The sequence below is a fragment of the Colletotrichum chrysophilum genome (genome assembly GCF_026319265.1).
Source record: "Colletotrichum chrysophilum strain AFK26 chromosome Unknown scaffold_4, whole genome shotgun sequence".
NCBI classification, from domain to species: domain Eukaryota; kingdom Fungi; phylum Ascomycota; class Sordariomycetes; order Glomerellales; family Glomerellaceae; genus Colletotrichum; species Colletotrichum chrysophilum.
Window position 1 is genome coordinate 149,763 of NW_026517291.1, and position 104,198 is coordinate 253,960.

Consider the following 104,198-nt stretch of genomic DNA (forward strand, 5'->3'; position numbering starts at 1 on the left):
AGGCTCGTGGAAGATTAGACGAGCCGGGGTGACCCTGCTTTCTGGGCTGGCGGATCGGGGCCCGGGGCTGCAGGCCCCGTTCCCCTCCCTGCATGCCTCGCGCTCACTCGCAGCTCCCCTTCGGACAGACACACGGTGGCCGCTGTAGCATTGGAAGCGGGTTGTCAGGTCAATTGGTCCAATGTCTCCTCTCCGTTTCAAAGAAGCCCCGCACAAGCCTTTCATGCCCGATGTTTCTCGTGCATATCATACCATCTTCCAATTCAACCAACATTGCTCAGGCTGGTTGGTTGTGACGCAACATAGCGATGAAGTGAAGTAGAAATATGCGGGCTGCTGATAGTGTCGGATGAAGCCGTGGCACGCTAATAATGCATATTACTCTGCATGTTAAGCCGCCCGGCGTATGCAGGGGATAAGCACGTTCCCGACGACGAGTGACGTCTTTGGAATAGTGCAAGTCTCTTGATGTCGCCCTACACTTACCTATCAGAAAATCACATTCGATTCTCGTTAACCTCGCCTGAGGATATTTGTAATTACTGGCGCAAGAGCGAGTAAGTTTGAAGAGGAGACAGATACTGACCTGGAACGGCTTATGTTGACCAAGAGACTGATAGCTGCTGCACAACCAACTGGTTGTTACTGTCGGACGGCGGCACTAAAAGGTGGATAAAGGTACAAATGGGTTTTGAGTTATCGCAAAAAAACGGGCTGGTATGAAGGCTTGCATATCACCTGCATATGTAAAAGTGAGGGTCGGAGCAGCCAGAAAGCTGGAAATCGATGACACACTGGAGAAGACGCATGTTGCGTGGAAAACAGAGTCAGATGATATCGGCTTGCATGTTTTTACAAAGAAAAGAGGTAGATCAGGCGACGAGCTATTAGGGTTATATGTTTCTTTCATTTTCTGATGAAGGACGGCCTAGGCTGGCAGAGACATCCCTCCGCTACGTAAAGCCTTGCTGATCGTGCTCAATTTAGAACCTGTCTCATGCCCCTTTTACACCTGCCAAACTCTTTTGGAAGTCGTCCTCAATCCAGCCTGGTTCACTTTCATTGCTGAACGAGACATCTTGAATACAGAGAGAGGTACCCGTAACATCGATATTAGATGCCCGAACTCTGGTAGAGTAATCAGTAAGAGCGTGTCGGCTTCGATGTGTCAGCTACGAGTGCCACCGGGTCGCTGTCATTGGTCACTTGTCGACCATCAATATGGAGCTCCCCCAATCTCTTCCCGACAAGGTCAGGCACGGAACCGCGATCTGGAGAGACAACGGGAAAAGCCGCGGGTAGGGCAAGGAAAGGAAAGGTAACGAGGCATTTCGAACCCCTTGGTGCCATGTGGCCAAAAAGCCTGCAATCAACACCAGCGTTCCAATCCGATTTGCTTCCTTGGCCTATTCCCGGCTATCGCTTCCTGTCCGTGATTTGCGCATCGCGAAATAGCAGTCAGTCAAAGTCCTCGTCGTAGCCGACCAACCAACCCACTGGGGCATTAAAGAGGCAACCCGTGAAGCCGTGTTTGGGATTGACAAGAGGAGCCAATCTCCCAATCTTGATGTCGGGAAACGCGGAGCAGAGGCGCCTCGCGGAATGAGCACTATCCACATGTGCTTTGTTGCCCGGTTGAGGTGCTGGAGATTTCGATCAATCTGACGCCCCTGAATATGTCATCGCCATGGGAATCTGTCATAACAACGGCGGGCATGCGAAGGAAAATGGCTCAGCATGGGGTTTGGACTCTGATGAGGTGGCACAGCATCCAAGCTCACAGCAAACAGCCACTTGAGCTTGACTTTCATTCACAATGGACGTCCTGATGCTTGGCTGCATATAGTTGCTGTGGCGCGCTAACTAAGTTCTCTATATGCCTGTCTGTCTGGAGAAGCTCGATGCTATTGGCCTGGACATATGCATGCTCCCGACTCGAGGCTGGATGAGGTACCTTAAGAACAGGGCCATCCCCTTTCGTGTGGCTTGTGACAGAAAGGAAATCTGAGGTTCATCGAAATAGTCTCATATTAGCTGCGACTTACAAGAGGATCTTGCCTTTGACGCTAGCAGCTCACTATTACACGTCACGGCCAAGTGCGGGATCAAAGTTCCGTTATTTTTACATTACCCCATCGACAGTGCAGAAGCTACTTTGCACCATTAGCTACTCCGCGATCCTCAGCCAGTAAGAAACGCCGCATTGTCTGGTCGATATTAAACCACCGCTAACCAGGCATGCAGGCCATTGGAGAGGACGGTAATTGCAGTACGCAGAGTCCTTGGCCATCTCTTGTTGGGACATCATCTTCAGCAAACCAAACGTATTTCTCAAGCTGCGCTGCGTGCAAAACCAAGCGAGCACAACGTCTGCCGTTTCACGCGTTCCATAACGCAGTGCATATCCCTCCGTCCTCTTCCCTGCCTTGCCTAGGTTGTTCGTCCTTTGCTCCCCCACTTTCGGAGACGACGCGACGTTCAATTTAAACCATCCCTCCCTGGTACCTCGCGCGCCACTCCATTGGACCCCCAATTTGCCTGCTGGAGACTGATCACAAGAGATCAATTCCATTTCGCCTTCGGCCCCCCTTTCCCCCTCCCAGATTGCAAAGTCCAGAGTTCCCAAGACCTCCAGAAAGCCCATCAGTCTCCACTGACGCAGCTGGCTACGGGAAGGATCCAGGCAAAAAGAAGCCAGGCAGCGGACCAAAACGACTCACCGTACCCGCCCTTACGCTGTGGCCGAGCCCAACACAAACCCCTGACGCCGGAAGGTCGCGTCGTGTCACAGCTCGCAGCACAACCTTACCCTGCCTTTCCCTTGTCTGGTTTACCTTACCGTTGGTTCCTGGGCCTTGTCTTGCCTTACCTTGCCCTCCGCCTTCGTCTTCGCCCTACCGTTAACATCATCTGCTGGCCTGTCTAATTACCGGCCGGGGTATTGAAGAAAGTCCAGCAGTAAACTTTCTGGGCGCTGAGTCCAGCTGGAAAACTATCCGTTGACCAACTCACTTCGCTCCCTCTCTGACGCATCATACCTTGGTTACCTCGCCTCACCTGAATCAACAATACGCCGTACGTCTGTCGAACCACCAGCATACGTTCTTCCTTTGGAATCTCCTCTCGTCGCCTTCTGGACGCTGCTGTGCACCCAGTTGTCTCGACGGCTATAGCTCATATCCTGTCAGCATTGCTTCCTACATACCCAGCTGCGACATTGTTTGGCTCCCCCTCACGTTATCCCGCGCATGGCTTGAGTACGCCATCGACACCAAGCTGAGACGAGACACCAACATACCCTTCGGACGATCGCCGCAATAACTTTTGACCTATTTAACACCACCAAGAGCACTGCCAGTATTTGCCCCCCGCCTCTTCAGGATTAGCCGAATCTTCGAATTCTCTCGTTTCGTGTTCCAATCGAAGCCATGGCTACAGCAAACGAGCAGCCTCCAGCTCTTCGATGCGATTCCCCCTCGCCCGAGATCTCCCCGACTCCGGCCATCGGCGCCTGTCCTGAACTTACACGATGTGTGTCAACGGCGTCGTCTGTTTCCCACGGGTCCGCCACCGATGGCCACTCCCGTGACTCCCTGGGCAGCAGCACATACTCCAGACAATCCTCCGATAACTACAGCCGTCGCTCAGACATGAGCTTTACGTCTTCAAATCGCCAGTCGACTTGCAGCATGGCCGGCCGGTCCAACAGCCGTCGCCGGGGGTTCGTGCGACCCCAAGGTACCGATTTTGCTGCGAGTGCGCGGCATAGGGAGAGTGTTTTGAGCTTGGGAAGCATCGCCCATTTGCAGTACTACTTCTCACGAACCGGCCTCCTCGATGGCAAGGGTGGCCAGCTGGCGAGAAAGAACAAGGCGAAGGGAGGTCTGGATCTCTCGTCTGTGAGCAGCTCGGGGATGTCTTCGCCAAAGATTGGCTCTGATGGGGAGGCTTCCTTCCCTTCGCTCAGTCCACTCCTCTCTGGGGACCAGTTTGCCGGAGCAATGGTGGAGTCTCCCACCGAGGACGACGACTATTACTCCGACTTTGAGGACGATGCGGACGTCCTGCCGCCGACGACCAGCACCTACATTCATAGGAATAAGCCAGTGCCCAAGCCGCCGACGATCGAGGAGCTCAAGAGTGACTTGACTGAATCTCTTGACAAAGCGGGTGCCTCCCTGAAGAAAGCGTGGGAGAGCAAGGCGGAGAATGCCAGAGCGGCGGCGGAAGCTACGTCAGCTCAGAACACGCCAAAGAAAGGCATGGGCTGGTTTGAAGTACAGGGAATGCACATTCTCGATGTCATGACGCTAGCCATTCGTGCAGCCAAGAACTACTACACCGCCCACGAAGTCCCGGAAAGACTGGACGTGATCAAGTCTGAGAAGGAGATCCGCACCGAGCTTTTCAACGTCATGGAGACGCTGAAGCAGATGGCCACGCGAAAGTGGGCCGGCGGAATGAAGGAGGACGAGTACAACACTCTCAACTCCTGGATCCAGGGACTCTTCAGCATGCTCAAGACCGAAGAGAAGATGATCGAGGCAGAGAAGGCCGAGCGCAAGCGCTGGACCTGGATGAAGGGCGACTGGACTGGCCAGGAAGTCGAGAGGGAGTTGGCGTTCATGGCGTCTCTTGCACCTCAAGCTGAGCCCATGCCGGAGTATACGCCTGCAGCTTCAGCAACCGAGTTCCCCACGCCTTTCTTGCAAGCTTTGCAGAACGGCATCCGACTTGTCGAGCTGCACAACGCGGCAGTCAAGCTGTCGAAGCGACGCTTCGGTCTGATTACCACCTTTCACACCGATACGGAGAAGCCTTACCGCTGTGCTGACAACATCCGCTACTGGGCGAAAGCAGCAGAGCTGCGGTGGGAAATCCTTCTGAAAGTGGATGCACTTGGTGTTGTCTACAACAGCAGCCCTGAAGTCTGGATCAACTTCGAGGCTGCCGTCATGGAGTGGAGCCGCAATGTGCGTGAAGAGATCACGTCCGAGCTGGAGGGCTAAAGACATGAAGCATCTCAGGATACCGTCTTTACGATTGATGCCCCCCAAATACCCGTCTTTTATGGAGTTTCTGGTTGAACTGGCTCTCATTTGTTACATATTTACCCTGAGGAGGATTATCCACTACCTGCATCACATATTTGCATCTACAGCTTCGCGCAATTTATTCGTATCAATAGCTATTACCCCCGGGAGGAGGAAGACTGAAGCATGAGACGTCAATCTATCATCGCACAACGCGATAGAGTAGAAATAGGCGTTGGGACTGTCATTTCTTATCATTCTACGTACATACTTGGAGGTAAATTCTCCTAATTGACCCCAACATTTTGATCATCATTTGCCTACCTTGGTCCTCGTGACGCCTCACATTCCTTCAGGCGCCAAGGACAATGAGACATCCGAAAAACATCGTAAATCATCCCAGTACAGCTGGAAGGAAAGCCTCCTGCCCAATATTTTCATTACGAGTAGACGCCTTCTCCATGATAACCAGCAGGTAGTCCGGTGAACATCAATTCTAGGACATTGAGATCCTGTGTCGGATTTGCGCTTGATCCGCCCCGATAGCTCTCAGCCAATCACATCGCACGCGGGAGAGCTACAGTAGACGCAGGGATGAGGCGCTAGCAGCTGAGCCGTGCTTTGTGAGGCAGAAGGCTACAGCGGGAGGTACGTCTGCACATCAAACCTCCGAAAACAACGATTACATACGCCAGAGCTATCCACCATCCTCCATCCACCTCAACCACAACATCACCTTGCCCGAAGCGACATTGACACGAGACCGCCTCCTTCGTCCCACCACGAGAATTCGAAATTTCGGCCCTTCCTTCCTCTCGACCACACACATAACCCAGAGATGTCTTCCGACGAAGAACGCCAGAAGGCTCTCGACTCTTACCGGGGCAAGCTGCTCGAATCGCGGGAGTGGGAGGCTAAGCTCAAGGCTCTCCGCCTCGAGATCAAGGACTTGCAGAGGGAGTACGACCGCACCGAGGATAACATCAAGGCGCTGCAGAGCGTGGGTCAGATTATCGGCGAGGTTCTGAAGCAGCTCGATGACGAAAGATGTGAGTTGAGAGCATCCCGCCTCCGCTTCCTTCCCTCCCCACCGCCGCCACCATCACCGCACCCGCACCTTGCGGGATCGTCAAACACTGAACGCTAACCGTGTCGCTCGCAAACAGTTATCGTAAAGGCATCCTCGGGTCCCAGATATGTTGTCGGATGCAGGTCAAAGGTCGACAAGGCCAGGCTCAAGCAGGGAACTCGCGTTGCCCTCGATATGACGACACTCACCATCATGCGAATGCTTCCCCGCGAAGTCGATCCCCTCGTCTACAACATGTCGCTGGAGGACCCCGGTCAGGTCAGCTTTGCTGGTATTGGAGGACTCAACGACCAGATTCGCGAGCTGCGAGAGGTCATTGAGCTCCCGCTCAAGAACCCCGAGCTGTTCCTGCGCGTGGGCATCAAGCCGCCCAAGGGTGTCCTGCTCTACGGACCTCCTGGTACAGGAAAGACGCTGCTGGCTCGTGCTGTGGCCAGCAGTTTGGAGACCAACTTTCTGAAGGGTATGTGAAGACCAATCCTACATTCAGGGTATAAGGTGCGGTGGACGAGGCATGCTAACTACTGGTTCCATAGTCGTCTCGTCAGCTATTGTCGACAAGTACATCGGAGAGTCGGCCCGTCTGATCCGTGAGATGTTCGGATATGCCAAGGAGCACGAGCCCTGCATCATCTTCATGGACGAAATTGACGCCATCGGTGGACGCAGATTCTCCGAGGGAACCAGTGCCGATCGTGAGATCCAAAGAACGCTCATGGAGCTGCTCAACCAGCTTGACGGTTTCGACTACCTCGGCAAGACCAAGATCATCATGGCGACAAACAGACCCGATACCCTCGATCCCGCCCTTCTCCGTGCCGGACGTCTAGACCGCAAGATCGAGATCGCCCTGCCCAATGAGGTGGGCCGTTTGGAGATTCTCAAGATCCACGCCTCTGGCGTCGTGACGGAGGGCGAGATCGACTTTGAGAGCGTGGTGAAGATGAGCGACGGTCTCAACGGTGCGGATTTGAGAAACGTGGTCACCGAGGCGTAGGTCTACCCCCTTCCACCCCAAAATGAGGTGGCATTTACTAATCTTTCACTCCTATAGCGGTCTCTTTGCCATCAAGGATTACAGGGACGCAATCAACCAGGACGACTTCAACAAGGCGGTGCGCAAGGTTGCCGAGTCCAAGAAGCTGGAGGGCAAGCTGGAGTACCAGAAGCTGTAAAGCGGCGATGACGGCGTCGCCATCGTGATGATGAATACGGGGGTGAAGATGCAAAGGAGAAACAAAAGACGCCAAAAGAGGGCGGCTGGGACAGGCATCATCGGGTCCTTGGCTGCTCCGGGCGTCTTTAATGTGTTAAACAGTGTACAATACCCGAGTCCAGGTTTGGGGTTGTTGCCGGCGGGAAAGAAACTCAGAGATGGCGGGCGTGCAATAGAGGCAGCAACAAACGAGTCCCAAAGCGCATCATGCGGCCTCGCCAATTCGAATCGTGAACGAGCTTCGTGGTGTTTTGACGAGGTTTCTCCCCAGGAGCGTGCGCCCTTGCGTTGATCGTCGGCATGGACCTGGTGCATCACGAGACGCATTGGCTCTCGTATCGTCGCAGAGGCAGGTTTTAGACTGGGGCGTTTTCTCTTATCTCTGCGCCCTTTGTATGTTCCCCAGTACGGATGCTATGGCATGTCATTTTTCCTTCCCTTTCCCTTCCCTCTGGACGGAGGCTCCCTCTTCCTCCCCGGCGAGGCTGGGGTAGGGATTGCGGCCGGGCGCGAGCTTCAGCTCCGTTTTTGAAGCTATTGATAGTGCACAGCCTCGGCTAGGCTGGGGTCCTGGTATGCGCGGCATGCTTTACGTATGGCCCGGAGGAAGGCGAAGCTCACCCGGTGCCACGTGCAGAGCTTCACCAACAGCAAAAAGCTTTCTTGCTCCTCCTGTAAACCCACCGCGCCGGGCGGCATGCGAACCGTAGTGGAGGGGATGTCGGCTCCCGGTGCCAGAAACAAACCCAATAGTGTAGAACTCAAGTAAGTGTAGGGCTGGGGGGAGAGCAAAAAAAAGGGGACCGAATGGTACGGAACGGAGAGCTATTCTGTTGAGAAGAGGGGTCCTGGGCGTCGGTGGTTCGGGCAAGCCACAGCTGTCTGACGGATGCATCCGCATCTATTGTGTCTACCTACCACAGCTTAGGGGGTGAGTTTAGGTGAGCGAGCTCCGTCTCGCTGGATGCACTATAGCTTCCGGGTGCCTCCCCTCGAGTCGGGTCTTACATGATCTCTTTCTCTCTGACATGCTTGTGATCCTGTCTGACGGGGGAGGAAACAGCCAACGGGTGGAGACTGGGAGGTCGCACACTGTAAGCCTCGAAGCTCCAGAGGATCGAGAGCTCCTTGGTTCTGCAACTGTCATTCGCCGATTTCGACCTGTTGTGCAAAGGAGGAGGAGGCTGCTGAAGCTGGCTGCATGCGGACGGCGACGGCGAGAGGGCTCTAGCTGAGACCGTATCATGTCATGGGTGATCTCGCACGGCAACGAATAGAGACAAAGGCCCGCCACATGTTTTCGATGCTGGCAGGATTGTGGTGAGATTCAAGATGAGTAGCTGCATGCGGGAAGTCCATTGTGGTTTGCGTGTCAAGTCTTCGCTGTTCGAGGCGCGGGCGTCCATCATGACAGCATCTCGGACTTCTGGTCTTGTGTTGGTCGGTCGCTGCAGTCGAGTAGTAGCTGTTGTTGTCCACCCTTACACCCATCCATCAATCCCCATGTGGTGGCCCGTACCATCCTATCCACGTCGTCCCTCTTACCGTTTCCAGGGACCGTGGAACATGGCACCCACTTGGAATCTGACATCAGAACGGTTTTGGGGCCTGGGCAGCGCAGCGCGCAACAAGCGGCTGCGGCTGGCAGAAGTTCGGCCGTGTTGATGGTCTGCCGCGGCGGTTGCGTTGCGCAGTGTTCATGTCCCAACTCCATGTCCCCCATCTGGTTCGGGGCGATGGGTGGTGGCATTGAGAAATGCAAGATGGTGATTTGCAGCCTAGCAGGGGTTCTCTCATCGGTGCGGCGTGTTATTTTTGGTGATTTTTCCTTTACGATGCCTCGGAGTGGACGACAGGTCGCCCCTTTTTTGGCCCGTTCTCACGATTGCCATTGAGGCTGTACCTTTTTTAGTGCGCTGTCCCCTTCCTTTTTTCTTCGTACCTGGACGCCCCCCACCTTACCACCCCTCCTTGGCTTCGTCAACCCCGGGGCCCCCCTCCATCCAGTGGGTGCAACCAGCAACCGAGCCAAGCAAGCAGCAGAAACCAGAAACCAGGGGACTCAACTGTGGGAAGTCCTGTCGGCTGGTGTCGCAGTGCCGACGATCCCCACTGGATTTTTTTCTAGCGTTGAACAAACAAGGTGCCTGCACCCAGAGGACTGGGGGCCGAGACCAGGGAATACGAATGATGTCGGCGATGGAACCCCTCTGAAGAAAGGCGTTGGGCAGCTGGTCAAGAAGTTGTAGGGTCGGGACTCGGGAATGACGAAGGCAAGTAGCCGTCTACATCACACCCAAGAGTAAGGGGATGCTTTTGAGGCGACACGGCAAGGGCGTCGAGTGCCGGATTAGGAGGGGTCAATGACGACGAGTACGGAGTGCGGACGTTGGTCGTGGTAACGGCAGATCTGGGTTCCAACTTCCGGCGGCTGCTTGATCCTTTCTTTTGGACTGGCCCCTTTTTTGCACTCGGCTTCGATTTGAACGAGTTTTGCACCGTTTTGGCTTGTAAGTCCAGAGAAAGACAAGTGGTGGTTGGGATGAGGTGGTTTCTTGGTTCGGGTCTTGGGATGCGGTGAGAAAGGATTGGATGAGGGAGTTGGGGGCCACATGGGATGATGGATGAAGGGGGGTGTGTTCGGAAAGTGAGGTAAGGCAAAGGAATGGCAGCCGTCCGTAGCCTTGGGGAGGGCTCCTCGGTCTCGTCGTCAGGTACCTACCTAACTACCTACCTTACCTTACCTACCGGTGTTGAGGTAAGTTAAACGGAGGTGGGAGGGCACACGGGTGAAGCGTTGCCTCGGGCAGGTGAAGGAGACAGGGCACAAGATGGAGAGCATGGGACTCAACACCCAGTAAGGCACCTGGTGGTAAGCATCTGGAGAGCATGCAGCCAGGGCTGGTGAAGATTGCCCTGATTGATTTGATGCGATGCTATGCTTAGACCGAGCTTGTCCAAGTTGGTGCCCACCTAGATACCTGGTGTTTATTCTGCCAGGTGCCTGGGGACCTACCTAGGTACGCATCCGATTTGGGAAAGACAGCGAGGGCAGTGTAGCAAATGCAGACAGCTTGCAGATGGTGTAGAATTCCTAGCGGCTGCACTGGAATGTGAAGAACAGGTGCGGGTGACGGCCGCTTTGAAGAAGTTGAACTGTCGTCGATATACAGTGTCAGTCCCCAGTATGATATTTTTTGAGATGAACTCAAGGCGATGGAGGAACTTGGAGGAGAAGATCGACCACGGCCACCAGCATCACTGTATCCGTAACAATACGTTAGATGAAAAGCAAAGGGCGTCCCGCGTCCGTCATACTTGGCGGTACGTACCGAGGACGATCTTCTGGGCTAGTGTAGCAGCCGAATGGCTGAGCAAGGGAATGGCGCCACAGTCCAAGGAAGAGGAAGAGCCGGCCGTGCCAGCCTGGGTGCCTGGGAGGAGGGCCGCACTGGACCATCTGAATGGAAGGTCTGAAGGAGGTTAGGGGCGCCGGCACCCTGATGACGGCGCCTGCAACCAAGTGCGACTGTGTATCCGAATGATGGCCGTCAGCTTCCATCTGGAAATGCAACTTTTCCGGGCACTGATAGATATGCTAGAGATGTGAGTAACAGCAACGCCAGAGAAGAAAATTTGCACCGTGGCCGGCTTTCCAGAGCAACACGGGGTCTCCTGGCATGGTGCACATAATGAGATGCTCTGCTAGGTGTTAGTGTTGGTGACGAGCGATGCAATGTGTGCGGTTGCCGGTGAGGTGGGGCACTCCAGAGCTGCCCCTCACCTACTGCTTCCAGTCTGTCCTCAGCTCCGTGTGGCTGGCCAGGTCCGTGGTCTTCTTGCTGCTGCCACTGCTGCTGCTGGCCCATTGAACCCAGCCCAGATCCATTCGTTGCCCCAGCGCCTGCTGAGTCCTGACATATGCCACCCCGGTCGAGATATGTCAGACACCCAATTCTTGTCGCGTATCGTATCCGCGAGGTAAGGTAGGTACGAATACTGACCGACCGCAGTTGCCATCTGCCTGCCGTCCCAAACATGCAACGCAAGCGAGCAAAGGCAAGCCAGACATTCATGGTCTAGACGTTCAAATGGGAACGTGAAGACATCTGTTTCGCCCGCTTGCAAAAGTCCATCGAGACAAACTTGGGGGAAAGGGGAACCTTCAAGCCTCCCGTCATTGTCACGGGCCAAACATTGCTTGCTCTGCTCTGCTCTGCTCAAGCTCTCTAAACTTTTGCCTGACGTCGGGTAAGTGCCAGTGCTAATCCCGACTTCAACCTCATCACTGGAACTCCAGCTTTGGCCGTCATCACCAGAGTCACAAAATAATAAGCACAAACCAGTGTCTTGTTTCCTTCTTGCCTCAATCCATCAACCCATGCCTGACTTGGCCTGCCTTCTTAGCGCAGGCAATAATACCTAGGCCGACGACGTCTGCCTCTCAACTCAACCCGTGCCTCTGTACGAATACCTCTCCCTCCCCCCCCTTCTGTCATCCATCAATACGAGCACGCCCCTGCCACCACCCCGCCCACCGCCCACCTCCACGCCTCGCACACCTCTGGGCGCTACTGCGTGCTCTCTCCACGTACACAATACACACCTCCCCTCCTCCATCAGTGTTGTCCAGCACACACATAAAGCTGCTCAGCTCCCGCCTCCTTACCACTGGCTTTGCCTTGCTCATTCCCGCTCGATCCAACTATCCGTCTCTCTCGCTCTTCTTGATACCCCTCACCGCCGCCTCTAAAGACCTATATCCCCGCCTAGGTCTCTCTCTGCGAATTGGTCTTTACGTCTTTTTTTTAGGTCTTTTGCGCTGAAATCAACATGTGGTATGTCTACCTCTCTCCCCCAACTCTCCCCCGCTCTCCTGAAAGCTTGCCCGCAGCCTCCCCCTTCCATCCAGCTTTTGCCAGCTGAAAAGGGGCCCAGGCATACGCCTTGAAAGCCATTGGCAACACAGTAAGCAGTAAGCTGACAGGAAATTCTTCCCAACAGTGGCATTTTCGGCTACGTCAACTACCTGGTGGAGAAGGACCGCAAGTTCATCCTCGAGACTCTAATCAACGGTGAGTACACCGCCTCCTGAAAGCTCCAATTGGAGCCATGCAGCTCCACCAGCTCATTCCGAGGGGCTGTTGTTGACTAACGAGCCATGTGTTCTCTTCTCTAGGTCTGTCGCGTCTCGAGTACCGTGGCTACGACTCCGCCGGTCTGGCTGTTGATGGCGACAAGAAGAACGAGGTTTTCGCCTTCAAGGAGGTTGGCAAGGTCGCCAAGCTCAAGCAGCTCATCGCCGAGTCCAAGGTCGACGAGACCAAGTACTTCGATTCACATGCCGGTATCGCCCACACTCGCTGGGCTACCCACGGTCCCCCTTCTCGTCTGAACTGCCACCCCCACAGGTACGTGTGCACTTTTCGCGAGGATACTAGCAAACTTTCCACTTCAGCCTCCTTGCTATCAATGACTCAGTGGCTAATGATCCTTCTCCTGCAGGTCCGATCCTACCTGGGAGTTCACCGTTGTCCACAATGGTATCATCACCAACTACAAGGAACTCAAGACCCTCCTGAGCGCCAAGGGCTTCAAGTTCGAGACCGACACCGACACCGAGTGCATTGCTAAGCTCGCCAAGTACCTCTACGACCAGCACCCCAAGGTCGGCTTCACCGACCTGGCCAAGGCTGTCATTAACGAGCTCGAGGGCGCCTACGGTCTTCTGATCAAGTCCGTCCACTACCCTCATGAGGTCATCGCTGCCCGTAAGGGCTCTCCCCTCGTCATTGGCGTCAAGACCCAGAAGCGCATGAAGGTCGACTTTGTCGACGTCGAGTACGCCGATGAGCAGGCTGCCCTCCCAGCTGAGACCGCATCCCAGAACATTGCCCTCAAGAAGCAGCAGGACAACTTCTTGAACCCCAACGCTCTGCTGGGCGCTCCTGACAAGTCTCTCCTCCACCGCTCTCAGTCGCGTGCTTTCATGACCGACGATGGCATGCCCATGCCCACCGAGTTCTTCCTGTCCTCGGACCCCTCCGCTATCGTCGAGCACACCAAGAAGGTCATGTACCTCGAGGACGACGACATTGCCCACATCCACGAGGGATCCCTGAACATCCACCGCCTTAAGAAGGCCGATGGCAGCTCCAACGTGCGCACCATTCAGACCCTTGAGCTTGAGCTCCAGGAGATCATGAAGGGCAAGTTCGACCACTTCATGCAGAAGGAGATTTTCGAGCAGCCTGAGTCCGTTGTCAACACCATGAGAGGTCGTCTCGACAGCGAGAACAAGACGGTTACGCTTGGTGGTCTCCGCTCTTACATCTCTACCATCCGCAGATGTCGCAGAATCATCTTCATTGCTTGCGGTACGAGTTATCACTCATGCATGGCTGTTCGCGGTGTATTTGAGGAGCTCGCCGAGATCCCCATCGCTGTCGAGTTGGCATCCGACTTCCTCGACAGACAAGCCCCTGTCTTCCGTGACGACACCTGTGTCTTCGTCTCCCAGTCTGGTGAGACTGCCGACTCTCTCATGGCCCTCCGCTACTGCTTGGAGCGTGGTGCTCTGACCGTCGGTATCGTCAACGTTGTCGGCTCCTCCATCTCTCTCCTCACTCACTGCGGTGTCCACGTCAACGCCGGCCCTGAGATCGGTGTTGCGTCTACCAAGGCCTACACCTCCCAGTTCATTGCCATGGTCATGTTCGCGCTCTCCCTTAGTGAGGACCGCGCGTCCAAGCAGAGACGTCGTGAGGAGATCATGGAGGGTCTGGCCAAGATTCCCGAGCAGATCAAGGACATCCTCACCCAGGACCAGTCTATCAAGGAGCTCTGCTCCAAGACCTTCCAGAACCAGAAGTCCCTGCTTTTGCTCGGCCGTGGCAGCCAGTTCTCTACCGCCCTTGAGGGTGCGCTGAAGATCAAGGAAATTTCCTACCTTCACTGCGAGGCTGTCATGTCTGGTGAGCTGAAGCACGGTGTCCTGGCTCTCGTCGATGAGAACTTGCCCATCATCATGATTCTCACCCGTGACGACCTCTTCAAGAAGTCGCTCAACGCCTACCAGCAAGGTATGTTTGGAAACATTCGTATGCATTATGTTCTGTCACTAACTCTCAATAGTCATTGCTCGTAGCGGTAAGCCCATCGTCATCTGCAACCCTGCCGATGAGGAGTTCAAGTCCAGCGAGGCCGAGAAGATTGAGATCCCCAAGACCGTCGACGTCCTTCAGGGTATTCTCAACGTCGTTCCTCTGCAGCTGATCGCCTACTGGCTCGCTGTTATGGAAGGCCTCAACGTCGACTTCCCTCGCAACTTGGCCAAGTCTGTTACCGTCGAGTAAACAGGCTGTCAGCAGCGAACGAGGTTGAATATTTTCTTGTGAGGTGCTTCTCGCCATTGGAGTTGGGTTGCCAAAAGGGAGGCTGGCCCTTGGCTTAATGACACAGTGGGCCATGAACAGATGAATGCCCTCGGATGTATTACTGGATTTTGTGTGAAAAGGAGGGAATGGTCCAGCATGGTAGATTTAGGGCCTGTCAAGATAAAGGAGCGTATGTTTAAAAAGGTTAAATGCCAGAGAAGAGGCAACCTAAAGCAATCAATGAAAGCAATATTGTCTATTTCATTTCGTGTTGTTACACTCTCGTGTCCCGCGACCTATCGTATTGCGGATGACACGTAGAAGGAAGTCGATCTCGGACTTGCTTCTTCTGCTGCTCCCCAGAGTCGCCGTTAGTCATCCCGGATGGCGAGTCGAAAGCAACTGTCCCATTTAACCAGTAACTGTCATTTAATTCCTCTATCCCATCGTATCCTCCAGGAACTCCTTTCTCTCCTCCTTAAACAACCTGCGTGCCGTAGCCACGGATCCGTTCCGCGAACTTCCAGCTCTGCTTCTCCAGCTTCTCGTTCTCCTTGAGGTCAACACCATCCTTGGTGACAACGGCAATGGAGTACGAATCCAAACTGCGGGCGTCACGATAGAAGAGCACCTTCATGCATTCCTTGATAACCTCGATGGCCTTCTCCTTGGTCAGATTGGCAGCTGCCTCATCGTCGGGGACATAGCGGCGCATGATGGGCTGTGCCAGAGCAGAACCGAAACCGGTGGCCAATGAGGGGGAGGTGAATGTGGTGCCGAGGAGGTCGGCCGCGGCAAGGAACGGCTTGCCTGCGTCGTCCAAGCCGGCGACGAGGAGATGGTTCCAGAGGGGGTCGAAGTCGGAACGGCGCTTGTACATCAGCTTGGAGAGGTACTTGTGCAGGTTTGCAGCGTTGAGGCGGGGCGCTTGATCGGTGGACAGGTCGTAGGACTCCTCAATATCGAGGGACTGGAGGTGGCGGTCGAGGAACTGCATGTCGGAGACGTCGCCGCCAAAACCGACAACGGTAGAGTCGGCAAACTTGCGCAGACGCTTGACATCGGTGAATCGAGCAAGGGAGCCGTAGGATGCTGTCATTGGGGTTTGATTGTCAGTATTCGATCGTCTTTGAGGTGCTAGGCTTTTGGAATGGTGAGAACGGGCGTACCCAAGTTATCGGCGGCGATGACGACACCCTCTTTGAACTTGATAGCAATGACTGATGTGCCCGTGACGATGGGGGCTTGTGTCGCTTGGTTGGGGCCGTTGGGGTTCATGTAGGAGGCATTGTAGGCTCCGTAGACGTCGTCTCTAGGCTGTGGGAGGGGTTCAGTCTGTTAGTCCATGACGAGAGGCTGAGGGCAGAGGGAGGTTGCATACCCGGCCCCAAGCTTGCGGTCTGTGATCCATGGTTATCGATGGTATCTGGTTGAAGAAGGAAGGGAGGTCGAGTTCGCGGTAGTGGGTGTCGGTATCGTCGGTGGATGGAACGGTGGCAGAGTGTTTGGTGATGGTCGTCGGTATGTAGATGTAGCTGGGGGCTGCTGTGCTTAGCTTCGCGTCCCGTGGATGCCTCTGCCGCCGGCTGCCAGGTGCTGGTGGTGCTTGCTGGACCGCTGCGTCAGGGTGGTGCCTGACAAACGGGGCTGCAACTTGAGGTAGGCTTACCGAAAATGGTCAGCTTGGAGCTGTAGTGGTGGGAAGACCGGAGAAGTAGACGCTACTTCATCTTCAGTATCGCAGTCCACGATTGGAAGGTACTCACTACAGACAGCTCCAGGGGTCAAGGTAAAACAAACAAGGAGGCCGGCCAAGGTCAGGTCGCATGCTCTCAGTCCCTCCTCGCCCGTTATTCCGTCAACACCACAGACGGCACTTGCAGCAGCGAAATCTCCCCTACTGCTCCGTCGCCCTACAATTGGCTTGTTCCTGTCTCCGGGACATCGCTTGGGACACAGCCATCCATACTATACCTCTGTGCCTCCCACCCCCCCATCCTTTCATCAGCCCTATCGCAGGCTTCCCAACTACATCTGCACAAAACATCCCCGATAACAGCTTAGCTGTGCCCACACAACAGACAAATACCCCACCTTCAGCAAACTTGATTGCGCGCACATCATGTTGACAGCAATCGGTCGCGCAGCGGCCCAGCGTCTTCTCATTCGCGCCGCGCCATTGACCGCCTCCCGAGCCGTCCCACGCGTCGCATGCCGGGCCTTCTCGACGACCAAGTCGGCACATCTCCCAGCCAAAGCCGCCGCCGCCTCGTCCACCAAGACGAAGGCTAAGAAGACGACGACGACAGCCGCGAAGAAGAAGCCCGTTGCGAAGAAACCGGCAGCGAAGAAGCCCGCGGCCAAGACGAAGAAGGTTGCTGCGAAGAAGCCCGCGAAGACTAAGACGGGCCAGGGTCGCGGTCGCCCCCGCAGAGCCCCGACACCCGAGGAGAAGCTTAAGGTCCTGAAGAAGGAGTTGAAGCAGGTCGCTCTGCTTGCCAGCGAACCCTCAAACAAGGTCACGTCCGCGTGGATGGTGTATCAGACAGAGAGGTTGAGGGCGGAGACAATTGCCAGGGAAGCATTTGGGGATCGGATTACAGCTTTCGCGGAAGATTTCAAGAACCTTTCTACTCACGAGCTCCAGGTAAGCTTGTCTGTCGGCCAGAGTTGTCCTAGGCCAGGGAACGACCGTCACATGAGGATGTCATGGCTAACAAGTTAATATAGCGCCTCCAAGAGACGGCCGAGGCGAACAAGCTCAAGAACAATGCCGCGTACAAAGCTTGGGTTGAATCCCACACGCCGCTGGAAATCAACAATGCCAACAACGCGCGTAAGCGCCTTCGCGCATTGAGCCTCAAGGAGGATGGAAAGCGCCAGGTCAAACCGAGATCAATTGTTGACGAGCGCTTGCCCAACCGCCCAACGTCAGCCTTCTTGTTCTTTGTCAAGGCGCGTTGGGCCCAAGGTGACCTTCCCTCGGCGATCGGACCGGCGACCAAGGCTATTGGTGAAGAGTGGAACAACCTCACAGAGGCCGAAAAGGCCCCGTACCTGGCGTTGGCAAAGTCCGACATGGAACGATATGAGCGGGACGTCAGCAACGTCCTGGGACGTGAGGTCGAACATCGCACTCGCACTTGAGCTTCGTCGGCGCTAGTCTTGGCTTGCCGGCGGCAGGCGAGGTATCCTTGCTCCACCAGATGCGTTTGTGTGTAGAGATATATCTCCGCGTATTGGGACATCCGATGAAAACTTCTACGGGGCATGTTGCGAGCAAAATCGTGTGCGATGAACAAACAGGAGAGCTGTGTCAGCAAAACCTGCTACTTTTATGAGCATGCGGGTTCCATGATGGCACTTTTACCGGTTCGATCATCAGAGGGCAGGATGAAGGTGCGGTGTTGAGTTTCAGATACCAATATTGAGAGGTTTCGCAACCAGTCTTGTAATGAGATTTCTCCGTGTATACATTTATCCAGCGACGCCTCTGCCAATGCCATTTGCACCACAACAGTGACGCCATTCGTTTCCAGTCCGACTCTGTGCCGCCCAACCGAAAGTCAAGAAACGCCTCGCTAGCCCAGTGAAAGAAAGTGCTGCCAAAAACGCCCTTGAGACTGTCCCCCCTACTCGTCCGCCCCGTCCTCCATGCTGTCCCCTGACTCGGAGTTGCCATGCCCGTTGGTAACCAGAATCACCTCCCCGGCGCCGTCCACCCACCGAGCCGTGTCCGTCTTCAAAGCCCTCTCGCTGGCAAGGTAAAGCGCGAGGTACACATGCCCGGCGACATATCCCCAGCAGTAGACCCTCAGCCACGACCAGTCCTCGGCGCGCGTGCACCAGACGCCCCACCCCGCGAACCCTTCGAGGATGTAGTCGGTCAGGAAGTGCCACGCCCGCTCGCGCAAGGTCGGTCGCCAGCCGGCCCAGTCGAGTGTCCAGTGGCCCCTCTCGAACGGCCGCAGCTCCCTCATCTGCTCGACGGGCCGGAAGCGTTTGTCGATATTGAGCTGCCGCGCAAGTTCCCTAAGCTTGGGCGTCAGGAGGTCGTCTGGAGTGAGTTCTGCGTTGCCAACAGGGGGCCCCTCGGGATGAATCTCGAGGCGTTCGAGGTAGTTCAGGTGACGCGTGTTTGGTGGGCGTATGACGCTGTAGAGATCGTCCGGGATGACGGGCCCGGCTATGGAGGGGCTCCGCGTTGCTGATCTGGATTCTGATATTGGTGCTGAGCGCTTGTGGCGCTTTCGTGGAAGTGGTGAATCGGAGTTGCCGCGAGAGGGAGAGGATACTGATGGACGCTTGCCAGAGGCCTGGCATGGTGTTTCTTGAATCACCTGATCGAGGGGGGAGCTCTCGGGTAGAGGCCGTTTCCGCGCTGGGAAAGGAGTGTCTAGAATGACGTTTTCCGCCGGAGGGGATGGGTGCGGTGGAGGGAAATCGCTGGCTGATGGTGGTTCGCTGGATGTAACTAGAACAACCTGCTCGTCGTCTTCTCCGTCATCTTCCACATCTTCCAGCTCCTTCTCTAGGCCTTGCGAGGATTGGGGAACTCGCCGCTGGCTTTGCGACGGGGTCTGTTGTGAGGCTACGGCTCCTTGACTCTCGAACTGACATGCCAAATGCTCAAAAAGCCGACTTGGAGACGAGAACTCGGCAAGGCTGATGTCGTTCGCTGGCTGAGAGTCCCCAATTACGCTTGGAGGAGCCACCCAACTAGACTGTGTAAACTGAGTCTCGGCGCCCGGTTGCGAAGATGGGGGTATATCCTGTACTGCTCCGGCTCTACCAAGGATTGGGGAGTTTCTGTTGTCCAAAACACTCCTGAAAGAAAGTTGGACACTTCCAAGTGAGGCCTCTGGTAGAATGTATCGCACTGGTGGTGATGACGGCAGTTGGGTTGCCTCGCTGCTTGGGATCGGTGCGTGAAAGGGTGTTGATGGTGAAGGTGATGGCTCACCCTGTGAGCCGGCTATGTCTGAATGCGCATCGCCTTGTAGAAACCCGCCTAATATCTTTGTCTGGCCTACTGGTTGAAATTCAAGATACGCCTGCGCCAAGGCGCGATACCTGGCATCGTCAACAGCTTTGCACGGCGCTGCGACGTGCACTAAGATCTCGATGTTGCCATTCGTCTCCATGACGACCGCAGGCTTATGTGAGGTGCGCGCATCTCATGTAGAGTCGAGAGGAAAGAGATTCAATTTAGAGTAAGGATGTTTTATGACCCAAGGAGAAACAAATTTGCCACGGTTCAAATTGAGACTTTTCGCATTGTGTTGTCGACCGCCAAGGTCCCAACACAGGACAGGTCTTGTCAAGAAATTGAGTTCCGTCACTTGAAGATGGGAAGTCGCGACTCGCGAGGTTCCCAAAGAGCATGGCAATCGTAAAGTCAGTGCGCTTTTCGAGGTGGGGCACCTAAATCAATGTCCCCTGCCCCTCAAGTCGCATTCAGAAACCGGGGGCCCAGCCTAAAATGCATTCTTAGCGCCGCTGAAGAGCTTGGGGACAGAAAGGTCGACTATACCACAGGCCCCAACGGCCCCCTGCATGACGGACACGTACCCGGTACGCAGCTGTCAATCGAGTGCAACCAAACCACCAAACTTCAGATTGGCCCATTGGCGCTCGCGCCGCAAACCGTGCATTGCGTTTCCTCGACCTTATTCCCAGCTCACCTCAGGGACCAGAGAAACCAATCCACCAACGGACGACTCTCGACACCATCTCCGCCTTCCGACCTTTGCTCGCACTTTGACGCAAGTCAGCTCGAAAGTGTCTCCCGAGACAAACCGCCCTCCCCCCCAAAAAGATGTCTTCCGAAAAGGCTCCCGTGCCAATCGACCTGGGCAAGGTCCTCGTCGTCGGCGGCAATGGCTTCCTGGGCCACCACGTAGTCAACCAGCTCCTGGCTGGCGACCGCTGGCAAACCAGCTCCGTCTCCGTAATCGACCTCCGCTGCGTGAACAACCGCAACCCAGCCGCCTCCTACCACGAAGCCGACATCACCGACACGGAAAAGATCAAGTCCATCTTCGAGGACGTCAAGCCCAACATCGTCATCCACACCGCCTCGCCCGCGCCCCAGGCCGACGGCCCTGTCGCCAAGGACCTCTTCCGCCGCGTCAACATTGATGGCACCGCCAGCATCATCGCCGCCTGCCAGGCCGCCGGCGTCAAGGCCCTGGTCTACACCTCATCCGCCAGCATCATCAGCGACAACACCAGCGACCTGATCAACGCCGACGAGAGGTGGCCCGTCATCCGCGGCGAGCAACAGTCGGAGTACTACTCCGAGACCAAGGTATACATCCGCGCACAATACTCTGTGACGAACTGCCCTCTTGCTGACACAAACACCTCTCTCTCTCCAGGCCGCCGCGGAAGAGCTCGTCCTCCAAGCAAACCGCCAAGACCCCTACCCCCTCCTTACAGCCGCCATCCGCCCCGCCGGCATCTTCGGCGAGGGCGACACCATGGCCACGCACCAGCTCGTCAAGATCTACCGCGAGGGCAAGACGGGCGTCCAGCTCGGCGACAACGACAACCTCTTCGACTTCACCTACGTCGGCAACGTGGCCCACGCCCACATGCTTGCCGCCCGCATGCTCCTGGCCACCATCAAGTCCAGCATCATCCCCCTCGACAACGAAAAGATTGACGGCGAGGCCTTCCTCGTGACAAACGACAGCCCCATCTACTTCTGGGACTTTGCGAGGGCCATCTGGCGCGCCGCCGGGTCGGACAAGGGCACCGACCACGTCTGGAAGATTCCCCGCGAGATCGGTGTCGTTCTGGGCTTCTGCTCCGAGGTCTTCTTCAGCATCATCGGCAAGCCGCCCATCTTCAACCGCCAGCGCAACATCTACAGCTGCATGACGCGCTACTACAACATCAGCAAGGCCAAGCGTCTTTTGGGTTACCGCCCCATCGTCAGCCTGGACTCAGGTATCAAGAGAGGTGTGCAGTGGTTCCTGGACCAGGAGAAGGCGGGTAAGGTCAGCGTCAAGGCGTGAGAGGCGACGATATGATGATGACGAGCGGTGATTTGCAATCTGACTATATCTCCCAAAAGAAAATGGTGATTTTTTGGTGTAAATATATATATACATAAACCCTATCATAAAAGGGACTAATAAACGGCCTGCGGCCACGTCAAGAGCTAAAGACGACATGTTGGGAAAAAAACAGAACAAGCAATCGTTAGCGACAGAGAGTATCATGAGGGAAACCTGCAGGGAAATGTTTTCCCGCTTTGATCGCATTAGCGAAACTATCTGGTTCTTTCACCTCGTTCGAGCTACCAAAACAAGGCTCTTGTCGCCTCGTACAGCCTTGAGCCCAAGGCAAAAACAGGCAACTTTTCCCCCTCACCCCCTCTCGCCTGTCGCCTTCTCGTTCCTCTCGAAGTCCTCAAAAATGGTAATCCGACATCCCCATTCCAACAAACAGAAGCGAAGCTATAGTAGGTCTCGCACGCAAGCCAAGAAGAAATCAAGGCTCGGTCAACCCATGTGAATCAAACATCCAGCCAGTCCTGCCCATCGACAAGTCGATGGACCCTGAGGCCATACTCCAAACCAAACCACCAAACCAAAGCCAAACCTCCCTCATCCCCAGCAGACGACCAATCATGTCGTGAAAGAAGACCAACAGACTGCAAGAGTCCCTCGTTTCATGGTCTGATGCTTTACTCTCAGAGAAGCTAAGAAGTAAAGGGTTCGGAAAAAAGCTTTGAAAAGAACTCGAAAAATTCATTCATGCCGCCTTGTCGTGAGTAGAAGTAACCGAACAAAAGGGAAATCTTTTTGTTCCTTATGATCAAAAAGGGTTAGGAACGCCGCCAACGATGCATGGATATGTATGTGACTCTCAAAACCCAAATTGCAATCCCGATAGAATGCATATGAAGCAGTGCATGCGAATGGATAGCAGCACACTTCGTTGTGTGTATGTGTGCACAGCCTGCCACCTTTGTGACCTAACAGGGCTATGTATGTCCACCAACTCCCACACCACCGTTCTGCCGTCCCCAAGCAGCAGAGTTGCGCCATTCACGCTTCTGTGCATCAGTTGGGCCCTCGGTATCAGAGTGTTCAGGCTGGTTGGCATAGGGTGAGGGGTGACCGTTCTCTTCATGTGGCCGCCACCTTTGAGGAGGTATGTTGGCGTTGGGGTGAGGATGGTAAGGCAGGACCATGGTAGGCAGAGGGTCCTGTACAGGGCGGACACTGCTCTCTTGCTGTTGCCACAGAGCGGGGTCCGTCTCAACTCGTCGGGGAGGTGGGCGAGTGGAGTTGTCCGGTCTGTTGAAGACCTCATTGACTTCGCCCAATCCTGGTCTCTGGCCAATGCGGTCCTGGTAGCGCTTCAGGATATCCTTGGTGCTCAGATCAGCACCGTTTCCGGAGCCAAACACGAAGGGATCATTCACTAGATCCATGAGCTCGTCGGGAACCTATAACGCAATATTAGTTAGTGATGCTGAAACAAGCGTGTGAGTGTGGAACATACCAGGCACATCTCCTCAATGTAAGTGATCATGTCTTGTACAGCAACAATAGCGAACATTGGATCGCTGTCCAGAGCAGGAGCTTTGTTACTGCTGTAGAGGATGTTGGGCGCGATAACAGTCGCCAGGTTCTTGATGTCCATTCTCGAACCAGCCTCTTCATCGACCTGATGGAAAGATCCAGCCCACTTGAGGAAGCAGAACAGAATCTCCAAGGAGTCCCTGTGGACCTTGGGGAGCAGACAGCAGATGAGATGAAGATACTGCTTTCTCTTGGCGTCATCCTGAATCTTGGCAACAACGATCCAAAGACGTTGAAGCTTAAATGTCATGAGGGGGTCGGGCAGCTCACGCAGGTAGCGCTTCAGCAACGCAGCGACTTGGACAACAGGCTGGTCCATGAAGCTGATGTTATCGCAACCCTCGCGGTCAATCCTCTCCACAAGTTCAGTGAGCTTCTTGATGTTGCCGTTCTTCCTGAAAACACCCTCGACCGAAAGGTCCATCTTTCTCATGGAGCTGATGATATCATCAATGATGGCAGGGATTTTGAGAGCTCCAGGTCCCACACCATCCGTCGACTCGGCACCGTCCTTCTCAATGATAATCTCCAGAGGCACTCCGAAGATGCCCTTCTTCTTGGCATTCTTTGGCCTGTCGTTCTTGAACGCCTTACCCAAGTTCTTCCAGAACGTGGGCTGCTTCCTCGACTCGATGAAACTTAAGAGCTCGTCCAGAGTAAACTCGTTCTCGACCGCGGGATGGAGGGTCAGGACCGCCAAGTGACGGACAATGAAGTACTCTAGGCCCGAAAGTTCCGAAAAGTACTTCCTTCCCAATCGCTGGGGCAAAGGGTCACCTGCGCGGATCTCGGCCTCTCTGCCCGCAGACTGCGATCTCTGGTGACCCATGGGGTCAGTTGCGGGCGATCGAAAAAGCTCCTGGCGGCCAGGCTTGTTCTGCTGCTCCTTGACTTGCTCAGCCGCGACAATTCTGGGGATGTCGTCCAGGGTCAGGGCGTCCTGGTGGTTGAACATCTTATCCGTGGTTCCTTCGTCGTTTGGGCCGCGGTCTTCGACGATCGAAAAGCCTCCATCGCCTCGTCCAAGGTCCTCGCCGGCAGATCCAGGGCGGACGCTGCGTCCCTCGGGGCCATCCATAATGCGCGAGGTTCGGGCCTTTCTGAAGCTAGATGATAAGTGCTTGTCGAGACGAGTACTCCTCAAGCGGCGAACGTCGTTCAGCGTGTTCTCGTAAGAAGACTCGCGGTTGTGCTCTCTTTGATCTCCAGCGTATGATTTGGAGCGGTTGTCAGAGTTGAGGTAGGGTGCCTCGCCTGGGGCAAGAGTTCGAGGGCCCTCGCCTGGTCCGTACCCATCCATGTTCTGGTCATCGTTCTGCCGAGGCAGGGCACCGCTGCTTCGGAGAATGTCCAACAACCTTGCGAGCGCCACCTTGAGAAGGAAAACGTACTGCTGCAACTTTGTGACATGCTCAAAAGGTGGCATGTCGTCGCTGTTGATGCCGACACAGTTGGTGCACCAGATCGAGTTGTCGAATGCGTTGTAGCGCGCCTCCTCCAGTTTGCGGCCGAGCTCCTTGTTGCAGCTTTTGCAGCCCACACAGGCAATATGCCACCGTCTCTCTGAGTTCTTCGCACACTCATCCTCGACTGACTTGTTGCAGAGCGCACAGTGGTCCGAGTCCTTGGCTGAGAGCCGAGAGTTACCGGTGATAGCCTGCAAGGTGTTGTCGTCACTCTTCACAGTGTCCAGCTCATTAAGGTCATCTAGGAATTGGTAAATGCCGTCGGAGCTCTTAGACTCCTTCTCAAGGCGGAGCGCTCCCTGGAGACAAATGCGGATGAGGAGCTTGAGGTAGTGGGCGAGACCTGTGACGAGGGACAGAAGCTCCTGGGTGACGCCAAGCTTCCGTGCTCCCGTGTCCTGGGTCTTGGACAGCAGAGAAAAGAAAGACACTATCTTCTTGCAAAGAAGCTTGGCTTCACGGCCGTACGACAACCCTATTTCTGGCCAGTTAGCAAAACCCGCAAGACGTACGCCAGAGTAACAAACCTTTCAGCTTCAATTCGTCCATGGACAGGTCCAGACGATCGGCGGACTGGAACAGAATTTCGACGTGCCAGATGAACTTCTTCGCGACGAGCACGCCGTCGACGTAGGCGCCATTGCTAACGTGCAGAAGCATGTCGGAGATGCAAGCGGCGGACGACTCCTCGAAGGTGGACAGGACACTCCAGATGCGGTAGACTTTCTCCTCCATGCGCTCTTCCTCCTGCCTAATGATTTCGCGCGTGGCGGGGTCATCGCTCTCCTGGGGTATCTCGGGGGTTTCGCTCGGCTGTGTAAGTCGTACATTCCAAAACTTGTGAATCATGTAGCACTCGGGATGCCAGTGCTGGTTCTGACCGTTTCTGAAGATCTCCACAAACTGCTTGAGAATGGCAGTCTGGCAGCCGTTGCATCGTTGCGCGAACTGCGTGGAGTAGTGGTAGTGACAGTAGACATGGCCATCGTGCTCATAGTAACTATCTTGAGCGCCGAAGACTGTGGGACACATTGAGCATGTGAAATGGTCGACATGGTACTTGCGGTCGAGTGCTGTGATGTAAGAGCCACGCAGAGCCCCTCCGCACTTGTAGCAGAGGAGACCAAGCCTGCGGAAGTAGTCTGTCTCGCACAACGGGTATTGACCCTCGCCATTCTCGTCGTCGACGGGGAAGAACTTGGAGGCAACAATCTGGCCGCAGTCCTGGAAGGGCAAGGGTGTTAGAAGGGGCCAGAACGGTTAAAGGGGGAGGGTCTCAGGGCGTACTCGACACTTGAAGCAGTCCAGATGAAAGGTTCCATCCAGTGCGCGCACGAATTGACCGGTGAGAGGCTCTCCACACTTTTTGCAGATTCTCTGTTGACCGCTAGCTGATCGTGCACCACCTCTTCCCTTGGATCTGCTGCGTTCGCGGCTCTGTCTCGGGTCGCCCTCTCTTCCAGGGGTTCTGGGACCAGGGGAGCGTGAAGGCTGCTGGTTGCGATAATTGCTGTTGTCGGGAGTTCTGCGTCCTCCGTTCTGCCATCCTCTCTCGCCAGGGTACGCGGGTTCCATTGGGGCGGCGGGGTGGGCATGCAGGCGGTCGTCGGGCGCCGCATGATCGTAATCCGACGCCATGGTGAAGTGGTGTGTCGGTGTGTGCAGGCTGATGGTGTGTTCGAATTCGGGACTCTCAGCTGGCAGGGCGTCGTGGATTGAAAGCGGCCCGTCAGCCTCGAGTGTCGGACTTGGGAATTGGCAGGAAATTATCGGTCGGCATCAGCTGGACCGTAGATTGGCCGGGGTCGTTGTTGAGGAGATGGGTATGTATTGGGGCGTCGAATTGAAGGAGTCGGGTTGTCGTCGCACGGCGGCGGTACGGTGCTGAGCAATACTAAATAAGTCGGGTAATGAATGGTCGGCAGCTACTCGCGTGACTGGGTGACGACGGCAGGCCACGTCGCTGGGCACCGGGCTGAAGAAAAAGATGACGGATGTGGGAGAGTGAGAGTGGTGGTCGGGATTGAATTTTGGGAGGTGAGTCGATCGAGGCAAGGACTCGAAGTCGGGGACGGGGTCGGGGTTGGGTCAGGGTGAGGGTGACCTGAGCCTAAGAAGGTAAGGTAATAGGTAAGAAGAGCACCGCGCCTACTTTGCTGAGGGCGTGGGTGCAGGTGGTGAGGGTCGGGGGATGGAGACCAGGTTAGGGTCGCTGAGGTCAGGTTGTGGTTGTGGTTAGGTCGTTACGGGCTGTATCCGAAGACCAGCGGCAGGGCAGGTAGATGCTGCGCGGTGTGCAAGGCAAGGAAGGCACTTGGTGAGGGGACCGCGTACCGTGGGCTGGCTGCTGCACCTGGCTTGTGGCAGTGGGCGGCAGGCAGTGGGCAGTGGAGCACGGCGTCGTTGTTTTGGAGCTGAAATCAGCGCCCAAGACGGGAAGGAACCACAACGACAACGCAGACGAATGGGGGAAGGAGCAGCCACCCAGAAGAAGAAGAAGGAATGGGAGAAAAGGCGGGCGATGAGGAACTTGAGGAAGAAAAATTAAGATAAAAGGTAGGATGAGGAAACAACAAGGTCCTGTCTGAAGCGACGGCGACTGGGCAGTATGCGTTGGGTAAGGTATGCGTGTGTTGTCAATCGCGGGGGAGACAGAGAGAGGGGGACAAGTGCAAGCAAGCAAGTTGCAGCGGCGGCGGCGGCTGGTGCAGATGCGGGTTTAGGCGCAGGCGCAGGTGCAGGCGCAGGTGCAAGAGTGTGTAAGTGCAGTAGGCACCTCGGGCAGCCCAGGTAGAACCCAGGAGGCAGACGGGAGGCGGGAGGTCAGAAACAGCACCAGCTGAAGCTGAGCGAAGGAGAAAAGGGGCCGGTTCAAGGCGATCAAAGCAGTGTGGGCGAAGGCGCGAGAATGGTTTTGTTGTGAGGCGTTCGTTGCTGGCCGTAGGGAGATTTAGTGTGGGCTCGATCGGCTGCACCCAAAACTTGGGCAAATCCCAAACCCGGCTGTGCACAGTGGTGCCGTCTAGGAAGGGACCAATGGGCCTTACCAAGGACTAGTGACCAGCGACGGAACCTTCTCTGCTATCCTATCCGAACCCAAGGCACCTTAATTACCTACCTGCCTTGGGATACGTAGCAGCCGGGAGGGGACCTGCTCTGAGTGGGCAGGCGATGGGGGGAGAGAGATAGGACGGGGTAGGAGCATAAAAAATGAAGGTGCCTTTCTTACCTAAGATAGGTACTTCGGTCTGCTCTTGCCTCCGACCACTGCTTCAAGAGACGAAATAAAAAAGGATGATGGCGGTGCACCAACTTTCTGCTGTGCCTTGCCGTGCCCTGGCCGTGTGGTTGTGTACAGGTAACGGCCGAGACAAAAGTATAGACGGTACGGCGTAAGGCAGATGCAGAGGCAAGTACTTAGGTAGACAGACGGGCGGGAAGGTAAGGCGAGGAAAGCAACGCAAAGGCAGGGGCACACGGGACGGAAATGGGAGGTGAGTTTGTCTCTCTACCGGTTTTTTAATTTTATTTTTTCCTCGTCTTTTTTTCTCTTCGGGTGCAGATTGGAGGTAGAAGGTGCAAGGAAGGCATGCTAATTACTCCTCACTGCCGTAGGGCGCTAATACAGGGATCGACGTCTCGATGCACCTTTTGGGTTCTTCAGAGATGCTGTCTTGTGCCGTCGACGACGAGAGGGACGTCTTACTTATTACGGGCCGCGAGTTACGACACGGAATAATCCAATATGAATCAACAGGGCAGGCTTTCGCTCGGAACTCTACAGATACGGGATGCAGAAGACAACCACAAATTTTTGAATGGCGCATGGTCAAGCCCACATCCCATCTCGTGATCTGAGATACCTTACCCCTAGTCGGGAACCTTATGAGGGCGTCGTGCTTCCTTCCTTTTCCCGTATCCCCTCTATTGAGCATGCCCCCAAAGAGGGGAAACTGGGCGGAGGACAGAGCCCAAAAGGAAAGGGCCGCCCATCATCGATCAAAGTGATGCCTGCCTGCTGGGGCCTTTTACATTGGGTCCCGTCTACGGTCATTCCAGTGGCTCGTTTGGCCCCCGTGTCGGCGGGGATGGGGCTCTTTCACACTCCCACACACACTCTGTCTCTCACTTTTTCTCCAGAGTCTCTGGTGTATCTCGGGCTAGCTCTCTCTCAGTGGACATCCGCCTGCTAGGTAGACGAGACCTCTGATGATCGGGATGCTATTTACGATTGCTACGGCCAGGACGAAGGAGTGGAACTACCCCCCGGTCTTGTCAACCTCACCGCGTCCCGAGCCCCTTATTGGTGATTCGCCAGGGGGACGGTGCACGGCCCACCCAAACCTGGGCGGCGGAGAAGACATGCCCAGCCCAGTCGTCTTCACTGCATTTTTGGCCTCTTGGCCGCCCAGCCAGCTTGGCTTCTCGACACCTCCCGTTCCTGAGGTTCCTGAGGGAAGGACATCGGATCACATGCGTCATCACGTGGCTACATCGGGCTGATCTTCGGGCGTATCCAATGTCTTTCCTCCTTGAGATGATCTCGAAACGGCCCCACCAAATTTTGATATACGAGTTTACTTTAGATAAACGCCGATGCAAGCTTCGGGAGAAATTGGTTCCCGAGTGACATTGTTACCGCAATCTGTTGATCTCCAACGGTCTCGCTCCACCCAAGGCATCCCCCCTCCCCCTCAGAACTGAGCCCCTCGCCAGAGTTTATGCAAACTTCATCGCGACCTTCTTTTTCAGCGCTTTTGCCTTTTGCACCCTCTTCTCCTGCTCAAGTCGCCCTGACTTCCTCGCACGCTTCAATCTCTTCTTCCGCGTTTGGATCTGAGCAAACTCGGCCCGGCTGGCGGGCCCACCCGTTATCATGTCATCTGATGGTCTGCGAGAGGCTTTGGCCCAGAAAGCTGCCTTGCTGAGCTTCGTTGTCTGATGTTCGGGAGTTGAGCTCGCGCATTGCTCAACATGTGCCTTGGCCTGGGCTGGGGTCATTGTCAGCTTCCTGGCCCGACCTTCGGCGGTCGAGTCTCGATAAGGCTCAAACGAGGTCATGAATCGGGGCGACGTGAGGCTGCGGGCTGCCTTGACCCTTGCTTTGGCTCGCGGTCGTGCATCGCTCTTTCCCTTCCGTGGAACATGAGCTCTGGTCTTTACCGATGGTCCGTCATTGCCGTTGTCATTCTTGGCGCGCTGCCCCTGCTTGGCTGCATTGCCTGCATATGTGTAGTCGTAGTCAGCGTTGCGACTAGCATCACGTTGCTCTCTTTTCTCACTCTGGCTGCTTTTCAGACTCTCTCTCGAGCTTTTCGCTTCCGCGCAAGAGTCGGATGAGACGCACTTAGCCATGTTGTCAGCGTCGCTACCCCTTCGGTGGCTATCTCTGTTTCGTGAAGCCTTGTCTGCGGTGCTCTGCACATGGTTTCCATCGCCAACGCCGTCTTTTGGGGTTGGTCTTTCGGCCTCGAAAAGCTCCGGCAAGATCTGCCTTGCTGTTTCCCGCCACTGACAAACAGCAGGCTTGATGAAGCGGTGCCACTTGGGGCATACTTCGAATACGCATTTGCCTGTTGCCACGATCGTGATTCGGTATCGCCTTCGCACCATGCGGTCTGTGGCTGCCGGGCCTGGCTTCCACTTGGTGAGAGCCAACTCGTGGGGGTCAACTCTGTCGCATGCTCTGATGAGACGGTGATCCTCTGGTGTCAGTAGATGAGGCACAGCATGGTCGTGGACCTGCGCCCAGTCCCGAATTTTGCTGGTTAGCGCAAGAAATGCTAGCCGATCATGATGTCTCGAGGGGTGGCAGTCGTCTTCCATCTTGTGGTTGTGCTAGATCCGATCTGCGAAGTCGTTTTAGGTCTGTAAATCTGGTACTGGCTTGCCTTCTGAGTTGAAGACTTGATGAGTTAGGTGATAGAGGGTATGATGTGAAGAGAGAACTCTCTACGAAGCACTGTCTTATAAGAAAAAGAGAGGGATAGCTGACTGATAGCCTGTTGGATGGGAAAGACCACTATAGAGCCGCGCTTGCGTATTCATCATTTAATTTCAGCAAAAAAGAGCGTACATTTGGACGGCAGGAGGCTTTCGATAACTCGTTCAACATGCGATAGTAGTCGCTCGGCCAAATTTCAAGTTGGAGTTGGTGACAAAGCAAAACTTACGTCGCCCAATACATGAAAATCAAGACATAGCAGCACATCAAAGAACAGGATGTCTCTATATATTCAATATTTAAATATACAAAACGGCCTCAGCCATCATTGATACCTTGATTGATAACTCTCCCATAGTCTCTTTCTTGCGGCAGAACCTCCTCAATCGACCCAAGTGGACCCGCTGATAAGGATATCCCCAGATACCCTCACTATCTCCGCCGGCAAACCCGTCTCCATCATCCAACTCCTTAGCAGGAAAACCCCCCTTTTAGCGTCCAGTCCCATAGAAATATCATTAACCTCTCAAAAAGAAAAGGAGACCTCGGGCATAGCTCTGCAAGTGTTCACCGTGGTTTACTGAAAATCAAAACGTGATACGCGCAACTTTTTCAAAACTACATACCCCGCCCCCACCTCCCTCATATTTCCAACCTAACTCGAACGCCACCTTCCAACGCGACCGCAGCCGCCAGCCACAATGAACGACGCAGAGGGTCTCGCCATCGCGATCGAGGAGGCCAAGATTGGCGCCTCCGAAGGCGGTGTTCCCGTACGTACCGAGAAATGACAGTGTCAGAGCGACGCAGCATTTCATGGACTGGTAGACTGACGGGATCGACCATCAAGATCGGAGCAGCCCTGGTTTCCGCGGATGGTAAGCTTCTCGGCCGGGGCCACAACCGCCGTGTCCAGATGGGCTCTGCAATCCACCATGTAAGTCGAAACCTCCTATTTGGTCCAATGTTCCAGTACTAGACAAAAAATCACTTCCAAGGGCGAGACGGACGCTCTCTTCAACTCTGGCCGTTTGCCAGGCAAGACATACAAGGGTGAGCATTTTTCAAGACCATCTCCGACTCCGTCTCCTGCATAGACACTGACTTGCGCTAGGAAGCACAATGTATACGACACTCTCGCCCTGCGACATGTGTAAGTCTATAACTCTCACAACACTGCCGTGAACATCCGAGTTCCTCACATCAATTTTAGGCACCGGCGCCTGCCTCCTCTATGGCATTTCTCGCGTTGTCATCGGCGAGAACAAGACTTTCCTCGGCGGCGAGGAGTATCTCAAGCAACGTGGAGTGGAGGTCGTAGTCGTCGATAACGCAGAATGCAAGGCTCTTATGGACAAGTTTATCGCCGAGAAGCCTGAAGTATGGTAAGAGTTCATCCAAGCCCTAGCATGATAGGACCGGGTAGGCTGACGCAGACAGGAACGAGGATATTGGCGAGGAGTAAGTCTGGTGTGGCTTGCAAATACATTCGATCAACGTCACTTTGTGTAGGACAGCTTGGGGCTTCTTGAATGCGGATTCAATATTGATATCATTTGCCGCTTCTATTCAACCATATCTAACAAAAAGTGCTTCACGGGATTAATTGTGCCACCCATATATTCCCGTGGTCTCAGTCACTTGCTATCATCACACTTCCGGCCCGCAAGAGCAAGAGCATCTTTGCATCTTCTACACAGACAACCCAGGCTAGACGCGTTACCGTTGATTTCCTAAAAGACCAATACAGGCCATCTTCCAACGCCTGGCCCGTCTCAAAATGCTTGATTGGCCGACAAGACTCCTGAAATTGATTTGATCGTGATCGTCGCCTAAGAAAGCAAATTGCGCAATGAAGGACTCGTGCTTGCGCCCGCCGGCCGGGGAGGCTCGTTCGTTGGCCGCATGCCCGGAGTTCTCAGAGGGCCTCCCGCGTCATGTCCCGGAGGGCTACTGGCGTACGGCGCTCGTTGGGGCAACAGTCCTCGCGAAAATGAGTCGGGGCCTCTTTGGGGCGGTCCGCCGTTGGGAATTCCATGGGGTGGCGCATGAGCGTCCTGCCGGTAAGGGTGCATATACGGCGGTCCGTGAGTAATAGGGCCTGCCATGAGAGGAGAAGGCGGCATTCCGTGTGGCGCTGGCTGGCCCATGTGCCCATTTGGAACACCCGTTGGCAATGGAGGGTGCGTCTGTGGTACGGCCATCGGGGGCGGGCGCAGAGTAGACAGAGGTTGAAAAGGCGGATGTCGCTGAGGCGGCGAGTTGTGTTGAGGAGCGCGACCATGCCAGTCGTATCTTGGCCCCGGAGGTGGATGGCCATACGGGCCAGAAGGCTGGTGAGTCGCTGGTGGCGGTATGGGAGGAGGTGCCGGGGCCTGGACCGGTGGTGGCGCTGTAGGAGCCGCCGGGGGATGTCCTGCGGGCTGGGAGACAGGTGCAGACGGAGGCGGGGGCGGGGGCGGGGGCGGAGGCTGTACCGGGACATTGGCGGCAGCGGCGGCAGCAACAACCGGAGCTGGTGCCGGGGCCACCCAGGCGTATGCCGAGAGACTGCGCGCTCTAGCCTCTGGGCCGGTCGTGGGAGGGCTTCTCAAAGCCGGTGGGGGTGCAGCAAGAGCATGATGTGGCGGAACCACTGGGAGGGGCGGAGGCACCACTCGTGCAGCTTCAACGACGGGAGAAGGATCCTTCGGTGGATGGGGATTGGGCTTCCGCTTGGCCTTACGACACTTGTGGCATTGGAACTTTCTTTGCTCCACGAACTTTTGAGCCTCCGATCCGAGACTTCCATAGTGGCCATTGGTAAGCTCTCGCTCGTCAGAATTCTCAATGGGCCACCACTTGAGGCTGACATCAATACCGCAAGTAATGCAGATCTTCTCTCCAGCCTGGTGATCGTGGGCTGTCTCGCTGTTTGCTTGGTGGGAAACACCATTAACTGGGAGAGTTGTGGTTGAGGCTCGTCGAGCACCCGGAGTGACAGGCACACTGCCCATCTTCGCAGCATTTGTCATCAGGTTGGCCTTCCGAACAGTACCAGTCAGAGTGAGATCCGCCTGCTTGTAGCTTTGGACGTAGAGCTGCAGGGCATTGAGCCCATCCTCGTTGACAATGTCGTGCATTCGGTGGACGATGGACTTTGTTGGAACATGGTCCTTGCACCAAACTGTCGCGGACAGGACACCGCTTTCGCCGTTAATAGTCACCAGGTTGAACTGGTCTCTGCGGGACCCCTTAACGGGCGTAATGTCAAATCCAAGGAGGTAGCCCTGCTGGCGAGCGCATTCAACATGAACTATGAGGCGGTTGTTAGACAAGCTCATCAGACAAGGGGCTTCAGAACCATACCAGGATTGTGACAGTTGTGGCAGGCAACACAGGCACCTCCTTTGTGGCTACAGGCCTTGCAGACTTCATCATACCTCACGCGAGGAATAGAAGGAATGCCCTCAGAGGGACTAAGAGCCTTGGCGTTGCCAAACTTGACTTCAGGGGTCCAGACAGCGCAGGTGACATGCACCCAGTTGTTGTCGGCGGTGCGCTTGAGGGGCTCCCGAGGGTTCACTGGTCGGTTCGTTTCCTCCTGCTTCTTTCGGTAGTAGTCGGCAGTTTTCTGTGCTTGTTCACGTTCAAGCCTCTCCCGCTCCTTTTCTTTCTCTGACTTCTTCTTTGAGGTAGAGATCTTGGGCGGCTCAACAAAGTCATGTTCTGTATGCTCAATAGGGCACAGAACACACTTGTATTGCTGTTGGGAGTCAATATCATGCAGACTTCTGGCAAGTAGGCAGTATGACTTACAATAGAGATTTGAGGATTCTTGTCATTGACGCACATATCACAAGCCCATTTACCAGGATTCCTATTGTCAACAACACCATAGCAGTTGCGATGGACCGTCAAGCGACATTCCTTGCAAGACAGATGCTGATCTCCCAATGGCTCTAGTTGGTTGCAAATCGCGCAAGGCATGGTCCGCGCCTTAGGGATCTCGGGAGCTGGCGGGGGCGCAGGCTTCTCGGCAGCCTTCTCCTTCTTCTTCGGGTGGCTGGGTGCAGAGTCGGACGCCAATGGCTCTGAGTCTCGGTCGGGGGCGGCTCCCTTGAGCTTCTTGCGTGGCGGCTCGCTGGAGGGTGCGGCAACGGCGGCTGCAGGTGGCTCTGGGGTGTTGACGGGCGGCGGCGTGTTCCAGTAGGTGTGCATTTCCTTGGCGGCCTCGAGCTCCTTGAGTAACTCCTCGTCTTGGCGCTTCTTCCAGGCTTTACCACCGGCTTGCGCGATCTTCTTCGCAACCTCATCGACGTCCTCCCACTGGATGGCATAGCGCCGCCACAGCTCCGCGCACCTGCGGCAAAGTGCCTGGATGTACTGGCCGCCCTTGTCCTTGTTTGAGGATTTGCCTCCAGTCTCAGTGACTGGCGTTCCGGAAGCGTTCGGAGCTCTCCTCCATTGTCGGGAATACTTTGTGTGACAAAATTTGCAACAGAAGCCCTTCTTCTTGGTCTGGGCCTTTTCGGCGTCGAAGGCTGAATCGTCAGCGTCGTCGGCAATGTCGTCCTGCAGTTTGCTCGCAGCCTGTTCCGCCCTTTTGGCCTCCTTCTTGCTCTTCCTGTTCTGGAAATTGCCCCAAATTTGTTTGCCCTGAGGCGTCTTTTTCCACGTGTAGTAGTAACGGACGATCGTGCCTGGCGAAACAGACTTGACGTGTCGCTTAACCAGATAGAGCTCAGATCCATACTTACTCACACCCTCTTCGAACCTCTTCTGCTCAGTAGCGGTCAGGTCGGGCTCCTTGAAGGCTGATTTGTCGGTCTCTGCAAATAGTTTGAGGGCTCGGTCCGAATTGTAGCCGCTGTTGAAATACGTCTCCAGGGCCACATCGTGCAGGTTAGTGGAGTTCTTGGGAAGATTGAACTTGGGTGCCTGCTCTTCAGCCTTTTCCATGTACTTGTCCAGCTTATCTTCCCAGCCCTGGTTGGCTTCCGTATCCGCAGGAGGCATCCAAATCCGCGTGGACGTCGCATTCGGGTCATCACTGTCGAGATCCTCTCCTCTCGCCACATAGCCGGGGGGTTCGTCTTGCACCCACTTCGGCCGATTTTCGCGTTTGAGCTTCTCTTCCTCCAATTTTGCCTGGGCTTCCTTGGAGAGATTAGGTCCCTTCTTGCCCTGCCTCCTAGTCTCCAGAGGCTTCTGATACTGCACGGGCTGACCAGGCCAGGGGAGAACGTTGGCTTGATGCTTCGGGCCAATGCGGGTGCTGGCGCGTGGGTAAATGCGATCATCGTAATCCAGTGCATCCTCAGGCTTGCAGTGCATTCCAAGATATCGCCAAGGCCAAAGACTCGCTTGGTAAATCTGCTCAGCCGTGCCGGTGCGGTGCTCGTCGTCGTCGGCGAGACTGGTTCGCTCGGTGTCGATTTGCATTTCATCGTCATCATCATCATACAAATCATCGTCGTCGTCGCCGGCGGGATCCAGCAGATTTGGCGTGTGGCGAGCCTCCAACTTGCGCTCCTGCGCGCGGCTGCATGCAGCACAAGACCAGGCGAAACCTCTTGAGGGCTTCTTCAACAGCGGTGGCCTGACACAATTCATGTGATATGTCTTCTTACACACAGCACAGTCGACCGAGTCATTGCTGTTGCACTGTTAGTGACCCCAGGTCCCTCTCTCGGACTCAAACGGCGAAGTGGGTGGACCAACCTTGCACAGTAGCCGCTGCATCGCTTGCAGGACTTCACCGCGCTAGTGAACTCTTTTCCGCGGCCCTGCTCCACAATAACGAATTTCCAGCGCTCGTCCAACACTTTCTTCACCCTTTCGGGGACGTTCACGATGGTGGACGTGGGGATGAGGTCGTAATTCTTCTGGATGTAGCGGTCGTACAGCTTCTCATACCAGAAACAATCTGACTTTTTCCGGTACTCGTCCATGTTGGGAATTTCAGCCTTATGCTTGATATGGCATTTGCCTCGCAATGCCGTCAGAGGACTGATGTCGGAATGCATCGTCGCAAACACCAAGCGAGTGTCGTTGACCTTTTTTCCAATGTCCTTTGGTCTGTAGAACCAATTGATGCGAAGTGCATCCACCGGCTTGGTGTTGTCATTCTGCGCGTGGAGAAACTCCATGATGCGGCCTAGGTAGTAAGGCTCGCCTGGGGGCTCACACACGAGGTAGACGTTGTCTGTGATGCGGATCAGCATGCCACCCTCCCGAAAAAAAAACCAAATGCGCACAAGGATGGGTGTGTGGTTTGTTGGTGTCTTACCATTTGGTGCTAGTACAGTCCCGTCATCCGCCACCAACTTTCCATCCTTGGGGTTCGCGCCACAACTCTCGAAACTGAGCATGTTCGTCTCTGCATATGAGCTGGCATAGGGACCTGACGCGGCTTTTCGCGATGCAGCGGCGGACGGCGCTGCCTGTGCCTGTGATGCAGCTTGAGAAGTGGCCTTGCGCTTTTTGGTGGGCTGCGTCGTCGCCGATGAGCTGGATGTTTGTGCCGTCGGAGCTGGATTGGCGGCGGGCTGCGGATCCTTGGCACCATTTTGTGAGGAGACGGCCTTGGTGTCGTCGGATGTGAGAGCTTTGCGGGATGGGCCGTTGGAACGCGGAGGCTCCTGTGCGGAAGTCGCTGACACGTTACTGTGACGCGCCGATTTTTTGGACTCCTGATCCTTCTTTTCGGGGAAGTCGTCGTACATGTCAACGTCGATGTCTCTGTCTTCGGCGTAGTTGGGGCGCGAAGATCCAGTGCGATTCCGCGAGCGCGTTCCGTAGGGGTTGGCCGCCTCCATGGCGGCGTCCTTGGCAGCAAGGTCTGAGCCAGATGATGATGACTTGGCCATGGGTTGAGATGAGTTGCGCAGAGCAGCGTCAAGCTCAGTCAGATTCGCCTTCTGGGCGGCGGAGGATGCCTTGGAGGTTGATGCGCCCGACGTCGAAGGTTGCGCGGAATCCGAGGCGTCTTGAGCGGATGGGGTGGCGCTGGCAGATTGGTCCTCAGAACTGCTGGCATTTTGTGTTTTCTGCGCCATTGTTCTTGTGGCTAGCTGCGCGATGGCAGAAGGCAGGTTGAAGATAGTCGGGGCCCTTCCCGCAAAAAAGGTACAAGCAAGAGGGCCGACAGGTCGAAGCTCGTCTCTGGAGAAACGAAGGGGAGGCTCCGAGCCATATGACGACCGATCGAAAGAGTAGTCGACAGCTAGTGATGCAACGCGACGGGCGACGGAAACCAGATGGGGCCCATGAGACGGCTACGAGTCGGAGACAGACTCGAGCAGGAGGGTATTGTGATATTCAAATGATGACAATGTTTGGATATGACCAAGTCCTGCAGGTAGACAGCGAAGCCAAAGAGGGCGGGTGCGGGTGAGTGTGGGATATGGATGCGTATGCTTGTGTGGATGGGATGTATGCGTGTGGACGAGAGTGAGTGTGAGTGTAATCTGTAGAACAGGAAAAGGGAAGGGTGAGTATGTGTTGTGAGAGGACGATGGGCTGTGAGCGGAAGAAAATGACAGCCGAGCGTCAAGATGGAAGGCGGCGCGACCAGGGAGAGGTGAAGCTGGGTGAATTGGGTTGAGTTTGAAGGTGGTGAAGATGGGCAGGGAGGAAGTGATGTGTGGAAAGATGGAAGGAGAAGAGGAAGACGGGGCCGGGTCCAGACAAGCGGAAGACAAATGCTAAGGCAAGGAAAGTACGGTGCCGGCGTGGAGGTGTGGGAAGGCAGGCAAGGTACCTCACGGCAAGGCAAGGCAAGGCCAGGAAGAGGCAAGGTACTGCGTCAGAGGTAGAGGTAGAAAGAGGTAAAAGGTAGGTATGGAGAAGTAAAGGTAAGGCAAGGTAGGCAAGGTAGGTAAGGATGGATGGAAAGGAACCAAGACGTGCGGCCGTGACCGCGGCCGTGGACGGGAAACGTCGACGAAGGTCGCGCTCGCTCGCTCCAGCCAATACCAGCTACCTACATTACCTTACCTTGCCTTCCATTGCCATATGTACACCACTCACCACATTACTACTACGGATACTACTACCAGCTCCGATTCCCACTCCCAGCTCCCAGCTCCCAGCTCCCAGGACCACGACCACGACCAGAATTGGATGGACCAAGACCAGGGACCAGGACAATGACAAGGGCCAGCACCCGCACCGCACTGCTGCACCGCTGCATATCTCTCTCTCTGCTGTCTGCTCTCTGCTCTCTACCTTACTCTCTACTCAGCGACTCTGTCCATGCCTCCCTGTCTCTGGCTGCACCTGGCCCGGCCCCGATCGGCCTGTCTCTTCACCTTCGCTTTAGCTCATCAGCTGTCTTCCTGGCTCTGCCCTGTGCTGTCTTGCCTTGCCGCGCCCATGACTCCGGGCTCTGCTGGGGTGCTCTTCTGCTTTGCTGCCGCATATTGTGGCTCCTGCTAAGGCGACTATTTCAACCGCTGCCGCACCGCACCGCGCTGCATGGCAGCGTCAGGTCTGGCAGTGGCAGGTAAGGTAAAGTATGGGTCAAGTACCTGAGGTGTCCGGTACGTACCGGCCTATCAACAACAGACCAATGTTAAGCCAAGGCAATGCTTCTCCAGTCCCGTCTGGGCCTCAGAGGCGGCGGCGGCAGCAGTTGAAGGAATAGCAGAAAAACAGCAGCCAGGCCCGCGCTCTCTCTCTCTTTCTCTCTCTTTTTTCCTTCTCCTGCTGTGGGGCTGCGCGTGAGGTATCGATCTGCTGCAGGTCAGGATGCGGTACTTCCAGCCACACCCAAATCTCACCGTAGCCTGTGGTAACGATACATCGATGCAACCTGCATGATACCAGACCCACTCTGTACCTCTGTACCCGCTCCCACAGTCATCACTCTCGCACCAGACCAAGGGCCCGTCGACCTCACACCTCACCCCAAGGTTGCCAACGCCGCAGAATCCAACCACACACCCCCATGTCCATCTCACCTCTGTTCTCCTTCTATCAGATCGCCGCCATGCGCTCTTTGTGGGAGTTGGGGGGGATTGCCCTGACACATCCGACGCAGGCAATGGATGTCCCTTTCCCCTCTGGCCGACCGCATGTTTGGATTGTCTGCGTGAAGGCGGCAGCAGCACCATGTGTCTAGCCTTTCGCTTTCGTCTCCTGTCATTGACCACATGGCCACGACTACTGAGAGGACTGCAAAGAGGGAAGGACAGAAATGATGGAGGGAAAGTGTAAAGCGAGGATGCGCGTGTATACGGTGCCTCCAGCGTCCAGACCCGTTGCCCCTCCTGATGGCGCGCTCACCTGTTCTGCTCAATCGCTCTGTTTCTGATTCTGTCGCCGTCTCGCTGTCTCGCCGTCTCCCGCTCGCTCGCTTGCTGGGCGAGGTATTGACGTACCTTGACTGGGTCCTCCGTGCATACAAACCCTGCCTTGCCTTGCCTTCATCGGACATCAGACACCTTGCCCCGACCTCATGTCTTGCCATCGGCACCCCGATCTATGGGCAAATAAATCCAATGTTGGTCCCCAGCGTGTCGGAAGTCGTCAGTGTGTGGCCAGGTCGGAGGGCGATGTGGCAGCAGGCTCAATTAACTTCACTCACGACGAAAAAACTGGGTTGACGACGTTGACGTTCAAACAGCCGGCCGGCCGGGGCTGGCTGGCTTCCATTGTTGGGTCTGGCCTGGGACGGGGGTCGGGGGTCTGGCTAGGTAGGTAGGCACGATGGCATGTACCTCGCCCAGTGTCTGTACATGCCCTCCACCTCAATTGGCTATCTTTTCCTTTTCCTTTTCCCTACCTACCTCAAGAACATTCGTACCTCACTCGCCCTTTGGCCAACAGCGGATATGCAGGCAAGCAGCTCGGTATTATTAAGGCAAGAAGAACCTTAGGTTGGTTGGCAAAGTGCGAAGAGGAAAACATCCCCGGAACTTGGGTGCAGAGACGATGGCCATGGCAAATGAGACGTTAAGGCGAGGAAGGCATTGCGGCGCCTGCGGTTGTCGCTCTTTCCACTCTGCCCACGCAGTTCCTGCTACTGTCACGTCCGTCATATCCCCTACTTGCTACCTGTTACCTGCCTCGTTGGCCTCTCACGCGCTCGCGTGCACGATTGCCTCCCTCCACGTTACCAGACGAGCTGTCCACATCCACGTCCCGTCTGCCTTCTCCCTCCCCCACCCATCTTGCTGCGCCCTATGTAGTGTTCTTTTCCCTTGCAGTTTTGACATCGCTACTTTCCCAGCCAATGCTCTCCGCCTCCTACATCTTCAGGTCTAACTACCTTGGTGCTGTCCGTCTTTTTGCAAGAGGACAAGGGCATCATACAATCACTGCAGCGATAGCCATAGACTTGACTCCAAGCCAAATGGTGTCGCCCCAGTTCTGGAGGCACGGAATACCTTAAAGGTACATGCTCTGTTTGCCGCCGACACCACCATTTAGGTATCTCAGTCTTCGATCCTCCTCGATATCCGCACACGTACACACACATACACACACACACACACACACACACACCCGCACGTCGAGGCTCGCTAATGTGTTCCGCAGTGCCTCAGATGCATCCTTGCCGGGTCAAGATTTACCTGGCAGCATATCTGGAGTCTTACTGACCTCACTTTCAGTGTCGACATGGGCTACATAGACTTCTCGATCCATGCTTCTATGTACCTTTTCGTCCTGTGTCCAAGCTGAAATGCGGAAACATCAGAGGCCATCGGCCAACCGTGCTTTGATTCAACTCGAGTCGACCGACGGTCGCCGCTCCCAAATATGTACATAGTAATGTGTGCTGCTGCTGCTGGCTGGCTGTGTCCGGCGACTCGCCCACTTCTTCCTTCGATCCCCTTCCTTGGTTCGTCGCACCCCGGCTTGTCCGACCCTGTGGAAACGAAGTGCTCCCTACGGAGTAGGGATATGTCCACAAGATGTTGTCCACACCCCCGTCATTACCCATGTGTGTCGGTTCCATTTCCATCCCACCTTCTGCTAGTCCAGTGGCTCTTGGCCGCCCACCCAAATATTAACACAACACCACCCACGACTGTCGCTGCGTCTTTGCGTCTGTCCCCGTCTGGCTAGTTTGCTGTTGCTTGCTTAGTTCCTGCCTAGCCAGTGCCAAACTTTGGGCCGTTCCTGCGCGTCGACCCAAGTTGGTCATGCAATCCATATCGATCGGTCAAATAATTCTGCCGGCTGTTCTGAACAATACACTCTGGTCGTTGACCGTTCACTCGGCCTCGCGCTCGACCTTCTCCGTCTAACACAAGCGAGGAATGGGTAACGGGAGGTGCCTCGGGGCGGGTGCACCCCATGCAGACCGACACGGTACCTACCTTGCCTGGTAATTATTTGATAGCACTTCATCTGGGTACCTTCTCTTTCACCTATGCTTCAGCCATGAGCGTGGCTTCGGATAAGGAGCACCATTGGCCTGATCTGCTCTACCTTACCATCTTTCTTGCAAATAAATTTGGTGGTATGTGAGCCCTGCAACGTTTATATGCACGACATGGGGAACTCCAATTCCGGAGCATATCACTGCGCGACCACTCCCTCCCACAGCCCGCCCAGGTATCGGTTTTTGATGCTTTTTTCTCTCTCTGGTCTTCTGTTGCAGGCTGTTTTGCCCCCGTCCACAGGCTTCCCCTCCTCTCAATTTGAACAACATCTCTTGGCGGAGTTTCCGTCCTCGCAACGGTTCTTCACCTGGCAGACCATATCGGTTGGTATTTGAAAATCAATAGCTTCTGTCTGCAGAGAGTCATGCTAGGCTGATTTGCCTTTTGGGAATGCACCCGCAATTTGCGGCACGCGTCCGTCGGTATTAACGATGTCGCTTGGTAGCCCTCATTTCTCCGGCGGCACTGGCATCAAGAAAAGCGCAAGGTAGTCTGGGGCAGCACAAAGAACCGATGAGCGGCCATTGTGCCAGAGGTCAGATCAGGCTGTGGGGGCTTCCGATCCTTTTTGTTGTCTACATCCAGCCTCAGCCCGTGCAATCAGGCGAGCCGCTCCTGAGCTCCAGCAGGTCGGCACTTTCCATACCATACCGGGCGGGAACCGTCCCAGGCACACTGACCTGATCTCATATACGACGTATTTTTCTCACGGATTGCAGAGTTGGGCTCTCGCGGTCGACGTTGAGGGTGGGCAGCGGCGGACGTCCTTCGCGGTAGCAGTCAGATGCCGACCGTTGCCCGTCCAGCTGTTCCGAGGCAAGGCGCACACCATCCCGTCCACTGCGGCGTACCATAGTACTTCGTACCTCGTCAGGTACAGACGAGATCGAGGCGTTGTCGCTCCCGCTCCCCGCTAGTCCAGCATTTGTTTCCAAGCGAATGCAATATTCTCCTGACGTTTCTGATGACCGTCCGGTTTGAAGACACATCAGCGCAAACAATACTACTGTGTGTTTCAAAGTTCAAACCACATACCAATTTTCTCGAGTACATCCCGGTACTGGGGAGTGAGCACGATGGAGGTTTGTGTGGGATACCTGACCGAAGTACTTGGTACTGCGTGCCTCGACGTCGGGGTGGAGCCGCAAGGGACGCTGCCAGACGACCGAACCGGTACGTATCCCACCCATGCTACCCTGTCCTTCCTTGCCATGACTGAGGCGCCACGAACCCAAGTTGGACGTACCCTGGCGACGACCGACACTGTCAGAACGAACGACCTCGCCCGCAGCATCATCTGGTTTGGCGACATCCAGGCCAATGAGCTTGGTGATATTGAGCGAGAACGATCGTGCGATGGCATCACTCCTCGTCAATCTCGCCCATCAGCGCTGCCATGGTCAAAGAAGCGGCGGAGGCGACGACGCAAAATAAATGGGGCGACGCCTTGGTGAGCACGACTAATGAGGTGAAGGGCAACCTGTAATTGTCAACGACGACGACGGCGCCTCTCTGAAGGCACCATTCATCCAGCCATCAACTCTGTATTTGTATGGTCGACTGCGCGACCGTCGCTGTACAGCCACCAAAGACATCCCAGCTCTACCATTCGCCTTTCTCAAACACGGGTGCTGATAACGATTCGTCCATCATTGGCAATTGTAGCCTAGCCGTCAGTTCACGGCGACTCAAGATGATGAGAGGCTCCTGCTGAACAACGCACAATCTTTGGCTCAGCTGCAGTCGGACTGGGTCACCAATAAGCACACTCGCTCGCTCACTGGCCGACCTAGCGCCCAGCCAACACTCATCGCACACAATTTCCCAATGTCTCGCGGTGAAGGGACAACGGGAAAAAAGTTAGAAAGAAAACAGGGCTGCGGCTCAAGTCTGCAATTCAACTATGCGACATCGCGACTATGAAGTGCATGCAAAAAAGAAAAAAAAAAAAGAAAAAAAAAAAAAAACGACGCAGGCAGTCCCGTGGCGCCTGAGGCTTGCTCCAGCGAAGACGGACGTCAGAAAAAGACAGATGAGGTTGACCGCATTTGTCGGTTGATCCGGCACAAGCGAAGAAAAAAAAAAGGGCACCTCATGCCGCATGGTGCAAGGGGCCGACCGCCAGCCAGCGACAGGCGCATTCCCGGCGCAGGCCCATTTCCAATCGCCCTCCATCCACCGGCCACGAAATCATGCATTGTCAAATGAACCCCGTCCCGTTTCATCGGGAAAACACCAGGCGGTAGACAGCGAAAGCGGTATTTCAAGAATGTGCGAGTGTCCAAAACTTGGATCGCGGAGTCCTTGAACAGCTGTCCCAATTGCCTTGGCACCCCCGGGCTAGTCATCGGACGTGCCTGCATGGGGCCGTCAACAACGTCGTGGCTGAACTCAATAACGGGGCAAAATTTCAACGTCACCAAAATGCATGTCAGGACCATACAATTCGGGAGCCGTTCAATACGTCGCCATCATCGCACACAGAACCTCTTCTTCTGACGGTACTTGACATCGTTGGGCGAGGGGACGAAGAATCGGCAATGGGCGTCTGGCGATCGCGACGTAACGGGACTTGATGAGGGGAACACGCCTCAATCGCTGCCGACTACCGCGCAGCAAACGCCGTCAAGCTGACATTCTGGTCCCAAAGCCCAGCTTGAGAAGGCAAACTGGCAGACGTCCATCAATCAGCAACCGGAAGATACCATCGATCTTCATTCGTCCATCTCATCAACACCATCACGCAGGAAGGCAAAGATGGATGGTGGTCGATGATCGTCGCTGGTGGCAGGCCATGACAGGCTAGTGAGGTGAGGTGCTGTGCGTTAACGAATGGATGGGGCCAGATGATGATCCCTGTCCGGGGACAGGGTCTTGCACCTCATCTGGACGGCTGGGCCTGGGGGCGACCGTGCCGGTGCGTAGCGTACCTCCGGGAAGGGTTGTCGCTGGCTCTTGGACCTACCTGGATCATCCTTCGTCCGCGACTTGGTTACCTGCGTACTTAATTAAGTACGGTGCTGTTCGGGTTCCTGATGGTTGGGGCTGACCACTGGTTTGGCGCTGCATACACAAAGAACAGGACCCTGGCAACCCCCTGTCCCAAGTCTACCATGATGCTGTTTCTTGCCCTTCTTCTCGGGCTGTTCCTGTCGTCAATCTTGCTACTGCTCTTCCGGCTCTTCTGGTCTGGTCTTGGCCATGTCTTGTGTTCTCTTCTCGACATGAGACCGGGCCTGGTGTTCTACAAGACGTTCTCCGTTCCCATTTCCGACCGGTCCCTCTTTCCCATCTCCTACAACTCAGACAACCCCTCCCAAGCAAGAGCCGAGCGGACCCATCCCTTTCCCCCCTTCCCCCTTCCCCCTTCCCGCCCCAAAATCCGACGTATGCGTGTGGCATTAGTCCACCGGGCCAGGCTAAAGTAGTCCGACCCCAACCCAATCGGCCCCGATCCCAAAAACATCTTGCAACAGAATTGTCAGTGCCACGTCTGGCCCGTTCGAGTAGAGTCGTCAGCCACACGGGGGCAACGGATGAGAAGCCACGCGCGTGAACCCCACCAGGCCGTGTGTGAAGTTGTGGCTCGGTGGAGTGGATCCCCGATCTCTGGGAAGGACGGGCAGCCAGTGAAGACTGTACGTACCGAGGCCCGGTCAACCCGGCCGAGTCCAGCGACCACTGGGCTGCCTGCCCACTGCTGGCCCCATGTTCGACTCGAAGAGCCAGACAAGCAACAGCACCGGTACGTACCTTCCCCCCCTCATTATGAGCAAGATGAGGTAATACCGCTCTTGACACATGATTTCGCGATACCCCTGCAAGGCGGGTCATCCCTGCTTGTGCCTTTCACACGTCTGCAGAACGCGCTTGCCCGTTTTCTATCAACAAGTGCCATCTGCATCATGAACGGGACGCCTGCTGCCTATCGGTGAAGCTCGATTGATGGCCATCAAAACTTGCCCAAATAGCCAAACACCTGCCTGCGTTTAGACTCAAAGCTGTGTCAAGCTTGAATTTGCATTAATCCATGGATTCTTCTTTTTTCACCATCAAATATTTGCTTCGTCATGGCCTCCAATAACGGCACATGGCATAAAACCTCGGTGCAAGCCGCCCAGGAACAAGGCCATGCCTATTCGACCACCACAACCATCGCTGGGAGTAAGCGCGCTCGCTCTGAAGCTTCGCATCCCGCAGCGCCGCGGCCAACTACCCTTCCAAGTCGCGCCTTGGGTGTGCAACGGACATCGAGTCTGCCTCCAGGCCCGCCGAGATTGACGCCGAGCCCGATCACCTCTTTAGAGCTTACCTCCCACCAGGGGCCGTCCGAATACACGCAACGGAATGCCATACAGTCCACCCCGTCCTCTTCTTCGGACCCTTTACTTGCGCTCGCTCATCCGTACTATGGTCTTCCTCGGCCACTGATCCGGAATTTGTACGGTCTTGGCATCAAGATAATGTATCCATGGCAGAAGGCTTGCCTCCGCGGACCGGGGCTTTTGTCTGGGGAGAGAAATCTTGTCTATAGTGCCCCAACCGGCGGTGGAAAGTCTCTGGTCGCTGATGGCAAGTTTACCCTCCTATCATGCCCTTCCCGAGACGTCCTGCTAACCTCGTCACAGTGCTGATGCTGAAGAGGGTTCTCGAAGAAAAAAATGCAAAGGTGCTTCTGGTGCTACCTTACGTTGCTCTCGTACAAGAGAAAGTACGATGGCTTCGGAACATCGTTCAAGGGGTGCCCAAGCCCGTAGACGAAATTGATGATGAAAAGCGGATCTGGAGGCGGCGTGCTGACGAAGATTCCATCAGGGTCATTGGATTCTTCGGGGGTAGCAAGATCAAGCCTACATGGGCTGATTTTGATATCGGTGTCTGTACTATCGAAAAGGTATGTGATTCGCAGCTGCATTGAACTAGATGTCAACTGAATACGGACAACCCAGGCGAATGCACTCGTAAACACTGCCATCGACGATTGTTCGATCAAGTACTTGAAAGCCGTTGTCTTAGATGAGCTTCACATGATCGATGATGACCACCGCGGATACCTCATGGAACTGATGGGGACAAAGCTGCTCAGTCTACCCCAGCCAGTCCAAATTATTGGCATGAGCGCTACAATGTCTGTTAGTATTGATTAAAAACCCGAGCTTCGTCAGAGACCGTCTCTGATTATTATTTATAGAACATCAACCTTTTGGCTAATTGGCTGGGAGCTCACTCTTACGAAACACGGTATCGGCCGGTGCCAATCGAAGAGCATCTCGTCTACGAAGGGAACATCTACCCTGCCGCCACAACGAGCGAGCTGCTCAAAACGGCTAATGAGCTGAAGACGCAGCAGCTTGAAAATACCAGGGCCATAAGGCGCATCGAGTCGTCAGATCACAAGGAACTCAAAGATCCTGTGCTGAATGCAGTTGTCTCCCTTGCCAGCGAGACTGCCAGGTCTGGCTACGGTGTGCTGGTCTTTGCGAGCAGTCGTCCTGGGTGCGAATCAGATGCTCGCTGGATCGCTAGGGTTATGCCCGCCTCACACGAACTTGACCCTGCCCTGGTTGACAAAAGAATCGATCTACTAGCTGAGTTGCGAAGTCTCGGAACCGGAATAGACCCTGTCCTCGAAGAGACGGTTCCTGCGGGAGTTGCCTTCCATCGTAAGTCTTCCTGAGCGGTTTCTATACAAACCATTGGCTGATCGTTCATTAGACGTAGGTGTGCCGCCTCGTGCTTTTGAGCCGGGTTACTGATCTTTCTAGGCTGGACTCACAACAGAGGAGCGCGAGATCATTGCCAGTGCCTATGATTCCGGTGTCATCAAAGTATGCATAGCTACCTGCAGCCTCGCTGCGGGTATCAATTTGTAGGTTCCGCGAATAAATGGACTGATTCGTGACCTAATACTTGCTAGACCTGCTCGAAGGGTTATACTTCATAATGCCCGCATGGGGCGAGACTTCGTCGGCCCATCTATGCTGCGGCAAATGCGCGGACGCGCTGGTCGCAAGGGCAAAGACGAAGTCGGAGAAACCTACTTATGTTGTCGAAAAGACGATCTTGAGCAGGTGGTGGATCTGATGCATGCAGACATGCCCCAAATCACGAGCGGCTTGATAACAGATAAGCAGCGCATACAGAGGTGAGAAGGTTGCGTCGAAAATTTTACGACGAAGCTAAGTATCCCAGGGCATTACTCGAGGTCATCGCGGTACGGCTTGCAACTAGTAAAGATGCCCTGGATGACTATCTGAGCAAGACCCTGCTAGCACACGCTGGACCACCGGAGCCATTGCAAGAATGTGTTGAGACGAGTCTTAAGAATCTCCAATCAATGGGGTTCATTACGGCGGACGTACTCGGCAACTATCAACCCACGAAATTGGGTCACGCCATCGTAGCCTCTGCCTTGGATCCCGATGATGGAGTGTTTATTCACAAAGAGTTGGAGAAGGCGCTCCAAGCCTTCGTAATGGACGGCGAGATGCATATTCTTTACACATTCACCCCTGTCCACGATTTCGGCACCAACATCAATTGGCAAGTATTCCGCAACGAAATGGAGAACCTCGACGATAGCGGACACCGCGTGCTCGGGCTTCTCGGGCTTAAACGTGCTGTGATCAACCGATTGTAAGTCGTGTCGACCCTTCTTCCGATGTCGCTAACCGTCTTCAGGGCACAAGGTAGTACACTGAAGGAGACGACACCCGAGGAAAAGGAAATCGTCCGTGTACACCGTCGGTTCTACTTGGCCTTTCAGTTACGAGACTTGTGCAACGAAGTGCCGGTCCACGCCGTTGCGCGCAAGTACGATGTGCCCCGTGGCGCGGTTCAAAACCTTTCGCAGACCTGCCACGGTTTCGCAGCTGGCATGATCAAATTTTGTGAGCATATGGGCTGGGAGTGAGTCGTCCTTTGGTCTGCACAACACGCCAGATCACTAATCGTACGGTGCAGCGTCATGTCTGCTGCGTTGGACCATTTCTCGGATCGGTTGAGAGCAGGCGCAAAGTCGGACTTGTTGGCCTTAGCACAGATTACCTTCGTAAAGAGCCGAACCGCGTACGTTGCGCGACCTCAAGTCACGTCGGGAATGTGTCTAACTTTGTGAAACAGGAGAGTTTTCTGGGAAAACGGCTTTCGAAGCGTCGCGGCTGTTGCGAATGCAGATCCTAAAGAACTGTTACCTATCCTCATGCAGGCAAGCAGGTACCCCACCTGATCAAGGGATTACTACTCACAATCAGACAGGCGCAACCGAGCAAGCTTCGAATCAAAGGGCAGGAGAATATCAAGTATGAGGAGAAGCTCATGGCCAAGGCTCAGGTCATTTCGAACTCGGCCAACCGACTATGGCGTAAGTGAGGACGGTGACGATATTTGGCACACCGCAACTGACAAGATTGAACAGAAATGCAGATGCAACAAGAGGTTTATGAGGAAGAAGGATGATGCAAACCAACAAACGGGCAGTTGGCGGTATCGCTCATAGGCGCATTCCCACCACTTCCCGCAGACGCAGATGCGTATGTATGTATGCATGCCGCCGCACAACCGTCAATTATTGGTGATAAAGACGCCCAACCTGCATTGCATCGGACGGCAGCCCCGCCCACGTCCTTCGCAGACCGGTCTAACGCGACCGACAGCCTGTGATAGAGCTCCGCTTCCACTCCCACCGCCACTCTGGACTTTCGGTAGCTTCTCAGTGGTCTGACTAGCCGCGGCCGGGAACAAACAAAGCCCATGCCCCAAAAGCCGCCGTCAGGTCGTCGAAGAAGAAGATGGGTGTCAACGGCGCGAGACGTGAAAAAGCAACATTGGCTCGTCACATGGACAAATACGGGATGGTGGTGCATTGCGGTGCGGTGCGGCGATTGCGTGCGTCCCGTTCCGGAGTTGCGCGGGGCCAAGGGCCAAGCTATAGGTAGACAGACAAGAGGCACAAGAAAGAAAGACATGGGATGGAACGCAGACCGAGGTGGGTGGCATTCCCGAGAAAAGTCGCTAGCCAAGCACCAAGGCCGAGGGGAGAGACAGACGCAGAACTTCGGTTGCGACTGACGGAGACTGGCGAATGGTGTCAAGCCGACACCAAGTTGTAGGTAACACCTGACATGCACTCGACTCTTCCATGCGACGATAGAACCGTTCATGCACTAGTTACACAGCAGGAACAGCAGGGAAGCAGAAGACGCAGCGGGAAAAAGAAAAATCGACCATGTCCCGAACGGGACTCGGCCGGCGGACTCCTAGTGACCCAGATGCGCCTCGCCATAGTTGGCGGTCGCAAGGCTGCTGGGCGCGGCCAACAAAGGTCTGACAGCCACCGCCCACCGAGCTACCCACCCTCATCCGTCCACGTCTTGTTCGACTTGTGCATAATTCTTACCTCTCCAGTGGTGTGGCTGCCTGACCTTGGTGGTCTTGCGCGCAATCCGAGCCTATATGAAGCCCGTCGCTCCTCGAACCTCATTCATCCAGCTGGAAACGTCTCTCTCCGGTCTGTTGGTTGCAGTCCTGTCCCGGCCATTCATGTCAGCTTTCCAAGGTTGCTAACGATCCTCGATATCCACCGCCGACCGGTACCACCACACCGAAGGAACCGACCAATAGTGTGTCGAGCGCGTTTTTCTCAATGTCTGCCGTCTCTCGCGGTCTAAATGGAGGAAGCAGCAGCAGCAGCAGCAGCAGTACAGGAGATGTTGCGCGGACTTTGGGCGATGTCCTGAGGACATCAACAGCCGACTCTCCGAGTGTGATTGTACTTGATGACACGTTCGAGGAGAAGAAGCGAAAAGATGAACCCAGCCCTCGCGAGGACTTGTGGTTGACATCCGCAGATGGCCGATACAATTCAGCCATCATTCCGCTTCGTGTTGGCCGAGTCCCAAACCAAGAGATTTTCCAAGTTCACAGGGACATCTTGGTGACGACCGAATACTTCCGCAAAGCGCTCTGTGGCGATTTCAAAGAGGCTGAGGCACAATCGATGGATTTCCCAGAAGAAGACCCCGCCATATTCCACTTTCTCGTCGCCTTTCTTTACCAGAAGAGCTTCATTCCCATCAGGCCCGCCGCATCGGCGTTGGACCAGGAGGAGTCGGCCCGGGGCAAAGCACAAGAAACTGGATATCAAAGCGAATCGGAATCGGAAATTTCATCGTCGGAGGCCAGCGATGCCAGCGCTAGAAGTCGACTACGGGCGCAGCGGCGGCAACGGCGGCGAGAGCGGCAATGGGAGCGTCAGAACCGCAAGCAACCCGGCGCACACCGCCCAGATTGCAGATGTCCGCGCTGCACCACCACCACGACCGGGTCCACGTCGCCATGCTGGAATTGTGGCGTCGGCCGCTCAAGGCCGATGCCCGGCGGACCCATGCCGCACATGATGCCAGGGCCTCCCGTGCCTCTCACGCGGCCAGCATTCATCCCTCCGCACCGCCGGCGTCGCAGTCGGCCCCAGATTCTCACACCGCCTGGTTCAACGCCCTCGAATGACAATCCCGCGTCGGGTAACGAGGACTTCATCGATGGCGATCGTATACGGGGTGAAGATATGCGAACCTGGCTCCTGACGTACGAGCTCAGCCTGGACGTGTACATCACCGCCAACAAGTTCCTGATGGACGACTTCAAAACGGCAATCATGCGTCACTGCGTCGACATGCTCGAGTCCGCCGGGTCCGATGCGGCCCAGCCGGCCGTTTTGGCGTTGTGCTCGAAACTGTACTCCGGAGTGCCCGAGTCCGACGGTCTGTTGAAGATGATATTTGCCAGAGTCGGCTTTCTGCAGCCGCTTTTGTGGCAGAGAGCACCGCAGCAGACGTCCGAGTTCTTGATCGGCCACCCGGAGGTGGCGGCCCTGATGCTTCGCGAGACGGCCATGCGCAGAGAAGAGGACCTGGGGAGCAGGACGCTTCCGTCCATGGAACGAGCAACGCACGCCCATCCAATGCCCGTCTGGCCGGTCGGCGCGCCTCTGCCTCCGCATATGCGGCATCCCCCGCCACCGCCACCGCAACCTCACTGGCACCCGGCTCCGTGGTGATGGAGACATTCCTAACGAGGAGCGGCGTAATATTTTCTCTCTATTCGTGCGCTTGGCACGGCTGCTTACTTTTGAGACCAGAAACACGAACACTTATCTCTTGTCAATATTTTGTCCAATGGTGTTTGTGAAGGGTTTCCGGGTTTGAAATGTAGTCTAGTAACGTTGGTCGTCGCGGCGAAAGTTTGTTTGATGGAGCCCTTCCAGCGGGCTGTACTATCCCAGCTTCCCATCCACAGGGGACCATTGCTGTGTGGTTGTTACCCCATCATTCCGAAGCAGAATTACATACCCCAGTGTACTATTGCGCCTCAGTCCGTTCATCCGATCGACGTATGCAGGTCCCTTTCCCGTGGCGCATGTGATCTATTGATATGAGGTGGTACTCGATGGTATCATCAAGCTGAACTAGAACCGCGCGACTCATCACTCCTGGTCCGAAGGCAGGGGTGGTTTGTTGAGTTGGGCCGAAACAGAGCAACAAACACGTTTTTCCCCATGCCGCCGCTGCCGTTGCATCCGAACGTCGTCACAGATGATGCCGTGCAAGTAGCTTCATAGCAAATTCGCAGACCAGTGGTTCCCTTCAGCCGTGAAGAACATCCCATCTCTTTTTCTTTCGTGTGTGATGGTGTGGTGCGTGACCAACTTACACAGCTCGTCCGGTGCGGAGAAATTGCAGCATCCAGCTTCGGTACATGATTGAGGAGAATCACCGAGCCCAGCCCCCCTCCCGGGGTCCCCGCAAACTATTCACGATTCTGGGGTTCAAGCTCCGGAACCCCACCATTGGTGTTGTTTACCCCACAAGACGGAGTCTAAACCAGAGTGTAAGGACGGGGGGCACCGGTTCCTGATGGTAAGCCTGGATTCGGATGACGAGGTTAGGTTTTGCTTAATTTCCCATGCCCTTGGGATCACGCCCCTCCCCCCCGGGTTCCGTCGCTTCGTCTTGGGCCGAAGCCGTTGCGAAGCTGGCCATGTATATATCCGCCCTGTAGCCCTTAGGATCTGGGCATCATGAGACCGATCTCACGGTGCTGAACTCCCCGAGAGCTTGAGAGCTGCGTGTCTCCTGCCCTGCGATGCCGTCGACACTCACCACCGCGGTGCTCACCGCCCTCGCGGCCGCCGGCGCCGTAGCTGCGCTCCCCCAAGCACAAGCCCGCCAGACGCAGACGTACCTCCTCGCCGAGACGGACTACGGAAGCTTCCAAGGCGCGTATTCCGAGACTTACAACATTTCGTTTTGGCAGAAGATTCCCTACGCCTCGCCGCCCGTGGGAGAGAACCGGTTCCGTGGACCGCAGCCGCCGCAGAGTATCGAGGGGGTCTATGACTCGAGCCAGCCGTTTGACATGTGCCCGCAGCGGACAGTGAGTTTCTGGCTTCCATGCGAGCAAAAGTCATCAGAGGATGGTGTAGGCTGACGAAACCTGGGTTTGCAGGTCAATGGCTCCGAAGACTGTCTGTATCTTGGCCTCTATTCACGTCCGTGGACGAAATCGCAGCCCTTGAAACCAGTGGTGTAAGTAGCCTCTGGCGTCGAAAAGAGTCGTCTTCCAGCTGACCAGCAACGCAAACAGTGTGACTTTCTACGGGGGAGGTTTCGTACAAGGCAGTGCTTATTTCTCGATCCCGCCGTCCGCGTATCCGATCCTCAACGTCTCCGATGCCTCAGACATGCTTTTCATATATCCAAACTACCGCACGAATGCTTTCGGCCTCCTCCCAGGCAAGGAAATCGCCGCTGATCCCAAGTCCGACCTCAACCCGGGCCGTAAGTAGATTCATTGGAATATGAAATGGCGAAAATGCTAACGTTGCGCGAAGTCCTCGACCAGGAAGCCGTGCTGAAATGGACACAAAAGTACATCGCGCAGTTCGGTGGAAACCCGGACGACGTCACGATATGGGGCCAGTCGGCCGGCGGGGGCAGCGTGCTCGCCCAAGCACTCGGAAGAGGAGGGAAGCAGAAGCTGTTCCGCAAGGCGATGGCGAGCAGCCCGTTCTGGCCGAAGACGTACCGCTACGACAGCACCGAAGCGCAGGCTCTCTACGATGAGCTTGCGAGACGGACGGGTTGTGCTGGAGCGGACAGCTTGGCATGCTTGAAAAAGGCCGAGGTGCAAACGATCCGGGATGCCAGCCTCGCTATTTCGACTTCGCATCAGTACAACACGTCTTCGTTTACGTGGTCGCCCGTGATCGACGGGGAGTTTCTGCGAGAGCCGTTGAGCGAGGCGACCGAAAAGGGGAACGTGAACATGGACCTGGCCTTTGCGCTTCACAACACGCATGAGGGCGAGAACTTCATCCCGCCCGGGCTGCAGAGCGAAGCGGGGTCGGGGTCGCCTTCTTTCAATTCGAGTGAGGCGTCGTTTGAGAAGTGGCTGAGAGGATTTCTTCCCGGATTTGGTGACTGCGAGATCGAGGCCGCGAAAAAGCTTTACCCCCCAGCCGGTATAACGGAGACCATCTCATATAACACCACATATGTGAGAGCGGGTCTTGTTTACAGGGACGCTGTGTTGTCGTGCCCTGCGTTTTGGTTCGCAGGTTCGGCGTCGAAGGGTGGGTGGTTGGGCGAGTATTCGCTCAACCCATCCAAGCACGCCAGTGATACCGTTTGGGTAGGTGGATTTTGAATGATGGATAGGGCAACCGGCTGACAGTAAGCAGTGGAACCAGGTCAACGCGGTGCAGAAGACGGATCCAGCCCGATACCAAGGCTATGCTGGTAGGTGTTTTGAGAAAGCTCTCATTGAACGCTACTCTAACTAACACTTTCAGGCGCTTTTGCATCCTTCTTCCAGACCGGTGACCCTAACGCTCTCAAACTGTCGCCATCGACGGCGGCCGGAGTGCCCTCCCTGAAAGAAAATAAAGAATGGACAATTGTGGACGCGGGGTTTGCGACCGCTGAGTTGGACCATTTGGAAAAGAGATGCGGCTTCTGGAGGAAGACAGCATCAAAGATACCCATCTGAAGTGCCCTTGGCATCGTAGACATGTAGGGGAGAATAGACTAGTCAATAGGGTTGTCCCGCAGCTTGAAGAGCTCCCTCATCACGTCCTCTGTCTTGGAGCGCAGCGCAGAGTGGTACAGCTGATTCGTCTCGTATACTTTGCAACCCTTGACTAGGGCCGCCGTGTCCCTGGCGAATTGATTGTCGACGTACATGTCGTCAATGTAGCTGGCGGCATATACAGGAACCTCGTTGTTGCGAAGTTGCTCGTGGTCGTACAGGTCCTCAGGCCAGTCAGTAAACTTGGCAAGAATCTCGGCGACCTCGCGCAGCTCAATCAATTCCGGGTACGTTTCGAAGTGCAGCGGGAAAATCATCTCTCCAGAGAAGAAGAGGGGAGGCCCAGCGACCTCGGAGATTATAGGCTCTTGTGCCAACCAGGAAAACTGTTCCAAGGACTTGCCGACTCGGTAAGCCGCCCAGTCAGAAGCCCAGCCTGGCTTTTCGCAGTAGATGGCCTCGTGGAGGATAGCGTAGATGATGTGGTTGTCGAATCCTGTGGCGTTCTCAATATCGGAGAGGCTTGAGCGGGTGAAAAAGCCGAAATTCTTGAGGTCTGTCTTCAACTTGAGAACCGTGCTGTGGACAGAATCGAGACCGCCGTGGCCGCCGAATGCGAGTCCCAAGGTGAGCAGCCGAGGAACAGTGAGAAAGCCGCCACCAGGTAGATTGATCTTTTTCTTCTCCTGGATGAACCGGGCCACCTGATGGACATTCTCAATGTCCTCAGGGTACTTCTCGTAGTATGCGTGGTTCCTCTCCATGACTTTCTTGAAGGTTGCTTCGTAGACCTGCTCCGGTTTCTTGCCAACGGGGGCAAGGCCGCCAGTCAGGAAGCACTCGCGCAAAGCTTCGGGGTACTTGGAGAGGTATGTCAGAATGACGAAACCACCAAAAGACTGTCCGAAAAGGGACCATTTCTTCTTCTCCTCCGGGAAATCCTTTGTGAGGTAGGCCCTCACGGCTTCGCAGTCCTTGACGATGTTGTCTTGACGAAGCAGCTTGAGGTGATCGGCCTGTTTCTGAGCATCGCCATGGAGTGCTAGAGCAGCAGCTGACACGGGCGAGCTCAGGCCGACGCCTCTGTAGTCGAGGAACAGAACTTGATATCCCCGATCAAGTGCGGTATGGGTGACAGGGCTGTCTTGAGGCTCTGGATTGCCAAATCCGGGTCCTCCCTGCAGGAACACCATCCATGGCTTTTGCTCAGCTTGCCTCTTCTCAGACTCAGTCGGGGCAACTATGGGTCTCTCGTGCTTGGTGACACTTCTGCCGAAGAGCCTGAGGACGCCTGCAGACTGGTTGTTGTAGTCCTTGGGTACCTCAAAGAAGAGTTCAGATACGAGGAATTGCCCTTGGAGGTGCGTTAGTGTTGTTTCTATGCGTATAAGACGCGAGGAAATGGTATCTGGGTGAACTTACCTGGAATGACATGGGATCTCTTGCTCAGCAGCTTTGCTGCATTGACCACTTTGGACGCCATGATGGGACTGAAAACCCCCAAGGAAAGATACAGAAAGTACTAGACTGATCTTTGCAGAGAAGAATGCTTGACGTGGCAGATTGTAAGTTCGATGGTTTGAGCGACTTTGGCAACCCCGCGCAGTCGTTGAATGAGATAAGTGCAGTGAGACGTCGCACCTTCTCAGAACGGCAACTGGGGCTTTCGCACAGTGTAAGCAGCGGCGACCTTTGCCGGAGGACACAGTGCAATTTCCCGATCCAACCCCACAAGCTGCTTCTTGCCTCGAAACTTCATCTTCTTGGATGTCCTTCCAGTGAATATTCTTTGCTGTAGTCTCGTTAGATCCTACCAATTATCTCTTGCGGGTAAGCATGATCAAAAATCAACGTATGGAGAAACTGTGCAAGAACAAGGCCGGAAATGCATGAGTAGCTTCATGTCGTCCTTTGATGCACCCTGGAAGCATGTAAAAAATACCAAGTGGATTCTAAGCTCTGCTAGCATAACTCAACTTGGCTGGCTAGCTTAGTCTTAAGTCGGTTTTGATGGGCTTAAGGCAGGAAATTTGACAAAACCCAACGCCGAAAGCCCATGTTATGTTGCATACCAGGGACGACGCAATGAGTCCGAATTTTGGACAGTCTTGAAAGTAACTAAATTCTTCTTGGCTTCGCCTTGGTTGAGGTTTTGGTAAATATGGCCTACCTAGTAGGTATGGTTTGATAGGCTCACTTTCTTCGAGGTACAGCTCGGTCTAGACCTCTTACATAAGCTTAGCGCCGATAGCCAGCCAATGACATCAGCCCCCACGCCCAGGATCCGAAGCGTTGCTCGGCTCGGCAAAATATGGTCGGGACTCCAAGCCCATGGACCGCCCGTCGCCCTTCCCACTGTGACTGACTGTCCGGGGGACAAGCGTCCTGACGGCAAAGATGGGTAGCGAAACGAAAGTCTCCCCATCACTCCAAACATCAAAGACGTCCCTCCGCCCCTTCATGCCACATCCCACATGCTCCGATCGCGAAGTCACAAACAGTGGGATGAATTACATACATCTCACTCAAACGCTGGTTGATTCTTTCAACGCCCTCGCCGATGAAGTCCAGATCCTGACCGACAGGAAGACGATCCTGGAGCACAAGCTCAGGTTCGCTCACGAACAGGTACGGAGAACCCTCGAAACACACGCGAGTGGGTTTGTCAGCCGCCGCCCCGGCGCCATGCGACACTCTCACACACGCACCCCTTTCCTTGCCTTGCATGATGAGCAACCTTAGCTCTAGATCAAGAGCTCCTCTGTACTACTTAGGAGCAAAGACCGGCCAGTTTTTACCATTTCCTGACTTGCGACTCTCCGGCCAGCCTCGGTGACAACTCATGCTGACCCGACAGTGCCTTCAGTACCAATACCTCGCCGACAAACATGCACCTGCTGCTCCCGAGATTTCAGAAGTACTGGCAAAGCTACAGCTGCCTCCCGAACTAGCAAATCCATCTCTTGAAGAAGCTTCCCAAGCAGTCCCTCTCCCGAAGCGCAATAAGCTGGATACCCGGAACCAAATCGCACTCATCATCCGAGACGGCCGGCGCGTCGCCCAACAACTGTCGTCCGTCGGCGAAACGAGCAAGACGAGCGACTCTAGCAGACAGACCTCTTCTCGTGAAGCCGAAACCGGAACCTCCATGTCGACTGTGCTCGAGCAGGACTTTACAATCGAGGGCAAGAAGGGACACTTGGAATGTCCTTTCTCCGCACCAAAGACGGCGGAGGTGGATGGCGCCGTCGAGGGTGATGCGCAAAGCGCGGAAAACGGGTCGCAGGACCCCACGCCACATCACTCCGCCGACCCCATTTGCGCTGCTATGCTCGAAGAATCCACGTCTCAGGCGGCTGCCAACGGCGGCTCGCCCGCGAAATGCCCGATCCGTTACCTCGATCAACACTCCCCCGAAGAGATTGCGCACTACGTCGAAACACACAAGCACGAACTGCCTCGCAGCCATGAGGTCTGCGTGAGGAGATATCAGAAGAACGAAGTGCAGATCAAGAAGCTCGATGCAAAGTACGGCAACCTGGTGAACATGATACAAGGACTTAGTGCGCTGCACCAGCCCATGCTGCCATCGTCTCAGCAGGAGCAAGAAGAGATTGATCGGGCATCGAATGAGAGGGTTGAGAACTGGGCAAAGGCCGTCACTGCTACCGCCACTGACGATGCCGAACAGTCGCTGCCGGCGCTGGAGGATGCCGAGGAGGCGCGGCAGAGTCACTTCGATCGGCCCCTGAAGGAGGTTCGGGTAGGCGAGTCACCTAGCCGACCGTGGGGCATCTCGGTTCCAGTGTACGAGCGCAACGGCCTGGATGACGACGAACGCCCTCCCATGTCGCCGCCACCTGCTCCCGTCTTCATGCCATCTGGCACAGACGTCGAGGACACACCGGAGGACACCCCGGCGAAGACTGGCAAGTGTCCCTTTGACCACACAAAGATGGCGGCAATGGCCGCGCCCCGTGAAGACCCCGGACCCGTCTCACCACCGCCGGCGCCCATGTTCATGCCCAACGGAACGAGCGACCACGCCGGGTCTGCCCCAAAGACCGGAGGTAAATGCCCGTTCGACCATGCTCAGCTGGCCGCCATGGGCTTCACCTCTCCAACGCCCAACACCGGCGAGCAGACCTTCGTGCACCCGGAGCCTGAGCCAGACCCGGTGGAACTCCCTTCAACACCGGTCAAGCCCCAGCCCCAGACTTCACACAGTCCTCCGCCGCCTCAGCCAGCCTTCATCAACCCGCCTCTAGACGCATACAAGCAACCCCTCGCTGGCGGCGTCCCTCAGATGGTGTTCACAGGACCTGTCTTCATCGGTTACCCTATTGAGCAAGCGATACAATTCATGCAGCATTTTCAGGGACGGCAATAATCCTTTTTCCGCCGTTCCCTACGACATTTTCTTCTCACACGCAATTACAACAGTCGGGTTTGATATCGGGATGGAGGAGTTTGTCTTATTTTAGCGAAGGCGTTGGGATGGGACTTTTGACACATTGCTTCATGTCACCTTCGAGATTCCGTGGTGTAGCACGAGTTTTACGTACAGATTGACGAAGTCCGGGCAAAAGGGATGATTGGACGCAGGGGATAGCAGACAGAACTCGTCCGTATGATACCACGAGACACAAAATATGAGATATTTGGTCATGAAAGCGTCACATGTTGAGTCCCTGGCTACGTTCATTTTACTCAATTTCATGATGCGCCTTATGTCTAGTAGTCCAATTCTATGTCTACCACAATCGGCGTAGAGAACGACCTACACCTTAATCCGCATCTTTGAACCCGGTGCTCTCCTCATCCCGGTCATCGTCACCCTTGTGTTTTGTCCCTTGTCCCTTGAGACCATCTCCATTGTCGTCATTGTCATCATCGTCATAATACCCGCCGACCTGGGTCTCCTCGTCATCCACTGCCTCGCGGGCCCAGAGCGAAATGTCGTCATCGTCCATAAGCGCAGCGACGTCCTCGGGGTCAACGAGGCCAGCCTCGACGTCAAAGTAATCCGGCGCTCCTTCTCTCCCGGGGGCTACGGCGCCCTCGGACTCGGCCTGCTCGAGCGCCAGCTCGGCGGCGCGAGCCATGGTGCGGTTGTAGATAACGTAGCCGACGACCAGACCGACGGCGCCGCCAAGGATCATGGAGATATAGTTGATGGCCTTGCCACCGGCGGACATCTCGTCGCCTTTTTCAGCGAGGAGGGCCAGGCGGCTGCCGATAAAGACGTGGACAAGCAGCTTGGGGCTATCTGATGTTAGTCGTCGCATTGTGACCAGACATATAGGGGAGAGAGGGGCTTACCTTGCCAGAGCGGTCGAGACTGCGAAAGCCCACGGCTTGATCGAGGGGATGGTCGAAAGGAAGCCGTTGGACAAACTGTACGGCAAGGGACAAAAGCGCACAGCCGTCAACATCTTTATGCCGTCTTTCCTCAGTACCTGTCCCAGCGCAATGAACCTATGATCCTGCCCGACCAGTCTATGGACATAGCTGCTGAATATCGTTCGGCTTGTATAGAACGCCGTCAGGCTGCCCGCCACCGTCGCCGTCGCGACAATCGGATAACCCAGCGGGAAGCCATAGACGAACCCCGACACGGAAATGGCCGTGCTGTACCCAATCATGGGCGGGAAGGCAGTCATGAACGTAAAGGCCCAGATAATCAGCCATCCTCCCGGGAGCGCCCTCCACTTTTGTGATACCGGGGCCAGCCACTTGAAGATTGCGTGCGAGTAGATGAGGAAGAGCAGGCCGAGAACGTTGACGACGAGCAGGAATACTGCGACCGCAACACGCTGGACGGGGGAGAGGCCGAGGTACATGGTCCATAACCTGTTACCGGTCTTGACTGCTGACTGGATCGCACGGTTGACGGCTGAGAGGGCGGTCGTCTTACGGTTGCCAAAGCGGGCGCTGGACAGGCGGCGGGATGATCGCGACGTGGACCATGGCGGGCGGATGTCGCTGCGGTCGTTCTCTGGGGATGAAGGATTCGGGGAGATGGAAAGCGCCCGCGCTGCGGACTCGTAGTCGGCCGGCATCGTGGACGGTCGGTTTACTGGGTTGGGACCGGAGCCTCCGGATGAGGTATGCCGCGGGGCAGTCGGGCGGATCGAGGGGTTCGTTGTTCTAGTCTAGGTGTGATTCGCAATTGACTGGCTCGGCACTCATCTAGCCATTTCGAATGGAAACAAAACAGGAAGAAGGACACTAGGATGAGGTGTGGGAGAGAGCTTTGTCGAGGGAGAGGAACGGACGAGACGGCAGTCGCGACGTTCGAAGCGCTTACTTGCAAGCCTACAAGCGATGAGGTAAGCTAAGCCACTGGCACAGCTGCGCAAAAGGTGGTAGTGTCAGCCAAGGTTTCTATTCTCGATCGACGACGCGCGGGTCCCGTTCAAGCGCGGTGGACTGGCAACTGGGTACCTACCAATCTCACTAGGATTCCACAGCTCCTGGAAGTTTGCGCCTCTCAAAAGTATGAGCAAAACGGGCAGGTCGAATATTACGACAGCTTGCAAACTTAGTGATGAGGAACCTCAACAAAAGCAAACGGGCGAGGCGACTGAAGATGCAGCTTAGAGCGTTAAACGGGAAAGGAACGTTTCATAGGCAAACGCAGTGAAGGTGTCTCACGTTCCTGCGGACGGTTTCAATCGCTTGGCATACAGGGGGGGCTCGATGCATGTCCGCACGTCCCCAAAAGGGCAATTGCCAGAGGCAGCAGGCGGCACTAGGCAGGCGGCAAGCTGCGACAGCGACAGCTGTGCATCCCGTCCGGCTCGGTTTGCCTGCCGACCGAGCGCCCGGCCTAAATCCGCCCCAAAGCCCGGTGCAGTCAGTCAGTGTAGGGGCTCCACACAAGCTGGAAGCTTTCGATGCTCCTTCCCTGCATGAACTTCAGGACGAAGCGGCTCTTCTATGTACCCGGCACCTTACGCTCAACGACCGCCGCATTCTGCCAAACGCTTTACATGCTAGGTGCCGACTCGAAGATTTGAAAAAAGGGGAGACTGCTCCCTGGAGCGTCTTTCTGACATTTCTACTCGTTCTTTCTAGTTTCTTTTCTTTCTTTCTACTTTCGTCATCGCCGCCCACTAGGACCCTTGGGAGGGTCCCTCACCAGGAGCCTAACCTTACCATCCCCGATCTCCACTCCTTGACTCAGGATGTCAACCTCCTCCTTGCTTTCATCCGCACTCGACGTCCCTTCGCGAGCCAACGACTTGTCGTAGCTTCGAGCATCAATGCCCAGAATCCCTCCCATGTTGTTGCGGTCGCCTGGAACGGAGAATTCGCGGTAGGCATACCTCCACTCATTCAAAAAGTTGCGGATTGCCTTACCCACTTTATCCTTGCCGTTCTTGCTATGATGCCCGGTACCTGTGATGGCGTAGATCGATCTGCTCTCCTTAACATTCTCCATCAACACCCGCTCTAGGTACTCTACTGCTTCCTCAGGGTGAAGTCCATGGAGGTCGACGTAGATTTCTAAGCTGTTCGCGTTGCCCTTATTACGCTCCTCGTACAACTCACGAGCAGCCTCCCTATGAGCTTTTCGCATGAGGTCGTTCTCGCTCTGACCTCTGAGGCTCAGGGCTTTGGCAGCCCTTGCGTCATTGCGGTTCCAAGCTTGCGCGGCGCTGGGTAAATGGTTAGCTCTTCCCTTGGACCGCTGACCCTGATTTTGACTCACCTCTGAAGGAACTTGTTGCGCAGACCGCCATGCTTGATGGCCTCTTGTCTGGCTTTGAGGTATGCCTTGTTGGCGCGCTCCCCGGTCTCTAGCCAGGGAATGTGTTTAGGGTTAGGAATTGCCTGCGCCGCGGCACTGTTTTCTCCATTTCGGATATTCGTGGAGCTCCCATTTCGACCGAGCTTCTTCGTATCTTGGCGAAGGGAAGCCGAGCTCGGAGAGGGCGACATCTTGACGATTTCAGCCAGAGAACTAGGGCCAAAGTTTTCCTTGTGATTATGCCCGTGTCCACCGCGCTTTCCATGATGCTTCTTGCCTTGCTTTGCTGCAGCTGAGCCAAGCGTGGGGAAAGCGTCTGCGTCGTCCAGCGACGGGGCTACAGGTTCCCTTGCTTGCTGGTGTCGGCTTCCAGGACGAGATCGGGGCCTTGGGCTTTGGTCTTGATAAAAGGGCTTCAAACCAGGCGGAGGTGTGATTCCAACAGTGATGTTAACACCTCCAGCGAAACCAGCGAGATGTTCCGGGGTGCCCGGAGGAAGTGCCGGAAAAGAGTTTAAGTCCAGGTTATTGGCTTGCTTTGTTGGCGGAGTGCTGGAGCCATCCAACGCAAGCTTGTTCATCAAATGCGCTGGGTCGTGAGAGAAGATGCAAGTCTCGCCAGCTAAGCAATTTCCCATCACCCAGTATCTTTAAACATCTTGTTAGTCATCGCTTTGTTGAATGTTTAGAATATGTCAACTCACTTGCAAAGGTGATTACTCAGGTCATGGCTGAATCGGCAATCAGCCCGAAGGCATTGTCCGGTCGACATGTAAAACTTGCAAATGACCCCTGATCTTTGACCACCAGCAGGTGTGGTTGGGCGGCCTTCTGCAGCTAGAGCTTTGCCAATAAGAGAAGTCTTGGAGTCATCAGGGTGCAACGCAGCGCTAAATCCATTCTCTTGCGCCTGGCTCTCCATGATGGACACTATCGTTGCGCTCAGGTCGTACCCATGTAGCGCAAGAGCAGCTTCAATCTCATCGTCGGTTCTCGTCTGACCGAGTATAGAGCGAAGCATATCGTAAGGAGACATGTCAGCCTGCTGCGATGACATGGACGAGAACTCGGGAGCGGCAGCGTTCAGACCACTCGACGTCCCGACTGATGATGTGATGCTTATAGCATCGTCCGCAACGAGCCACTCTACGTTCTCGGTCTGGTAATCGCCGAAAGTTTCCTGGGAAGGGGATCTATCGTTGGCGAACTCATACGCGTTCAGATTCGGGCTATTAGGTATGACGGGCGTCGCGAAGGCGAGTCTCGGAGACGGCCTTGGCGAAGAAAAAGGAGAGGCGGCTGACGATTTCGTTCTCGAGAAAGACGGTACGAAGCCGGGAGGGGCCAGTGGACTGACCCCGAGGCGTGGCGAGCCAGAGAGAGGAGTGGCATTGCCGCGCCATGGGGACGGCGAAGGTCGTCGAAGGATGGTCTGGCGGATGGGAGGAGGCGAGGTTGAGCTGCCGCCGCCATCGCGGTATCGCCATAACACATCGAGAATCGCATTGTCTAATGAAGGGCCAGACAAGCTTGTCTGGCTTCGGAGTAGATCCTCCAGCTGATCCGTTTTATCCTCGTCCTCAAGGGTGGCATCCTGGAGGATAGGGAGGCAGATCTCGTAGTGCTCGTCGGAAACCATGATTGCGCGGTTTGGGACCGAGACGCAGCCCGTTCGGGGCAGAATCAGGCAGGTATGATGCGGTAAAGAATATGTATTGTTTGCGAATGTATGGTTTGGAGCCGGTAGCGAGGCGGCGAGGCAGCGAGTCTATGGTATGTCTTCGGTCTGGGGTGGAGCAAGTACTACGTAAGGCAGGCGACGGGCAGACAGAGGCAGTGGCAGGCAGGGCTGAGGGTTGGCGTTGGAGTTGACGTGGGATGTCAGCCTTCGTGTACGGTAAGGTATGGCGGCGGTGGACGAGGTCGAACGAGGAGGGCGTTGTGCGTGCAAGAGCACCGTCGGTATTACTAGAGAAAGGATGCGCTAGAGACTTGGTGTCCGTGTGTGAGGTGCTCGACGAGTGATCGAAGGAAAGACGAACGGGATAGCGATGGGACGGGGAGCGAAGATGGTGGGCGAGACTCGATGGTTCCGTCACATGGTTTCGGAGCCAGGGGCGGAGGAGGGATTGTCTCGAGCTCCTTGTCGGGTTGAATGAGGTGGTTGATGCTTCCGTCACAAAGGAGACTTGAAGCTCGAGCTCGAGCTGTTGCCGTCAGGTCCTTGTGTATTTGTGGTTTCCCTTCTGGCTCTGGCCTGCTTTATTGCCGACCGTTGGAAGGCGAAGAGCAAGACACGCGTGAGGGGGACGGGAGATGATGGTATGTATGGATGGTGGAGGAAACGCGGCGACAAGGTGCACATACACGTATTACTTTCCCTCTTCAGGCTTCAGCTGATGACTAGGACCAGCTGGGGAACGGGGGGGCCTGCTATGGCGCTATTGCTGTCTGTTGCTGCTGCCGTCGCTGCTGCTGCAGCGGAAGAGGTACGGATGAGTGGGTGGAGGATAGGCAACGCAGGCAGGTATCTCTTTGGGGTGCGTGCGTGGTGCCCGCTGCTGGGGAAGAGGTGCTGCTGCGGTGCTAGGTGGTGCTGGCAATAATTACCTTCCATTGGGGAGCTGCCCTGACCGACTGCTGTGGACAGTGGAGGAAGGGATGATGCAGCGGCGCCAGCAATAGCAACACCAGCAGGCCGCCAACAGCTCCCGGGGGTCGGGGTACTGGGGGCCCGGTGTCAGTGAAATCAAAGCCCAGCGGTACGTATCCCCTGAGTTGCCTCCAGACATCCAATCCGAAGCGCAGGGCGGGGAGCGCCCCAGCTGGCCGTCCAGTGAGCGATCAAGGTTGGAGCGTGGGGTCGCTCCCTCCACTGCGGTGGCCCCTCTCTCAGACTTACCACCTCATTAAAGGGAACGGGCAGTTCGCCGGGTCTGGCCCAGGTTGGCTCAGATCTCCCCTTTTCCACGTCTCCTGGCTCGAAGGGAACATGACAGTTGACTGCCAAACTGCGTGACTGCGCAGGCCAGGCACGCAAAGCTCAAGCCCGCGGAGTCGAAGACGAGGGCACGAAAAACAAACAACCCTCGGTGCAAGATTTGGAGCCTTTGGATGAACTCGTCTGATTGGGCCACCTGCAGCAACACTACCGCAGAACAAGGCGACCAGCTAGGCACCTTGAACCATGACAATGGGTGCGAGCTGAGAGACGCCGAAACCAAGGCTGCGAGTTGCAGGTTTTCTTTCACCGAGAACCTGTTAGAAGGAAGGCCATTATCCTTTCACCTGCACTCTCAGCCAGTCACTGTGCACCCCTTATGCCATCTCATGGCACACCAACCCATTTTTATATCGTGTCCCACAGAGTGTGATGGCTGATACTTGCCGCAGTGGTAAGACCATGTGACCTCTGGTTGGATGATCTTCGTCCAATCTACCTACTGACAGTGACACTAACCTCAGCCCCGGATTTCACACGTGTATTGATGGTAGTGTCTTGATTAATCGGGAACACCATAGAGCTCTGTCACCCGTCAACGTGCAAGTATCAGAAATCAGTATCGCTTTTGATGTTCGGCTAACCAGTAACCTTATGCCTCTGTTTGAATTGTAGAGACGCACGGCGGCTTCTCAGCGAGCACGTTGCGTCCGCAATTCCTCCCTCATGACACTTCATCGTCATCCAAGTCACCGCCGAATCCGAAGCTGAAGCCTCCCCCGCCGCTTGCTTCGGTATCATGTACACCCACAGCCTCTTCCCACTTTCTCTTCTTCTGGCTGGTCTTCTTGTCCAAGTTTCGCATGGCATCTTCCAGCAGCTCTGGCTGGTCCAGGCGTAGCCGCTCGACAAACAGACCGTACGGGTCCGTTACTTCCTGCTTAAAGCCCGTGACTTGGTCTGCCTTGTCTCTCAGGAAGCTCAAGACTTCTGTGAGCTGGTACAGACAGGTGGATTTGGGCACAAAATTCTGTGTTAGTGCGATGCCGTTCTCCACGTTGACGACCAAATGCCACCATCCGCTTGGTACATGCAAGATCTCGCCTTCCCTGCAAATGCCTTCAATGCAGCCTGGCTGCTGGCGCGCCTCATCATGAAACTCAAGGAGCCACTCAGCGATGCTGAGCGGGCTCGTCACTTCGCTGCTGTCGCTTGAAACGTAGACTCCTGGAACCTGTGCGGTAGGCGGGAACATGATCCAGTACTTGGTTCCCTGGATAACAGCGTTCCACGCGCTGGTGCCGTTAGGGTCTTTGTGAAAGGTTGATCCGCTCCTCTCGGGTCCGATGATGAGCCAGCGGTGGGCAGGCCGCTCCTTGCCAAGCAGTTCGAACAAGTCAGGCCCAAAGCACTCCGGCTTCCAATACGCCGCGCCTTCCTCATAGCCAACCTTGATTCCCATTTTCTCGGCAAACTTCTTGTCGAAGAGGTAAAGAGGGCTCTCGTCATTGCTGTTCTTCATGTATTCGTGGTACGTCCAGAAAGGCCAGTCAACTGCCTCGGCGCGAAACTCGACATCCTTGTACTTTTGCAGAATGACATCTATGGTCCACTCATGACATACAGGCCATGTCTGGATGTAGCTGGTCAGAATAAACGGCACCTCAGTCCATTCCTGAGCAAACTCCTCGTAAGTCAGTGTTTCCATACGCTGGATCTGATTACTCTTTGGAATCCTCGAGGTGAACTGCGTCAGGTCCACATGGCTGCACACAAAGGGCCTATGCAGGACATCTGAGAAGACGTTACTGCAATCAATCTTGCATCGTTTTTCAGGTGACAGTCCAAGTTGAGTCGACCTCCAGGTGCCTTGCCACTTGCCGTCGAATCTGCCCGAATTGTGGGACCTAACCATCTGTTAGCCGGACCTTATTCACAACCAGGATGCTGTCAGCCAGAACACATCAGATGCGGCCATTCGGGTGGTCATTGTCCTTCCCATATTCAAAGTCATCTGTGACCCCCATGACCACACTACCAGGTATAATAAACAATTGATGACCAAAAGCTCTCAGCGCCTTGTAGTCCCAAACTTGATAATAAGGTGCCACCATTTATACTTTCGTAGAGGGCTGGCTAACAGCGAGTTGTGCCATGGACTTACTCGAGGAAAAGAGCCTTCCATAACTCGTCGGACTGGCAGAAGGCATAAAGAAACTTGCTGGTGTATCCGAGATTTCTCAAATTGCTTTGGTCAAGGTATTCCAGCAATATCATAAGAGCCTCATCGGGAAAGGTTGTGAAGACTCCGATGTGTTTCCGAGCGTTCGGACGGTCCGAGAGATATTGGTTGCCCAGCGGTTTCACGCCCAAAGGATGAGTTGGAATTGACTCAGAGGTCATGACTGCATCCGCGAGAGGCTTTGAGTCATAGCCATGACCGTTGGTGTCAGCGTTGCCGTTGATCCTGTCATTGGACGAAAGTCCCTGGGTCGACACAAGGTTGTCGTTGGCCATGTTTCCTGCTGTAGGAGAAAGGCAGGAACAATAGCATGTGCCTGCTGCTAATAAAGCAAGCTAGACAGGCAGGTAGATCCTGCGGCGGGCGGCGTTGGAGAAACTAAACGCAAGCAGATGGGCTGAAGAATGGGGGGGAAGTAAAGAGGCAGTGACAACGGAGAAAGAGACATGCGCTGCAAAACCTGCACCAGGAATCATGTCACTGGGCTAGCATCGCAGGCGCTGGTGGTACGAGTGGCGGGCACATGCTCCGGTAGAGATGTCTAGACGATTCAATTAATGCATGAAGATGCCTAGATGAAATTTTTGGGCAGGCATCCCGCCACACTGCGTCTGGGGGGCGGGACGCAGAAAAAAAAAAAAAAAAAAGTCAGAAGCCAGCCAGTCGTCCAGTTGCCGCCCTTGGTGCTCTGCAGTAGCTATCTCCGGTGTTCCCAGCGCGGCTCTCAACCAGTCCCAGGTGCCACCTTGGGCACTTCAGCCCATTCACTACGGTGGGCGTGCCCTAATCATGCCGCAGTGCAGCTATGGAGGGTACCAGCCTGCCCGCCAACTCCGTTAGCGCCACCTCGCTTACCGCATAATTCGAGGGGCCGCCCGCCGCCAGGAAATTTTTTACGTGGTCAAGAATTCTGGCAGCTCGCTGATAAAAACTTCACCTCCCACCGAACAATCAACGTGCACCGTCACCCCACGAACAACCAAACGCACTTTATTCCTAGATTCAGTTTCGCTCTTGCTTATAGCCAAGAGCATCTAATCTAGAAGAGAATTTAATTCTTAGACTTCGCTTCGTCTACATAATTCGCACGCTCCAACGAGACGTTTGCGAATTTTCCAGCCCCTCGCCCAACCCCACCTTCGCGACGATATTTCTAGGTCCCAAGCTGTGCTTGTGATCTAGATCTCTTCCAAAAACAACACCGCAATCATGGCTGACAAGGGTCTTGAGGACGTGCCTGAGGGTAAGTGATGCGACAGTTTTCTTCACCATCGTTACCCGTCGCAGCGAGCCATCCCTGCGAATTTTGACGCTTGCCCACCAACACGACCACGGCCTCTTCCCCTCCTCTCTCGCATGTAGCGCATTCCAAGAGACTTCAAGTCGCTAACAACAATCTTCTTCGCAGGCCAGATCGAGTCCAACTATGACCAGACCGTTGACTCCTTCGACGACATGGACCTGAAGTCGGAGCTCCTCCGTGGTATGTTTTTCGCGCGCCCAAAATTGGGTCGAAATACCCTCACCGATCGACAATTTGCTGACATCGCTTGTGCCAGGTGTCTACGCCTACGGTTTCGAGCGTCCCTCTGCCATCCAGCAGCGTGCCATCATGCCCGTCATCAAGGGTATGTCACTTCGCCTACTGGTGCGCCGTAAACTCTGCTCACTCCATGCCCAGGTCACGATGTCATTGCCCAGGCTCAGTCCGGTACTGGCAAGACTGCCACCTTCTCCATCTCCGTCCTCCAGAAGATCGACTCCAACGTCAAGCAGTGCCAGGCCCTCATCCTCGCCCCCACCCGTGAGCTTGCTCAGCAGATCCAGAAGGTCGTCGTTGCCATCGGCGACTTCATGAACATTGAGTGCCACGCCTGCATTGGTGGCACCAGCGTTCGCGACGACATGAAGGCCCTCCAGGACGGTCCCCAGGTCGTCGTCGGTACCCCTGGCCGTGTTCACGACATGATCCAGCGCCGCTTCCTCAAGACCGACGGCATGAAGATGTTCGTCCTTGACGAGGCCGACGAGATGCTTTCCGTATGTTTCTTATAAATACTATCGTGGGAAAAAATTTGCCTGCTAACACTCCAATGTAGCGTGGTTTCACCGAGCAGATCTACGACATCTTCCAGCTCCTCCCCCAGAGCACCCAGGTCGTTCTTCTGTCCGCCACCATGCCCCAGGACGTTCTTGAGGTTACTACCAAGTTCATGCGCGACCCCGTCCGCATTCTCGTCAAGAAGGACGAGCTTACCCTCGAAGGTATCAAGCAGTTCTACATCGCCGTCGAGAAGGAGGAGTGGAAGCTCGACACCCTTTCCGACTTGTACGAGACCGTCACCATCACCCAGGCCGTCATCTTCTGCAACACCCGCAGGAAGGTCGACTGGCTCACCGACAAGCTCACTGCCCGTGACTTCACCGTCTCTGCTATGCACGGTGACATGGACCAGGCTCAGCGTGACCTGATTATGAAGGAGTTCCGTTCCGGTTCTTCTCGTGTCCTGATTGCCACTGACCTTCTGGCCCGTGGTATCGATGTCCAGCAGGTTTCCCTGGTCATCAACTACGACCTTCCCGCCAACCGTGAGAACTACATTCACCGTATCGGTCGTGGTGGTCGTTTCGGTCGTAAGGGTGTTGCCATCAACTTCGTTACCGCCGAGGATGTCCGCATGATGAGAGAGATTGAGCAGTTCTACAGCACCCAGATTGAGGAGATGCCCATGAACGTTGCCGACCTCATCTAAGTTACGCTTCACGGGATACGACTACTCTCTTTTCACGAACTAAGCCCTTGGGTCTGCCGATCGATCACGCACGGATCTGGCATACCAGTTGGGGGCGTTTACTCGAGATTCATCAGGACTTTGTTTGTTGATAGATTGCGGAAGGCTACCTAGCGAGTCACTGGGCGCGGTTGGCTTCTTTGGTTGCACGCCGCGCCCCGGCTCATGGGTGGGATTGAAAACTGGCTTGCATGTGGAGGGCTCACGAGTCTATTGGCACCTTAATACCACGAAGGTGCGGCGGACTGGTACCTAAAAGAATCATTTGGCAGGGTTCTAGTTTTTGACTTTCAGTTTCCTAGTGTCTCTCTGTACGTAGGGGCCTCGTCACGATGAATCTGCATTTAAAATACGCTGCCGTCTCCGCATGGTGAACTTCGTCTGAAATGTGGCCCGTCTCTCCACCAAGCCTACATGTCCCCCATCCATCGATGCCTTCTCGAAAGGCCAATGTGATGGAAGCGGGGTGAGCATGCACGAGACTGGATACTTGGGAGTGGCAGGGTGACTTCTACCCAGCCGAGATGGAGAATCAGCCTCTATTCGTTCCACCATACAGGCTTGCAAGTGGCCGAGCCGTTTACACGACGTGCATTGAGACAACATGGGTTCGTTATGGAAGCCAGGGCTAACGGCGGCCCTTATCGTGACACTTCAGCCTACCTAGCCAGCCAGAAGCCAGCGAGGCCCACGGAGCACGGAGATAGAGAGACTGGAGATGAGGGGAGGCTGGGTGAAAGCGCCACGTGGGCGGGCCACAGCACACGGAGCTCGATGTGCTGTCCGTACCTAACGATTCACAACCATTTATGGTGTTTTGCTCCACGCCAGCCTTAGACAGTTTTCTACTGCCTTGCGCTTGCGTTCGTACTACAACATGGCTCTAATAAAAATACTGCGTCTAAAGGATCACAAGATCTACTCAAGTCGCTAGGGTGGGAGGTGAACTACGAAGACGAACAGAATAAGAAAAGAAAAACTACTTAAGAGAAAATAGCTCAAAAAAGTTGGTAGCTTCTCTTTGATTGAGCGTGTCATCCTTAGTGCAGGGGCCATGCTACTGTGAGATTGTTAGTGACCGCACCCAGACTCGAACGTGGGACCTCTGGGTTTGCTTACATCTTCTCTGTATCGTTTCAAATTGACCAAATGCCCGAAGGCGAAAACGCCGGTTTTTTCCCGACTTATGAAGGGTCTCCCCTGACTGGCTAGGGCGGGGAGCAAAGAGGCCCTCGCCTGCTGAACCCTCAGGCCAGCAGAGCGAGGACCCCTCAACACAAACACCGTAATTTTTTTGGTGGGGGATCGACTGACAGCGCCTTTACCCCGCCAAAAGCGCACCAACGGAGCGACGGCGAAAAATTGAAGCCATCATCAATCTCGGAGAGAGATACAGTGCCTTGAGCGCGCGACTGCGAGACCTTGAAGGGGGAGATCAGCGTTACCTGCAGTGACAAATTTCCTTCCTTGTCGCGAGAAAGAACACGCAGACGCAAGGCCGCGACGTCGCCGTCAACAATTTTTTTTTCCAATTGTTTTCGCCCTGAGACCACGATCAGGGTTTCGAGTGAGTGGAGGGGAAAGGGGGAAAAGTTTCAAAAAAGCTGCCACCCGGTTTTTTTCGGTTTGCCCTTTCTTTCCTGGTGCATGCCCATCCCCCCTTCTCTCCCGCCGTCCGTCCCTCGCCTCCCTCCCCCCCTCTGCTGCGTTCCCTGGACCTCCAAGACCCCCCCTTTTCTGTTTCGTTTCGTTTTGGGCAGTTCGTTAGGGTTGCAAGGAAGTGGAACGGAGTTTGGATGAAACTACAACGAATATGCAATTATCGAGACGCCTCGGATGACAGGGGGGCGTGTGGGCGTGAATTCGGGGCGTCGCACCCATGTCGTCACTGGCTTGCTGACTTACACATGGATGCTAGTATGCAAGTGACTACCTTCCACGCAATGTACAAGTTTGAATGAATCTGAATATTAGCTCTCCGTTCCGGCGGTTTAGAAACCGAGGTTAGATGTAGGGATCCGTTGTGCTGCACTGCGAGTGATATGTGAAATTGTCCTAGATACTCAACGTAGCCCAAATGTTGGATAACACACAGCTTTGATATGACCTCCAAAAAAAAATATCATCTACTTAGGTACTTAGCTTCCCGTCTGCGAGCCACATATAATTCGTTTGAGATCCTGTCATCCTGGAATTTGACTGGTTTTTGACACCTGCTATCTTGAATAATAATGTTCGGAAGATTTAAGCTACGAGTACATCAGGAAAGCTGTGACCCATGCAAGTCATACGCAAGATTTACAGACATCCAAGAGTTCGAAATGAACGGGCCATCGTAAAGACGCACGGTGGTTCCGCGTGATATAATGTTGGGCCGCAGGAGAAAGAATCTCGGGTCGTTTCCGATGCTGCATGAGCAAAAATGAAGAATCCGAAACTCAGTATGCTCAGCTAGAAATACACGATGAGGCCAAGGTCTCTTTCACAAGATGTAAGTGTATATCTTTACCATCGGCAAGTAATGAAATGAGTCAGACATTTGTGTCTAGGTATCGTCCGGGTTGCTAGCGTTCAGATGGGATGTGTGCACGTTGTGATATAGGGGTTTCTGTTTTTTTGAGATTCAGTTCAGCTGAATCCCGCCCCAAGGTATACTGTTTATTGTAACATGTCATGAACGTTCGGTCTACCTTCTATACTAAGCCGTGGCAAGAATCAATTCCAGGTTCAATCCACAGGCCCTGGGCTAGTAGGGAAGTGAACAGAAAAGGAAACGGGAAAGGGAAAACAAGAAGCTTAGTTTGATCATCAAAGATCAAGAATTCTATGCCTTGAAAGATTCACACAACATTACTCTGATTTGCTGCTAGGTCGAAGACAGTTCCTGGATCTGTTTGCCAGGAAATGATAGTTCCAACGAGCAGCCTCAGTGCTAGGAAAGGTGAGATGAGGGGGCCATTACACAAGGTGGTTGATAAGTAGAAGAAAAAAATGTTTCTTGAAACTGCCATAGATTTCATTATCTCTCAATCATGCTTCCTTATCACTTCGACGCATTCGAAACCTTTCGTCCTAACACCAGCTTATGCCAACCAGCGACGACCGGCAGACTCGACCCGCCCCAACTCCAAATCACCCACACCGTAACAACGCCTGCGCCAGCCACTCGTTATCTATTTCACCTTTCTGATGGAAGATGTAGTTGGCTATGCCGTCGCAACCACATATAATTCCGGGCCCCTTCATGAGATTGGGAACCACTCAGTGTGATATGTGTGAGGGCTAGCCTTCTAAGCTCCACTAGCCAAGTTCTTCTCCAATACCTCCGGGGGAGGGAGGAACTCAGGACCAAATGAGAGCGGGAGAAGCTAAGATTGGGTCAGGAAGTATTCAATTTCATCATCCCGAATCATGGCGGGAAAAGCATACCTGCTGGAGCCTCATAACGACATACTTGCCGTTTTTGTTGAACATGAGGATGGGGGTCTCAAGATCAACGAACTCACGAATGCTGTTAAAGTGTATTAGTCTGCGGTCGACTACCAAAAACCCACATGGCTGGATGGAGGCTTCAAGAAACAAAGGACTCACAACTGTCTGCACATGCCGCATGGGCTGCAGGGGGCATCGACGTCGGTGGCAACAGCAACAGCCTTGAAGCCCCGGATACCCTCTGTGATGGCCGTGCCAAAAGCTACTCTCTCGGCGCAAGTCCCGACTGGGTATGACGCATTCTCGACGTTTGCTCCATCGGTATATCTGTCGTCGTTGGACAACAGGGTTGCGCCGACGCGGAACTTGCTGTACGGGCAGTAAGCCGTCGCCTTGGCCGCGGTTGCCCTCTTCCCCAGCTCCTTCACCTGGTCAGGCGTCAGGCCGTAATTCTTGGCCGTGTCCGCCGTCTGAGAGTCATTGGCAATATCGAAAACTTCCGGAGTGAACGACATGACGAAATTCGAGAAAGGGGAAGAAAGGAAAGGAAGAAGAGGGAAGGGATGAGGTTGCGGGAAGGGTGGGGTTGATAAGACTCTGGATGATGTGCAGTTGGTCTAAGATGCTGAGAGTCCGTGTGAGCTTGGCTGATGTTCGGGTGCGATGGCTTACCAGGTGGGTCCACGGGTGCTAGAGCGAAGGTGTGTTGGGGCAGTCACTTGGTGGGACACCTTCTGAAAGCTGCCACTGGAATGTTCCATTTATGGGGGTCTGTACCCCGCGGCCGTCTCCGACATCCGTTTGCGTTTGCCAAAGTTCAATCATATTTGCTATCAATTTTGGAACCGGAACCCGCAACGAAGCGATACAACGAAACCCCATCTCACCAACCATCGCAGATGCCCGTCAAGACTTCCTGCCTTCTTGGGCAACCTACATTCCCGGGTGATGGCACCGGATTGGACGGGCAATTCCCCATATGACCAACCACACAGTTCTCGGCGCCTCTGGAGCGAGTACCCCGCAGTCCGTTCATTCCTCATGGCCTAAAGATTACGGGTGGGCTTTGCCGATGGGAATCGTAAGCGGGTTCATGGCACTAGCGATCCAGCAATCCATGAGCTAATGGCCTTGATCACGGGGTGCGCCTCGCGCAGGGAGATGCCCGCGCGGAGGCTTGTCGCTCGGGGTTGGACTTACGACGCGCCGCCATCGACAACCAGATTTGCTCCCGTGATATAGGAGCTGAAGCCCGATGCGAGGAATCCGGCTACTCGTGCCACTTCTTGTGGATTGCCTGGCCTTTCCAGACCTATGGTGGCCTTTGAAGCCTGCAGAGCCTCAGTCATTAGTTGTTAGGTTGACATCAGGATGTCAACTCACTTCTTGGGTCTGGAGGCTTGCAGGGGGGAACTGGGAGTTCATCCCCTTGAGATCGATCTGTCAAATTCGTCAGCACATTCTTGTCGACCACGAAGTGCCCATTCGTACCCCGTTCAAGTCCAAGCCAATGTCAATCTGGCCCGGTGAGATGCAGTTGATTCTCACTCCTGTGCCTTTCAAGACCGCAACACCAGCCTTCACGACACCAAGCGCAGCATGGCTGGCCACCACATATGCGGGGCCCCAGCAGCCGCCGTACGTTGATGCCACGCTGCCGATGACGATGATGCTGCCGTACTTTTGCGTCTTGGGCGCGGCATTGGGGTACGACTTCTTCTCTGTGAGCTTGGCCATGGCCGCAGGCGCGTATTTGAGCGCAAAGAACGGTGCTATTGAATGCGCCTCGAGGCAGCGTTGCAGGTCTGCCGGTGTTGTCTCGGTGATGGACGGAGGACCCAGCAGGCCGGCCGATGACACCCATATATCGAGACGCCCAAAGTTGTTAAGTAACTCGTCAATAAGAACAAGCGTCTCTTCTTCCTTGGCTACGTCAAAGGGGTAAGGGATGATTTTCGTGTTTGGGTGCTCGATGTGGACATTGTCGACCAAAGGCTTGAAGCCTTCATCGCTGGCCGCCTTGTCGCATGCTGGATAATGTCAGCCCAAGATAAACCATTGCCGTGAAGAGGGTCTCAAATTGTAAGACTGACCGTATATGGAAGCGGCGCCATGTGCTGCTCTCGCGCGTTAGGGCTACTTATGAGTGATATGATGGCATAGGTGTTGGGAAATCATACCGGCCAGTTCCTCAATGATAGCCTGCCCAACGGGCTGGGCGGCGCCAGTTACGACGCAAACAAATCCGTACTGATCTAAAATGAATCTTCTTCGACGCCAGATAAAATTGCATTTGACTCACGAGCTTGCCATCGGCACGGTAAGGGCTGAAATCAATGGTGGTATCCATGTTAGATGTAGTCGCCAATCATGAAGGTACAACAGTCTGGACAGAATCAACTGGGAAACGACTCGCGAAAAGTCGATGATGGGTCATGTAAATGTTGATTGACGTCCATGATGTTAGATGTAATGGGGAGAATCGCATATCTTCTCACGTCCAAACCATTTATTCTGGTGGTCTGGGCCCGTGGATGGGCTGATGCCGTCACCTCCACGCCAGACGTAAACCAGCCGAAAGATGCTTCTCCGAGGGGCATCAACAACCCGATCATGGAGGCGCACAACAACCAATACACCTATCTCAAGCCTCGATAAGAGATAAGACATGAGCGCATGAAGTACGTATCCTGGCTGCTCCATTTTGTTTTCTCTCTCTTGCTTCAATGTGTACTAAAAGCCAGTCGCAAGCACACGCAAAAACACGCCATGTCACGACATGGGAATTAGGCCCAGCAGCACATGGGAATGTGGTGGTTTTCCCTGGTGGATGGCCCGCCGCGGGGGTGGGTAACTGCTCGGTCTGTCATTCATATTGGGCTTACGTGATTGGTTGCCAACGAAGCCTGAAGAATGGATGATTTGCCCCGCCATCTCAATTCGACATTCAATCACATCGCCGCACCTGTTAAGGCTCGTTCCGACAGAGTCATTCCTTGAGATGCCATAACCCATACCTAGGCCGAGTCGGCATATCCTTGACAAGATTTCTTTCCATTTGATGCAGTAAGTTCGCAGCCATGACCCCAAATCTGTGGTGAATGAGGAGACAATTGCCAGCATGGACAATGCCCGTTGCGCTCGCAGAATCTGCAACCAATTCATTCAATGACGGTAGCTTCATGTACCAGGACATGATACAGGACCCCTGCCCAGTATTCCATGGTTGAGATTGTTCGGCAAGTGTAAATATGGCTTTCTTTCTGGTAATCTGAGCACTGACGGCATTTGACACGACGGTTCCTGACCGTTCTTCCCAGCGTCATTCCGTCCCTCGGACGACAACCGTCTGAGCGTCGTGAGATACGCGCCGCTTGCAGATGGCGACGAGATCAGAGAAAAAACACTAGATCAAAGAGATCAGCGAACAGGAGGGTTACATGTCCGCCCCACGCAACCAATGCGGGACGCCCTGCCTTGGGGTGTGAGTTGGGTCAAGGGGACATGACAGCAAGGGGATTCGTTTCGCAAAGAGAATTGACACGTTGAATAGCCCAACGTCAAAGAAGACAAGAGACGGCAGAGAGCGTTGAAGGTTGAACCGATGTCGTGGGGGTCCCGCTATTGCTTTGCAGCAGTTTCGGGTGGTCCCTTCAGACAGTTGATTAGCCGGGTTGAAACGTGAACCTGAAGGCACGTATTCGCTTGGCGGTTTGCTGGCACATTTCTAGCTTCGAGGCGCCATTGAATCCTGACCAGAGCTACTAACGGGTAGCCTGGCGGTCCTTTCGTCTGCCGACGTTTGATACCGAACAACCATTGGGTTCCGTGTTCCGTGGCATCCTATCGCCGACAGGAATAAAGTCCGTGGGTGAAGCACTGGCACCCAGGAAGGTGTGGATAACGATGACGGATGAGAAATCCAGACCCGCTTAGCTAAGACTTGATCGGGGAGTGGGGAAGAGAGTTCTGCTCGAAATTGTTAGAGGGGTACTTTGGATTCATGGGATAAGAATAGCCTCTGCGGCGGGTTAGGGGAGGACATTCAGGCTGGACGCAGCGAGCGATTGCGCGGTGAAAGACCCTTCAGGACGCAGAAGCCTGGATTTTGCCTGCCTCCCAGGCGGATGGTTGCCTGCCCAGAGGGTGCCGCGGCAGGTCCAACAGCGCCCAGCACCCAAAGGTATGTTACGGCGCAGCTGGAGCATGACAAGCGGATCAGGGTCCTCCTCGGGTTTGCTGGAGGGTCGTTGGAGGGTTGTTGGAGGGTTGTTGGACCCCTCGGACCGGATCTGGCAGGACGGTGCAGGTATTGCATCATCAGCACCGCCACTGTGGCTCAAAAACATTCTACACCTTTCCATGGGATTCAGATTGGGGCCCTTTGGGCGCGGGAAATGCGCAAGGCGACCCGCACTCGCAGCCTGCTTTCTCCCTTTATTTTGAAAAATCCAATGTCCCGTCACTAGCGTAGCCGGTCCATTCAGCCCAGGTAGATTTCCACCCTTTTCGCTCCCCGCCACGAATTGCATCAATAATTGCCTGCCCCCAGCCCGGCCTCGACCTTCCTCAATCTTTTTCAACTTTTCTCGCTGCAACATCTCTTTCCCGTTTACCAGATACCCAGTTGCGCAGACAACGTTGTGCCGACCATTTTCAGAAGGTATGTGTGCAACCTCTCTCGTTTGCTTTCCGCCGGCGCAAACCTCAAGGTGAAGGCGAGGTGGCGGATACACTTTCTCTGTTCGCCCTGGTCAGCCAGCCTTAACCTGCGATACCTGCTGCGCCCAACACCGAGGCCTCCTTCCTGCGCAAACCCATCTCCCTACAAATTGCACAGGCAGAGCAAGTTCGATGACCAGAGGCCACGAAACTTACAAAACTCTGGCTGTTCGTTTTCGCTGACAGGCTCCGACTCCGCAGGCCCCTCCAAGGACCCTTACCCCCCAAATCCCGATTTCAGCGCCAAGGTTTTAGATAAGGATTACTGTACCGACATACACCATGGTCAAGGAAACGAAGCTCTACGACACCCTCGGCGTATGTTCCCACGGCATATTCTTTGTATGGTCGTTCGGAAATATTAACGTGGGAGACAGGTGGCGCCGACTGCGACTGAGACGGAACTGAAGAAGGCCTACAAGACGAATGCCCTGAAGTACCACCCTGGTATGTGAATCAAGTTGCGCTGTTCTGCCAGTAGCTTGCTGACGGACTGCAAACAGACAAGAACGCCCACAACCCCGAGGCTGAAGAGAAGTTCAAGGAGGTCTCCCACGCCTACGAGATCCTTTCCGATTCCCAGAAGCGTCAGATCTACGATCAATATGGCGAGGCCGGTCTTGAGGGTGGTGCCGGCGGTGGTGGTGGTATGGCTGCCGAGGACCTGTTCGCTCAGTTCTTCGGCGGTGGCAGCTTCGGCGGTGGCCTCGGCGGCATGTTCGGCGGCGGTGGTATGCCCAACCGCGGTCCCCCCAAGGCCCGCACCATTCACCACACTCACAAGGTCTCTCTTGAGGACGTCTACCGTGGCAAGATCTCCAAGCTTGCCCTTCAGCGCTCCATCATTTGCCCCAAGTGCGAAGGTCGCGGTGGAAAGGACGGCGCCGTTAAGCGCTGCGCCGGCTGTGACGGCCACGGCATGAAGACCATGATGAGACAGATGGGTCCCATGATCCAGCGCTTCCAGACCGTCTGCCCCGACTGCAATGGCGAGGGTGAGACCATCAAGGACAAGGACCGCTGCAAGCAGTGCAACGGCAAGAAGACAATCGTCGACCGCAAGGTTCTCCACGTTCACGTCGACCGCGGTGTTAGGAGCGGTACCAAGGTTGAGTTCCGTGGTGAGGGTGACCAGGCCCCTGGCATCCAGGCCGGTGACGTCGTTTTCGAGATTGAGCAGAAGCCCCACCCCCGCTTCACCCGTAAGGAAGACGACCTCCTCTATCAGTGTGAGATCGAGCTGGTCACTGCTCTGGCTGGTGGAACCATCTACATTGAGCACCTCGACGACAGGTGGCTCAGCATTGAGATCCTGCCCGGTGAAGCTATTGCGCCTGGTATGTTATACCATCCCGTCGTTTTCCATACGGACCAACTAACAACCTGTAGATGCTGTCAAGATGGTTCGTGGCCAGGGTATGCCTTCCCCGAGACACCACGACTTCGGAAACCTGTACATCCAGTTCAGCGTCAAGTTCCCTGAGAAGAACTGGACCGACGACCCGACGGCCTTCGAGGCTCTCCAGAAGCTCCTTCCCGTCCCGTCTCTGCAGACCGTGCCTCCCCCTGAGGCCATGACCGAGCCTGCGGACCTCGAGGATCTGGACAACAGCGCACAGGCTAAGGTCTTTGGCGGCGCTGGCTCGATGGACGAGGATGACGAGGATGGTCCCCACGGCGCCGAGCGCGTGCAGTGCGCTTCCCAGTAGACGACATAACTTCTGACGATATTTGACATTACGAGCATCTTCGGCGTGTTGGGGAAGGGGGCGTGGATCGAGGCAGTTCTTCACATCTGTTCTATGGAACGGAAATGCATATTTTCCCAGTCACGAATGGATGGAAACGGTTGCATGGAAATGGTAAAGAGAGGCCTGCCATTCGGCGGCTGCATGTGGGAAGAGGCAGCAGCTGACTGGACGCCTCGACTAGATGCGCTGAGTCGGTTCGTCGAGAATGAAGGCTGGATTCCGATGGACCAGCACAGTACAGGGATTTCTGGTCCAGCGCTTGCGTGTTAAAAACATCATTTGGCTTCTTTGCTCGACGGACATCGAGACTTGGTAGGAAGGCGTTCACGGTTTCACGGTCATAGAGGATAATCCGTTGAATCGATTTGATGATACACATGTTTTTGTATTTGTCTACTTTGAAGATGTGACTATGATGCTTCCTGTGGCTGCTCTGGCTGCTCAGCTTCCTCGCCTTCCTCACCCTGCTCCTCGTTCTTCTTGCGCAAATCTCCAATGTTGTACAGCAGCTTGCGTACTTGCTCCTGGGTCAGATCAAACTCGTTCTCCGTCAAGCTCGCGTCCTGGGGTACGAAGTCTTGCGTTGTTGAGAAGGCAGCGCCGGTCCACTTGTAAGACACGAGGCCGTTTTCATTAGTGCTTGACTCCGCCGGGTCAATCGTGACGAGGATGGTACTCAGAGGACTATCGCTGGAGATGGGGGCAACGTGTAGAGGGTTGCCTGGGAGAGAGACTGTCTGTACGTGGGACAGAGTGTTTCGTTCTGAGACACGGAGCACGAAGATTGCAGGGACACTAAGTGACAGGTCAGTGTGAGCACTTCAAGACATGGCGAACAGAGACGTACCCTTCACAGACCACCAAAACAACGGGCACCGGCAGACCATTGGCGAGGACAGTGGCAGACAGGAGCTGGGAGACCGCGACCTTGGCAGCCTCCTGTTCGACCTGGCGAACCTGCTCCAAGATGTCGAACTTGGACAAGATATTGCCGGCCTCCCAGTTCCATACGAACAGCTCACTGTCTCCACCTCCCGAGACGAGAACGTCTTGGCTGGGGAGAGTCAGGGCGCTGACGAAGTTGGTGTGGCCAAGACAGAAACCCTCGATAATGTGGGCGTGGGGCATGTAGCGCGAGACACGAATATGCTCATCGCGGTCCGCGGTGATGATGTACCGGCGGGATCCCTTCTCGGCGAGCGTCATGGCGGTGAGCATAGAGACGTGGCCAAGCAGGAGGGTGTGTTCGAAGGTCGGATCCTCCTTGGGGGCGTCGCGCTTCGACTTGTTCATCTCACGCTGCTGGTTCTTGAGGGCGCGGAGGTTGGCTTTGGAGTGCACAGTGAAGTTGCTGGCTTCAGGCTTGAAGGGCTGGGCCTCTGACGCTTGGGTTGCCGGCCCGGCGGGCTCCTCGGGAGCATCAGTGGAAGCAGGCTTATCAGAGGGGATAAGGGGCAGGGAGAAGACATCGCCAAACTTGTCTGCGCTCAGGATCGTCTCGTCGTCTGGGCAGATGAGGACGGAGCAGGGGCGTTTAGGCATTGTCCTTTGCATGTGTTAAAGTCTATCTCACCCAGGAAACGGGAGACGAGGGCTGACATACCTCTGGCTCAGCTCTTTCAAGCCGCCCTTGCCGTCGTGCTCGAGTACCCACAGGCCCTTGTCATGACCTGAGATGGCAAGCAAGTGACTGCCGGTGCTGGTTGTTGTCATGAGTGTGATGACGGGCTGGTCCGGAACTCGCGCAAAGCGATTGCTCTGCTGCTGATGTTGGGCCTTGTTGCCCTTGTTTCCCTTCCTCCTGTCCTTTTTGCCCTTCTTCTCGTTTTCGTTCTGCTGCTGCTGCTGATCCTCGGCCTGCTTCTGAGGTTCGTCCACAACCATGGCATCGCCGTCCTTGACCTCATCCTCCTTCTCAACCCTCTGGCGCTTGGCTGGTGGGCCATCTTCATCATTGGTCGGGGAATCAGGTGTGGGAACTCCTGAGCTCACTTCGATCTCAACCTTTGCTGCGGCGTTGGTGGCCGAGGCAGCTGCGACCTTTTCGACGTCGGGGTGCTTCCATGTTGAGATGTGAGAGCCGTCTTGCAGGCTGAAGGAGTGAATCTTGCCGCCCCTGGCAGCAAAGATGACGTTGCCGCAGGGCTGGACAAAGTTGTACGGAATCTTCATCGTCATTACGGGTTGCTGGAAGTTGACTAGGCTCATTTAGATCAATTGAGCTTGTCTACACCAGGAACTGAGGTCAGAATAGGACTTTCACTGAAGAACTCATCGGCCATCTGAAATGCGCCCCACTATGGAAGTGAAAAAAAAGATACTTCTGGCATGTATCTTTTTTCTCAAAAGCTTGGACCACCATACCCTGCAGCAGCAGATGCTTGACCCTCTCACCTCAGACCTGCAACCCCCGGCCGCCCGTTGGTTGCCCTAAGGTCCAGTGGAATTGGCTGGCTCGTCGGCCCCGGGTGGGTCCACACATTTTCGCGAAGCAGCAGAGAGCAAAAACCTTCTTGCTTCGCGGAGGCTCTTTTTTCTTTCCTGCTACATCACCATTTTGATACCCCAATTTCCCATCAACCAACAAGGAACAAATTCATTTGCCCTTAAACATCCTGCCTTCATAAAATAAGAAGATATGGGGGGCAAATCTGCGAACAAGGCCGGCTACTTCGACAAGCTCAAGGGCTTGCTCGAGGAGTACAAGTCCATCTTCATCGTCTCCGTCGACAATGTCTCGTCTCAGCAGATGCACGAGATCAGACAGTCCCTCCGTGGTGAGGGTGTCGTCCTGATGGGCAAGAACACCATGGTACGTTTTCTCGGGGAGTCAATGGCGAGTCAACCATCGCGCGACACGATGCTAACAAATATTCCAGGTTCGCCGTGCCCTCAAGACCTTCATCCCCGATGCCCCCGAGTACGAGCGTCTGCTCCCCTTCGTCAAGGGCAACGTCGGTTTCGTCTTCACCAACGGTGACCTCAAGGACATCCGTGACAAGATCCTCGCCAACAAGGTCGCCGCCCCTGCCCGTGCCGGTGCCGTCGCTCCCTCCGACGTCTGGATTCCCGCTGGCAACACCGGCATGGAGCCCGGAAAGACCTCTTTCTTCCAGGCCCTCGGTGTCCCCACCAAGATTGCCCGTGGTACCATTGAAATCGTTTCGGACCTGAAGCTCGTTGAGGCCAACACCAAGGTCGGCCCCTCCGAGGCTACCCTCCTTAACATGCTTAACATCTCTCCCTTCACCTACGGTATGGGCGTCGCTCAGGTCTACGACCAGGGCAACACCTTCCCCTCCGAGGTTCTCGACATCTCCGAGGACCAGCTCCTCAAGGCCTTCGGCGGTGCTATTGCCACCATCGCCGCTGTCTCCCTGGCCATCAACTTCCCCACCCTTCCCTCCGTCATCCACTCCTTCTTCAACGGCTACAAGAACGTTCTCGCTGTCGCCATCGAGACCGAGATCAGCTGGCCCGAGATCGAGGAGCTCAAGGACCGCATCGCCAACCCCGATGCCTACGCCTCTGCCGCCCCCGTCGCCGCTGCCGGTGGCGCCGCTGCTGAGGAGGAGACCAAGGCTGAGTCCGAGAAGGACGAGGAGTCTGACGAGGATGGTGGCTTCGGCGGTCTCTTGTATGTTTTCTCCCTACCCCTTTCCAGTGATGTGTTGCAGTGTTTGCTAACTTCCTTCCCAGCGACTAAATGCTTTGACGGGAAATCGGTGTTACGACGGCTTCTATCTGGGTTACGACTGGGTTTACGACGACATGTCGATCTAAAGCACGGCTACATAGATGGGTTGCCAGTCAATTAAGCACATCGCATTTGACGGCAAGACTGGCTCATGACTGATGAAATGGTGAACGTGACATGCTTGAAGCATGCTCGTCCCAAAGTCCAAAAGGTTAGTTTCCACTCCTATCTCACTTTTACTCACCCACCTGCGTCCTATGATTATATAAACGTTCAAGAGCTTTTTAACCCTGAATCTTTCTTGATGACACACACATCACCACCCTATGAGGATGCTTTACAAATCTTTTTCCTCTCGTTCAGCCTACTTTTTACTGGGTATCATGGCTAACGTACACAAAGTCGCAGGTCCTACAATACAAGTGCTGCCGTATCCAGTGTGTCCCCTTTTGCTTCATTGCCCGTGTGTATGAGTGATTGTACAAGATGAGATTCTTAGTGACCGAGCACTTGCTTGGCAATCTTGATAGCCGGCTCCGGCAAATCAGCCAGCCGCGCAACTTTCAGAGCATGGCTCTGTCGGTTGACGCCCTTCTGTAGCCTATGAATATAGACAAATCCTCCATCTTCATCCTCCTCTACGTCCGTGCAATACGTGTCCACGCCTCCGTTCTGTAAGAGCCCCTCGGCCTCGGCCAGGTCTGCCACCTTGTGAAAATGCGTCGCAAACAGCGCCCGGCATTGGTTGATTGTGACCAGATGGTGCAAGCAAGCGTACGCGACCGCCGTGCCGTCTTCGGGCGTCGTTCCCCTCCCGATTTCGTCCATGATGACGAACGACCGCGGCGTGGCGTTGCGGAGAATCTGTGCCGTCTCCATCATCTCCACCATGAAGGTGCTCTGGTCCCGGTACAGGTTATCCGCCGAGCCCACACGGCTGAAGATGGCGTCCACGATGCCCATCTCCGCGTAGTCCGCGGGCACGTAGCAGCCGATCTGCGCGAGTATCGTGATGAGGGCGTTCTGCCGCAGGAACGTGCTCTTGCCGGCCATGTTGGGACCCGTGATCAGCCACAGCTTCCCGGCCGAGGGACCGCCCACGAGACAGTCGTTTCGGACGAAGCTGCGCCCTTGCTCGTGTAGGCCGCCCTCAACCGTAGGATGTCTGCCGCCGATGATGGTGTGCGCCGACGAGTTGTTGAGCAGCGGCCGCGTCAGCCCCTGCTCCTCGGCGAGCTTGGCGAACGATGTTGCAATGTCGAGCTCGTCCAGCACGGCGGCGTTGCGACGCAGCTTGACGAGGTTCAGGACGACGGCGGCGCGGAGGGCGTGGAAGACGCGCTGCTCTTCGGTGCGGATGCTGTGCCGGGCCTGTTCGAGCTGCTGGCCGAGATGAGTCCATTCGGGCTCGTGGAACGAACGTGTCGAACGGCTTGCGCTGAGGGCCTTGATGTCGGCGGAGACGGAGCGAGCATCTTTGCCTTTGATGTGGCAGAAGTGGCCGAGAGCGGGGCTCCAGCGGAGGGTCAAGGAAGTGGCACCGTGGTGTTCGCGGAGGTCTTCCGTGAGTGTTTCCTTCTTGGCATGAAGAGTGGCCAGATCATTGTGGAGTTCGCGGAGAAGTTTGCTGGCGTTCGGCTTCATGATCCACGTCTCGTTGTCGTCGGCGTACGCCTCTCGCACAGAGGTCGGGCGTTTCTTCTTGGCAGCCGCAGCAGCACCCTTTGGCAGGGCGTCGGCGTCTTCTTGTGAGCCTTCCATGCTCACGATTTCCTGCGCGAGAGACATCATTTGTCCTGCCTGGCTCTCTTCGATCTGATGTTGATGGATGATGCCTTCTTCGTCGATGGCTTCCTTGATGCGACGTGCCATAGTCAAGGGCTTCTTCAGGTCGAGTCGAGAGCTCATCCGCGATAGGCATGCGGACTCGTCGGATGCTGCTAGAAGCAGCTGCTTGATGCTGTCAGTGGCCTGAGTGGTGTTGGCCAGGGCTACTAGGTCGTCCGGCTCTCCTCGGCCCAGCGCAAACTTCTGCACCAGCCGCTGGGAATCGTGGCTGCGGCGGAGCAGTACAACCACAGCGTCCCGCAAGTCCGGGTCTTCGATGAATCGTGCGACGAGATCCTGCCTCAGCTTGATGACCTCGAGGGATGTTGACGGGGCACTGAGCAAATCATTGAGCAGTCGAGCACCGCTCTTCGTGACAGTCCGCCGGATGGCGTGTAACAGGCTACCGCGGAAGTTCGCATCTCTGATGGTCTGTTTAATTTCCAGGGAGCGCATGCTGTTCTTGTCTATGGTCATAATTTGCATGTTCTCATGACGCTGCGGCGGCTGCAGCTTCATGCTTAGCCCCAGTAGCCGCTCCTTGACGTAGTGGAGGAGCAGACTCCCCGCCATCACCTCATCGTCAGTGAAGGCGTCCCGGACAGGCTGCGGGATCTCAGTCTCGAGCATGGGTGTCCAATCAGAAAGACGCCTAATTTCGCCGAACGGGCTATACGTGACCAGGTGCCGGTCCTCAGCCAGTATGGAAAACAGCCCATGGCCGGTTTGGGTCTGGAGCTCGCTGTCTAAGACGACCTCTCTGGGGCATATTCTCGACAAGATCGAGGGCAGCGCTGTGAGATCGGAAGCCTGAGTGTAAAATTGGCCGGTGGACAGGTCCAACCACGCGAGGCCCAGTGGTAGTGGTTCGGCAGGGTCACCAGCTGCCGGAGTCAGACTCTGGTCAGCGGCTGAATGGGTCGAGTCTTCCCCCTCGCTTCCGGACTGGGCCGCGGCCGTATGGGCATGGACAGCCAGCACATAGTTGTTTGCATATGGATCCATGAAATTCTCATCAATGAGAGTTCCTGGCGTGATAATACGAGCAACTTTGCGATCGTACATCAGCCCACCAGACTTAATCTTCTCGGGCGCCTTGTTGGGGAACTCTTCAGCAATGGCGACGTAGCGATTCAGGTCCTGGACCAGGATCTTGAGGAAACGGTCCAGCTGGAAGAAAGGGAAACCGGCCTAGCCATCACATATCAGACCTGAGGAGGATACGAGCACGGCGTTGAACAAAAGTGAGAAAGATTTACCATGGAAACGGGGCCCGCATTCGTCCTTTTCTGGGCGACCTTGAGGTTGAGCAAGGGGCCAAGCTCCTCGGCGTGCTCAAAGTACAGCTCGTAGAAGCCACCAACACGCGTCAGTAGCACGCAGTTGTCGAACTTTTGCATGTTTTGACAGGCCTGCAGCACCACGGTTGGATAGGCCGGTGCCTCATCTTGCGTGGGACAGGGATCTAACGGCAGCAGGAGTCCCTGGGGTAGATCGTCAAGCTTCACGGTTGACGTTGTCTTCTTGCCCCTGGCAAAGACACCAGCAGGCGATTGCCAGGACGGCATTCCCACAACCCCAACGTCTTGGCCGAAACCCCATCGATAGCCATTGCGGCGCAGGCGGAGAGATGCGGGGATAGACAATCGGGAAGCAGTCAGTAACGGGGGCACCAGGTCATGACAGGCGAGTGTGGTGAGTGATCGGGCCAACATGTGAGCATATCATCAATATGAGCTGTTCGGGAGTGACGTCGGTTCAGGCGTTTGTCCGATTCGGCACAAGAGGAATAGCCCTAAGAAGGTAAGGGTAAAGGGCCTAGGCGCGGCGAGGAATGTGGTGTTGTGACGTTCGGGGGAGGGAAATGATGAGATAATGAGCCGGGTGGAGGGCGGGCGCCGGGGTTGGTTCAGGCTGGACGCGAATCATGCGAGCGGCGTTGTAGTCGTAGAACATCGCGAGATTTTTCGGGACCGTGGCCTCGAATCCGCCCGAATCGATCGTAACCCATGGGGACCCATAGGGGGGATCTCGCTGGAGGGCGGGCGCCTGACAGGCTGCTGCGCTGTGCTGTGGGGCCGGTAGTCCAGGCGTCTGGGACCGTTCACCTCAGCGTATTTGCATCGCGGCTCTCGCCGGGCTGGGACAGGTCGCCAGGGGGTGGGGGCCTATGGGAAGGGCTTGGAACGGATCTAGGCACCTAGGCACGCCAGGTAGCATGGCATGGTAGGTATGGCTACCTAGCGAAAGGGATGGGACGGCGTGGAACGGACATGGAGAGAGAAATGGCATGGCATGGTCGGGGCGGCGATAAAATTAGGCGACAACCCTGTACGGATGTGTGTCGAGTTGGCCCGAAGGCTTGGGGGAGATGCGACGGACCAAGATAGCAGCAAACGACACCGGCCGATGGTTTGTAAGTCGATGACTGTTCGCCGTACGTTAGGTTTTGTTATCGCCGAAACATCGCAAACCGGATGTAAGATGGAACTGGAGATGCGCGACACGCGTGGCGGAGAAGAAACGGGGTTTATGGAGCAGGGCCACGATCGGAATTAGGGGTCTTCGTTTGTATCCGTTGCAATGCTCCGGCTGTCCTGGTCTGAGTGTGAGGAGTTGTTCAGATAAGGTAAATGATCCATAAGCAGCCCAGCAAGATTCGCTGTGAGTCTAAACAGATGGCAAACAAGAGAGAAGATTCGAGACAGTGTTGGTGCTTTTTCCGGGTACCTGCCTGGTGTGCATCATCGTCTTACGAGAGTCGGTTGCGTCTAGCGTCATTTATTTGGGCCAGTCGTACGTAGGAACGACAATCATGGGCACCGTTGGTGCATTGTTGGGTCCAAACAACTAAGGGACCACAGAAATGGAACGGAGCTGCAGGACCAAAGGACCGCGCTGTTGGAGGCCCGTCTGTAGATTCCATGTCAGTGAGATGTGTGTGTGTATTGGTGGTGGGGTCGAAGCACTGTGTCGAGACTGTATTTCCTCCCTCCGTCCACCGCCTTCGTTTGTAAGTTGGGCCGCACCGCTACAGCACTTTGGGTTGGGGGGGGTTGCATAAACACAGTGTTTGGACGGCAGCAGCGCCTAGATGACCACTAACACGCGGTCGACGTGCAGTAGGAGCAACCAGTTGGCAGCGAGGCAGGTCCGTTGGCGCTGCTGTGCGGGCGATGGTCGAATGATGTTACCGTCATGTTGAGATTGACAGGGCGGGGGTCGCATCATGGATGGCCATATCATGGCTCGCTAACCATTGTGATCAACGCACCGCTGGGCCCCCAAAAGGGGAACAGTCAGCCCGAGGGAGTGCTCCCAAATGCTCGCTGCAGCAGATGACTGTGGCCTGTAGGCAATCAAAGATGGGCAGACGATATGGGATGCCGCCACCCCGGAGCACTCTATCTCGAGTTTTGATGGCAGCCGCCAACTTCCCCATGTCCAAATCCAGGCCTGGTAGGCACGCAATGGGAATCATGGTTCCTGAATGGTTACCGGGTTGAAGCCAGTAGCACGCGGCATGGCAGATGACGGAAACATGTCAGGACCCGGCGCGGCTTTCGGGAAAAGAAGGGGAAATAGGGTCTGACTGGAGTCAATAGAAGGTGTGGTGCGTCTTATTGTGCGAGTGTGGCTACTGTAGGATGGGGTGCTTGACGTTAGGTATGCTGGCCCTGCCAACTGATGATACCCTCCCTGAGAACATTATCGTATGTGGATGTGGGAACACGGCATATGGGGAACGTGTGGGTAGGGCAGCGTGGCTTAAGATCGTAGCATGCCATAGCGAGGAAAGTGTATGATGCTTGGATGAGAGTCCACCTTGGTGATGTGAGAATGTAATGAGGTCGGGTCGGAAGGACGCCAGCTGTAAGCCTATGCCGGCACGCTGGTTGCAGTCAGCGGTGCTGGGTGTGTCTGTTGGATGCCAGAATGCCATTGTTGAGTGCGGTCAAGGCATTCCTTGGCTTCGGATTGGTCTGTTAGAGTACCCGAGGGGTGTGCTGCAGGGCATGACAGACATGGAACAAAGCAGAACAGGAGGGCAAAGGGAAGGGGAAAAAAGAAAGGAAAAAATTAAGGCGACTGGATTCCATTGATTGCCTGTCACTGACGGGCAGCCCGCTGGCCGTTGAAGCGGATGGAAGTGTGCAACGAGTCGGTGAAAGTCCCTGCGCGCACGCGGTAGGGCGGCAGGGTACCCTGGGGTACGTATCGCCCTGGCCCCAACAGCACGGCGCGGTTGCCATTCGGTATCGACCGATTTCGACTCCTTCTCAGCCCATTCCCGCTCACTCCCCAAATTTATCATCAGACCCTTGGCCCAAACATGGCAGCATGCGCCGTCATGTTGCCTTTCCGATTTGAAATGTGGCCATGTAGGTATATATCTCTTTTTCAGCGCCCCGTTTCCCCCTCCTTTCCTACCGAGCACTTGGTTTGATACGTCTATCCTGCCTGCCTGTCTGCTCTTCAGCGGATCCCCGTCCACTTACACACCCATCACACCAAAATCCGTCTCATCTGCTGCCACCAGTACAACTACTCTTACACCACCACACCCCCCGACCATCCGTCTCTTCCTCTCGTCTTACTATTACTACCGCCTCTCCTACGACTTTCGAGAGTTGCGCAAATACAATACTTCTTACTACTCACTCGCCTTCTTCTCGAGTGCGTCTATTGCCAACCAGCAAAAAACAACCGAAACAAGAGCGACCCGCCGCTCGCCCATCGATATCCACGATATCAGACATTAGCCGTTTCAACGAGACCGCCGCCCAACAACACATATCACGACAGCAAAGCTGCTTGGAAAAACCACCCTTTATGGCTGCGCATCTACCTACCATCAACTTCAACCCTTTAGCCCCCGTCACGCCTCCCCCCGAACATCTCTCCTTCCGAAAACCCGCCCTTCCGCTGTCTGCTCAACTGAAACGCAAGGCTGCCGAGGCCAACCTCGACGACCATAATGTCCCGATGAAGAGGGAGTCACCATCGCCGTCAAGCTCCCAGCCTACAGCTCAGGCGAAGCCGACCTCTATCCCGACACCAAGCACGGACCCTAGTCAGCCACCGATGGACCCGAGATACGTCGCCATGGTATCACGCATTGCCGCCTACTACCAGCAACGGTGCCAGGCCATTTCTAATGCACAGCAGCAAAGGTGTCAGGCTTGGGCAAACATGCACAGGCAAAAGTGCCAGGAAATGATGCAGGCTGCCATGTTGGTCGTGGCGTGGTACATTCGCGACCGGATTCAGCGGAGACGCCGGAGGCAAAAGCGCCATTTCCGGTCGGGGTTAAGAGCACAGAGCACCCGCTCCCGAGTGGCCAAGGGCGAAGGTGTCCGGCGCTGGGTCATGAATATCCCCGAGGGTCTTCCGTCGCCGCACATCCCGGCGCTAGACGACCTTGCTGACCAAGAGGAGGCTCACTTCTCCATGGACAAGGAGCCCCCACCAGACAAGGACTCCAAGCTGTTCGAGATGGCCGACGGAATGATCAGGAGCCAGTACCGCAAAATCGAGGTGCCCATTCTCGGCGTGCTCGGCTTTGAGGAAAGCGAGAGCGAGAGTGAGAGCGAGGCCGACGATGACTTTGACCAGCCCTTGGATGACGAGCTCGAGGAGGGCGAGGTGGAAGACTACGACGATGAGGAGGACGACCTTGACCTGTATGAAGATGAGGATGAGGAAGACGGCTCGGAAGTTGTTCACAAAGGCACCGGCACCGGCACTGGAAGCCGGGCCAAGGACTCGGGTCTGTCATCTTGATTTGGAACGGCACGGACGGTGTTGGAGGCGCATCTTTACTCTTTTTTTTTTTTTCGGATTTTCTACGGTGTTACGGACATGGACAATGATGTGATGATTGGTTGTTACCCTGGGCGATCTGCATACCTCACTTTCTGGCTACTACGTAGTTTAAATATCCCGCATCCCGTCGATAGGAAACAAGACGAATATTTTCCACACATCTCAAGACCAGTTCAAAGACCAGTTCATCTTGTTCCGAGCGCACGCTTTCAGATCGGGCGAACATCGTCCTATTGTGAGCCGTGACCACTTAAGCGAGATGGGTCGGTAAACCTTAATTGGTTGACATCTGCTGATATTCTGGAAGCTTTTTGGCGCCGCGAAATGCACCAAGATGGACCTCGAACCACTTCCACGTTGCCTTCTGTTTTCGCTTGGAGCCGTCCCCATCCCCCGAGCTCCCGTCGTCGCCCCGATCCATGGGGTTTCCGATCAATTTCTCGGTCAACCGTGGATTCCGGAAAACAAATCGTCCTTCGGCTGGTCATCTGGGGCAGATGGGCCGCGAGGGCATTCCGAATCGCGATCGTGCCGCATTTCGCTTGATGGGGATACGATGCTGCACGATGACTTGATTTCCCCAGATATCCACCCCGACTGACAGCCCATACATACAGGCGAATGCATCGCTAAAACACGCGGACAGGACGATGTCTCTCAAGGTTGCACCTCGTGTGTACTGAGTCTTGTGGAACTGCTGTGCAACTGTTGTGCAACTCTACTCGCATACAGATGACCTTGAATACTACTGTCTCCCTCTTGTTGATGTGTTTGTGGCAGGACGTTGCACTGGCTGTGCATTCTGGTTTCGTCACCTGCCACAACCGCAGCACCACCCTGCACTGTGTTTAACCTGCCGTACTGGTCGGCGACATGATTACCAGCCGTCGCCATGGCAAGAGGCAGGGCAATAGCGACAATAGAGAATGGCAGCAAGAAGGATCGTCGAGAATAGCAGCAAGAATGGACAGCAGGTGGGAGCAAGAGCCTTGCACAGTTTACCTCATCATTTGTCGTGCCGTCTTTTCGCTCTGGCAATATCCCAGCATCTCGCCTTCCGAAGCATCATAGAGTTGACCAGCAGGAAGGCGGCGAGGCATGCATGCTTCCGAAACTCTGGATACCAGCTGCCTTTCGACCCCGACGCAGCTGGTCAACGTCGAAGGTTTCTGGTCAACATGGCAAGCGCTCTCTTCTCGAGTTACTGATGGTTTTTATTCCGTCACGAATTCCATCACCACCCCTTCAACGGTCCTCTGCCACATGGCGTCCTGCATCGTCAACCTTGTGCATCGTGATCGCACTGCTTGGAGTACCTCTGCGGCGTGGCTTGTCTGTCCTCATTCTCTTTTCGTATCCTTACCAGCCTATTCTGCCGAATCACTAGTCATCTGTTCTATCCAGTCCTTCTCCGCGTCCATCACCTTCCTGTCTTAGACTCTGGGCGTTGGATCACCAAGTCGACGAGATGAGGTAAGACACACATTCCCGGTGCCAAACGACCTTATCCGCCGAGGAGCTCGGTGATGCGCCGGCTATCAAGGGGGATCGCATGACGGCTGCGTCACCCTCCATCACACGCCCACCTACACCCAACCTCCCCGCACTTTGGCTGCACCGGCCTGTCCCCGCACGCTCCCACTGGCTGTGTTTCAGTGGTCGCCCAGCTGCGCCAGGGTGTTCCCGTGCTCTGCCTTAGCTCCCCCCGGGAGCTTCGAGTCCGTCTTGCTTTCGTTCGATTTCAAGGAAAGCTAACCAGACATCCTTCTCGCAGTGAGCAAAAACAATCAAAGACCCTCAATCAGTATATGAACGACGCCCTAAGAGCTTCACAAGCTATTGATAAGGGCGCATCATCTCCATCACCCACCCCAAGGCCGACCCATCACCATCTCACGGAGCTCCAGCGTAATCGTCGCCTGAACAATCGCTCAGCTCCACCCAGCTCCCTCAATCGATTGAAACAGACCGGCAAGCACGCCCTCGAGAACACTTCAGGACAGCCCACTATGGGTGGCGGCAGAGAACTCAAGAGCAAGAGCGACTACCCAGCTCTGGCCCAGCGGCCCGTCGGACAATGGATCTCCAACATCTACAAGGAGAGAATTAACCAGTTCTACTCCAGCGGACAATGGGAGAAATACAACCTGCTGGCGTACGTGAACCCCACTGCGCCCTGTACCCCATCTGGGGAACATTCAGCTAATTGTAGACCAGGATGATGACGGAGGGCACCGCGTCAGGCGAGCCTCATGTCAAGCTGTCCGTCTGGGACGCTCCTGATACCACCCGGCCGACATTCGAAGACGCCGTATCTCACGAATTCAAAAAGACCGAGGTTGGCGCTTGGTTTGGACCGTCTTGGTCCACCCACTGGTTCAAGGTCATTCTGACCGTACCAGAAGAGCTGCGTGACAAGGAGCTACTTGAATTGCACTGGGACGCCAACAATGAGGGCTTGGTCTGGACTGAAGACGGCAAGCCACTCCAGGGCCTCACCGGAGGCGGCGAACGTACGGAATGGATTCTGCCCAAGGAGTTTAAAGACGGCAAGGAGCACACCATTTACATCGAAATGGCCTGCAATGGCATGTTCGGCAACGCTCCCGGCGGAGATTCTATCCAACCCCCGGATCCTAACAAGTACTTCCAGCTCGGTAAGGCCGACATTGTCGCCGTCAACCCCCAGGCGAGAGCCCTCTGGATCGACATTTGGATCATTGGGGATGCTGCTCGCGAATTCCCCAAGGAGTCATGGGAGCAGCACAAGGCCCTCAAGGTCGCCACTAATATCATTGACGCCTTTGAGCTCGGCAACAAAGACTCCATTCTAAAATGCCGAAAGATCGCACAAGAGTACCTTGGTCCAGATGTCGACTCTCACAAAGTCTACAGCACCGACAAGGACCACCAGGTTTACGGCATTGGTCACTGCCACATCGACAGCTGCTGGCTGTGGCCATGGGCCGAGACGAAACGCAAGGTTGTGCGATCTTGGTCCAACCAATGCGATTTGATGGACCGCTATCCCGAATTGCACTTTGCGTGCTCGCAGGCTCAACAATACAAGTGGCTCAAGGAGCTATACCCCTACGCGTTCGATCGCGTCAAGACGAAGGTCAAGGAGGGCAGATTCCACCCGATTGGTGGCAGCTGGGTTGAGCACGATACCAATATGCCCAGCGGAGAGTCTTTGGTAAGGCAGTTTCTCTACGGCCAGCGCTTCTTTGAAAGCAACTTTGGCGAACGCTGCCAAACCTTTTGGCTCCCTGATACCTTTGGGTACTCTGCCCAGCTTCCTCAGCTTTGCCGCTTGGCTGGAATGAGCCGCTTCCTCACCCAGAAACTGAGCTGGAACAACATCAACAATTTCCCGCACACCACTTTCAACTGGGTTGCTCTTGACGGTAGCCAGGTCATCTGCCACATGCCGCCTTCCGAGACCTACACTGCCGAAGCCCACTTCGGCGACGTAAAGCGAAGTGTCAGTCAGCACAAGTCCATGGACCAAGATCACACCTCACTGCTTGTCTTTGGTAAGGGTGACGGTGGCGGCGGCCCTACCTGGCAGCACCTTGAGAAGCTTCGCCGATGCCGCGGTATGTCCGATCAGGTTGGCATGCTGCCTAGAGTGCACATGGGAAAGACCGTCGATGACTTCTTTGACAAGTTGGAGCCCAAGGCCAAGACGTTCGTGACTTGGTACGGCGAACTCTACTTTGAGCTTCACCGTGGTACCTACACTACTCAAGCTAACAACAAGTACAACAACCGCAAGTCTGAAAGCCTACTCAGGGACATTGAGTGGCTTGCCACCATTGCCACTCTGAGCGACAATGGAAAGGACTACAAATATCCCAAGAAGGACATTGACGATATGTGGGAGGCTGTCCTCCTCTGCCAGTTCCATGACTGTCTCCCTGGCAGTTCCATTGAAATGTGTTATGATGACTCTGATGAGGTGAGCACTGCCTTTCGATTCACCGTCGAATCCGCTAATCTTGGTAGCTTTACGACAAAGTATTCAAGACGGGCGAGAAGATCCTCAAGGATCTCCACAACGTCCTCGGCGTCTCTACCACTACCACTGGTCGCATCAGCGAGACCGTAGCCTTGAATACACTCCCTTGGCACCGAAGAGAGGTTGTCGAGATTGCTGAGAACGAGGCTGGTGTGGCTTGCGGAGACGGGCAAATGCTTGCCATTCGCCCCTTCAAGGTCGATGAGGAGAAGCCAGCTGTCACAATCGAGGAGGTCAGCGATGGTGTCTTCGTGCTGCAGAATGACCAGCTCCGTGTCAAGGTCGAAGATGGTTACATCACCTCTTTGTATGACCGCGTCGCTGATCGCGAAGTCATTGAAAAGGGAGGCAAGGCAAACCAGTACGTCGTCTTTGACGACAAGCCCCTTTACTGGCAAGCCTGGGATGTCGAAGTCTACCATCTTGACACCAGGAAGGAGCTCACCTGCGGGAAGACCTCCATTTCCGAGCAAAAGTCACACCGTGTCAGCCTGACGACGGAGATTAAGATCAGCGAGCAAAGCTCCTTGAAATCTACGATTACCCTCTCAGCTGCTCTTAAGGGAGTGCAATCATGGATTGAGTGCCACGCTGAAGTCGATTGGCACGAGGCAATGAAGTTCCTGAAGGTCGAATTCCCCGTCGACGTCAGGAACACCGAGGCATCCTATGAGTCAGCGTATGGCGTCGTCAGACGCCCTACTCACTACAACACAAGCTGGGACATGGCCAAGTTCGAGGTCTGTTGCCATCGGTTCGCTGACTTGTCCGAGCACAACTACGGTGTCTCCATTCTCAACGACAGCAAGTACGGTTTCGCCACCGTCGGCAACTTGATGCGTCTCTCGCTTCTGCGATCACCAAAGGCCCCTGACGGCAATGCCGATATGGGCACACACCAAATCCGCTGGGCCATCTTCCCTCACGAGGGTAATCTCAGTTCGTCGACTGTCCGCGCGGCTTACGCTTTTAACAACCCTCTGAAGTTGCTCTCGGCGCCGGATGCTGCGCAGTCGACCCTGACGAAGAGCCCAGTCACCCTCACTGGAGACGGCTCTTTGGTCCTTGACACTGTCAAGCGTGGCGAGGATGACGAGGACGTCACTCGCGGTGACCTCCCCAAGCGCAAGGGCCGCAATGTCATCCTGCGCGTATATGACAGTCTTGGTGGACAAAGCAAGGGTACCATTGAGACGACTTGGGACGTCAAGCGCGTCTACAAGTGCAACTTGCTTGAGGATGACCTCGAGGAGATCAAGATCGACGATGGAAAGTTCAACATCACCTTGCGACCGTTCGAGATTGCATCGTACCGTCTGGAACTGTAGGATGAATGCCTCAGCGACTGCGGTCTCGATCATGAATGCGACTCGGACATTGCCGAAGTCGACGAAATTGCAACGCCATTTGATGACTTTTGAGAAAGCGTAAAGATGACCTTGGCGGTGTGATTCGGCACCTAATGAGTGATGGATGGATAACAGGAGATGAACATGCTCCTGACTTGAGTCTGAGGACGCGTCAATACCTATGTAAAACAACACTTGAAATCAGAATGACTTTCTAGTTCCTTGATCCTACAAGCGCCCGCCCCAGAACGCCGCGGTGACTTTGAAAAAGCCTTGCAAATTCCCCGGGAATAATTGTGAACAGATCATAATACAATACACGGTTCCAACCCAAACTTTTCCATTCACAGCGAACCTTCCTGAGGCAGCTCCTCAATGACGGTTTCCACCATGTCAATAAGCTCGTCAATGTCTGGCCTCTCAGCCGGCTCGACCTTGAGACATTTCCTCACAACGTCGCGGATGGGCTCGCTGATCTTGGGCTCGCTGGCTGATGCGCCACCGTTGCCCGAATCAACGGCCTTGCCCTTCATGCCCGTGCCGGTGCGCCTAACGCCCTCGTCGGGGAACCGCCAGTCGCCGCCGAGAACGCAGAGACTCAGCGAACCACCCGTCTCGTCGGAGCGGGCCTCGAAGGGGGACTTGCCGACGAGGCATGCGTACAACGTGCAGCCCATCGACCAGATGTCCACCTTTGTGTCGATCACGGTGCCTGTGCGGACGTCGAAGAGCTCCGGGGCGCGGTAGGGCATGGTGCTGTGCTCGGCGGCGATGTCCTGCGTCGCGATGGCGAGGGAGTGCGAGGTGATTGCAATCGGGGACGGGGCGATGGAGCCGAGGTCCATCAGGATTGGGTTGGAGCCCGAGTCGTCAATCATGATGTTTCCTGTTTTGCCATAACTGTTAGTTCCCTGTACTGGCTGTCTACTGAGTGGATGGATGGAAGCTTACCGGGCTTGATGTCGCGATGCGAATAGGACTTCACGTCGCCCGACCCAGGCGTCTCCCCCTCCATCAAGGGCCTCTGCTGGTCCTCCTCGTCCTCGTCGTCGGCGCCTCCTGCCGCGGCGCTCGTGACCCTGTTCCCGCCCTTGTTCTTGCCCTTCTTCCTCTTGCTGTTGTTCTCCGTCGAGTCCTCCTCGTCGCCGTTGCCCATCTCCATGCGCTCCATGGCCACCGGCGGGCCGCCACTGTACTTGTGCATCGCGCGGAGGGCCTTGCAGACGCCGAGGAACAGCAGCATGAGGCGGCGCTCGGGGAACGCGGTGTGGTTAACGAGGTTGGCGTTGATGAGGTCCTGGAGGTTGCCGCGGCGGTAGTAGGGCAGCAGGACGTAGACGGTCTTGGAGCCGGGCTCGCCGCCGCGCTCGGTGGCGATGGCGTGGTCCGCGGCGTGGATGATGCCCGGGACGCGGGCGAAGAGGCGGTAGGCCTCGACCTCCTTCATCGCCTGGGCGACGGACTCGGCGCCGAAGGGGCATCGGATCTTCTTGAGGGCGAATTCTTCATTGGTCGATGTGTCCTGGACGAGGTAGACGTAGGAGAAGCCGCCCTGTGCGAAGGGGAGGGGTTCATTAGCTGCTGGGCCAGTCACTGGAGATGCTGAGGTGGGCTTACCTCGCCGAGGAGACGGAGAATCTTGAAGTTGCGGCTGTTGATCTTGAGGGTCGGGGAGCCGGGGAAGCAGTTTAGGCAGTTCCCGAAGGAGTAGACGATATCAAGGAGCATTTGCGCCATGGTGGGCTACTTTCAATTCGACAATTCGACGATGCGATTTGTATGATGCTGTTGCGGTTTCGAGGTTCGTCCGGGGGAGGGTCTGCTCTCTCTCTCGGCGGAATCGGGGTTTCAAACAATTGGGAGTCGAATCACACAGCTCCTCGTTGGCGGTAAACAGTTTAGAAACGGTGAGGCGATCACAACGGACAAAAGCAAGAAGGAAGAAGTAAAAAGGAAAGGAAAAGCTGCACAGCCTCGATGCGAATTGAGGTTACGTCGACCTTTCCGCGCGCGCGTCACTGGGCTCCGTGAAGAATCAGGAACAGCAGAGCAGTGGACAGCTATTAGCTCTCACAACCCCGGCAACCGTGAGTGGGCAAGGAGCTGACGCAGGTCCGTTAAAAAAAAAAGAGGCCAAGGATGGGTACGGTAGTACGTCAGGTCCCAGTGCCGCTCTGTAAGTCGTTTTCGGGGAACGCGGGACTGTGCTCTAGTGTATCCGCCGGAACCGCGCGAAAGGTGACGCAAATAGCAAAGGCAGGTTGCAGAGGGTGACGAGAATCGATGGTGGATGTGAGGATAGACGCGCGATCTGAGGATGTGAAAATACTGCAAACTTTGAGACGTGGGAGACGATTGAACGGGAAACATCAGATCAATTGCTCCTGCTGCTGCTGAAGGTTGCCGCCCTTCTCATCCAGTCAGTGGTACTTGTCCTGGCTGCGCCATGCCCGGCTGAGCTAAGGATTCGTGCGCAGAGACCGTGAAACGCCACGGGGACCTCCTTCTGGCTGGTGGGGAACACCCTACAGACCCAACTCGGGAGACGGCATTGAATGCTCAGCAGCCCCGGCCGCTACCGACGGGAAGACCCCTGCCGTCCGAATGCAGCCGTCCCTTCAGCAAGTGCTGGCAGCCGGCCTCAGATTTCGAGAACAATTCATCACATGCGACAGAGCCATCGATATGTTGCCTGTAATCTGTAGTAGGATCTTCTTATTTTTAAGGTCTACTATTAAGATGTTGTAGAAGCCATGTGGCTTCAGTACCAAAAGCCCACGGCCATTGTGTCGTCTCCTCCACTCCTCGAAACGTTACTGTGAACTGTGGTATCATCGCTACAAATGCTATGACGAACAGAAAACTACCACCGCTTTGTCACCCAAAATCCTACACAACTCCCGCCCATCGTACAGGCTGACCTCTCCAAGCGATTCAAGACGATATAACAATGAGACCAAGACCTGGACCATCAAAAAGTGGCGGGCGTCCTTCGCTTCCAAGAGTAGAAGTCAGTACCCCTAGAACGCATCTTCAAACGGACAATCGACACTGTCGTGCCCGTCTCTCTCGCAAAGGGCGCACCACTTGGAGTTGTCTACCACGCCGCTATCCTTGCCAGCAACAGGTCCATTATCCATGGGGTTGGGCAGGATCTTGACGATTGGGGGAGCAGCAGGCAGGGTAGCCGGAGGAGAAGATGATGCCTTGGGTCTCGGCGACAGAGGAGGGGGCTTGTGCTCATCGTCCATGGGCTTCAACGCTTCTCTTGTCACGTCCTTGATGGACCTCCCGTCACCATTGGTCTTGCCGCCGTCGGTGCCGAACATGTTGGTGCAGGTGAGAATGTCGTGACCGCCAGTCTCACAGATCTCGCACCAGAGAGTGCTATTCTCAGTAACTGATGAGTAGGTATCGCTCTCAGGCATGGTGTCCAAGGTGCGGCCACGCTTGTGCGTCGCCTCGGGGGATCGAGGCTCGTTGTTCCGCGTCAACACCACGGTGTCACGTGAGTCGCGGAGTGACGAGCGCTGGGCGCCACCGTTTGTCATGGAACCAGATCGTTGAGTTGTGGCGCTACCCCTACGCAGCATCTCCACCTCCCGCTCAAGTTCCTCCTCGCGGTGGTTCTTGTCCTTGACAACGGCACGAAGCTCCGCGAGCTCTCTCTCCAACTTCTCGCGCGCCATAGCGTTCTCGCGGATCGAGGGGTCTTCCGGTTTCTCGGTATCGGGGACAGAATCTCGACTGAGGGAGTGGATGATAGCCTTCAGCCCTCGAATCTCGTCTTCCTTCTGCTCGAGTTCCTTGGATACAGAAGCCCGATCGCCGTTTGATGGGCCTCCGGAGCCGTTCATCGTAGCTGAGGCTTTCTCGCGTTCGCGGCGCAGCTCGGTACGCGTTCGCTCGACTTCACCGCGAAGGAATTCGACCTCCCCTCTGGCTTCGGCTTCGCCACGTCGTGCATCTTCGAGGCCCTCCTCCAATTCTTGTACCAACTCTTCAAGCTGCTTCAATTGCCGGGCAACCACATCTACATCATCAGTGCGAGACTCGAGCTCTCGAATCTCTCCCATGAGTTCGTCGATGCGCTTTTCATACACTCGCTCAGTTTCAGTACTAGCCATCTCCAGGGTATCGATGGTGCTGCGGAAGTCGGCTCGGTGCGCATCGAATTCGGCCGTAAGCATGGCGATCTTGTCGTTCTTTTCTCTAACCAGCATTCGAAGTTGCGCGGAGTCCTTATCATCGAGACTATTTCGTTTCATGGCTGTCATGTCGGAGTTTTCCATTAGTGTCTGCAGCTCAGTAAGACTGCTTTCCATCTCTGCTAACGTGGCTGCTTGGTCTCTCAACTGTCTCTCACGATCCTCAAGCTGTGTCCTCAACCGTTCCACCTCATGATCGTTGGTTGCCCTCGATGCTGCTCTGGAGCCCGCACGCGAAGGAACCCGAAACTGTGAGCTATATGACGAGACCGACGTTACGCTTCCGTTTGTTTTGGTCCGCTGCAAGGCGGTGGGTGTGGCTTCCTCGTCAAACAGGCCCAGGGCAGAAGCACTGCGAGGTCCCACGCTAGGTTTCCTGTCGAGTCTGCCGGGTGTCTTGCTAGGATCCCCAGCCGTTCCACGCACGCTCTGAGCAAATCTATTGCCAGTAGGAGACGTGTACTTGGAAGGGACTCTGTTGGGGGTTGCCAGTGAAGGCCTCGGCCCAGGCGTCATTTGCAGTTTGCGCGACGGCGACTCTGGGCGCAGGGAGGGTTTGCTTGGCTTCTTCAGTCCAGGACTAGTAGAACGTCCAATGCCAGGGCCGACGGATTTGCTAAATGCGGGCAGCGATGGCGTAGGAGGAGTGAAGTTTGTCGAGTTCTGGTTGCCGACTTTCAGGCCACCCAATGTGCTCGCCGTGGGTGTATGTGGGAATGAGCTCGCGGAGGAGCCGGGGGGAGAGTCTCGCCTTACAGCCTTCGTGACAGGCAGGAAAATACCAGCGCCGGGCAAAGTCGTCGTGAAGTATGAAACACTGGGCAATCAAAGTCAGCCGTTGTTTCTCAAAAGGAAACCGCATGAGAACAAGTGCACATACCCTTCTACTTCACCAGAGTTCTTCCCCCGCTGTGAGAACTCTGGATGCAGCTCCACCCCAGCGAAAGTGCCCTTCTTTCCCTGAACCGAACCGATAAATCGGACAGTAGCGAGCATGTTGCCCGGCACTTCGACGACATCGCCAATGACAAAATCATTCCCGGGCTTACCGGGAGTGGTGGGCGCCATGTTGCGATCGGGCGAGTCGGCTAGCACGCTGTTGTAGGCGTAAGACTCGCTCACATCGGGAATGGAGGCGAGCGAGTTGGGAGTAAGGGCAGCAAGGGAGGATTTCCGCGGGAGAGTCTTGTGCGAAGGAGTGAGACGCGAATGGGCGTTGTAAAGCGAGTTGAGGCTGGGAGAAGAAGCGGTTGCGGCGGAGGGGAAAGCGCTTGTGAAGCTGGTCGCTTTGCGAAGAGAGCGCGGCTGGTTGGCGAGAGACCGATGGGTCGGCGCGTATGCGGCGGTCGCTGTTGTTGTGGTGACGGACATGATGAAATAGTTTGGGCGAATTCTAGGTAATATTTAGTGGGTGCCACGGTTCGTGGACAGGGACCCGGCCACTAAACACGACCACTAGAGGGAGCGCTGAATGGCAACTTTACTGGACGTGGCCTTTGTTAGGCCGCGCAGGTCAGGCCAGGTTCCAGGTTGTGGTGTGTTGTTTCCCGACGCCCCACTGGACGCGGCGTAGCGCAAATGCAAGGTTGGGTTGCTTGCTTTAGTCGTGGCGGCAGCCGACAGCGAATGGGAGGCGCGACGAGATCCTTCTTTGGCGGACGGGACGGCAGAAGAAGCAACACAAGACCTGGCTGGCGGGAAAAATTTCGGGTCGATTTGGTCGCGTGGGAGGGAGAAGAGGCACGCTCTGGCCGAGAAGAGGCTAAAACCAGAGACCCGCGAGGTGTGATCGTCCCGATAGCTTGACGTCTGTCTCTGGATCTGGCCTTAGCCAAGTTGGGGCGGTAGCGTGTAGTTGGGCGCAAAAGATTGTCTCTCTGGTCGATATGTCTTGCGATGGTGACCTTGTCAGGGTCCTCTGGCAGCAGTTCCAAGCTGCGTGGTCAGTGCCAGCTGGGGAAGACTAGGACAATGACAATGACGATGGTCCGGGCAATGACAGGGGGTTTGTCAAGCGGCGACGGCGACAAAAGAAAAAGAGGACGGGCAAGTCCAATGCGACAGAGGGAAGCTCGCGAGATGAGGGGCTTTTTGTTGCGCTCTGAGCCTCCTATCCCCTTTGAAAGCACGGTCGCTCTAATGTCCTCAGACGTTGACCACTTTTTGGCTCAGCCTTTGGGGTAGGGATCCGATGGCCAACAAGATGCAGGGGGGGCGGTGGGTGTCAGGGAAGGGGGATTGGATTGGAGTTGGTGATCCGTCAGGAGTGTAGCGCTATCCTTGCTGGCGGTGATGGTAGTAGCGGCGGTGGTGGGATGGTTAGACGATGCAGATGTAGCGGCAGGTACCCGTCTCCCTTGGGAAGAACTGGTGGTGTAGTATGTGTTTGTGCGTGTCGTGGTGGAATGGGAGATGGCAACGAAGGGTGAAGAATTGAATGGCAGTGAG

The 104,198-nt window shown here is 55.2% G+C and overlaps 30 protein-coding genes across 30 annotated transcripts; 15 read left to right on the plus strand and 15 right to left on the minus strand.

The window, feature by feature from the left end:
• Positions 1–3,689: 3,689 nt before the first annotated feature.
• COL26b_000933 (uncharacterized protein) lies at positions 3,690–5,009 on the plus strand (the record flags this gene model as incomplete). Its single annotated transcript, XM_053173895.1, has 1 exon — positions 3,690–5,009. The coding sequence occupies one exon, from the start codon at positions 3,690–3,692 to the stop codon at positions 5,007–5,009; it is 1,320 nt and encodes a 439-aa protein (XP_053042012.1).
• Positions 5,010–5,871: 862 nt separating this feature from the next.
• On the plus strand, positions 5,872–7,298 carry RPT4 (26S proteasome subunit rpt4; the record flags this gene model as incomplete). Its single annotated transcript, XM_053173896.1, has 4 exons — positions 5,872–6,082; positions 6,200–6,586; positions 6,660–7,116; positions 7,178–7,298. 4 exons carry the CDS (start codon positions 5,872–5,874, stop codon positions 7,296–7,298), a joined length of 1,176 nt encoding a protein of 391 aa, XP_053042013.1.
• Positions 7,299–12,172: 4,874 nt separating this feature from the next.
• Positions 12,173–14,694, plus strand: GFA1 (glutamine--fructose-6-phosphate transaminase (isomerizing); the record flags this gene model as incomplete). Its single annotated transcript, XM_053173897.1, has 5 exons — positions 12,173–12,177; positions 12,344–12,414; positions 12,519–12,750; positions 12,845–14,421; positions 14,474–14,694. The coding sequence occupies 5 exons, from the start codon at positions 12,173–12,175 to the stop codon at positions 14,692–14,694; spliced, it is 2,106 nt and encodes a 701-aa protein (XP_053042014.1).
• Positions 14,695–15,193: 499 nt separating this feature from the next.
• COL26b_000936 (uncharacterized protein) lies at positions 15,194–16,126 on the minus strand (the record flags this gene model as incomplete). The annotated part of the gene is made up of 3 exons (XM_053173898.1): positions 15,194–15,807; positions 15,885–16,032; positions 16,097–16,126. The coding sequence occupies 3 exons, from the start codon at positions 16,124–16,126 to the stop codon at positions 15,194–15,196; spliced, it is 792 nt and encodes a 263-aa protein (XP_053042015.1).
• Positions 16,127–16,837: 711 nt separating this feature from the next.
• COL26b_000937 (uncharacterized protein) lies at positions 16,838–17,862 on the plus strand (the record flags this gene model as incomplete). Its single annotated transcript, XM_053173899.1, has 2 exons — positions 16,838–17,362; positions 17,446–17,862. 2 exons carry the CDS (start codon positions 16,838–16,840, stop codon positions 17,860–17,862), a joined length of 942 nt encoding a protein of 313 aa, XP_053042016.1.
• A 485-nt stretch (positions 17,863–18,347) lies between these two features.
• Positions 18,348–19,038, minus strand: COL26b_000938 (uncharacterized protein; the record flags this gene model as incomplete). The annotated part of the gene is made up of 2 exons (XM_053173900.1): positions 18,348–18,901; positions 19,011–19,038. 2 exons carry the CDS (start codon positions 19,036–19,038, stop codon positions 18,348–18,350), a joined length of 582 nt encoding a protein of 193 aa, XP_053042017.1.
• Positions 19,039–20,533: 1,495 nt separating this feature from the next.
• Positions 20,534–21,737, plus strand: COL26b_000939 (uncharacterized protein; the record flags this gene model as incomplete). The annotated part of the gene is made up of 2 exons (XM_053173901.1): positions 20,534–21,025; positions 21,096–21,737. 2 exons carry the CDS (start codon positions 20,534–20,536, stop codon positions 21,735–21,737), a joined length of 1,134 nt encoding a protein of 377 aa, XP_053042018.1.
• Positions 21,738–22,711: 974 nt separating this feature from the next.
• COL26b_000940 (uncharacterized protein) lies at positions 22,712–26,419 on the minus strand (the record flags this gene model as incomplete). Its single annotated transcript, XM_053173902.1, has 4 exons — positions 22,712–23,179; positions 23,236–25,256; positions 25,309–26,005; positions 26,069–26,419. 4 exons carry the CDS (start codon positions 26,417–26,419, stop codon positions 22,712–22,714), a joined length of 3,537 nt encoding a protein of 1,178 aa, XP_053042019.1.
• A 5,007-nt stretch (positions 26,420–31,426) lies between these two features.
• Positions 31,427–32,190, plus strand: COL26b_000941 (uncharacterized protein; the record flags this gene model as incomplete). Its single annotated transcript, XM_053173903.1, has 5 exons — positions 31,427–31,498; positions 31,576–31,662; positions 31,724–31,778; positions 31,939–32,110; positions 32,166–32,190. The coding sequence occupies 5 exons, from the start codon at positions 31,427–31,429 to the stop codon at positions 32,188–32,190; spliced, it is 411 nt and encodes a 136-aa protein (XP_053042020.1).
• A 453-nt stretch (positions 32,191–32,643) lies between these two features.
• COL26b_000942 (uncharacterized protein) lies at positions 32,644–37,765 on the minus strand (the record flags this gene model as incomplete). Its single annotated transcript, XM_053173904.1, has 6 exons — positions 32,644–33,069; positions 33,203–33,994; positions 34,153–34,470; positions 34,524–36,363; positions 36,429–36,912; positions 36,997–37,765. The coding sequence occupies 6 exons, from the start codon at positions 37,763–37,765 to the stop codon at positions 32,644–32,646; spliced, it is 4,629 nt and encodes a 1,542-aa protein (XP_053042021.1).
• Positions 37,766–46,691: 8,926 nt separating this feature from the next.
• COL26b_000943 (uncharacterized protein) lies at positions 46,692–49,558 on the plus strand (the record flags this gene model as incomplete). Its single annotated transcript, XM_053173905.1, has 9 exons — positions 46,692–46,994; positions 47,050–47,232; positions 47,292–47,763; positions 48,227–48,245; positions 48,293–48,736; positions 48,782–49,009; positions 49,064–49,168; positions 49,354–49,463; positions 49,518–49,558. 9 exons carry the CDS (start codon positions 46,692–46,694, stop codon positions 49,556–49,558), a joined length of 1,905 nt encoding a protein of 634 aa, XP_053042022.1.
• A 1,727-nt stretch (positions 49,559–51,285) lies between these two features.
• COL26b_000944 (uncharacterized protein) lies at positions 51,286–52,157 on the plus strand (the record flags this gene model as incomplete). The annotated part of the gene is made up of 2 exons (XM_053173906.1): positions 51,286–51,452; positions 51,563–52,157. The coding sequence occupies 2 exons, from the start codon at positions 51,286–51,288 to the stop codon at positions 52,155–52,157; spliced, it is 762 nt and encodes a 253-aa protein (XP_053042023.1).
• A 1,085-nt stretch (positions 52,158–53,242) lies between these two features.
• On the plus strand, positions 53,243–55,147 carry COL26b_000945 (uncharacterized protein; the record flags this gene model as incomplete). Its single annotated transcript, XM_053173907.1, has 6 exons — positions 53,243–53,533; positions 53,606–53,685; positions 53,744–53,937; positions 53,991–54,790; positions 54,840–54,897; positions 54,951–55,147. The coding sequence occupies 6 exons, from the start codon at positions 53,243–53,245 to the stop codon at positions 55,145–55,147; spliced, it is 1,620 nt and encodes a 539-aa protein (XP_053042024.1).
• A 38-nt stretch (positions 55,148–55,185) lies between these two features.
• Positions 55,186–56,669, minus strand: COL26b_000946 (uncharacterized protein; the record flags this gene model as incomplete). The annotated part of the gene is made up of 2 exons (XM_053173908.1): positions 55,186–56,540; positions 56,609–56,669. 2 exons carry the CDS (start codon positions 56,667–56,669, stop codon positions 55,186–55,188), a joined length of 1,416 nt encoding a protein of 471 aa, XP_053042025.1.
• Positions 56,670–57,583: 914 nt separating this feature from the next.
• COL26b_000947 (uncharacterized protein) lies at positions 57,584–59,576 on the plus strand (the record flags this gene model as incomplete). Its single annotated transcript, XM_053173909.1, has 2 exons — positions 57,584–57,814; positions 58,044–59,576. 2 exons carry the CDS (start codon positions 57,584–57,586, stop codon positions 59,574–59,576), a joined length of 1,764 nt encoding a protein of 587 aa, XP_053042026.1.
• A 397-nt stretch (positions 59,577–59,973) lies between these two features.
• On the minus strand, positions 59,974–61,248 carry COL26b_000948 (uncharacterized protein; the record flags this gene model as incomplete). The annotated part of the gene is made up of 2 exons (XM_053173910.1): positions 59,974–60,451; positions 60,509–61,248. 2 exons carry the CDS (start codon positions 61,246–61,248, stop codon positions 59,974–59,976), a joined length of 1,218 nt encoding a protein of 405 aa, XP_053042027.1.
• A 1,043-nt stretch (positions 61,249–62,291) lies between these two features.
• COL26b_000949 (uncharacterized protein) lies at positions 62,292–63,133 on the minus strand (the record flags this gene model as incomplete). The annotated part of the gene is made up of 2 exons (XM_053173911.1): positions 62,292–62,850; positions 62,904–63,133. 2 exons carry the CDS (start codon positions 63,131–63,133, stop codon positions 62,292–62,294), a joined length of 789 nt encoding a protein of 262 aa, XP_053042028.1.
• A 509-nt stretch (positions 63,134–63,642) lies between these two features.
• Positions 63,643–64,581, minus strand: COL26b_000950 (uncharacterized protein; the record flags this gene model as incomplete). The annotated part of the gene is made up of 1 exon (XM_053173912.1): positions 63,643–64,581. One exon carries the CDS (start codon positions 64,579–64,581, stop codon positions 63,643–63,645), a length of 939 nt encoding a protein of 312 aa, XP_053042029.1.
• Positions 64,582–66,607: 2,026 nt separating this feature from the next.
• On the minus strand, positions 66,608–68,400 carry COL26b_000951 (uncharacterized protein; the record flags this gene model as incomplete). Its single annotated transcript, XM_053173913.1, has 2 exons — positions 66,608–67,772; positions 68,048–68,400. The coding sequence occupies 2 exons, from the start codon at positions 68,398–68,400 to the stop codon at positions 66,608–66,610; spliced, it is 1,518 nt and encodes a 505-aa protein (XP_053042030.1).
• A 934-nt stretch (positions 68,401–69,334) lies between these two features.
• TIF1 (translation initiation factor eIF4A) lies at positions 69,335–70,878 on the plus strand (the record flags this gene model as incomplete). The annotated part of the gene is made up of 5 exons (XM_053173914.1): positions 69,335–69,368; positions 69,534–69,608; positions 69,685–69,753; positions 69,807–70,165; positions 70,225–70,878. The coding sequence occupies 5 exons, from the start codon at positions 69,335–69,337 to the stop codon at positions 70,876–70,878; spliced, it is 1,191 nt and encodes a 396-aa protein (XP_053042031.1).
• Positions 70,879–74,207: 3,329 nt separating this feature from the next.
• Positions 74,208–74,864, minus strand: COL26b_000953 (uncharacterized protein; the record flags this gene model as incomplete). The annotated part of the gene is made up of 3 exons (XM_053173915.1): positions 74,208–74,285; positions 74,347–74,428; positions 74,509–74,864. The coding sequence occupies 3 exons, from the start codon at positions 74,862–74,864 to the stop codon at positions 74,208–74,210; spliced, it is 516 nt and encodes a 171-aa protein (XP_053042032.1).
• A 755-nt stretch (positions 74,865–75,619) lies between these two features.
• COL26b_000954 (uncharacterized protein) lies at positions 75,620–76,699 on the minus strand (the record flags this gene model as incomplete). Its single annotated transcript, XM_053173916.1, has 5 exons — positions 75,620–75,661; positions 75,733–75,789; positions 75,841–76,379; positions 76,530–76,599; positions 76,652–76,699. 5 exons carry the CDS (start codon positions 76,697–76,699, stop codon positions 75,620–75,622), a joined length of 756 nt encoding a protein of 251 aa, XP_053042033.1.
• A 2,654-nt stretch (positions 76,700–79,353) lies between these two features.
• Positions 79,354–80,780, plus strand: COL26b_000955 (uncharacterized protein; the record flags this gene model as incomplete). The annotated part of the gene is made up of 4 exons (XM_053173917.1): positions 79,354–79,389; positions 79,449–79,518; positions 79,575–80,408; positions 80,461–80,780. 4 exons carry the CDS (start codon positions 79,354–79,356, stop codon positions 80,778–80,780), a joined length of 1,260 nt encoding a protein of 419 aa, XP_053042034.1.
• A 452-nt stretch (positions 80,781–81,232) lies between these two features.
• Positions 81,233–83,000, minus strand: COL26b_000956 (uncharacterized protein; the record flags this gene model as incomplete). Its single annotated transcript, XM_053173918.1, has 3 exons — positions 81,233–81,617; positions 81,670–82,368; positions 82,426–83,000. The coding sequence occupies 3 exons, from the start codon at positions 82,998–83,000 to the stop codon at positions 81,233–81,235; spliced, it is 1,659 nt and encodes a 552-aa protein (XP_053042035.1).
• Positions 83,001–83,460: 460 nt separating this feature from the next.
• COL26b_000957 (uncharacterized protein) lies at positions 83,461–84,528 on the plus strand (the record flags this gene model as incomplete). Its single annotated transcript, XM_053173919.1, has 3 exons — positions 83,461–83,634; positions 83,702–84,459; positions 84,522–84,528. The coding sequence occupies 3 exons, from the start codon at positions 83,461–83,463 to the stop codon at positions 84,526–84,528; spliced, it is 939 nt and encodes a 312-aa protein (XP_053042036.1).
• Positions 84,529–85,014: 486 nt separating this feature from the next.
• On the minus strand, positions 85,015–87,746 carry COL26b_000958 (uncharacterized protein; the record flags this gene model as incomplete). The annotated part of the gene is made up of 2 exons (XM_053173920.1): positions 85,015–87,537; positions 87,606–87,746. 2 exons carry the CDS (start codon positions 87,744–87,746, stop codon positions 85,015–85,017), a joined length of 2,664 nt encoding a protein of 887 aa, XP_053042037.1.
• Positions 87,747–91,179: 3,433 nt separating this feature from the next.
• COL26b_000959 (uncharacterized protein) lies at positions 91,180–92,130 on the plus strand (the record flags this gene model as incomplete). Its single annotated transcript, XM_053173921.1, has 1 exon — positions 91,180–92,130. The coding sequence occupies one exon, from the start codon at positions 91,180–91,182 to the stop codon at positions 92,128–92,130; it is 951 nt and encodes a 316-aa protein (XP_053042038.1).
• A 2,051-nt stretch (positions 92,131–94,181) lies between these two features.
• COL26b_000960 (uncharacterized protein) lies at positions 94,182–97,521 on the plus strand (the record flags this gene model as incomplete). The annotated part of the gene is made up of 3 exons (XM_053173922.1): positions 94,182–94,327; positions 94,390–96,133; positions 96,181–97,521. The coding sequence occupies 3 exons, from the start codon at positions 94,182–94,184 to the stop codon at positions 97,519–97,521; spliced, it is 3,231 nt and encodes a 1,076-aa protein (XP_053042039.1).
• Positions 97,522–97,886: 365 nt separating this feature from the next.
• COL26b_000961 (uncharacterized protein) lies at positions 97,887–99,279 on the minus strand (the record flags this gene model as incomplete). Its single annotated transcript, XM_053173923.1, has 3 exons — positions 97,887–98,428; positions 98,494–99,094; positions 99,160–99,279. The coding sequence occupies 3 exons, from the start codon at positions 99,277–99,279 to the stop codon at positions 97,887–97,889; spliced, it is 1,263 nt and encodes a 420-aa protein (XP_053042040.1).
• A 1,283-nt stretch (positions 99,280–100,562) lies between these two features.
• Positions 100,563–103,121, minus strand: COL26b_000962 (uncharacterized protein; the record flags this gene model as incomplete). Its single annotated transcript, XM_053173924.1, has 2 exons — positions 100,563–102,567; positions 102,631–103,121. The coding sequence occupies 2 exons, from the start codon at positions 103,119–103,121 to the stop codon at positions 100,563–100,565; spliced, it is 2,496 nt and encodes an 831-aa protein (XP_053042041.1).
• Between the last annotated feature and the right edge of the window lie 1,077 nt (positions 103,122–104,198).